Raw genomic sequence first — 144,179 nt, forward strand, 5'->3', positions numbered from 1 at the left:
TAACAAGTTCATAATTTCTGTGACGAAAGAATAATTTCGATGTTCTACTTTTTATACCAACGAGAAAAAATGAACAAGCTGAATATACGAAAGAATAAATTTAAGTGACCTATTCAATTTTGTACCCATGAGAAATGGCTCAGCAAAAGGCGAAGAAGGACTATTTTAAACAATGGAGTATTCAAATAAACAAAGGAATTATAATTTGTGTCAACTCTAAAATCAATTAAACGAAGTAATGCATTTGAAAAACCGAAGTTGAGTATTTTATACCATTTTGTATTATTTCAACAAACAAAGGAATAAGCAAAAAAAGGATCATTTTATATCATTTTAAACTAGTCCATTTAATTTTGTAGCAACCAAAGGATTTTCACGAAAGAACAAAATTGTACTAACCAGAAAAAACCGAAGAAGACCCATTTTAACTAACTGAGAATTTCTGTACCTTTTTGTACTATTTAAACCAACGATGGGATAAATTTCAGTGACCTGTTTTTTGTACTAACCAGAAAAATCGAAGAAGGTACCTTTATAATAGCTCAATGAACGAAAGAACAAATTTGGGTGTTCTACTTTTTTATACCAAACAAGGAAGAACCATTTTAACTTGCTGAGTATTTTATACCATTTTGTACTACTCAAATAAACGAAAGAAAAGCAAAAAAGGTCCTTTTTAACTAGCGCAGAATTTATGTAAGAATAATTTCGATGTTCTACTTTTTATACCAACGAGAAAAAATGAACTAGCTGAATATACGAAAGAATAAATTTAAGTGATCTATTCCATTTTGTACCAAGGAGAAATGCCATTTTTATCTAGCTTAGAATTTCTAGTGCATGTTGTATTATTTAAACAAAACGAAGGGCTAAATTTGAGAAAGCGAACATGAACCATTTTACTCAAATTTGACCATTATGTAACTTTTGAAATACTGAAATGTTCTATTTTTATATCAATCAGAAAAACCCGAAGAAGGATCATTTTAACAAGTTCATAATTTCTGTGACGAAAAAATAATTTCGATGTTCTACTTTTTATACCAACGAGAAAAAATGAACTAGCTGAATATTTAAATATACGAAAGAATAAATTTAAGTGACCTATTCAATTTTGTACCAATGAGAAATGGCTCAGCAAAAGGCGAAGAAGGACTATTTTAAACAATGGAGTATTTAGTTTTGCACCATTTTGGAGTATTCAAATAAACAAAGGAATTATAATTTGTGTCAACTCTAAAATCAATTAAACGAAGTAATGCATTTGAAAAACCGAAGTTGAGTATTTTATAGCATTTTGTATTATTTCAACAAACAAATGATCATTTTATATCATTTTAAACTAGTCTAATAAACGAAGGCATAAATATGAGTGAGCTATTTAATTTTGTAGCTGAGTATTTTAACGAAAGAACAAAATTGTACTAACCAGAAAAAACCGAAGAAGACCCATTTTAACTAACTGGAATTTCTGTACCTTTTGTACTATTTAAACAAACGATGGGATAAATTTGAGTGACCTGTTTTTTGTACTAACCAGAAAAATCGAAGAAGGTACCTTTGTACTAGCCCAATGAACGAAAGAGCAAATTTGGGTGTTCTATTTCTATTTTTACCAACGAGAACCATTTTTAACTGACTTAGAATTTTATACCTTTTTGAAAAATTTGTATCAAATCGAAAAAAGCAAGGAAATACCATTTTAAATAGCTCAGCATGTTACAGCTTTTTGTGTTTTTGGTCTACCCAATTCAAACAAACAAAGGAATAAATTTGTGTGACCTATTCACTTTCATAGCAAGCAGAAAAAGGAAAGAATAAATTTGAGTGGCTTAAGCAAAGAAGGTCAATGGTAACTAGCCTATTGAAGAATGAATAAATTTTGTTTGCAATTAAAAAAAGCGGAGAAGGTCTACTTTCTGTACCAACCATAGAAAAACAAATTTGTTTGAGCTATTCACTTTTATAGCGAGCAGAAAAAGCACGAAAAAAAGGGAAGAAGGTTCATTATAACAAGCTAGGTATTTTTATACCATTTTCTATTACGGGTGGTCTATTTCATTTGTGTAACAATCAGAAGAAAAGCTCAGAATGTTATACCTTTGTGATGCTACATTTTGTATTATTTTTGTGTCATCCAGAGAACAATTTCAATTGCCTCTCCCTGACAATTCAGTTGCCAGAGTCCAATGTTAGTTATCATTAAATTCTTAATATTACAATAGTACAAATTGATCCAGTTAACAGTTCAAGTTCTTCTATTCTTACACAATCAAATGCATATGCTACAGTGGGCTCAGTGTTCATTTACAGAATTAAATATTTGTTTATCTTTCTCTAAAAACAATTCTACTATTTTGTTGATATAATAATCACACTCTGTAATGTATTCATATACCAGATAAATTTTTTCTCCAAAGTATAAGTGTTCTTAATATGACAACCTTTAAAATGCTTCTTTATATAAAGTTTATAGATTTTTCTCTCTCATTTCACATTTAATTAAGATCGTCCACACCTTTTGCAATAATTCGTAATCATACTGCAGCAAACAGTTGTGATCTTTTTCATTCTCATTATGTTTAGAACATGCTTCACATAATAATACTGAATTTGGTGTATACTCATTAAATAATTGTATAACACATGTATGACTAATACTTTCACTAGTACACTCGCACTCATTAGCTTCCAGTTCAAAACAGGTAATATTTGAAACACTGTCATCATCACTTTCCGGGAGTATTTCATCATTATATCTATTATAGCGTCTAAAATAAAACACTTCTTCTATTTCTTGTGTTGGATATATTATTCTCACTTTATCACGTAATTCATCTGGCAAATCGGGGTCAGACGGCTGGATTAACAGTATAGGTTTTTCGTTTTCACGCTGAATTTCTTTTTCTCTAGGTGAAACATAAACATTCTCCATGCTCTTCAGCAAAAACAAATCAAATAAATAATTTTATATACCTACAATAAAAGCATTCTATGCATTCTCCGTGTTTAATAACATGTTTTCAAGGCAATATAACATCATGATGTATGTTCTATTATTTTCCAAATATACTCCATAAACTTATATTCCATTATAATAAAATACATAAATGCAAAAATATATATTTGAAGTTTCATATACTTTACCTTAGACGAGGAAAAAAGTTTTAAAAAATAATTGAATCGTTGAGCAATACGCAGTACCTTAGGACCCTAACTATACTAGCAGTACAAATGTTAAATATCTGCAGCAACATGGAACTTTGAAAACTTCTCTTACTTTGATATAATCTCTTCTTCTGCTGTGATTCAAAATGGTCAAGTATGCTGTTACGCAAATTGCTATGTAGTCTGTTCTACACAATTATGCCTCAACTCTGGTTTGTTAAATCTCACGTTCAATATTTTATGAGCCTTTCTTAGTGACGGGAGAGGCAATTGAAATTGTTCTCTGGATGACACAAAAATAATACAAAATGTAGCATCACAAAGGTATAACATTCTGAGCTTTTCTTCTGATTGTTACACAAATGAAATAGACCACCCGTAATAGAAAATGGTATAAAAATACCTAGCTTGTTATAATGAACCTTCTTCCCTTTTTTTCGTGCTTTTTCTGCTCGCTATAAAAGTGAATAGCTCAAACAAATTTGTTTTTCTATGGTTGGTACAGAAAGTAGACCTTCTCCGCTTTTTTTAATTGCAAACAAAATTTATTCATTCTTCAATAGGCTTGTTACCATTGACCTTCTTTGCTTAAGCCACTCAAATTTATTCTTTCCTTTTTCTGCTTGCTATAAAAGTGAATAGGTCACACAAATTTATTCCTTTGTTTGTTTAAATTGGGTAGACCAAAAACACAAAAAGCTGTAACATGCTGAGCTATTTAAAATGGTATTTCCTTGCTTTTTTCGATTTGATACAAATTTTTTCAAAAAGGTATAAAATTCTAAGCCAGTTAAAAATGGTTTTTGTTGGTACAAAAGGAAATAGGACACCTCAATAAATGGCACCAAAAGTAATAATGCTTATCCTTCTTCTCATTTTCTGGTTAGTACAAAGTGTTAATTCTTTCCTTTTTTCTGCTTGGCTGGTTAAAATGACCATTCTTTGATTTTCTTCTGATTGGTACAAAATGGTATAAAAGTCTGAGTTAGTTAAAATGGTTCTTCTTTACTTTTTTTCTGGTTCATACAAAGATAAATACTCCATCCAAATTTGAGTAAAATGGTTCATGTTCGCTTTCTCAAATTTAGCCCTTCGTTTTGTTTAAATAATACAACATGCACTAGAAATTCTAAGCTAGATAAAAATGGCATTTCTCCTTGGTACAAAATGGAATAGATCACTCAAATTTATTCTTTCGTTTATTTAAATAGTTAATATGGCATATCTTTGCTTTCTTTCTTGTTACAGAAATTCTGCGCTAGTTAAAAAGGTCTTTTTTCGCTTTTTCTTTCGTTTATTTGAGTAGTACAAAATGGTATAAAATACTCAGCAAGTTAAAATGGAAAAGTAGAACACCCAAACTTGTTCTTTCGTTCATTGGGCTAGTATAAAGGTATACAAATTCTGAGTTAGCTAAATTGGACCTCCTTCGATTTTTCTGGTTAGTACAAAAAACAGGCCACTCAAATTTACAAAAAGGTACAGAAATTCTCAGGCACGGTGGCACCACCTGAGAATCACTACTTTACGTGGAAGAAATTAAGGTCGGATACTTTTTAGACAGGCCTCGTATATATATATATATATATATATATATATATAAATATATATATATATATATATATATATATATATATATATATATATATACTTGCACACTGGCATGATGTATCCTTGTAACATTTCTTCTAATTACATGATAAATCCTTATTAAAGTTAGTACAATATAGTGTATAGTTTACAGACTTATATAAAAATACCATACTATCACTTAATATAGAATTGTTAATTAGTGTCGTATAACACGATATATATTTAAATACATCATTCAATATGTCTAGGCATCAACTAATTATAACTAACTAATTATGTATAATTTCTATATGCACTTTATTCTAGGTTACTAAATCTCTAACATAAAACAAAAACTCTATACGTACATGCATCATGCGTATACCCTTGTATAACATATTGTGAGAATGACTACACAAAGCAAGAAAAAATGACCAATACTTTAAAGTATACGTTGTGTTGTTATGCAATGCTATATACTAATACTACATGCTACATTCCATTTAGTTACCAGAACGCATATACCTCATCCTGCCTTAGTGCAATTACGTCATGATCCTATTATATGTAGATCCATCGGTGAAAGTATTCACTCCCTTCTTCATCCACTTGATCAAAAACATGCGAAGTAAATCAATAACATTCCACTAGGCACTAATCTGACTGACGGAATGAATAGAAAAACGTTAGGTCAGGCTAGTGACTTGCGGAGGTCATCAGTAAACATGCTATTGGTCATGCAGTCGGTTGGGTTCCACAGATCAAGAAGCATCTTTACTCATGCAGCGACTAAGAATGAAGTTTTCTACTCTCCATTACAGATGCCCATGGACCATTGTTATTGCTATTTACATTTGTTCCATCAGTATCTGAGATGGCCAGTAGTTTAGAATTAAATCTCCTTGTGCCTTCTCGAAGATCAATAAGTATTAATAGTACCTTCTTCCTCCTCATGTGCGATAGTGTCGACCTAGTTTTCTAAGACCACATTAGTGTCTTTAATTTTAAAGATTAACCCATGTTAATAATTATGGTGGATCAACACCGTGTGTTATCTCGAGATTCTCCAATTTCCTCCCACTTTCCTTATTTTATCATTTTCATTCGTTATTTATTAGGTTTGATTATAAGGTTGTTATTATAAGGTTTGATTGCCAAAGCTGTGAGTATAATTAAATTATCTAAAATATGTTCTCATTTCCAGCTTACGACTGACTCCTATTATCTTTAACTTCTATGCTAAGATGTACAGGTATATTCTTGTTAGATAAATATCTAAAATAACATCGTACATAATTAATCCTATGAATAGAGGCTTATGTTCATTTATGTTCATTTACGTTCATTCATGTTCAATTAATAATTTCTTTGTTCATTTAAACCGTGCGCAAAAGTATGTTAACGTTAGAGTCAGGACTATTTGCAGTTAGAACAATGTTTGGATGGACGATAATGGATACGTTACCATCCAAAAGATGTTACGGTAAGTCTGATAATGTTGTGATCACTTTATTATCAATCAGTGACCGTATTGAATTTTTTATTGTGAACATATTTCTTCAAAGAATAGTCATTGAATCGACTATGTGTATGATTAACATATTTTAAAATCTTTATATAATGTAATTGAAACTTCAGCTGAAATTAAATATATCTAAATTTATAAAACAATATTACATATTACATAATATACAAAAAATATTACATAATAATATCTAAAGAAATACTTACTGTAAGTTCAATATTCAGATTGATACAAAGAAAAAATAGTAGTACTAATAGTATAGTATGCAAGATTTATCATAACCTACTTATTTGTAGAAAGAGTAAAGTGTATCCTTATATTTATTTCAATTTCAATCAGTGGTTATGTGAAAGCTTTAAAGTACACTATATCTCGTCGGGTAAACTAAAGGAAACGGTGATGAGAATGAATTGGTAGATTGAAGAAAGTGGGAGGTAACGGAGAACCCGAGAAAACCCAAACACATGGTGTTTGCCCACCACAATGCTCACTTAAAACGAACTGAGATCGAACCAGGGACACCACGCACGAGAGGTGAACGAACTGCCACTGAGCCACATCTGCCCCACTACTATAGAAATCACCCTTTCCCCTCTTTAAGAGAAAAACGCTGGAACCTGCGATCCAATATTTTTATTTAGGGGTTTATATCTATCTAGTAAGGTAGTGATAAAGTTAATAATAATAATAATAATAATAATAATAATAATAATAATAATAATAATAATAATAATAATAATAATAATAATAATAATAATAATAATAATAATAAAAATTAAAGGTTCACTGCTCCAAAACTATGGGATCTACCGTGGTAGGATTAAAACTTCACTTAGGAAATAACATATACCCTATCCAAAAATCGTCATTTCACAATCCTAAGGTACTCACGCAATAATTTTTATAGAGGGAGTTTGGCTACAGAAGCTAAAACAAATGTAAAAAATAAAGCTCAAAATAAATTAAATCAGTGTTGGAAGGATCTGGAAGAAGAAAAAGAAAGAAAGTTCATTTTAGTGGTGTGAAACGGATAAAAAGATCCAAAGATATCTTTGATTAATTATGGAGCAAAGTGATAGTTTTTATCTCACACTTCCTAGCAATAGTTCTATGGAATATTTTCCTCAAAATACTCTTGCTTGTTATACTACTAAATTATATCAACCTATTGTACTGGAGAAGGGAGTGTGGGAAACAGCTGTTGTTGAAGTGCATTATACAAGTTCATTTCAGAATGTTTCCAAATATACAAATAATATTTATTATCGTCTCATGAATACAAAAAACTGGAAGATAACTCAAATCTTACCAGGCCACTATTATCATGTTGATGATATTCTATCTCAAATTAATCATAAAAGTGATATATTAAATTTACAATTAAAAGTCAAAGCATCAGTGAAACGAATTGAGGTTAATAGAGTAATAAAAGATCAAGAGAAGCATATACAAGTACGCCTATCTCCTGAACTAGCCAGAATACTAGGTTTTCATCATATTCAGCAAGAAGATATTGCAGTTGTTCATCATGCTCGTTATCCACCTGATTTACAAAAAGCGCTACCTACACTTATGTATATTTACAGTGATATTGTAGAACCACAAATGGTGGGTGACACCGTAGCTCCATTGTTACGTATTATAAATACAAATATTACAGAGCATGGTATTAATAATGTACATATTTTTGATAATCCTCATTATGTCACTGTGCAACGTAAACAATTTGATCAAATTATTATTGATTTAAGAGATAGTACAGGTAATCCACTTCCTTTCCAATATGGCAGTGTATGTGTAAAATTACATTTTCGTAGACGTAATATGGTATTGTAAATTTTACCATGTGTGAATATTAATAGTAAGAAAAGAGAAAAATGCAGTGTGAATGTATGAAATCAGAATTAGATTTATTTGCTGGTTTACCCACTCAAACCAGTATTATAGGTAATAAAATAGTTTCATATAAGCCTGTGGCTTCAATAGCTGATAATGCATCAATAGAATTTGTAGTCCCCGGTCATGGGGATTACTATATTGACTTACCGCACACAATGTTATATGTTAAAGGTAAAATTACTAAATCAGATGATTCTAATTTAACTTCTGCCGATAAGAAAATCGGCCCTGTAAATGATTTTCTCAATGCAATGTTCAGTGAAGTGCAATTATATTTAAATAATCAAATTATTTCCTACTCTTCACATACATATCCATATCGATCGTATATTGAAAAACTACTAAATTATAATGCTGAAGCTAAAACAACGCATCTTCAAACATCAATGTGGTTTAAAGATACTGCAGGGCATATGGACAGTGTGGCCGATGCTAATGTAGGATTTAAACAACGTTTTCTTCTCACTGCTTTAAGTCAGTCATTTGAATTATTGGGTTATATTCATGCTGATATTTTCAATCAGGAGAAATTTTTACTGAATGGTGTACAATTGCGTATTAAACTAATTCCAGCTAAACCTACATTTTGTCTAATGGGTGACGCAGATGCTGATGGAAAAGTTGTAATTACAGATGCAACATTGCTTGTGAAAAAGGTTGATGTATCACCAGCAGTTAAAATAGCACAAAATAAAGTATTACAAAATCCTAAATTTAGAATAAAATATCCTATAACAAAAGTGCAGGTGAAGACAGAAACTCTGCCACAAGGAATTATGGATAGTACACTTCCAGATCTGTTTTCAGGCATAGTGTCTAAACGTATTATTATTGGTTTTGTTACTAATACTGCTTTCAATGGTACTTATCAAACAAATCCATTCAATTTTCAACATTTTAGTATGTCATTTTTTACATAGTATGTTGATGGGAATCCAATGCCCTTCAAACCTTTACAACCAGATTTTGATAATAAGCTATATGTACAAGCATATTCTACGTTATTTACAGGTTCAGGTATTTATTATTCTAATCAAGGTAATAATATTTCACTCGCTGAATATCCTAATGGTTATACTCTACTGGTGTTTGATTTAACTCCTGATTCAAGCGCAAGTGCTGCATTTCATACTAGTCATCAACGGCAAGGAAGTGTACGTTTAGAGGTTCATTTTAAAGAAGCACTGCCATCTCCTGTAACAACAATTATTTATGGTGAATTCTCTTCAGAATTAGAAATTGATTTCCAGAGAAAAATATATATTAATTAAAGAAAATGTTAAATACAATTGAGCTTTATGAAGCATTACAACAAAATTTGCCTAAAGATCATTTTATTGGTGTGTATGCTGCTGATGAGTTACCTTTGTTTATTCATACATTTCCAGCCGCCATAATTATAAATACTGATTCTAGTGATAAGCCTGGTGAACATTGGGTTGCTGTTTATATATCTAATATGTGTGTGGGAGAGTATTTCGATAGCTATGGTATACCTCCCTATATACAACATCATATAAGATTTTTAAAACGAAACTGTCTGTATTATACATTGAATAATAGACGTATTCAAGGTGATTTATCTCATTTTTGTGGACATTACTGTTTCCTATATCTAGCATGTCGTGCATCTGGGTATTCGATGCAGGATTTTTAAAACAAATTCTCACTCACTACTATTGATGCTAATGATGTTATGCTTTATTCATTTATGAGAGTATGATGATGTTATTTTTTTAAACTCCGCCATTGCCGGTCCCAAGCCCTGGATGAGAAAGGAGGAGGGTTGGGGGTGTTGCTACCCCCGTAAAAGAAAATAATGTTACATTAAAATAGGGGTTGAAAACGAGTACACTACTATTCTCTGCTATGTTCAAATAGGGGTTGAAACGAGTTCACCCCCTAAAAGACCATGGGTTCAAATATGGGTTGGAAGGCTGGAACGAGTCTTATGTATCTGCTGTGTGTTCGTAAAAACGAGTTCACCCCTGATATGTTTCGTAGTCTCTGTCTGATGCGCTATGTTGAAATAGGGGTTGGAAAACGAGTACACCCCTAAAATGGAGGATGTTATGTGTTACGTAGTCTCAGTGTAATTTCTGCTATGTTGGAAAATAAGCCATGCTCTGTTCTGTGTTCATAATCTCAGTGTAATTTCTGCTATGTTAAAATAAGGGTTGGAAAATATGCTCATAAAAGGGAACGAGTTTTACGTATTATCTGTTGGCTGGTGCTCGTAGTCTCTGTCTGATGTGCTATGTTCAAATAGGGGTTGGAAAACGAGTATACCCCTAAAATGGAGGATGTTGTGTGTTACGTAGTCTCAGTGTAATTTATGCTATGTTAGGAAATAAACCATGTTCTTTTATTAGCTGTGCTATGTAATTTCTGCTATGTTAAAATAGGGGTTGAAAAAGGGAACGAGTTCACCCCTTAAAATGTGCTCATAAAAGAGAACGAGTTCACCCTGCTATGTTACGTATTCTTATGTCATTTCTGTTATGTTAAAATAGGGGTTGAAAAATATGCTCATAAAAGAGAACGAGTTCACCCTTAAAATGGAGGCCTGCTATGTTAAAATAAGGGTTGAAAAATAAGCCATTAGCTGTGCCATCTGCTATGTTAAAATAGGGGTTGGAAAAGGGAACGAGTTCACCCTTGTTATGTTACGTATTATCTGTTCTGCTGTGTGTTACGTAGTGCAGTGTAATTTCTGCTATGTTCGAATAGGGGTTGGAAAATATGCTCATAAAAGGGAACGAGTTCACCCCCTAAAATGGAGGTCGTAAAAGAGAACGAATACACCCCCTAAAAAGTGGTCATAAAAGGGAATAAATTCACCCCTAAAATGGAGGTCGTAAAAGACCGTGGGTCGACGGTTCACGATGCTCGATTTCCCAGGGGCTCCTGAGTTGTTCTAGTATGGCCTCATATGTTCCAGATCGATCCATTTTCTACTACTGTCCGGAGGAGACCAAAATTATACGTCTACAATATAATAATAAATAGAATAGTACCAGCAGTGCCCCACTCCCGGAACACTAAGTGTGCCCTCCCGGAACATTTTTTCTGAAAGAACGACTGATTGTGTATATGCAACAACTTCCAAATTGCGTCCCACTTTACCGCTTACCTTAATGTTTTATTACTAGCGGATTTTAACCCGAAGGAAAAGGCTTATTTTCTAATTCTTGAATAAAGGTAACACTTAATTTAACACTTCCAATCCGATTGTAGCTCCAGAACGACACGCTGTAAACTTACGTTAAATCCGAGCGTCGTTCGGGAACGACACGGCCATTTAAAATTTAAAATACCAAATAAAAAAAATAATTCTGTACGCTGTTTCATTAGCGAAAGTAATTCTGGGTGTTTTGTGAATAATCTACTGGCAACCCTGGTCTAAGAATGCCTTTCATTCATCGTAGGGAGAGAAATAAAGCATTCGTTATCACTATCGCTCCACACGCAAGCGCGGTTGATCATTTGTGGGCTTGTAATACCATGGCAGTGGGTACTGTGATGTTCAATAGAAAAGAAATGCCGCATGCACCATTTGCTAAAAAAAACTGAAGAAATTAGAAACAATTGTAATGCAGCGGGACCATCTTCTGGCTATAAGGTGGCGAGATGTACGGGATGTTTATATCATTGGTACTCCTCATAACCATCAAATGATAGAGCAGCCCACCACAAGAGGACAGCATCAAAAGGTAAAGCCATGTGCTGTAGTTGATTACAACACTTACAAAATAGGTGTTGGTACGTCAGATCAAATGCTGTCGTATTACTCCTTTGAAAAGAAATCTGTAAAATGGTAGAAAAAATATTCTTTCGCCTCTTCGATCTGAGCATTGTAAATTCGTACATTTTACATAGAGAACTGGCAACGAGCAAAATTGCACTCCGGTAGTATTTGATTGATGTGGCAAAAGGATTGGTCTCAAATGTAGGACTGGAAATCCAGAAGCAATCCCAGACATCAACCGCAGGTAGACTTTCAGGCTATGGACACTACCCATACTACTTACCTAGAAAGACTGCAGATCCAAGCCGTAAAGGACAGTGAAGGTGTAAAGTGTGTTCAGATCGCGAGGGATTGCGTACAGAAAAAGTCGGTGGAAAACAGATCACAACTTACTGTCCTAAGTGCGACGTTGCGCTTTGTATTGGAAGATGCTTTGAAGTTTTTCACATAAAAGACAAATATTCGGATGATTGAATGTAGGGTGGTAAAAAACAATGTAATTTGTATATATTGAGCAAACTTTCAACAGTTGAGAAGTGTTTATAAACTTTTAAGTGTACATATGTGTGTGGTCATTCAGTGTCTGATAAAGTGGAAACATATCTATCAAATGGGCCTGTTGCTGCGTGGGACACAAAACCTGGAAGTACATGATACTTTTTCTTCTGATAGATCGCTATTTCTACTTTCATGTCCCAAAGTTGCAAAAGTTTCGAATAAAAACTAAGGCAGATATGATTTTTTAAAATAACCTTTATTTTGTGCCGGACACAGGACTTTCATAATTTAAATACCCCCTCGGATCGAAAGTGTTAATTAAAAACAGATAAATCTTCACGTAAGTTATGCATTACATTCTTAAGCCTGTCTCAGACGGGACTAAAGTAAGGCTGCGATTCACGATTTAAAACTCACGACCTTACTTAACGATCGTGTGAGAGGTAACTTGCCCTTAGATTAGGTTGAAATTTTCTGCTGTCTTTATTTGGATCCTGACTTGGAAGAAATAGAAGCAGCTTCTATTTTCTTCTGGACTTCCATACAACTACCAATCAGAAAAGAGTAGCGCCTGACGACATTCAACTTTATTTCTCGCTGTAATTTCAAAACAATGCTGCCTGGACAAGAGAAATATTAATAAAATATTTTAATAAAATCATATCGTATAATATTAATAAAATCATTTGAAAAATATGAATTTTTAGATCATGTGAAGCACGATTTATATTATTTTAAAAAACTGCAAGAATAAAGACCTTAGAGAAGGTATGCAGTGAAGTAAGGCTGGCTATACACTATAAGATAGATCCTAGGAAATCTCTTACGATTTATCCTAGAGTCAAAATCTCAACGTGTATGGCAACAGATCCCATGTCATTTCCTGTGTTCTGAACGATCCTATGAGATTTCTCTTGTTTAGAGCACGCTCTATTTCGGAAAGAAAATTCGTAAGATTTCGATTTAAGCGACATCAGGTGAGAGAGAGTGAAAACAAAACAAATGAAAACACAAATGATGAGGTATCTTCTGATCGTGCAGGTTTACTTTAGATATACCACTCGAAATAATTGTTGAAAAATTATAATTTGTCACTATTTCCTAAATGATTTGCGTTGACCGACATGAAAATATCTTACATAGCATAGATAAAATCCCTGAAGGGGACCAACAAAATCAATTGTTGATAAACTACAATTCTTTTACGATTTGCGTACAAATACGAGGTCAAGATATATATATAGTATAAAAACTATAGTGCAAAAAACGCAAACCAAGTTGTGCTAGGTTGTTTCTAGAAAGTACGAATGCTATTTAACGGAGTCAGAGCAGGGCTAAGCGGGGTCCCGAGCGTCAGTGAGGGGGTGCGAGCGAAGGAAGCAGGCGCGTCAGTTGATGTAGTGAAAACGAGTGGGTTTTGGCAATGATAAGAGTTTGAATAGCACTTGTCATGGTATCGTGGTAGTAGCGCTCCACTCGTAAACATAAATTATAGCTTCTGTAAACTATGCAGAAATACACCGGTGGTGGAAAATAGTATCACCGGTCAACTTTCATATGCACTCACTTACGTAAAAGTTTCGCAGAAGGGGTCCAGAAGTAAGCAGAACATACAAAATTTACAGAAGAAATGGAAGATGCAAGTACTTAGACCTAACTAAATCTAACCTAATGAAGTTAACTAGCTTAAACTAACCTAACATTAATAGAAGTAAGCGAAATTCTATCACTTTTTGAAAATTGTGTTGGACTCATATACTAATATAATCTAACGTAACATAACCGTAACTAACCTGAACCAACCTAAACTAAACTAATGTGAATATAAACTACCGAAATTGTAGCATTTCTTAGAAAAAATAGCTGGACCCTTTCTGCTAAACATTGTCTCACCTATTTTAACCGTCGTTAAAACATTTATAATGATTTTACACTAGTAATCCTACAGTTGTAAACATAAAATACAGGTGTATTACTTTGTATTTAATTATGTTGCTTCCAAAAAATTTGTTCCTTATAAATATGTCTTTTCATGCAAAGTATTAAATTTTACTTGTAAATCTTCTAAAATGTGGTGCGCCAAAAGTATACCAGCACCCTTCTGACTTATGTTTTTTTTTAGAGGTATCCAATTTAACAATATAGCGCCTGATATTAATATCAGTGGGATGTGCAGTGTGGTTAGCATAGTAATTCTTCAACTTTATACTTTTATTAAATAGAACTATATCACAATGTTGATATACGTCATTCGGTCAGACAGGAAAAATCTTCACGTGTATGGCACACAAGGGTAAGATTTCCTACAAGATATGTCATAACATTTTTCCGAAGATAAATCCTAAGATATTTCCTAGGATTGATCTCGTAATGTATAGCGCGCCTAACTAGTGTCAGCCCGAACACAACAGGTGTGAACAAATGTAATTACATCTTTTAAAAGAATAATAATAGGTTATTTAAGTACGTTGTGCAACTTGTATACCAAAAACTATAACATTTTTTAAAAAGCGTGCAGGTTTACTTTTGGCGTACCACTCGAAATAATTATTCAAAAATTAGAATTCCTTTACTAATTTCCTTCTTATTGCTTTCTAAATGATTTGTGCTGGGCGACATAAAATATCCACAATGCATAGTTAAAATTCAAGGGTGGTATGATAAGCAATTGTTGAAAAAGTATAATTCTTTCCTATTTGCCTATAAATACAGCGCCCGAATGCATGCATAAATACAGCCCAGAAAACACAAAACAACCTGCGCTAGGTCGCCACTAAAAGGCACGAATGCTATCTAACCGAAGCAGGAGGGCCCGATTGTTAGTGAGGGTTGCGTCAGTGAAGGTGGGTATCCGCATAAGCGAGGGTAGTGGAAACGAATGAATTTTGTCAATGATACGAGTTTCAATAGCATTTGTCATGGTTTCATACTAGTAGCGTTTCAGTTGTAAACAAAATACAACTTCTGTACACTAGTGCAGAAATTCACCGCCGGTGGAAATTAGTTTCTATACAGGCATCTTTCGTATGAACTCACTTATTTTATCCGTCGTAAAGCATTTGCAATAATTTTACACTAGTAATTCTACACATATAAACATAAAATTCAGGTGTGGTACGCGAAAAGTAAACCAGCACCAGAAACAGAAACAACGAGAGTTAATTTTGTCATCAATATTGTGGGGCCTTCGTGCAATTTTACGGAACAGTTCTACAATGCTGGCACAATACAGAAAGTCCGGATGTAGTGCATGAGAGGAGTTCCCGGTGCGGTATAAGTTTACTTTATGGGTTATGTGGACATTTTTTGTGGTAGTGAGCTGAGCGGATACACTCAGTACCTATACTAGAAAATTGTTCGCTTTCTTTATTTTATTTATTTATTTATTTATTTAGCCTGTTTTGACTTACAATATGGAGAGTATCTCCTATAAGTTCTACAGTTGTCATACATATAAATCAAATTGTAATTACAGCTTATTACACCATTTGAAGTACAAAATTATAATAAACATCACATGTTAAATTTGTTACATAATTACATCAAATTCATACATCGTTATCATTTGCAAATTCCTGAACTGAATAATATGCTTTAGAAAGTAACAGAGTACGAATTTTGTTTTGAGTATTAAAATTTACCTCTTTATAATGTGATGGTAACATATTATAAAGTCTCGTACAATTTAAATAAACATTTTTTTGGTACTTGGAGTAATTTTGTTGTACTACGTAAATGTCGTTTAATTGCCGCGTGTTGTATGCATGAATATCTCTTGTTTGTATAAACATCTGTTTGTTTTGTTTCACGAAGTGTATACATTTATATATGTATAGGCTTGGAAGGGTTAAAATTTTTTGTGATCTAAATATTTGTTTACATGATGTTCTTTTATTTAGTCTGAATATTATTCGTAGTATTTTCTTTTGTATCCGAAATGTTTCCTGACTGCATGCGGCTGACCCCCAAAAGATAATTCCAAAACTGAGGAGTGATTGGACTTTTGCATAGTATATCGATAATAAGCTATTTCGTGAAACTGTATCTCGTAACCTAAAGAACGCAAAACATAAAGTAGTCAATTTTTTATTTAATGTTTTAACATGGGTTTGCCAAGACAAATCATCATCGATGTAAACACCAAGTAATTTTGTTGCATTAGAATACTCAATTTGTTTTCCATTAATGTTTAGCGAAGGGAAGGATGGATTATTTCCTGGAAAACGAAAGTTAATTGCGACTGTTTTATCTGTATTTAGGAGAAGGTTATTTGCATTCAACCAAGTAACTATTTTGCTTATAACCTTTTCTGTCTTGACCAATACTAAATTTGGGTCTTGTTCAGTAATAACTATATTTATATCATCAGCATATAACATGCATTTTGTGGGGTGTAAAGTTTTTATCAGATCATTTATATAAATTATGAATAGAGTAGGGCCTAAAATAGAGCCCTGAGGGACACCTCTGGTAATTTTTGTTTGCTTTGAGAAGAAAGTGCAGGATCGATTTGATTCAACTTTTGTAATTTGAACAGTTTGGCATCTATTTGTTAGGTAGGATGAAAACCACTGGTTTGCTACGCCACGTATGCCATATTGAGACAATTTATTTAGCATAATATTGTGATCAATTTTGTCAAATGCCTTTGACAGATCGATGAATAAACCTATAACATAATTCTTATTATCGAGTGATTTCAGGACATCTGTAAGAAAATCAAATAAAGCGGTATCAATACTTTTATTCTTCTGAAATCCGTGCTGAAAAGTCGAGATAATATTATGATTTATTAAAAATTTGCTAAGACGTTTTGCCATGACTGATTCAAATATTTTTGAAAATATCGATAGCACTGAAATAGGTCGATAATTTGTCATGACATTCTCATCACCCTTTTTAAAAGTTGGAAGAACCTTAGCATTTTTAAGTAGTGTGGGAAATATACCGTTTTCTAACGAGAAATTTATAAGGTAACAAAGTTGATATGTGATATGTTTCGCACATTTTTTAATTACAGTGGAAGGAACTTCATCCATACCTGAAGAACTGCTGTTTGATAAAGATTTAATTATTCCTATTAACTCATCTACAGAAACTGGATATAAGAACATAGACTTTGTGTTTATTTCTCCTTGATTTGGGAGTTTCTGCATTATTTTTGAGTGAGCAGTATTTTTCGTTTGATCAGCTGAATTCACAAAATGATCGTTAAATATATCTGCAATTTGCTGTGGATTGTTTATAACTTTACCATTTAGTTTAAGATATTCTACACTCTTAGGCCTGCTTGTGCCAAGAGTTTTATTGATTATTTGCCACATTGCTTTAGTCTTATTTCGGGCACTTAAAATCAAGCTATTGTTTTGCATTAATTTTGCTGCCCTTATGACCTTCTTATAGGTTTTCCTATACAGTTGTACGTATTTCTTGAAATCATCAGATTTAAAATTACCAGATTTAAGGATATTATTAAATTTTATCAAATTGGTACTGGATTTTCTAATTCCATTTGTAATCCAACTTTTATCAATGCGTTTCGAAATAGTACGACTTTTTAGGGGAAAAGCAATATTAAAATAATATAAAAATATGTCCATAAAAGCTTTAAACTTTTCATCCATGGAACTATATTTATATATCTCCTCCCATTTTTCTTGACTTATTAAATGACACATATATTGAATATTCGACTCTGAAAAGGATCGCTTTAAGGCTGTATAGTTTTTATTTTTAACTAATTTATCTATCAATGGTAATTGTACGTATATAGCGTCATGATCTGAAAAACCAGGATTGAAAACACGTGATACATTTATTGGTTGATTTTTCATAATTATGAACTGATCTAAAGCTGTTTTTCCAAATCGCGTGGGTTCATTTATAACGGCATGCATATTAAATGTGTTCAGCAAACCTTCTAACTGGGACTTATACTTCGAGTCAATTAACCAATTAATATTCACATCACCACAAATAATTACATTTCGAGGCTTAACAAACAAATGATTCAGCATGGATTCTAATTTATTGAAGAAGATAGACATATCGCCAGCATAAGGTCTATATAGACATATTATGTAAACATTAGACTCATTTAGTTTCAGGGCCGTTGTTTCAATGTGCATTTCACAGATGAACTGACTTATATCTAACTCAGTATATTTTACATTATCATTTGTAAAGATACAGACTCCGCCGTGCTTCCTTTCCAAACGACAATAGAATGATGCTAACTTAAACTTACTAAAATTCACTAATTTTATTGCGTTGTTATCAAGCCAGTGTTCAGAAAGACATACAATGTTTATATTGTTTAATTTATCTAGGAGCACTTCTAATAATTCAACCTTTGTACCAAGCCCTTGTACATTATGATGATAAATATTTAATGGAACTTTGCATAATTTTTCTGGCTGTGAACTAAAAAAGGAAGTTCTTCCACATTTGAAAAGGAATTTACCATATTTTCATTCCTACTTTCTGGATAAGGGAGGGGTATAGGACAGGTTACTATGTTACGTTTTATCATTTCACTTAGTTTGTTACAAATGTAATCTTTACCATTACGATTTAAATGCATACCATGCCTTGTGTGGTATTCCCTTGGCATACTACTAACATCTAACAGCCTTACATTCCCAAAGTGCTTACACAACCTCTTCAAACTCTCGTTTGTTTTCAGCACTTCTTTGTTTACACACGAGAAATCAGCAAGATCATATCTATAAGGCAAATTTACAACTATTACATTTGTATGTGTCATATAAGGCAACCTTTGACGCAGTGTATCTGTAACATTTTTTGATTCATTTTTTGACACATCATTTGTGCCTCCGAATATAATCACTGTATCCTCTTTTGTGAGTTTATCAACAGATGCCATGATAGGTTGGGTTACTTCTTTAAGATTTGCGCCTGGTTTAATTAAACCTTGTACACCAATATTATTTACCTTATCTTTTAGCATAGAGGACATATTACGACCATGGCTATCAGAGTAAATAACAATTTTACCTGCTACTTCCTTTGTTGGTGTAGATTTCACTGCATTATTCACAGATGACTTCACCCGAACTATTCTTCGTGTAGGAGATATCTTTCCTTGTACTTCAACAACATCAGGTTCCATCAACACACTATACCGGTTTTGTGTAGGTATCACTAACTTATCAGCTCTTGTAGCATTAGTCAGTTCAGTAACAGGTTCTACAACTGTTTTCACATTAGTTACCTTTTCTGCACTCTTCATTGGTGATGTACATGACAGTTTTGCAGCTGACATATTTTGCACCCTTGCACTTAGATCCTGTGAATTTAGGGTACTGCTCACACCTTTTTTTCGCAGCTGGGAAGAACATTTGGTACTACTGTAAATATTACAGCTTTCACTACTCACCACGCTTAGGTCTACTACTTTTTTGTTACCATTTAAGCCACTGGACTTAGCACCTTTTTGAACAACCTTACTCCACGTATTGTTTACTTCACTTGTGTTAGTCGATTCATTACTATAGTGCTGGTGAAATTTCTGGACATCATTACTTAAGATCTCAATTATTTTACGTAATGTAGCAATCTCTTCATATATTTTAGGAAATTCATCTAACACTGCTTGAAAGTTTGAAACTTCATGTCGATCATCACTTGTTTGAATTACAGTATCAACACATGAAATACAAGACCATTTATTTTTGATGTCAGTTTTCTTCACGCCGCTACATTTGCCAATATGAAATATATGTTTACAAACATCACAGCGTATACTGTTTTTTACTACTTTTTTACATTTATAACACTTCTTAACCTGAGTTTCACGATTTCTTCCATCAGGTGAACAAGAACATACAACCATATTGGACGCCACACTATTATTACAGATTCCAATTAGCTTTCCGCGCCTGATAACTGTCCTCATTTACATATGCGGACAAGTCATTTGATTTTCAGTTCTATAATCTGGTGGATACAAGGATCTACAGACCTTTTTCCAGCTGATACAGACTCCCTCTTGTTCGTATCTCGCTGCCGAATTTTCGGAATTACTAATTTCAATAGCCTATGAAATTCTGAATAGTCCACTCTGTTGATTTTTTTTTTTTTTTTTTTTTAGGAACGAGGATCTTCTGTATGTAGTTCATTATTCACCATTGAAAATACGGTGCTTTACTGTGCATTATTGGGGCGAAGAATTCACTCACTGACCAGCAGCTCCTCTTTACTCTTTCTCTCTCGTTTATTGGGGGAGGAGAGAGCGGATTTTGTGTCAACGGAGCAGATATCACTGCTACGGCTATTTCATCTTCGGATGAACTCATATTCTGAAATAGATAAACAATAATATTTACAATTATAACAGCTGATTGCCCTGTGCATAACACATTCTTCAAGTGTTTTTGTCTGTTTAATACATCGACCACGAGAGGCTCTGCTGGTAAAACCTACCTAGTTTTAAGGATCGTCTGAGGCCCCTACATCACCTCAGGATAAAAGAAATTGTATGGAAGTTTGAGTTAAGGCGGATTTTCATGTGTCCTTTACCTCCGTGAGTTGCGAGCGATTGTGCTAAACAGCCAATGAAATCACGCATCGGAGATGGCGCGCTACACTCGCGTCAGAGTAGAAATTTGTTCAATTCTGACGGAAGTAGCGCGCGTACACTATTGTATTCACTGACTAACATGGCGGAAGTCGCAAACTTTCTATTTTACGCATGCGCATTAGCTAGGGAGTAGTAATTTGGCGCAATACACGCACGGATGTATGAAAACGAAAATAATTTACGGTGAATACGCTACATGTGATGCTTCCGTTCTAACGCGGGCATGAAAATCCGCCTTTAAGCAACACTCTTAAGTTGTAGCCTGGATTGAGGCCTTAGTTCAGATCCGTGTGAGATGGGCTTTAGTGCTATAAATATATACAATCAATCTATTATATAAACTCATTTTCTTAAGGATAGGATAGATGCTTCGATCCAGTCAACAATGCTTAGGCCTTAATTATTATTAATACTAGCACAGAGATTTTATATAACTTTGTGTAACAGCCACAAAATTTAAGAAACTTAACCGACAGAGATAGATACATCAAAAAGTCTCTATACACCTGAATCGTATACGAGCATGTTTGGAGGCTCATGGGGGACATTTCCAACATTTGCTGTGAAAATGTGTGTGTATATGCTACGTCCTGTACATAGTGCTTTTATGCCATAAAATATAATAAATTTTGAGTAAAATAATTTTCTCGTTGCTTTGAATATGTGACAATTCAGGTGTACAGAGACTTTTTGAACGCTCTGTATATAAACACGTAATGCATGCAGGTCAAGCTTAAGCTCACCACTCAAAATAATTGTTGAAAAAACATTACTCTTTCTCTAATTTCCTTCTAATCGTTATCTAAATGATTTGAGCTACATTTGTAAAAGTAAAATTACTTAGTATTTAATTCTGACACCTGCAGCAATTTGTTTCTTATAAACATGTCTTTTCATGCAGGGTATTAAATTTTACTCGTAAATTTTGCCAACTTTAAAGTGTCTAAACGTGATTAGCACCAAACCTTTACTGTGAATTGACCTGTGAACTAGTAATTTTCGACATATGCTTACTTGATAATGTATTTCCTGGTGCTGGCAGTATTGTGAAGTGGGGGGAGGATATGAACATGGCGTCGTGTGTTGATTTGATAGCGAGCAATATAATAGGTAAATAATTGTGTTTAATTTACTGGTTATTAAAATATGCTGTACTTTATTTATAAAAGCTTATAACATAATATTCAGTATATTTATGCATGCTTTAGTTTCGGTATTAATGTTTTCAAATATATAGATAACCAATTTGTCGAGGAATTACTGTGACAGTTCTGAAATAGTTCGACAATAGAGTAATTTCTTTCAAGCTCTCATAAACGTAATGTAATGTTGTAGAAGGTCTTTGTGCTAGTAATAACAATTAAACATTATTCATTGGGTTTAAGCAGTTGCTATAAAAAAAAAAAAAAAAAATCGTACCCGTTGAGTATGCGTGTACTTTACATCAATATACGTCAAGTGAGGAGACAGATTTTAAGATGTTATTTATTTGTCTGAGGTGTGAAAGAAGCTTAAAGTTTTTACGTGTCAGGTAGGAAAGAGGCTTGAATTTACATTAGTATATATTTATTTATTTTTTGCGTCAGTGTCATTTAGTATCTCCCAGATCTCGTTTTGTGGCTCCAGAACCGAGTACCTTATTTTTGTCTAAATTGCGATAAAGATAGAGGCATTACTGCTGTATCGCCGGACCAATTCGAAAATCGAAAAAAGTACCAAAATGTACTGCATTCGGTTATATTTGGTTGGATTAGATTACGTTATTAGGCGTGTAGTTTTACTATACGGATCCATAATATAAGTAGTAGTAGTAGTAGTAGGAACGGGTTAGAAGCTCCGCAGGGGCTAGCTGGGTTCAGTTCTCGACATGAAATGGGCAAATTAAAGACGCCCAAATTTTTCTTGGGTTAAGTTCTAAAGTTGGGCGTCCGTTTCCAGCAATTTTTTAAAAATTTACAGGAAAGATATGGATAATTTGATCGTTTGTGTGCTTGATAATATATAAGGGTTTCGAAAAATCTGTTTATTTGATATATATAAGCGGTTATAAACATGGGACTATACGGCGAGCAGAGGGAACTACTTGGCGCAAGGTAACCGAACAGTTGCATTGTGTTAAAGTAACGAGCATTTATGTTATCAACATAACGAATGTACAAGGGCAATGAACTAACAGTTTTAACATTTGTGAAGCAATACGTTGATAACGAGCAAAATCTTTTAAAAGTTTGTGAAGAGCACGGATTAATTAACCTAATAACAAATTGCAGAAAATGTGGAAAGGAGATGACAGCGAAAAAACGTGGCGAAAGCGGACGCCCAACTTCGGAACAAATACCTTTTTCTTGCCCCTTTTACAATCTATGGATCAGAATATTGCTAAGAAGGTACACAAGAACTAAGAAGAAACTTCTACTCGTTTCTAGACATGCGCAGTAAGTTGATTATTGCATGCAGTCTTTCTCTTTCGAAGTACTGTTTTCATCCGGTTTTATCCATATTAATCCACTATTGCATCATCTTGTCTCTTATTTGGTTCCGTCCTTTAAATCCATCCATCATCCACTGGCTCAATTCTTTCAACTACATTGAGTGAATCTCCCTATTGATTCTGCCGAAGACAATCTGATTCCTTTCAGAGATTTGATCTTTTATTCCACTGAAGGCTTCGTTCTCTTGGAACGAATCGTTTCCGGAACTGCCCATCATTAGTTTTGTATGTTTGACTATATGGAGGGGATAATTCATGAATAACTGACTTATATGTAAATCTTTATTCTAGAAAAAGACATAAATGGAGATGTATTATGGACGTGGACCTACCCCTCTGTTACTGAGCAACAACAATCATTGGTCATGAGGAAGTGTTGTTTGGAAGGAGAGCATGTTTGCCTGCAGCCTTTTGTATATGGGCATTTCAAAAAGGCGTGGTATTATATCAGCTGTACTGAGGTTTTGGAGTCAGACAATCTACCTCGGGTAAGTAACGAGTGGTTCTGCTTATGCAGAGTTTACTGATAAATAGCTATCTTCTTTTTTTCTTTCTTTATTGCATGAGGGACATCACTAAAAGAAGGAACGTTTTTAGGGGGTGAAACGCAAATGACAAATAGTATGTACGGAAAAAATTATGGTTTAAAAATTGCATGCCTTACTCCGCGTTTCAGGGTATTCCCATACATATTGAATCAGTTACCGTAGCGTGATATGATACCAGTTTTTCTATACCGTTATTGTACTCTGTTGCCGACACTGTATTCAACCATATATTTCAACCAAGTCTTGTTTTTCCTACACTGTACGATTCTCCAGTCTAACCATTATTTTTTTTTCTCCACTAAACTCCACCTGTTGAACCTTATTCCAACATGGCGCTTAACTGGATGCTTCGTACCTTTTTGTACGTTCTTTAGTTATTTTTATTCTTTTTTCTCTTCTTCTTTTTCTTTGTCTGATGTAGCATTTAATGAAAAAGCTCAGTGTACATTTTAGTGTATGTGAAGTAGAATATGGATATATCTGTTTTTTGGTATGTAATTCATTTCCCCTTGTCGGGATTCTTTTGTTACAACCAGATATATACATCATCAGTTGGATGCGCTGCTTCATTTGTTTTTCTCACTTTTTTTTCAGGTCAAACAATTTGCTCTAGTGTTGTGGACGAAGGACTTCAATCCTGAGAAATACGAAGCACTGTGCAGAATACTAAGTAAAACGTACTGTAAAACAGGTAATTTTTAGATTGTTTTTAAATTTAACTTTTTGCAGCAAACAACAGTAATAGTGGCTAAATTAAATCAGTTACTTTACACGATAAATCAAATAAATTGCTTAAGCTATTTTTGTCTGTGATGTCGTATTTAGTGATTTTTGATTATGGAAGGCACTGTGCCATTGTACTTGTTAACTTAGATACAAATTCAGTATCTGCAGCCATTGGCATGTTTCACTGAAGCACACTTTCTCGCGCTCCGATCTCAACAACTAGTTCCTCGAACGGATGCACTTTTACTGGCAAACGATTGGAGCCAGGCCAGTGAAGATAAACTCCATTTAGTTAAATCTATTGTGAGCAATTGGCAGATATCGCCGAGATAAAGTGATCTTAACTTGCTTGCTAATGGGACACAGTCATCTCTACATTCCTATTTATTGCTTGGCGCTAACCATCCGTTGTGTGAAGATTTTATTGTCTCACGGAGTATTCAACACATTCTTGTAGAATGTTGTAAATACACAGGCCTCAGGAAACGTGTGGGGCTGCCTAATTTCATAATTAGGTTTTTCCCACATTTACTCATGAGGTTGGAGTAGTTAACGTAGGGAAGGTTCTAGAACACAGGTCCCCCTTTATAAATATAATGATATGTGTTTACGTACCTGGTTTTGATTCCTTTTTCGTTCCTTGTTTTGTTTGTCTTTTCTTCCAGTTTTTAATACTCGTTTTATCGTTGAAATATTTAATAACACTGAACTTTTACCTTCAACTTCCATCACCCTATTTGTTATTTGTCGATTGTTGGGAGAAATCATTTTATGCAAGTGGCATTTTTGTTAGTTAATAGTTTGAAATGCTCCTAATTCACCTAACATGGCCTCTGGGTGATGGACCTAGAGGGAGACCTGTGCTCTAGAACGTTGCCGTTAACGTACTTAAATTTTTTGTGTTATGTGTTATTATTATTGCTATTTTTGAATTATATATTATGTTTTTTAATTTTAAAAAATCCTGTAACATTTTCGTCAGCTGTATTGTAATTATTTCAGTATCATATTTCGTTGAAGCTGTGTTTGAATTTCACTATTTAAGAAGTTTTATTTTGACTTTTAATATGCATCGTAAATCTTCCATTAGCCTTATCATGACGGGGACAACCAGTCTCGCTGTTGACATTCACATAAGACCACAATCAATCAACAAATTCAGCATAGTAGATATAGTGGCTCAATCGTAGAGGGCTCACCTTTGGTGTGAGGCGTTCGTGGGTTGATCCCAGGTCATATGGCCTTGCAATGGACAGCACCATGACTATCTGTTTCCTCGAAGTGTTTTCCTGTTTTATCTTATTCTTTCATACCACAAGTTCTATAATCATCATCATCTTTTAGCCTACAGAGAATATTCGTAGAACACTGAACTCAAGATTCCGTTTTTTATCAATTCAGCAAAAGATATACTGCTGAATCATTATTTTATTTATTTATAAAGTATCTTATTGTTATATTGATATGAATATACCAGAACTGTCATGATACGTGGCACTTTAGTGAGCTTTCTTCTATTAACGTGGTTCGCTGTTCGAGTTCTAGTGGACTGTTTCGTACTACACATTTTTTTTTTCTTTATGCCATTATATTGAGAACAATTCGAACTAGGCCTATACAGTAACAATAAGTTACTGCCACTTCGGAAAATGCCCATCATTCTTAATGATATATATTAAGGGAAATAATCTAAGGGATACGTGTAATAAATTTTTGTTTATGTTACAGGTGGATTTATTTGTAATACTTCATTATAATGTTACACAGGTATCATTTTTATGCAACTTGTATATATAATGAAATAAAAATAAAAACTTATTTATTACCTTCTGTCTCGGTGTTTCTTTTATTTGTCCACATATTTTTCCATCAATTTTCTTCTGAGCATCGCCAGAGGTTCAGTTCATTTTTGCAGTTAACAGCTGGCAAAGTGGCCTATTTGATTGTTAAACATATTATTTAAGTGGACTGGAAAAAGACCTCAAAGTCTTACACATCGGAGAAAAAAATATTAATAAATAAATAAAATAAAAAAGTGATTTTGGAAGATATGTGATATATGTAGACATTAGATGGCATATTGGTGAGTAGGGTGCACCTTACAATATAATTGGTAGCAAAGATTAGAAAACAACTTTGCCTTTCAATATAATTGTTGTTTTCATTATTTAAAATACATATTACTATCTTACAGTTTAAGAATTATTTTAATATTTCAGGAGTTACTACATTTTAGCATGTGACCGACTTTTTGCATAGCTTGATTTAAGCTTATTTCACCATTCAATGAGGTTTGATCGTTATAGAAATGTGTCTCAGGTTAGTAAATTTGGTTATAATACTAAATTTATGCCATAAACTTTCCTTTTTCTTGTAGTGGCGGTTATCAAACAGATTTATGGTATAAATTTTGGTTTTATATTTAAAAGAAGATGAAAATTTAAAAGAATGTGTCACACACACACACACCTATAAAAATAAACTGAACTTCTAGCGATGTCCGCAGGAAAATTAATGAATGGAATGCAACGACCAATTAGAGAAACAGAAGGTAATGAAAGCTTTTATTTTTATTCCGTTATAAGTGGATATCAAGTAAAAACTTTGATAAAAGTGTTTTTTTTTTTTTATTTATTTATTTATTTTTTATACTGGTGTTTAACTAATGATTATTTGTCATAGGCAATCCAGCGATGTTGTTGCAGTTATATTTGAGTGTAGTGACAAGAGGAAGTTGTACGACGGAGGAAAACGGAACTTTCCTGGCTAGAGATTTTGATCAACGAAAGGCTTACACGAATACAAATATTAAAGGTAAGTTAGTTGTCTTCAGCGTGTTTGTGCAATCTGCCTCGAAAGATGAAATATTGTAGACAGATTATGTATTAAATATGCTGTTTCTTCTTTCCGTCGATAGCTGTACTAAGTTCTCCAGGAATTAAATGATTTTTTATTTTATTTTACTTTCCATGAAGTCCCTATAGATCATTTCCTTTTAATTACAACAACTATTTGTACTAATCCTAGGTTTATTCATCGTGTTCTCTGCATGGCTAAAAGATGTAGAGTTACAGTTTGTTGTTAGTCATAAAAAAGTGTTTTGGAAATGGGTGTGATTTAAAGAAGTGTTTGGAAAATATGTGCAATTATGGTGTGTGAATTGAAGTTAGAACATAATAAAATACAAACCTATCAAAATGTGAAGTAGAGTGTTTTCAATTGTGTAGATCCGCCAGGAACTGGACCTGTATTACGTGAACAAGTCGTCACTTACCTTTTGCAGATATGCAGCAATCTTTGATCCGGGATATATTCAAGAGACTGTGTGAACGATATGAACATTGTCTATAGTGAGGCGGTGCACACTTTGAACACTTAGATCGCGTCTTGTGTAAGTCATCAAGCTAATAATGTATGTGTTAATTTATTTCTGGAGAAATAAATTTTCTGATGACAACAAGGCAATATTTTTCGTCTTTTGGTATCAGTACTATATATTATGGCACGTAGTGTATTGAAGATCATAAACTGTATAAAATAAAATCAATGCAGAGTAATACAGAATAGCCGCAACGTCTGGAATCAATGGTGGTATCCCACTGGTAGAAGATACGTTTTCCAGACGCTGGACTGGAAGAAGGGGGAGTATGGAATGGGACATCGCGGATCCTCATATCAGTCTTTGTCATATGGGAATTCGGTAATCTGACAGAATTTGTTGTGAAAATCCGGAATGTAGATTATCCTAGAAGAAAAAAATACCACTTAAACGAAAGCGTGGTATCCTCTCATATTGAAGAAAACTGAACACGGTCAAACATTTGAGGTGGTATGTTGAGAATGGCGGTAGACCAGGTAGATCACTAAGGTAATAGGCTGTTTATTCTGTAAGTGCCATACATACGTATCCTATGGAAATGTATGTTGAACTCGTTTCTTTTTCTTTCGGTAGTGGATCATTTCAATTTAGTAATTCCAGGGTTAGTTACTGAATTTGGTTCCGCTCTTTTGTTGGATAGGTATATATCTGTGAAAAGTGAACGATTAAGAATGGCTGAAGTTCTGTCAGGCATAAAATAAATATGGTATTATCCTCTCCGCTAGTCTAGTGGACAGCACGAGAGGCTTTGGCGCATAGAGCTCCGGGTTTGATTCGTTAGAAGAGTATTGAAGTATTATGGTGGTCCGGCTTCCAGGGCTCATAGCGAGTCACTTTTTTTAACTAAAAGTTACTTTTTTGGGAGGTAAAGTGACTTTTTCGTGTGATTTATGTTTTGCATTGCCAGTTTTCTAAGAAAAATATAAAAAATAAATGGAAGAAGGCAGAAACTTGTTACTCATTACTTTTCTAAAAGCTTCAGTACTTGCTGGCACATGCGAAACAGTCAGCTTTATTCTCACTTCAGCTTTTATTCTTTCTAAAGCACAGTCGATGGTTGGTGGATGCTTAAGCTCTCACGGTGGGATTGAGAACCCTTCTATGTCTATTCTTTCTTCTATCATAATAGTCTTTTAGTTTTTTCTCGTAATAGTTAACGCTCCGCTCAACGTTGTGTGTGTGTATTTGTATGGTCCATCATGTTCGTCTTGTGTTACGTTTCTTGAATGTTCTTCTTAAGAGGAGATGATGAAATTGAATATTTCATGGCTTTGAGAACTCTCAATGCTAAGTTAAATATAATGTCTGGGATGAAGAAATTGGGAAATAGGCCAGAACTGGTTCCACTTACTCAGAAGCTTCTTACATCTGCTAAGTTTGCTTACTGTAACTACATAGCATACTTAGGAAACCTAAGAAAGGAGGAAGCTCAAAAAGAAGAAGTAAAGAAGAAAAGATGAAACAAAACACAAACAGAGAGTTAATGGAGAAATTGACAAAGGAAAAAGGGTCATGATGAGATTTTAGTCACTTTTTCGTGTGCTGTTGGTCACTTTTCAACTATTTACAAAAGACCAGACCACTATGAGCCCTGGGCTTCCATAAACTCTGTCCATATCTCATATAGCCTCGATCCTGAGAAGTGACGCTAAACTTCATTATACGCAGGTATAATGTACTAATGAAATAAATTGTACTAGAACTGAATCTTAACGTCTGAAATTTTGTACTGTATTTGAATACTCTAGAGTCAAGTATCATATATGAGTTGAACATCATTCGTTTCTTTATTTGGAGTTAGACGCTCCTTTTCAGCACTGAGATCATGAGAAATATGAGCATATAATGTAACGAGAATCAAACCACTTATTTCGCATAAAACGCTATTTAGACACATATTTTTGAAATACCTCCATTCTCTAGTAATACGAGGGTCGTTCAGAAAGTAAAGAACGATTGCGCATCGCGCTCGGCGCTGACCCCTCACCATTGCGACCGCCTGCGCAGGAGTGATCTCCTTCCTTCACCTCAGTGTAAGCCGAGTCTCAATGTTGTGCGGTCACGGTACTTGTTTTTGCAGCGATTCACAATAGCAGTGCCAATCAAAAATCCCGCCAAATGTGAAGTACGGAGTGTCATTCGCTTTCTGAACGCGCAAAAAGTTAAGCCTATTGAAATTTATAGGCAAATAAAGAATGTTTATGGTGATGGTGCAATTAACAAGTCATCAGTGAGGAAATGGTGCATTGTGTTTAATCAAGGGAGGACCAACGTGCATGAAAAGATCGGAGTGGGAGGCCATCACTTATTACGAAAGAAGTGAAGAATCAAAGAAAAAATTCCCGAAAACGTCACTTATTCCCGAAACTTACGGAATTTTTGGGTGGAAAACAGTTCACAAATGATGAGCAACTCAAGCAAGCAGTGACAGCCTGGCTGATGAGCTGCAGATCTTTAGCGGCAGATGAGTATAACATCGGCGTTGAAAAACTGGTCCCACGTTCTAACAAGTGTCTTGACAACTATGGCGATTACAGAGAAAAGTAGAGTAAGGTAATGTGGTTTTGTAAATAAAATTTTGTGCTGATATCTTCTGTTTTTATTTAACCATGCCAAAATGTTCTTTACTTTCTGAACGACCCTCGTATTTACAGGTAGTGGACGTTAAAACTGAAACACTTGTGCAAATAGCATAGGATGTTCGCGGGGTTCCCCAGAGCCATCTGGTAGTTTAAATCGTACTTTTAGGCAATGAGTTACATGAGCGGGTCCCTAACAGTAAAGAGGTTCGTCAGTGAACGTTAAATCGTGTGTGTGGATTGGTATAATGGAGGCATACTTCAAAAGAAGGCAGATTGTAGGGGTCGCCTGTAATAGGTGCATCTGTGTCCAGAGCTGCAACAATCCGTGACGTATCATGAGCTATAGTATCCAGGATGATAAGTACGTATGAACAGGAGGGACGAACGACAACCAGAGGAGCAACTGCGTGGGAAAACGGAAGATGTCTGAAAGGGACGTTAGGTCATTGACTAGGATTGTTGCAGGAAAACGGAAAACCACCGAATCGGCAATCACGTCAAGTGAATACAACCTCACAGAACATGTGTGCATGAAAACAGTCCGTCGATAGCTGCATAAGGTCAACATCCATGATAGGGTTGCGATACCGAAGCCTTTCATCAGTAGCACAAATGCCACAAAGCGGGTTCAGTGGTGCCAGAAGCATAAAACCTGGACGTTGAATGGTCTAAACCGTGCCATATTCTCGGATGAGTCAAGCTACACTGTTTTCCAAATAACGGGGAGAGTGTTGGTCTGGGGAAGCTCTTCTGATGAATACAACCCAGACTGCTTGGTACTCACAGTCAAACATGGAGGCGGATCCGTGATTGTTTGGGGTGCACTACCATGGCAGATTTTGGGCCTCCTAATTGTTCTAGAGGGTCGTATCACGCCAAGGACTATAGGACCATTTAGACCCGATGGTTCGGACACTTTTCGCGGACGGTGATGCAGTGTTCCAGGATAACTGCCCCATACACACTGCTAAACTTGTCACAGATGGTTCGATAAGAATGACCAGAGTGAGGCTGAACATCTGCGATGATCCGTTCAATCGCTAGATCTCAACATTATTGAGCCTGTATGAAGTTTGTTAAAGGATCAAGTGAGGAAACATTTCCTCCAGCAGGTGCACGTGCTGAACTTGTCACTGTGATTCAAGAAGAATAGCTGAAAATCGCTCTGCAAAGAGAGCAGGACCTCTGTCAATCCTCCCCAAGTCGTATTGCTGCCACAACACCTTATTAAATACAAATTGTGGCTTTCAACCTGGTTTCGGTTTCAGTGTCCACTACCTGTATGTTTTCTACAGACTACAAAAATTGCATAGTTGTTATGTGTATATTTTCTGTTTATTGAACATAACACTGAAAACAATTTTATATTGTTTCAGATCTTATAAACACATTCGGCTTAGAGACGATACTTATATACACAGCGCTTCTGTTGAAGAAGAGAATAATAGTGTATCATCACAGTCTTGAGCTACTACTCAGGGTATGTATAAATTCTTGATGTATACTTTTGGTTATATACCTCTTAAATTTTCTCGGGTTACTATCATTTCTTACTACTGCGTCTTAATCGTGGCAATTATTTCTAACAATTTACTTGCATTTCGCCATTTCTTTTATCTATCAGAGTAAAACAAAGCGTTAAACTAAATATTTCATCTGAATCACACGCAGAAACAATATATACACATGGCCACGAAGCAAGCGCCTTGTTAATAAATGGTGAAAGTCTGTTAGCAATACGTAGAAAATTTTGATGAGAAAATTAGTATTTTAAGAGAGAAGTCGAAAACAGTCTCCGCGCAATTCACTATGAAGAAATCCGGAAGAGAAAACAGCAGTCCAAGTGAGTCATGCGTCGAACCTGAGTTACCCTTCTCGCTGGTGCCGATGATTGATCTTTTTATGCCAAAGCACTGATGGCAGGACATCAGTTATCCATGATGAATATTGAACATAACAGATCTTGAAAGATAGTGTGTATCCATAAAAGAACTCACAAAGACAAATATAAAATCTCTTGAATGAACTGAAAGTCGAAGCGATCCCCTTGATGTATCTATCAGTCTTGGATGTCGGAGATCTATCTTCGCGTTGCGCCTATCAATCATTTTCGTTTAGCTATTGATGCTTTTGAAACTTGGTAGCGCTTACTTGGAAGATTTTTCAGGAGGATGAATTGCAAAGTAAGTGACATTGGTGTCCTCATTAGTTATCTCTATACGGCTTGCGTTTGTCTTCAAGAGTGAAATAAAATGTATCACGTGTTAAGAAGATCCTAAGCAAAGTTGACTTTATTCCCTGTTTTAACATAAAAATAATAATAATAATAATAATATATATATATATATATATATAAAACGGCGGAATGAATGAAATGAATTAGGGATGTTAAACTTAATTCAAAATCGAGCTACGGATAGTTCCTCTTTCCATTTTCTTTTCATCTTCAGTATTTTTTTTTTCTGTAATATTAGAAAAAATTACAAACTGACATTTTCACAGATTAGGATAATATCTATTTGGAGTCCATTTTACATTGTTGTTAATTTCCTCACAATTAATGATACATTTGCTTCATTTGGCATTGGAACCCATAAAATAATAAACAGTTTAGTAAATTATAGATGTTGTGACATTGACTGACATAACATTAACATCATGTTTTGTCTTTTTTTTTCAGTCAGTGAGGACGTTTCCTGCTATCATGTGGCATAGGGATGGATGGGAGTGTTTGTATCCTTGGGTAGATTTAGTGCCTGAAGAATTGATAGACTTGAAAGTACGTATTTCTTGGTAAGAGTATCTCTTCCTTTTATAAAATCTCTCTTGTTTAGCAGTACAATCAATTTGATTATAATTAAATGTTTAAATACTTAAAAAAAATGTACAAATTAAGAGAAAAAAGTAAGTTAGCTTCTAAATATTTCATAGATAAACAAAGATATTGTGAGCTGTGTCCTAGTCTTTAATGGAACTCGATGGTATTTTACGTTATTATTTTCATATTGGAAAAATTTCTTCCCACATAGGTTATTAGAGCGAAGTGAACCGATTTCATTCTTACCCTCCTTATGTAAATTGATTCTATGGGTATCGTATTTGCATCACGTAATCAATCATGACGAAGTTTTTCACGGCAGTATTGACCACTGACGGGAAGGACATGGGATGATCGGATTCTGAATCGCACGCACCAACGAGGAATAATCACTCGAAAACACTTTTCTCCTATAGAGTTCAGTGGAAAGTGAAAAAGATGACAAATCACGAAATTGACAATATAGAAATGCATTTTTTTTAATTATACGAGAATGACATTTAGGGTTGTTTTATTTAATTCAGACTTAAATCGATTTTTTTGGGGAGGGGAGGAGTTTATAATTTAAATCAAATTTATTAAAGTTCATGAACCAAGAATTTTACCAATGTGCTTCATTTAATTCATATTATAGAGGAGACTTTAAGGGAGTGATTGAATACATTTTAGTTCAGAATTGTACATATCGTGGTAATACATATATAGCCTATTCACAATAACTATATGTAAATGAAATCTATGTTGACCAATAACGGAAAAAAGAGGCTGAACTATTTGAAATTAATTTTTCAACCGAGTTACTGCCTACTTCTGACTGGATTTATCAAGTCAATTAAAATGCACTTCTAAGGGTTAGGAAGGGGGAGGGAGTGAATTTTTTCAGAAGTAGACTATCTCAGGAGATTTGAAGTTAGAACTTGGCATATCAATTCCGCTTCTAACTGTGGGGGAACGAGCAATCTATGTATTTGTTTCCTCCGCATTCAAATCAACATTGTCTGTCTCACTATCACGGGGCAACGGCTGAATCATTTGAATTGAATTTTTGAATGTACTCATTCTTTGTCTTGGGTTGGGCTTTTACCACATTACTTCTAAGGTAAGTATCCTAAGGGAAAAGAGGATTCATTATTTATAAGTGTGTCTCACGACTCTTGTTAGGGAGGTTGAAACTTGGTATATAAACTTCGGGTACTTTGTTCGAACAGATTTTTGTCTTGTCACTGATATTAAAATGCGTATGTTAAAGGTAGAGAAAATGCTTAAATGTGTGCCAAAAATAAAGTATCACTTTAGCCTTCATGTTAAGGAGGTAAAACGGTATATAAATCTCTTATTAAAATTAAATTGATAAGTGCCGCAGCATTTCAGAAAATTACACTTCTAAAGTAGAAAGGAAACAATTTCTATATTTTTTCCAAATACATAAAATAAAAGGGACATTGTCTCACCATTTAAAATTTTGAACTTATTTTGCACTTGTCTCGGGCTGGGCTTTTTATTAAATCCCTTGTATTAAAATATATATCCTAAAAAAGAAAACAAAAAGAGGATTCAAAATTTGTTCTAATCTCACAGAACCTTCATGTTATGGAGATAAAACTTGGTATATGAAGTACTTATTAAAAATAATTACCCCAGCGTTTTCAAAAGTTCCTCTCCCAAAGGGGAAAGGAGGCATTATTTATAATGTTTTATTTAATTTTCTATTTTGTATTCATAAAATGGCAAAATTAAGGAAACGAATGGAACAATGTAAAATGGATTTTTAGAAATAGTTAGCCCGTTGATTGACCTGGTTTTTTGTCATTATATGTTGAAATATGTAAGGGAAGAAATTGTTCTAAATTTTTCACAAAGAACAACGGCTGTATCGTTTGAAATGAGCTTTTGAGCATAATTAGCTCGAACTTGTTTCTGTCATCTAATTTTTCTGTCAAATACGCATTCAAAGGATATAAGCACTTTAAAATTTTCTATTAATCTATTCATCCCGTGCGATAAACGGATATTTCAGCTAGTTGTTAATAAATAAAAAGAAAATTGAGAATATATATACGAGGGTGGGTCAAATATAAACGGAATTTTATTTCTTATTTAAATTCATTTATTGAATACCACAAGGCACTTACAATTTATTTTTCCACATAGTTTCCTCCTTTGGAAATGCATTTGTCCCAGCGTATGGGCAGCTTTTTGTTGCCCTCATCGTAAAAAGAACAGGGCCGTGTCACCAGCCAGTTGCGTACGAACTCTTCCACACTCTCGTCATCTTCAAATCGTTGCCCTCCTAGAGCTTTTTTAAGCGGTCCGAACAAATAGAAATCGCAGGGCGATAAGTCCGGGCTGTAAGGAGGATGTTCAAGTGTAATCCATTGCATTTCCCGTAGCGTGGAGACAGTTCGAGCTGCAGTATGGGGTCGTGCATTGTCGTGCAGGAAGAGGATCTGTCAAGTCGATTGGTCTTGTCTTTTGCGGCGATATGGAACTCTCGCCTTGTTTAACAGCTCGCAGTAATACTCAGCATTTATTGTGCGTCGCTCATGTAAAAAGTCAATCAGCAAAATGCCTCGCCGATCGAAAAAAACGGTTGAAAGAGCCTTGCCAGCTGACAGTCGAGTCTTGGCTTTCACTGGTGCTGCCTCCCCTTTCCTCCGCCACTCCTTACTGGCTCGTTTGGATTCAGGAGTGTAGTGGTGAACCCGTTTCGTCGCAGGTGACGATTCGACTCAAAAATGAATCACCTTCTTCCGCAAACCTTGCTTTAAGCCTCTGACAGACATCCAAACGTCTCAACTTCAGATTTTCGGTCAAAAGTTGAGGGACCCATCTGGAACACATTTTAAGGAACTGTAGGTCGTTTTTGATGATTGCTTGACAACTCCCACAGCTGATTCCGACTTGTTCTGTAATTTCTGATACTGTTACTCGTCGATCGTCGTCAATAATGCCTGTAACCGCACGAATGCCTTCGTCTGTAATGCTGGTTCGAGGACAGCGATCGTGTTGCTGATTTTCCACACGTTCTCGTCCTTCCTTGAACTTTTTATGCCAGGCATACACACGCGTCCTTGACAATGATTGATCCCCGAACTGTGCAGTCAATCTATGGCAAATTTCTGCCGCTGTAACTCCTTCACGAGCAAGAAATTTTATAATTATGCGTTGCACAGTGGAGGGGTGTACATGTTGCTCCGACATCGTGAGCGGTACTGACGAAATCGCGGGAAATATCTAACAGCACGCTTTCTCCACTCCCAGTGGTCCTACCTAAACATAGAAAAAACGCGCAGCCAGTCCTACCAACTGTTGATGTTCAGGAACAAAAATCCCGTTTATATTTGATCATTCCTCGTATAGTCATTCTTGATTAGAAAATAAGAACTGTTCGTTCATAACGCTGTCTACATATTGTGAAAAACTTAAATTTTCCAATACAATGTGCCCTCCCGCTGCCCTAGTGGCTAGCACACAGGCTCGATTGAAATTTGAACGCATTACTGTTGTTTTTTGAAATCCATCTTGTACTGTAGGTCCAACTTCTCATAGCCTCCGTGCTGAAAGAGATGCTAAACTCCAATATAACAACAGTGGAATCAATGAGCAACGTTCATTAGTATTTACGAAGTGAGTCGCTCTGAGGAAATCGTCACTTCGCTCTTAGTTTGGATTTTCGAAACATACCTAATATCAAACTCAAACAATTTGGCTTTCGTATAGAATTAAGTATCGGGAAGGACAGTCAAAACAGTGCGGCCAACAAAGCATTAGCTTTTAGCCCACTTTAATCTCCCCATGAATTTGCTCGAACTTGAGGTCAAGCGACATCATCGATGCATAGAACACGGCTCTGAAAGAACCAGAGTGGTCAGATGCACCTTTCCTGCGTTATCGCGTTCCAAAGTTTGTGATTTAAAATTTGTGGTATTACCAACTTGATAATTTTCTTGTCAGAAATCTGCATTTGGAAGCATCTTAAATAAGTAGAATGTTTTCCATTAATTTCGTATTTTTGTTTGCATTTTTTAAAACATTTTATTTTGCGTCTTTAACTTATAATAGGAAGCATAAAGGAGATATTTACCATTTTTGTAGTGGAACTATTTTTGAAATCGTAATTATCATTGAATATGCAAGTTTTATATATTTGTTGTCTCATCATCTGCGGATGCGGATAGAAATTTTGTGAATGCGGGTGCGATTTTTTTTTATATTCGAGCAGACCTCTGTAAGACATCAGCGCTTTATACTTACTACACTTATTAACTTCAGTTTCAGTACTCAACTTATATGAAGTGAGATAAAAGAATAACGAAACTGATTTTCTGTTAAGGATGAATTTTGCTGTTTTCACAAAATAAGGTGATCTTCTTCAAAATAGTCTCCTTAGACAGCTGCACAGTGATGAAGACATTGTTTCCATTCTTCATAGTAGTGCTGGAAGGCTTCTGCTGAACACTTTTCAGCTTGTCGGTTGTGCTCTTTTAGATATTCAGGGTTTATAGTGAGTCACTTTTTTTAAAACTAAAAGTTACTTTTTTTCAAGTTGGTCACTAAAAGTTACTTTTTTTTTCAAATTTGTTAATAAAAGTTACTTTTTGAGAGGTAAAGTGACTTTTTCGTCTGATTTATATTTTGCATTGGCAGTTTTCTAAAAATATATATATATAAAAATAAATGGAAAAATGCAGAAACTTGTTAGTCATTACCCTTCTGAAAACCAGTACTTGCTGCCACATATGAAACAGTCAGCTTTATTGTCACTTCAGCTTTTATTCTTTCTGAAGCACAGTGGATGGTTAGTGGATGCTTAAGCTTTCAAGGTGGCGTTAAGAACCCTTCTGTATCTATTCTTTCTTCTATCATAATAGTCTTTTAGTTTTCTCTCGTGATAGTTAACGCTTCGCTCAACGTTGTGTGTGTTTGTGTGGTTTATCATGTTCGTCTTGTGCTATGCTTCTTGTATGTTCTTCGTAAGAGTAGGTGATGAATTTGAATATTTCATGACTTTGAGAACTCTCAATACTAAGTTAAATATAATGTCTGGAATGAAGAAATTGGGAAATAGGCCAGAACTGGTTCCACTTACTCAGAAGCTTCTTACATCTGTTTACCGTAACTACAAAGTATACTTAGAAAACCTAAGAAAGGAGGAAGCTCGAAAAGAAGAACTAAAGAAGAAAAGATGAAACAAAACAACAAACAAAGAGAGAGGTGATGGAGAAATTGACAAAGGAAAAAAGATTTTGGTCACTTTTTCGTGTGCTTTTGGTCACTTTCCAACTATTTACAAGAGACCAGACCATTATGAGCCTTGTATTATTCAAAGTACCAGAATGTCGCCCTTTTAAATGGTTTTTGAGTAAGAGGAATATAAACAAGTAACAGGGACTGAGATAGAGCGAATAGGGGACTGAGGGACTACAGGAATATTTTTTCTGACAAAAATTAATTGATGGAGACTGTCATGTGACATGTGCGTTTTCGTGGTGCAACATCTAGGTGTGTATAATGCCTGGTTGCACACGTATCACCCTTTTTCTGGGCTTTTTTTAAAAGAACTTCGCGATACAAAATTTGACAGTTTGTACTGGTGGCGCAAATTCCGTATGGACGATCTTTCGACGATAAGACCTTACAAGAGGCTTCACTTTTTCCATATTGTCATCCGTTTTTTAGGTTGAATGTCTTCCGGCACAAAGTTCTTTCACTTATTCTCGACCTTCTAAGAAGAACCATTTGAACACTTATGCTTGGATAGGGAATGTACTCCATAAGCCCATTGTAACTTTTCATAAGTCACAGTTGCGAATTCGCCAACTTTACACAAAATTTGATGGCACGACGTTGCTAAAATTTTTACCGGTTCATTTTCGTAAGAGTACCGTACAAACACAACTTTACTTCAGACGCTCCCAACAATCGTGTAGCAACTGGAGCATGTTCAAACTTGTACTGAGTAAACGGCAAGAATTAGTTGTCATATGAAAGTAAGAGACCAGCGTTGTCGGTTCGTGCACAGTGTTGCCAGTTTCTAGTTTTCTAACACACCTCGTAGATTCAGGATAAGTTCGAAGCCTAAATATTTGAAAGAACAGTTGTAATATGTTGTAGAAGACACTAATAATTGCATAGACTGATTTTTGAAATAATCATTAACTGGGAAGACTTCCAGAGAGTTAAAGAACAGAATAGCGATTAAAGAAGAACCTCTATCTTTCATTGTAAGTGATTAAAGAAAGAAAGAAAGAAAAATGTAGATGTGGTTGGGAAATGTAAGGTTCATTACTGCTACAGTGCGTCAATATCAGCCTTTTATGCTGTGTACAGTTAGCAATTGAAGTTCTTTCCGTTTGATGAAATTACCTTCGTAAATAACTTCAAAATGGAAGGACAATTTGAACAGTTTTCAGTAAATTAAAAGGAATGTATTTTTCTGTACGTTCCAACTGTGAAACTTGGTAAAACGGTGTACGTTCCACCGTTATTCTCGAAGTAAATTTTACCAAACGGAAAGAACTTTCATTGCTGACTGTACCAGTACGTTTAATGACAGGCAACACCCACTTCATCCATCTAATTTTTAATAAAATAATTGACAAATGTATGAATAACAACGTTCTGTTTATGGACGTTCAAATAATTTTCCATTACTCAAGATCGTATCTACTCTTTTCCTACTTGAGGCAAGTTGTACGTAATATACGTAAGTGTAATTGTGTGGAGTTTTACTTGAATTTTTTTTTTTTTTTAAAGTTTAGCTTAAGTTTCTACTAAGGACAAGTTTGATTGTATTATGATGATGATATCTCACGGACGGTTATAAAAGAAGTTATCACAAAATATGTGATCTTGCTGATAGGTGTTCATTCAGAGCGGTGTGATTGTAGTCATTTTACACGATTGCATTTGTTACATAGGCCTGGCTCCTTAATGACACTTTGAATCAAAGACCAGAAAATTGAAATATTTATTAGAGTAAATATTGAATGAATAGCCGAGTTCACACATTTGTGATTATAATTTTGAATAAATGTACATAGCTATTTTGCTGTTTTTGTAATTTCTGTTTCCTAAAGATGGTAGTAATGAGTATTTATATTTGTATTCAGAGCAATACCTCGTACGTTGCTGGTTGTCGAGAAGCTGGAGTGGACAGTCGGATAGATCTGTATGACCTTCTTGTCAACTTGCCTGCTAGGGAAATCAGCATAGCCCCTCATGCCAAAGGTACTGGAAAACAATGTTGGTAATGAAGCAAGTACTTTTCAAGGTAAACTACGTATCTTGTAAGCTTAAAGAATAACGGTGTATACGGTAGGGTGGAATGGGCTCAGAAATAATTTGCAGGAGATCACTTCGAATCTGATTTGATTACAGATAGGATTATTTTCGTATTTACCTGACTAGAGAAAATAATTTTCTGAATAATAATTATTGTAATTGTTAAATTATATTCTGGTAATACTGTTCGTATGTCTTTTGTTGAAGACATGCGTAAAGCATAGTGTGGCGTAGTCAGAGGCGGATCTAGAAGGTAAAAAACGGGGGGAGGGGCGTCCAGAACCCAGACTGTGATAGCTACACAATAAGTTTACTCAGTGCTTGAAGTGGAAAAAAAAGCAGAGGTGGTATGTTTTATTACAATTTTGACTCGACATACCGGCTACCTAAATGTTGAAATACAGTGAGAGTATGTTGCCTAAAAGATTACATTTCTATTTACATAATGACTGAAAACCATTGGAGAGCTTCTCTGTAGTTATAGAGAGGGGACATGGAGAGACCTTAATAGCCCGCCAACAACTTTCTGGAAAAAAGTTTAAAAATTATCCCCTTATGTTGTATTATAGAGAAGTATACACGAAAATCCTCAAAAATCGAGATTCTATATTAACAATTTCTTGCGGGAAAACTCCCGGATCCCCCATTCGACTGAGAAATATTCCACTCTTCCGAAAGATCCACTTCCATAGCAGACAACCCCTAAATTCGGCCATGCTCAAAACGGCATTTATATGCATTAAGGTAAGAAGACATTCACATACATAAGAAAGAAACAATTCAGTATGGGACATCAAAATATAAACTAGATTAACTTCTTTGAAGACACCTCATTTTTAAATACAAAAGTTAGGAAATGGATAACAAACATGTTGGTGTTGTCAACTTAGAAATTATTTCGACATAAGAAATAACATCTTTTTACATGCAAATCTATTCGTCAATTACTGTGTACAAAAATGTATTTATTAAAGGTATATTAGCATCTACTTTCCAGTAACGGTATGTCTTGATCACTGAAAAACCAGAGGCGGTATGTGTTCATCACTGAAAAACTAGAGGCAGTATGGCATACCACCGCATACCGCCTCACTTCGATCACTGAGTTTACTGTAAACTTTCAAAGACATTTAAATAATAGCTTAAACTGTTTTTGTCACTCAAAAACTGGTGTGTGGGGGAGGGGGCTAGACCCACCGATCTTGGGCTAGATCCGCCATTGAGCGTAGTAGATAATTTTATTCCTTAACCACGCGCGCGTAACTAGAAGAGATTTATAAAACGAACGTGTGGCACATGTCAGACGCCACGCGCGTGATCCAGGGTTAAAAAATATGACAGTAACAATTAACATACTTAGACATCATCGTAAATTCTTAGGCTTAAAAGATTCGTATAATTGTGACAGATATTTAAGCAGTTTCTAATAAAATTTCTTTTCATATGAATTTCTAATAATCATTATTTTAAAAAAAGCGTCACAGTCCGTGAGTAACGCTAATTCCTAATAGATAACACTTGCAACTCCGCTACGTGCGCTGTCCGCCTGACAGTTTGCAGATTTTAAACTATTGTGATAATTTAATTGCAGTGTGTAAACTTAATTATTTCATTTTAATTATTTAAGAATCGGACAAGGTCATAACTATGGGTGGTAATCTAGGGAGGAGGGGGCATAATTTGGGTATCAATACTGAATATTTGCTTATACGTATATCAGATAATGAAACATATGTGTCTGATCGGGCCCTCCCAAAGTTGTATAGAAATATGTGTTACTGGCCGTAACCATACTTAGATAAGCATTAATATTTGTGTCTTCCTACGCTAATATATTGTAACGATTTAATCGCAATTTAAACTGTATTGTTTCAATTAAATTATTTGAAAAATTATAGTGATGATACCGAACACAAACGTGCTTTGGTGTTTATTATTAAGTAAGAATCTTAACCATATTTAGATTTGAAAATGTAATTGCAAAATAGTTGGTGGATAAACTTAAAACTTTTAATTAAGGATGATTTTTATCTATAATGTACAGCAAGTCGAAGGCTTGGCAGAAACAACTAATAGTAATAAAGTACCTTTATTTACATATTCATATATATGGGGGCTGAAATCAGTCTACCTTATATTCATACAAACAAGCTGCCCGCTCCTCCTATGGGTGTCCCAGATAACATGTTACACAGCTTGTGGGTGGATTCATTGGACTATTTGTTGGATATTTCGAAAGCGCAAAGCCGTGATGTCATTTTTATTCCTGATAGTTAGCAACTCAGAATTGTTGTCTTCCCATATTTTGTTCAGCAGCACCAAAGAACACTAAACATACAATAACTTGACAGAGTGACGTTTCTTGCAATATATTATTATTCACGGTTTGCAAAACTGTCACCTCCGTGTCACTGACGTTTCATGTATTAGTTGTACTAGTTGTATACACAGCATCTTGCTGCAATATATTATCACAATTGTGTCCAGTTTTAAATTGTATTTACCATTTTCGAAAGTCAATAGCGCGTCAAAAACGACGCTGCAGTCACGCAAATGGTATTGAGAAAACTTAATAATTTAGTCCAACGAATCTACCCACAAGCTGTGTAACATATTGTGTGGGACACCTTGTGTATATATATATATATATATATCTACGAAAGAAGTAAGAACGATATTTCATTCTAGGGGGGCGCGGTGGCTCAGTGGTAGAGCGTTCACCTCCAGTGCTTGGGGTCCCTGGTACGATCCCAACTCGCGCCATGTGGACTTTGTGGTGGACAAACACCATGCTTGTGGGTTTTCTCCTGGTTCTCTCGTTTCCTCCCACTTTCTTCATTCCACCATTTCATTCATTTCTCATCATCACCGTCTCCTTTAGTCTAACCATCATAATTGCGGGACGTAAAACAGATATTTCATTATGTTCTATAAAATTGATGTACAATGAAAAACTTAATGGTAGTAACATGTTATGATGATGATGATATGTATTTAAAAAAAACAGTATAGGGTATAGTAATCGAATTAAGTTTATTACATATGTCCAGAATTCTATTATAACGGGTAGAATTACTCTACTTGACCGTTCGAGTAGATTCACGTTGTGTTTGTTCGACCATCCTCACAGAGTTCCAAGTGTTTTTATGTGCACCGAGCAGGGAATATAAGAACAATCCTTTAAAGTTGTAACAACACACATGTCTGTATAATAAAGACAGGTCTGCTATTATCACTTGGGGAGAACAATTATCACTTAGACTTGACATCTAATATCTGTTCTGAAAATACAATAATAACAAATTTGCTTTTATGTTCAAAATACCTCGGCTATTCTCCCTTCTTTAAGGATTCTTATCATGGTAGAAATAAGATAAGGTAAACCCACGCGCAGCCTCTCCGTTCACGCGAGCAAGATACTATTGTCGCGCCCTCTCAGTTGACAGGTTGCTAGTTGTATTTCTATTGAAGATTTTCTACGTTTTCTTTGTTTTTAACATTTGGTTAATTTGTTATACGCTTTTGTGTATTACATTTTCTGTGTGTAAATATTGTATTTTGTACTGTACAACTCATCTGTATTTGTTACATTGACTCTAAAAGCTTTAACAATACCCTCATGCGCTGTGTATGGCTGTAAAATGAACAGAATAGAAAACTTGGTGAAGAGAATGCCAAGATCCATTCATTTCCAAAGCAGGAGGATTTAAGCAACAATATATGTGTTCTTTGCCACTACCACTTTAAATACTGCTTTTGGCATTAATTTGCTTATTATGTATCTCTCTATATAAAAGAACAAGTCCTGACTGATTGATTGATCAACGCCCAACAGGGCATAAAAAAAAAAAAAAAAAAAAAAAAAGAATTTTTGGAAATCCGAAAGGAAAGGGGAGAAAGAGGAGTGGAAATTATTATCTTAAAATCTCTATACCTTGGAATCTTTGAATGTTAAAGACATGAAGTTTGGTATATGAACTTCTCATTTAAAATAATTATACACATCGTTTAACGCTTTGTGATATTTGGCCTAGACGAGAAGAAAAAGAAGTGAGAATGAGAAAGGGGTGGGAATTACAATTAAGTAGTATAATATGTCCATATCTCGAAATCTCTTAACGTTATTGGCATGAAAATTGGTGTTTAGGTTTTTAATTTAAAATAATTAAATTTAAAACATTTAAAGATATGTTTCTGCGTTTCTTAATGTTTCCTTAGAAAAAAAAAAGGGGGGTTAGGGTTGTAATTAGTAAAATAAAATGTCCATTTCCCGAAATCCCTCTGGAGTATAAAGTTCTTGATTAATTATGTATTCAGCGTGTTTTGATATTACCGTTAAAAAAAAAGGGGGGGGGGGAATAGTTGCAGGTTGCAATTGAAGCGATTAGAAGGTAAAGGTGGTAAGTAACAAATTGTACAATCCGGGAAAATTGACTTTCACAACTATGTCCGTTAACATACACCTTTCATCGTTTCCAAATCTCTTCACTGGGACGAGGACTCACTAAATGATATGTTAAGTGGCATGACTAACATATAAACGTGCATGAACCGCCAGAATTCAACGTTTGGAAAAACGTAACACCTTCATCCTAAGCGCTTCAATTGTTATAATAAGATAACCATATCTCAAAATGCCTTAAAATTAGAGTTCTTAGGGATATGAGAAGTGAGAGGCCGTGAGAAAAGCAAATACAGGGGTCTGGGGGCGAAGTCCCCGGGTAACCGAAGGCTAGTTATTCAATAAAAAATCTGAATGAGCTAGACTTTATTTTTCTACATGCCGGTTTCTGGGTATTTGTGTATGAAGCTCCAAGTTAATCACGTAAATTTAATGCATTTGCACTTATTTTCTAATATCCAGCAGTGGTTTACAAGAGAGTATTTTGGAATCTAAATTTATATTTAAGTTCACATGTTTTTTGCATCATTTATGTAACTTTATTACCTTTATCAGGATAATAGAAGATAATTTATTCGAATATTTTCATAGCTGTGGCTTTTGTTATGCAGTAATTTCAGTCTTAAGCAACTCCCTTTAATATGTTACATGTTTCATCTTTTCAAATAATCCTTTATTTCTAAAATTATTTGTTTAGATCAAGCAGGGAAAAAGAAAGAAGTATTCTTCCTTTCATTTTGATGGAGAATCAAAGTACAACAATATGCAGAAAAAATTGCTCTTGACAAGGGAATTAAGTCAAGATAGTTTAAAAAACTTTTTTCCTTATATCAGTGGCATGGATTTAAGCAACGACCATCCGGATTCTCTAGGATTTAAGTACAGACTAAGAGGATATATAATGGAAAAGCATTCTCCTGCTTTAATTACTTACGGTAAAAATGTCAAAGCTATCGAAGAATCTTCTACGCAGCAGGAAACAGTAAGATCTACATTAATTGAAGATATATACCTGAAAAACTCCGTACTGCATGATGAATTATGTACAACAGTGCAACTGTTGATGTGTATTTTACCAAAAGATGAAAATGAAAATGAAGATCAAATATGTTCATTAAATAAGCATGACCTTGAAGAACAGTCTTGAATTTATAGCTGGGCGGGTAAGTTTCAAATTTAAAATCAAATATTCACAGCTTCCTGTCGAAGAACCTGCTGCAATACTACTGGACAAAATTAATCTCAAAAAGAAGACTGACATTTCAATCAAAGGAACGTCTGGACAAAATCAAAGTAGCTAACAAATATTTTCTTGAATATCTCCAAAAAGAATGAGAATTTATCTGAAAAGAAAAGGGTCATCATTAGAAAATTAACAGGTATCATGAAAAATGAATTTGATGATAAGTGTGAACCGAAAGTTTTAACATATTTTATTCGATTAGAATATGCATAAGAATAAATGAACTAAACAAGCAACTGAAAAACTCTTCCCTCAAAAGAATATTTTACAAGAAAATGAAGAAAGTGGTGAAGTGAGAGAATTAAGAGTTCAGTAAAAAAAATTCTGATTGGTAAATGCAAGTGGATTAGGCCTACTGGGGATACCATAAAAAAAAAAAAAAAAAAAAAAAAACTTCTAAGGTTGTGGGCAAAACTTGTCTCTATATACATAGATGAAAGTTAGATTCTTTTTGATGTAATAAGAGTATATTGAAATACTTGACTTACCCTACTTTTTATGTGCATTTATTAAAAAAAAATATTTTCCCATGAGGGAATAAAATTCCAGTAATATAATAGGCATCTAAATCAGGAATAGCAAATAGACACCTTGAAGTCAAGAGAAAACAGTAATTTCACATTGAAATTCCAAAGAGAATATACGAGAGCAAGCAGACGACAGCGCGACTCCTTTCCCGAGCATGTGTCGAAGGTGACGTTATTGCGCGAGTAGGACGCAAACGCGTTCGCTGATGGACTTACCTTGTCTTATTTCTACCATGGATTCTTATAGGCTAAATTATTACGTAAATTCGCCAGGCCAGCAAACTTGCTTCTATACATATTACTACTAACTTCGAAATTAAATTATTAGTTTGAATACGGTTTACGGTAACGTCTAGAATATAACATTAAGTAAGGCAATCGAATTCTGTAGATGTTTTACTACCGTAAGATGTACTGATCGCGTATTACATTTAATATGTTGTAAAATGATGCAACTTAATACGTGTTTATTTACTAAAGGGGTTGAAGGCTACATTCTTAAAAGTTACTAACCTTATGAAGATGCCACTTATGTCTCTCGTTAAGCGCTGAAAGTGTTTGCCGTTGTTTGCTTATGACAAGGGGACATGGCTAATCATTTTGTTCAGTATATTTTATGATATTCTCCGTGACTTTATATTGACCATTGCTCAAGATTCACACAGCTGAGTTGCATAGTTAACATTCTTCAGGTATCCTCACAACTAAACGTTAGAAGTGTTAAATTCGAAAATGAAACATGCCACAAGTCGTGTGTGTCGTACAAACTGCCGATAAACATGTTAACTAGAGATTCAAAAAAGCCGGCTTTTTTGAATCGATGCTTTTTGCACAGAAAAAGTAGGTTTTTTTTTTTGTTGGAAAAAACTGAAATTTTGGCTGTTTTCATTTTCGTGATTTTTCTATCTAAATAGCTTTCTTATATACTCTGTAGTTAAATAAGATTTCATGACCTTCAACGCCATATTTCACTCTAGAATTCACCATCATGATGGATGGAGCACATGTTTTATGAATTAAAGTAAAAAATAAAGTACGCAGTATTTGAGAGCTATTTGACTTTATTTTGAGTTATCGATATTTTTTTCTTCTCTAGGTCATTTCATTTTTAGTCATCCCTGTGCCATTTCTTCCAGCTTAGTACTCTGGCTTCTAGCACATAAGTTAAACTTATGTTTTTCAATATATCCATCAGAACGTACGTTTTTCAATATATCCGTTAGAGCGTACTTCCACATTTCTGTTATATTGTAGCTGTGCAATGATTTAGCAATTATTTGCCGGATACAACCTTGAATATCATTTTATACAAATAATCAGAAGCGAATTTAGAATTTTTTTTTGAGGGGGGGGGTCTCTGATTGATGTTTGTTTTTTTTCCAAAAATCCCTAATTATTATTTGAAAGAAGCTTGAAGTTTATGAGTACAGGCATAACTAATATTTCCTTTTGTTTGTATATTCAGCAATAATCTTTCGGATATAACCTTAAGATCACTTTGTACTAATTATCAGTGGCGGATTTAGAAAAGTATTTTAGGAGGCGTTTTTCTTATTAATGTTTAATTTTTCTAAAAATTCCTAATTTTTATTTGAGGGGAGCTTGAAGTTTATGAGCAAAGCCATTAATATTTCGTTTGTTTTAGAAATTCCGTAATTTCGAGGAACAGGGATCAGTCCGAAATACACCTCCCACCCTAACCCCCTTTACAAATTCGTCACTGCTGGTAATTAGTAATAACAACGATTTAAAAACAATAAGAATGGAAGTCGACCAGAACTCACAGTACACGCACTATCTCTACATTCACAAATGGAATTAAGAAAAACTTTTGTCAGAGTGGTTTAATGCAGGATCGAATCCCGGACATCCCCATACAAGCGCAAAAGGTAATTACTCACTCATGTTGTGCAGTTGTGCTTGACTTGACTTAAATGTATAAGATTTGTCCGAAAAGTAGTAGGACTGATTTTTTCCCTTCAAAACGTGGTAAAGAAGGGGGATATTACTGCGCTAGTTTGACAGGGGGAGGGGTCTTAGCTACTAGTCGCCAGTCGTCTCCAAGTCTTCATGGAGTGTGGATTGAGTTTAAGGTGAACCCCTTTGAAGATGCCTTGTCATCTGCACAATGAAGCACTGCTCCAGCATGCTACTGCTCTAACAAACTGATTAAAGAAATAAAATTTAAAAATAATAAACACAAAGATCAAGAAAGAAAAAAAGTAGAAATATGATTTAAGAACAATAAAATGGAGCTTCTATACACTTTCAGTGCAAGTAAATATTACTCTTTGAGTATGTATAACAGTCACATAGTGAGAAAATAGAAGGGAAGTCGAGTAAATAAGAAAAAAAATAGATTTACGTTAATAGTCGTTGAGCCATGGGTGTGGTACGGTTTCATCTCGAGGGAGTAAAAATACTCTATATTTTTATGTTCGATCAAAAACATTTCAAAACAGAAGGCTGTTTTCACAGATTCGATAGCTTTTCAATCCAGTACACGTATGTATGGTTAAAACTGCCAGCACCACTGTAATTCCTGTTTTTTTTTTTTTTTTTTTTTTTTCAAATAATAGTAACTTGAAGAAAGAAAAAAAAAAGTGCTCAAACACCAGTCATCTTAAAGCAGTAAGAAATACATCGTTTTCAATCACAGGGAACGTATGTTTATTTTATTCATAAAACGCGAATATTTACTGAATTTTAAAACATTTTAACATTTTAAAATTTTAAAACACTGAATTTTGCACAGGGACGACGCCAGAAACGCTTGATGGGGTGGGCAGAAAGAGGCGGACCTAGTTGCTGGGTGGGCGGAAAATGAAAATGAGAACTGGGCAATGTAGACATGTTTTTGACAATAATTAAGTTTCATTTTTATACTCATTAGTTAGCTAAGGCTCAGACCAAAATAGGGGAGGAGGCCTTATAGAAGGTACAATTCCGTCATTCGGCTGGTGGGACTGAAGAAATGCAGAATTTAGGATGGGCTGGGGGAGTTCGTGGCTATATGCTCGACCTACCGAATTCCGTGTGGCACACACTATCTCAATTTCCAGTGTTTTAAAACAATAATAATGGTGTGCCTGTGTAGTCGAAGTTCAAGACAGCTTTACCTCCTCTCCATCCAAGAATGTACATGAATGCATAGAAATAAAAGAAATTTCAAACAACACAGACTAACAGATAATACTCTACCTTTCGTTAATAACATAAAATACACAATAAGTAGGTAAAGTAAAGCAAGATTTTTTGACGTGGTCTCTATATGCAACAGCAAAGACTTATGTTATTAAAAGAACAGGGAAATTCGACGGCATAATTGAAGAGCTCCTTTCCAAATACCACTTAAGTCAGTTTTTCTCAATTTTAAACTTTTTATGTTTATTATGATATTGTGGGTGAGATGCACATATTAATGTTGAATAAACTGCAAAACTCACTCAAGTCTCACTGGTGTAATGGCTCAAAAACCATGTTTTTTTGCAAAGTCCACCTTAGTCATTGGTGTTTCCTGGTTTTTGTTGTTTGCTGTAAATTTTAAAGAAATGACTTAAGTGGTATTTGGGGTATTTGGAAAGGAGCTCTTCAATTGTTTGATCATAGGTTATGCAGATATGTTTGAAACTGAAACTCAAGTTACCAATATATATATATATATATATATATATATTGGATAATGAAGTAAATAGCAATTAACAAAACTTCATCATGATCCACAGAAAGAATAATGTATTTTAAACTATGAAGGGCTGATCATATGGTACGAACAAGCTTACAATAAACTTTTATACCTGCACTTAAATGAAGAGCATTTTTCATTACTAGCATGTTGCGCTGGCACATGCGTCGATTTTTATGTCCAGCATGAATGCGTTTACCACATCCTCTACAGTAATATTCATTATAAGTTTTCTTTCTCCTGAGAGGAAACAAAGATCGCTTAGGCGACCGATTCGATTTGTTAGATATGTATTAACCCAAGACACGAGAAAGAACGCTCACATGGTGAACTAAATACAGGAATGGTGACAACAATTACGGCTAATTTGCAAATTTCATGAAAGCAATTCTGGAACGATCCATTACTTCAGTAAACTGAGAAACGGAGGTAATTTTGCATTGCTTTTCCTCCTCATAACGTTTCAAAACTTTCGGGAGAAGTTTCAGTTCCACCTCTACACTATCGACGTCACATCCATAATGACGTGCAAGTGGTTCAATTTCCTGCAGAATACCTGTATTTTCTGTAAAACTCCTATTCATGCATTTCTGCAAGTATTCTGTTATGTATAGGAAGAAATATCCTAAGTCTGTAGTCTTCTTGGGATTTGATATCTTCTTCATAAACCGACATTTGCTCAGTCATAATATACTGACGTAAATGATTGGGCAGTGATCGTGTTCTGGACATTGGACCCGTTAGAGACATACCGTTATTTTCAGCAAGACTCATTCCAAAGTTTTTCGAACTCCTCAACTGTGTTTCGAATTTCAATAAAATAATCCACTACACCATTCGTAACTAAAACAGCATCAGCCAGTGTGCTCTCCTTGTTTTGTAGATAATCTAACAATCTTTTCAACTTTCCAAGAAAAAGTGTGAACAAGTTGAGTTGGAACACAAACTGAATATTAACTTCACTCAATAGACATCTTGCTTCAGAAGAGCGACTGCGATTTTCATTACTTATCTCAGCAAATGTTAGAATAACTGCCCTAAACGTTATTTTCATAACCAGACAAGCTGCAACCTAAGATAAATGGGTAAAAAATATTTCGTTAGTGGTTCAGAAGATACTTAATGCCATAAATAATACTATATATTGAAAACTATGAGAATATTCCGTAGAAACACGCCCTTACAGATCAGAGTAGAACAAAGAGAACTTGAAGAGGTCGATAATTTCAAGTATCTGGGAAGTATTTTGACGAGAGACGCTTACTGCACCAAAGAGATCAGGTCAAGAATTGCCATAGCTAAAGAGGCAATCAACAAGAGAAGATCTCTCTCTTTACTCTTAACTAGCAGGCTCAATATTGGACTTAAGAAGTTGGTCAAGTGCTATATATAGAGCATTGGACTGTATGGTTCAGAGACTTGGACATTACGGACGTTAGAGAAGAAATATCTAGAGAGCTTCAAAATATGGTGTTGGAGGAAGATGGATAAGATAAAATGGACAGAGGAGCAACAAACGAAGATGTTTTAAAACGGATAGGAGAGAAAGGGACACTTCATTCATCATCCTTCGTAGAAAGGCCAATTGCATTGGACACATCTTGCGAAGAAATAGTCTTCTCCACACCACCATAGAAGGAAAGATGAAAGGAAAGCGAGAAATAGGAAGAAGGAGAACACAGCTGATCGGTGATTTGAAAGATAGGAGAAAATATTAGGAGTTAAAAGAGGAAGCTGAAGATCGAGAAAAGTGGAAGAAACATTTCCTGGCCCAAATTTAAAAATTGAAAATAAAAATAAAAATAAGAAATCCTCATTAGACCCAGTACCTGTCGAAAGGCAGAATACTTAATAATAATAATTGAATACCATAAGAAGATAGTACATTAGAAGCCGTCATTTTCTCTGTAGTATCACTGACGACGCCTCAGCAATATATAAAGGACGTGATGACCCATTAGTGGAAGGTCATTATGCATTGTCCTGCTCGAAAGTCAATCTTTGACCCGAAGGTACGTGGGCAAAGTGAACCCATGATGGCTTGCCATAGCCTTCTATGTAATGATGATAACGTCCTAAGAACTGGAACTAGAGTAGGATCCAGATCACTTGTGTTCCCACTGGGAATCGAATCCGGGATTCACCGGGGACACTGGAAGGTTAATAAGAGTAACATTATTTCGCATCTGTTTATTTTCATGGTAACTGTGCGGGCAAAATGTGGACCAGTAATAATATTCGATAACTACAGCAGGAAGCGCGCGTTAATCCGAATATTTGCTTGAGCTGTTCGTGTTATTAATTTGTTTGGAGTAAAAAGGAAGTGTTCAAAAGCCACAAATCCAGTTAGAAACGAATATTTGTCAAGGTTTAGTTCTAATCTAAAACATGTACAGTACCGTATATGTAGTTAAGCATTCAAAAGTCATTTGAAACAGTCTTGTATTCAAGAAAATTAACCTGATCTAGTCCAATAATTCACAACTGTTTCTGTTTGAGCAACCAGTCTAAATATATCAACCCCGCCAGCTAAATGTCATTCGGACAAGCGCAGGTATCGCATTACGGTGGGTTTGGATTAACACGAGCATCCTGTACTGCTAATGGAGAAAAAAATACGGAAATGTGTAATTAAATGAGCTCGAATAAAAGCAAGTCGCCTATATTCATGTCCAATAAAACAAGCTACCAATCATGTTTATATCATGCAAGAGGAAACAGTATGAGCAATTTTAGCCGTGCTAACTTTATTGTCCACAGCAGTTTGCGAATTATCTGGGATGATGGGGAAATCCCCCTTTAAAACTAGATACACCATGTAAGTATTATTTTTTTTCTTGTTATTTTCTCCTGGAGTAAAAACTGAAATTAGAAAGGGAGGTTTACATGGATTGTGATGTCAAATAACGGAATTCAAGGAATAATAAACACATATACCTCCTATCAGTATATTTGAGGAGGGGCGGGGGGAGATATTTTAGTTTTCTTTCCTAAAACAAACTTTACAGTAACAACAATACTAATAATGCCTAAAACAATAAAAATCACGTATATGTCAATAACTGAAATTCAAGTACAGATATTAAGTAACAAAAGTTTTTTTTTTTTTTTTTTTTTTTTTTTTTGTTTCATGTGTCTGCGGTAATTACGAGTGACTATTTTTATATTTTCTTCCAACCCTAGAAATCGGTTTAAATGGCTTCGTAGTTCACGAGGTCCTGGAATTTAAAGTCTGCGTAGTTTAAAGGTTAATCACGACTATTGCCATCATTATATTACTACAAGTATCTGTCTTAAAATTATTGTTCATTGCAGAGTTAAACAAAGTCCTAGAACCTTTTACGTTACAATCCAAAGTAATACCTATTGCTTTTGAAGTACAGGATGTCATCTTCATTATTCTACTTCTGTTGGGGTGGGCGGATAGGTGGGCAAGGCCATCCATCGGGTGGGCAGTCGCCCACCCTTAATGCCGTCCCTGATTTTGCAGAAGAAAAAGATGAATTAGAAAGATATTATTCCCCCAGAAACCTCTTTAGTATTAGCCAAAATGAAACCATTTTATTTTTAAAAATAGTAAAGTTACTACTAATCAAATATACAAATTTTTGTTACAGTTCTCGTGGTTTAAAAAAGAAATCTTATGACAGTGTAAAATTATATACAGGTTCGTTTTTAGGTAAGTACTATTCTATGCTTGAGCACAGGGCGGCAAAATTTTGGATTTTTTTGAAGATTGGAAATAAAGTAATATTTAAAACTAGCAACCCGCAGAGTCCCGCACAAGCGCGAGAAAATACGCGGTAAAATATATAGTAGTGAAACTCGTGCATCTCGAACACGTGGTTGCGTTTGTCGACTTGGCATAGCTCCAGCTGCACGTGTTCGCAGTAGTGAAAAGGGACTTGTGTTGTGCAGTTGTTGTTCGAAATGGGTCTGTTGACGAAGGAGAAAGTATTCGTAGTTGAGCATTATTTCCGCTCATACGGAAGCCGTCTTGAAGGTGGACCGAGTTTGAAAAAGGTGGCAGAACAATTCCGAGAGGAGTTTAATAAGACGGGAATGTTAAAGGAGAGTGTATTCAACTGTGAAGATCCACCAAGAATTGTGCCTGCATTACATGAGCAAGTCATCTCGTTTTGCAGGAGTCTGTAGCAACCTTTTGTTTCAGGGTTATGTTTGAGATTCTGTGTGAACGATATGAACATTGTCTACAGCGAGGCGGTGCACACTTTGAACACTTACATTACGCATACCGTGGTAAATCATCACGGGAATAGTGTGGGTGTGTGTGTATGTAGTGTGTATGTTTATTTCTTTTGAGGAGAAATAAACTCACAGATGTCAATAATGTGATTTTTTTCATCTTTTTATTTTAGTATTGTATATTTTGGCGCACACTGTCACGTCAAAGTTAAATGCCATTAGTCGTTCTGCAGAGGAGTAGAAAATAGTGTCATTCAACTTTTCTTTTAACTCTGTTGTGTAGTCTACATGCCGCTACCAGAATTCCCATTTTGTCTCTTGTTTGCGTTTTCCGTGTTATATGTATATATAAAGCTGGACGCAGAGCTCGCTACCCACCAGTGCATGGAACTGCGAGCATATGAGTATATTAAGGAATCAGCAATCGGAAGACAGGACTTAAAGATGCTTGGCGTACTGGAAACTAGAAGCCTTATTTCTGCAGAAACTTAACCATTGTACAAGTTACGTAACTATACACGAAGTGTTGCTGCATATAATATATAATCAGTCAATGAAACGTCAACCGAGGATGTTCATGAAGAATCAGTGTAAGACTCACATTTAAGGTACACTGATTGTCTTTAGATTGTCTTTTTGAATCTAAGATAGTCTTGCACTTTACGAGTGTTACGTCGAGATATGCAAACACAATTCTCAGGAATGGAGTCTCACATGCCCAAGAAGAAACTTATATCGGAAAATTAAGACAACGTATGGCGCATGCTTTCAGGCTACAACCAATGAAGATAATAAATTATGGATGTTCCTTAATGCTCCCTATAGAGGTTATGATTCGAGAGAATGACAAACATATCTAGAATCCAAGTATTAGAATTTTCTAATGAAAAGAAAGTTGTGTCTACTGTTTTAGGTTTGCGCTGTCGGATAGAAGAAAAAAAAAGTGCAGTAAATCAAAATTCCATGGTCTCCGATATCTAATAGTTTGAGACAGAAGGAAGAAGATGCACAAATATTAAACAGTTCCTATAAGCACTGCTAATTGTTGACGTTTCAGCAGAAATAAGTAACTGAATCGCTCGTTGGGTATGATCATTTGAACGAGATTTAATATATATACTGTTACTGCAGGAAAATATAAAACAGAAAGGCATGTTATTTGTCATTTGCTCTGAAAACATTGTCAGGACGAACAGTGGAGCTCATGAAACTACTCAATGGACATGGTCATAGTTTGTTTTACGCCCAGATTAAAGAAACAGCGATTGCTGTGCAAAAAACTCTACTCTTGGTGACAAATACGTGGTTCTACCAAACATTTTCACCTGTGAACTGACATATCTTGCTTGCAATAACATCGATCATTTAGAGGAAACTTCACGTGGTAGTGGAACAACACATCGTGTAAATGGTATAGCAGTTGAGCTTGGGGGAAGTAGTGTCAGAAGTGTCTTTAGAATCTATTAACGTTAAGAGAAGCAAAAGACGCTGTTAACCACTGTTACCGTGTGAGATATCCACATACAATTCAGAAAAAAAAAAAAAAAAAAAAAAGAAAGAAAAGAAAAACGAATGTCATACATATAAAGACCCTGATTTTCACGATGCCATCAAAAAGTCACATTGTGAGAACCTGTTATGGACTTAAGTACCGTGCACAGTTCAGACACGTTAATTTATTCTTGGTTGAACTGGTTTCAACATGTATCTTCGAAGGGTAAATTAAATACAACAAGCAAATTTGGGATTCCTTCCTACGATTAATTTTTCTGCAATGAGCGTTAATACAATACAGTAGGTATGAAGCGATCAGCTACTGTTAAGGAGATTTTTCAGCTTACATTGATTACTGTAACTGCTGACCAGGCTATTTGCGCAAGTGAGTGAAATACTGTGGATAAAAACCCCTTTCAGTTCCCAGATTTAGTTTTAAATCTCAACTCATTTACCTTGGTATGCAATTATCTGGGAATAATTGGAAATAAGATGACTATTCCAGACTATCTGAAGTTATCGTCAAGTATGGAATAATTGCTAAAAACTCAATTTCCAGTATACTACAAGGGAAACAATACAACCGTGTTATTACAGCTCTTATGAGGATTGTCTTTCAGTCAAATCGTTTCTTTATAGTGATAGAAAGTGAATGCAAAGAAAATTTGGCTGAATTTCAAGAAATTCACACTGGCATTTGTTCCTTGATTGAATCAGAGTCAGTGCAGGACTTTTAAAGCATTCTCTCAAGTTCCACCTTTAACGAAGTATGTAACATATTTCAACAATTTCTACAGCATCTAAGGAAAATCAATGGAAGCCTGTCTTCTTCCGTATATGTATTATTATTGTAGTTAAATATTTTATTTGTGAACATTTACCACATACAGTATGATATGGTAATGGTAAACTGGCTAGTTGCTAATATATCTACAAACCGAAGCTTTCTTGCGTGAATTTACAAATACAAAAACTTATTACATTATTTGTTCGTAATTACTTTTTATCCAGTAGTTACAGGATCTGTTGAAATTGTGAATCTATTCGGTATGAATACTCTTCCAAATTCTTCTAGATTTCATGTGTATTTCGTAATAAATACACATTTCTTACAGATGTAAATTTCATAGACAATTAAATTGTAAATATAGATCAGTGCCAAACAAAATCCTAGGTAAAGACCCTTCCCGTCCTCCACACTAATTATTAGATATGCTTCTGGGTACACCTCATGATGAGTTAGCTTCCCATTACAAATATGATTTCAGTAAGAGACTGACATAATGAGAGAAATAAAACTTTTGAAATATGTACTGTCATATATTGCCATTAAGTTATATTGCGTTTTTCAGATACCAGACTTTGTGATATCATAGCAGCTAAAAGTACCGATTTCGGGATATCATCATACGGAAACTTGTAGCCCATTAATTTAACCGCACGAGGAAACATAAATGAAGGGAACATAAAATGTACTTCTTGGAACGAAACCAAATACCCCTACTTTAACTCGTAGTTCAACGACTGTACTATGAGGAACGACTCTTTCGTACAAAACCTTTTATTGTTGCGGATAGTACAGAAAAAAATAAGGAAGGAAATATTTATAATAAAATAATTCCGCATGTATTATTATATGGATGTGAAGATCGGTCATCAACTCGGAGGTCAAAACTAACTAACTCTATGGCCTATGGAACCCGGAGGTTCAATGCCGCGTTCACAAAAGCTCTCCACTGACTTGTATCCTTAGCTAACTGCATCCAGTTTCTACTTTGTATTCCAATCTCTGCGAGATCCATCTTAATATTGTCCTCCCATCTGTGCCTAGGTCTTCCTAATGGTCGTTTTCCGATTGGTCTTCCTGTCAAGACTTTGAAAGCGTTTCTACTTTCTTCCATTCTAGCTACATGACCCACCCATCTAAGCCTCCTAGACTTCACGACCCTAACAATGTTGGGTAAACCATATAAATTATGTAGTTCTTCGTTATGAAGTTTCCGCCATTCCCCATTCCCGTTCCTCTTGGGTCCGAATATTCGTTTCAGGATCTTGTTCCCAAATACTTTCAGTCTATGTTCTTCCCTCAGAGTAAGTGACCATGTTTCGCAGCCATACAGAACAACAGGCATGATTACCGTTTTGTATATTTTAAGCTTCAAATTTCTCGACAGAATTCGCGACGACAAGAGATTTTGAACCGAATAGTAACACGAATTCCCTGCTTTTAGTCGACATTTAATTTGTCCGTGAATATGATTTTCGTCTGTTAATATTGATCCTAGGTATTTGAAACTATCCACTTTATCAAAAGTATTATTTAATATTTTAATGCATCCATAGTTTGCTGTATTTCGGTCCCGACGCACTTCCATGTATTTAGTTTTCTCTGCATTTACTTCTAAACCCATGTCCCTGCAAGCGTTTAATAAGATCTCTGCATTTCTTTCTATTGTCCTCCTATCATCACCTATTAAATTTACGTCATCAGCATATGCCATAACCTGGTGAATACCGTTCAATTCTAGGCCCTGGTTGCTATCTTTGATTTTCCTTATAGCGTATTCCAGAACGAAGTTAAATAATAATGGCGACAACGCATCTCCTTGTTTCAGGCCATTTTCGACGTAAAAGCTCGTGGACAAAAATTTTCCTACCCGGACTTTACTTTGGGATTCATTTAAACATATCTTAATTAATCTAATTAGCTTTCTCGGTATTCCAAGTTCTGTAAGGACGTTGTATAATGTTTCTCTCCTAACCGAGTCGTACGCCTTTCTAAAATCAATAAATAGTTGATGTACCGGGGTATTGTATTCCCACTTTTTTTTTTTCGAGTATTTGGCGAATGGTAAATATTTGATCGATTCCGTCTAAATCCGCACTGATAATCTCCAATAATTTCATCTGCGTATGGGGTCAGTCTTGCTAATAGAATATTTGAAAGAATTTTATAGGATGTTGACAGAAGAGAGATGCCTCGATAATTATTGCAGTCAGTTTTGTCGCCTTTCTTGTGAATTGGAACAGTGATGGATTCTTTCCACTCTTGTGGCAATCCTTCCTTGTTCCAGATGAGGAGAATGAGTTTGTGTATCTTGTTCCACAATTATTCGCCTCCATCTAAAATTAACTCAGCCGGAATTTCATCTACACCCGGAGATTTCTTTAATTTCTTTATAGTAGTTTCTACTTCTATTCGGTTGGGTTCTGGAATATACGGTTCTGCGGTGTGTATCTCCTTTTCTCCACGCACACTAGTTTCGGTTGCGTGTTAAGCAAATCGTCAAAGAAATCTTTCCATCTATTTAAGATGCTATCCGTGTCAGTGAGAACTGTACCGTCAGATTTCTTTAATATATAAGCACGAGGTTGATAGCCTTTCTTAAATTCGTTGATTCCCTTATACATGTCCCGGATGTTTTTATTTTTACTATTATTTTCAAGTTCCTTAATTTTAGCTTTCAGAAAATCGCGTTTCTTTGTTCTATAAGTTTTGGAAGTTTCCCGCCTGATATCTGCGAAATTTTGTGTAGTTATTTCATTCGGATTTTGTAGCCAGCGTAATTTTGCCTGTTTTCTCTTCTGTGCTAGTTTTATGCATTCCTGGTCGAACCATGGTTTGTTCCTACGTATTTCCGCGTGTCCCAATTTTTCTTTTGCTGAAATTTTAATGCTATCTCTAATTTCAATCCAGGTATCCTCAACACTAGTGCACTCCGAATCTTCTAAAGCCGAGAATCTATTCGAAACTTCAATCTGGTATTTCTCTCTTACCTGGCTCTCTTCTAATTTCTTTAAATTGAATCTCTCCGTTTTCGGACAATGAATATTACCTTGATTCACCGATAACCTCTCTCGTATTATCGCTGCTACCAGGTAGCGGTCGGTGTCGCAATCAGCCCCTCTAAACGACCGGACATCAATTATGCTAGATTGCCTTCTTCTATCTACTAAAACGTGATCAATTTGATTATGTGTTTTCCCGTCTGGTGATGTCCAAGTGTATTTATGAATGTCGCGATGTGGGAATTTTGTACTCTTCACGATTAGGTTTTTGGATGTTGCAAAATTTACGAGTCTAACACCGTTGTCATTACTTTCCTTATGCAGACTTTCGTTCCCTATAATCGGTTTGAAAATATCCTCTCGTCCTACCTCCGCATTAAAATCCCCTAATAGAATTTTCATATGGTATCGCGGGAGTTGGTCAAATATCCGTTCCACTTCTTCGTAAAAACTGTCTTTTATATCGTCATCCTTATCTTCAGTTGGGGCATGTACATTTAAAACAATAATATCACACCACCGTCCCTTAAGAGTAATAAAAGAAAGTCTGTCAGTGACAAATTCAACCCGTTTAATTGCTGGCAATATACGTTTATGAACTAAAAACCCTGTTCCTAATTGGTGATTTTAGTTTCCTTCCCCGTAAAAGAACGTAAAGTTTCTGGAATTCTCAGATCCATTTCCTTCCCACCTAACTTCCTGAACTCCTACTACGTCCATCCTGTATTTCTCTAACTCACTCGTTACGAATTTTAACGCGCCTGCCCTATAAAGACTCCTAATATTCCATGTTCCAAATCTCATGTCCATTTTCTTTTGCTGAGGTCGTGCCAAGTTATCAGTCTTTGTCCGAGGCTTTTGTGAATATTTCTGAACAAGTGCTTTTTTTTACAGGATGAGGTTGTTAGCCCTACCCAAACCCCCAAGCTGGAGGACCACTCCTAGTCGGCTGTCCGCGACTGCTTATTCAGTATATTCGCAGCTAACCTCTATATCTAGAGGCCTTCTCCTCGATCCGCAACCTGAGGACGCGCCATGCCGTGGTGACAGGAACCCACGTTCCTGGACTCGGAGGTCAAAAAATTCGAAAATGAAGTTTAGAGAAAAGTATTCGGTGGATAAACAAACAAACATTGAATACGTAAAGAAAATTTCATCCCATGCAAAACTCCAAAAACGGTCACCGGTCACCGAATTTCATTAAAAAAAAAAAAAAGAAAAAAAAAAGGATGTGACACATTGTGTGTGTGGAAAGTACGCAGGAATATTTGGGGTTTTAGTTGAGAGATTTTGGTAGATAGATGTTTTGATAGACCAACAAGGTAGGACGAGAATATAAAACAGGATCTTAGGGAGGGCAGGTAATAATAATTCCCACTGGATTGACCTTATATAGGATGGCATCTACTTATACGCATTCACTCTTACAACGATGAGCCTTAGTTTTTAAGGCATAAAGTGACTGGGGTGATTGGGTATAGCTTAAGAACTGTAGATCTGTCGAGGTAGTTATTTAACGGAATGGATTTAAGTAAGCAATATATTTAAAAATAACGTTAATTGATTATTGTGATTTCCTTATGTTTTTCAGAGAGTATGATCATGACGAAAACTCACAAGGAAGTGGCTTTATTTCTGGTTCAATTAGCAGAGAACAATAGTCTATCTGAACAACAGATTATCAGGGAAATAGCTGACAAAACAAAAGATTTGCTCAATCATTTAAGGTAAGAACGTTACGCCGTCAGTATATTTATTATTATTTTCAGGGTGTTTTATTAATGGTTTCCTTAAGCCGAAGTAAGACACCTACTAAATTGTTTAAAATTGTATTAGGCTCAAGAAGGTAATACAGTGAGAACGTTGAAGGAGTGAAGGTAGTAATGAATAAAATTCTCAATCAGGGGATAGCAGTCCAATGTACATTGCGTCCAGAATTTGTGTTTGCAGTTAACCTTCAGACATAAGGATAACAAGTTATCATAAGCAGGATTAGGATTTTTCAGGCAGTTTTCATAAGAAGTGCTAAAATAAGGCGAGAAAAGATCGAAAAAGTAGTAGTTTTTTTTTTTTATTGTAACCAGGGTGGCAACCCACTTGGAAAACCGGGAAAACATGGAAAAGTCAGGGAATTGACAAACACCGGGAAAAATCAGGGAAAAGTCAGACAAAAAAAAAAAAAGAAAAAGGAATGTCTGGTTCGATGAAAATATAAGTCTTTTAACCCATTTAGCTTCTCTATTTTCATTTCATGTGGTTCGGATTCCACATTAATCAGTAGGTCCACGTCTCATATAGCCTCGCTGCTGAAAGGGACGCTAAACTAAAATCAACTCAACTCTCTATTTTCATTCAAACTCTTCACGGTCTCTCGGGGCTCCGCTCCCAGAACCCCCACTCGCAACAATGATGAATCAATCAGTACTTCGGTGCTATCGGAGAGGGGGAAGCCATACTGTTCGCGTAACCTTCAGTTAACCAATACCATGTTTCTTTCATATTAGCAAAGACTGTTTGAACCATTTGTACACGAATTTCAGGGAGAAGCTCCCGTAGCTCATTTCTTTTACAATTCCCTCCATGCCGTTGTGTTGAGTGTAGCTGGTCGTTTTGTGAAAGATAATGCTTTGGAAGGCAAGGGCCATTAGTAAACATTGATTTTCAGAAGAATGGAAACCTGAAAGAAGCTAAATTTGTAAACATTGACTATGCATCAGTGAATGCTTTACGAAAAGTAAAGTCTATGTCTCAAAGAGAGATTCTTGAATTTCACAAAGATCGTCGTACAGGATATCAGAAATTTGTAGTGAAAATAATAGAGAGGCCACTTTTGAAATCCAAGCTGACAAGACTAATCTCTTTTCTGGATCCAAGCGTATTTGCGGATGACAAGAAAGCTGCGGATAGAGTGAGTCCAATTATCTTGAAATCATGGTATCCAGAAATTGTCTTCCAGGAGCATTGGCTGATCAAATCGAAAGTGAATTTAAAACTGTTTCTCAGAATTCTCTGGTGTTGGGAACAATGAAGACTGACAGAAAAAAATAAGAGATTAGATGACCAATGAATGGAAATGCTAGATTTATACGCTCAGTCAACGCAGATGGCTGATTTTGTGAAATTTCTCATAATTCTTTCTCATGGGAATGCCAGTGTAGAGAGGGGATTTTCAATCAACAAAGAATGTTTGATTGAAAATCGAAGTGAACAGAGTCTAATTCCAGTAAGGAAGGTGCACAATAAAATATCAGATGTTGGTGGTATAGAAAAGTTCAAAATTACAACGAAAGTTGTCCATGCTGCCCTCAGTGCTTATGGAGTTTATGTTGAATCCCTGAAGAACCAGGAAGAGGAAGAGAAGAAACAGAAGAAGAGAAATGCCATTAAGGGTAAGGTTATTGAACTCAAGGCAAAGAATATAAAGTTGTTGGCTGAGGTTAAGGAGAAGCTGTCTGCAATTAATAAGGAAATCAGTCATTTGAGGTCTTGAACATTTCAATGAATGTTGTATTAATCCCAATAGTTTGGTTTTTACTGAACAGCTAGTGTGATGTAAGATATGAAAAACAGCTCAATGAATGTCGTGTTGGATTTTGAAAACAGTTACAGTGTGTCGTCCTTTGTAAATAGTGTTAATCTTCAGACTGAAAGTTACCAAAGTGGTATGGATCAGTAGTGGAGGAATATTGGCAGTCCTTAACTAGTCCAGAACTAAAATTAGACGTTAAAAAATTAGAAATCAGAAAATTAGATTAAAATTAGACTACAGTTACCTTTTTTGGTGTTATATTTAGTTTTAGTGATTCTACATTATAGTTCACATGTGGACAGCTTTATTACAAATTTTGCTTAAAAATGTGCTAATATGCCCATTTTGGATCTTTTCTGGAAATTTGCGGAAAAGGTCTGGAAAACCGGGAAAATTCCGGGAATTTCAAAATCCCAAAAGAGTGGCCACCCTGTGTAACGTCCTACGTTTATGCATCCTTATACTTTTTGAACCATGTTTTTTTTTTTATTTCAATATATATAAAAATGAAGCGATCATAGAAACAGTATTTGAATATAAACAATGCGCATGCATTACCACCAGCAACAAAGATGCCGCAGACAACTACATACAGATGGTGTAGTTGTCAATATTGTAAGAATGCTGATATAAGTGACTGCTGTACTTTCCATCATGTGGTGAACTCTTCTGCCGTTCATTCTGCAATTATTCGAATTGCAAGTGAGGAACATACAAGAATAACTTTATTTACATATTTCAATTGTACTAATGTATCTAACCTCTTCCATGTAAAGTTGGAAACTTTCCAAACCCCTTCTTACTTTTATATTAGTATAGTTGAAGTTCAAATCTGTGGTTAATTTTTATTTCCTTTAATGGTCCTCTAGATTCTACCACATTGCATTTTTTTTATATAGGAGAGGGGGTTCATAATTTACGCCTATTGTCAACTACACTTGATCCGTTGGAGGGTCTTCTGTGGAGTAACAAGAAATCTTGTTTTAATAACTAAGCACAAAAAGGATCAGAATGTAACTTTAAAAACAGAAATCTGGACTTTTAAATCATTTCACTGTTTTGAACGACTAAAATGTATAAATGAACTATATATAAATGAAACTATATATAAATGAAACTATATACAAATGAAAGTCGTATTTGAAAGTGAAGTGTTTGTGACTTCGTATCTTTTGAACCAACTGACCAGTCCATCAGATTTCCAACATTTCTGAGGTTCGAGCTTGGGATGGATTTTATCATTTCACTTTCACGGTGTAGCTTAGGGGAGGGGGAGATATATAAAAATGATCGAAAATGACCGATATTGGTCGAATCCATAATTTTCGGGGGTCGTTGAGATGAACAGTGACACTTCCGAAGCCGTTTAAATCCAAATTCAGCCTCGCAACTTGGGGAGGGGGAGATATATATGCAAATGATCGAAAATGACCAGTATTAGCGTCGAATCCATTAAAATGAAACGTATTCTCCCCTGTGAAGAATATATCTACACATACGTTTTTCTTCTGAGAACACTTTTTTTCGTTAAAAATAATCTGATGAAAATAATTATGTTGTACATATTATTTAGTTCTGTTCTGAAATCAATTATTTCGTTAAAATTAATCTGATAAGAATAATTCCACCGTACATATTATATTATTATTTGCTCCTGTTCTGAAAATATTTATTTCATGTTTCTTGGAATTTTCCGAGTTTTTCAAGTGAAAGTACTTAAATATCAGATAATGAAGTAGTAAATGATCTTTCTGTTTTCTTAAATTGATTTTTGTTACTATGCATTATTAGTGTTTTTTTAAGTGACAATAATTTTCCAATGCATATCAAATTGAAGGAAGGTGGAGGCACATTGCCTGCTTCCCAATATAGAAACGTAAATAGTAGAAACCAAAATAATCACTACTTAGCAATTTAATAGCTGAAGTAAGTGAAAACTATTAACATTATGTTACTCTCCGCTCTCATATCTGAAAAAGAAATAAAAGAAGCAGTAAGGAAATTGAAATCGAAAACAGCAAGTGGCCCAGATATGATCCCAACGTACATTGTGAAAGGCTGTTCAGATATATTCTTACAACCTCTGAATATTATATTTAATTTATCTATAAAAACATGTACCTTTCCTGAAAAATGGAAGGAGTCAGTTGTGTGTCCAATACCCAAAACAAACTCAGCTAGTAACATTGAACAGTTCCGACCAATTTCTATCTTATCTGCGCTGCCGTGACGTGACAAAACGCTGTAACTTTGGCGAAGAAGTTTTGCGAAAATGAGCCTTAAAGTTTTCATCCGAAAATGTGATCTGTATCGTGTAGAAATAGTGTATCTTGACTTTGGAAACACGTGATTACATGTAATGTTACGTAAATGCATGTCGTGTGATTAAATTTGGTGAAAATTGATTGGTTGACCATTATTGCCTAGTTACACTGGTTCTACACGATACAGATCACATTTTCGGATGAAAACTTTAAGGCTCATTTTCGCAAAACTTCTTCGCCAAAGTTACAGCGTTTTGTCACGACACGGCAGTGCGTTTGCCAAGGTGTATGAATATATACTGCATAAGCGAATAATGGATCATGTTAAACCTGCATTATCTGTCAGTCAACATGGATTTCTGAAGGGCAGATCTACTGTATCAAATCTAGCCCTAATAGCAGACTACATTTCGAAGGAACTTGACAAGCAAGGACAAGTAGATGTCATATATACTGATTTTTCTAAAGCATTTGACGTCATTGACCATGACATTCTCTTAAACAAACTGGCATCCTTTAACTTCTCGAAATCAACTCTGCAATATATTGCTTCCTACCTTCAAAATCGTAAACAAACTGTACTGTATCGTAATCATAAATCTCAAATCTTTCATGCAACATCTGGAGTCCCTCAAGGCTCGAATCTGGGACCTCTGCTTTTCATTTTGGCGGTAAATGATCTTCCTGAGTGCTTTCAATTTTCTAAAAATCTACTCTTTGCTGATGACCTTAAAATATTCAACAGAATTGAAACAATTCAGGACTGTTTAGAACTTCAGAGTGACTTACAAAATCTTGAAATTTGGTGTAAAAACAATAAGTTTAAGTTAAATGTTCGTAAATGCAGCTATTTAACATTCACTAGAAAAGAAAAATATATTCAATATAATTATTCAATATTAGGGGAAAAACTAAAAAAGCTTGATTTTATAAGGGATTTGCGAGTTATTTTTGACTCAAAATTAACCTTTATTCAACATATTGAAACTATTTGCAAAGAAGCCTACAAAAATCTTGGATATATTTATCGAGTCAGTAAAGATTTTCAGAATGATCAAACTTTAATTGTGCTGTATTATGCATTCGTCAGGTCGAAATTAGAATATTGTAGTAATATATGGAACCCTAATATACAGAAATACTCATTCTTGATTGAGCGTACTCAAAATAAGTTTTTAAGGCTTCTTACCCTTAAGAAAACAAAATTCTATCCAAAATTTGAAAGCTACATTAACCTTGTTGAAAATTTTAATTTTGAAACATTAGAACTCAGGAGAAGAAATATTGATTTATTGTTTTTACACAAACTCTTTCATGGCAAAATAGACTGTCCTGATCTTAACGAAAAAATATGTATCCAAGTACCATCCATTAAATTGCGCACTCCTACGAAAAATACATTTTTTTGTATGACAGCGAAAACAAACGTTTTAAGCAGATCTCTTATATGGAGAGTTAGTGCAACCTACAATAGGTTAGTTAAAGAAAATTTCAACCTGGATGTACTGGCAATGGATGTAAGTGGTTTTAAGAAGTCTATTAATTTTGTAAGACAAATGTAATTATTACCAATAGCTTTATTAACCTATATAATCTGTATAACGATATACTGTGTAACACTGTAATTAGGCCTGTGCCTGTTGTGTTATATGTCAATAAATCAAATAAATCAAATTACATAAACAGTTAAGACTATTGCATAAGTAATACAATACTGCAGGCAACTTTCCCTTCCCTTTCTCTCTCTATATATACACATTACAAGGTTAAAACTTAAACGCTCTTCTAATCAGAAACTTGCTGGTAGGACGAAACTTTAATGTATGTGTTTTCCATGAGTTCTGTGCAAAGTAGGACCTAGCTTTAGTTTTTTTTTTTTTTTTTTTTTTTTTCTTTCTTGGTAAAGTGTGAGAACCATGTAAACATTTAAAAATATTACGTATATAAATCGTGTTGTTAACCTTTATTTATTTATTTATTTATTTATTTTCTTAAGGTCTCTTGCGACAGTGACTACACCAGAAGGTCGTTCCATGGTGACAATAGAAACCCTGCGAGAGAAGAATCTTCCCCCTGCGTTAGAGAATTTCTTGTTTAACTTGGCAGTGGCAGAAAATTTAATGATGTTGTAGGTATGTGGATAGACGTGAAGGAAAAGGAAGTGGCCCGAAACATTCCAGAAGGAAGGACCAAGTCAGTAGACGAAGCCAATCATTGACAAAACTGTACCTGGAAGTACACATCAGCTAACATATCACAGATTTGTGGTATGAAGACATCACTGTTATTTAAGATAGTTAATATATTGTATATAATATATATTACGTTGATAAATAAAATACCTTTTGTTGTTACTCGAGGCTGTAAGTCCTGTTAAAACGTTTCACTATCAATAATCACCTTACACTCCGTGTAGTTTTGAGTAATAACTAGAGCCCGGAATTAATGGAAAAATAAAAAGCCCAAAATATGAGTGGAATCAAAAACTAAGACTAGAAGGCCGGTATTTCTGGAGTTTTGTCTGTTATAGAGGAACGAGGCATATGCGGTAATTCTTAATACATGGAGTTGGCAGTTGTGCAGTTTCAGCCACCCGCCACTTAACAGCGCTAGTTGTATGTAAACACAAATGTTGACTCGTTTGGAAAACTGGACTCGTGAAAAAGTCCACTCAGTTATTCGATTTCTGTGGGCGAAATATGTAACCGCGGCTGAAATACACCGGCAGCTGGTAGAGGACGGGAGCGTCATCTTTCTTTACGACAATGCACGCCCGCATATAGCCCAGAAGACTACTGCGCTGTTGAAGCGGTTTTGCTGAACATTATCGACCGTCCTCCCTACAGTCCGGACCTCGCTTCCAGCGACTTTTACTGTTCTCGCACTTGAAGGAACACCTAGGAGGGCATCGCTTCGCTTCAGACGAAGGGGAAATACTTCGTGACAACGTGACTGAACAAGCAGGGACAGGATTTTTACCAGGAGGGAGTCTTCCAACTCATCCCACGATGCGATAAGTGCCTCAACCTATATGGAAACTATATCAAAAAATAATCTACTGTATGTACTATCTGTTGGCTGTATTGGTTATAGGAAATAATATATACACGTTTAAGTGCAGGTTTTGTAACCTTACTTTCTGATCACCCGTTGTAACTAGCAAAATTGCGAAATAAAAACGCTGAAATGGCAAAATTAAACGAACAAACAAACAAGGGGTTTGAAGAACACAAGTATTAAAATATTTAAAAGCATTAGTAGCTTATAATTGATCTACTAATCAAATAAAAAATAAGGATCCTATTTTTTTTTTTTTAAATCATTTTGGAATTAATACTTAAGATTTAAAATTTCTGGAAACTTGTAAATTGCGCAACCCGTAAGGGACGACATCTAATGATCAATTCGTCATTTTTCAGTAGTAATATTTAAACAAAATTATGAACGCAGAAATACTGTCACACTTCATTCACACGCTGTTTCGTTTACAAAACATTCAAAGCTTAAGAAATACCAAAATGAAGTTTTTACACTTTGCTAACAGTTTATTTTCACTTAAGAAAGTTATTTCATATTTTTGTTCCAATATTTTCAAATGAAAGACTTTGTCACCTGTCAGGAAAAATTCTCTTTATATGTGAAAATGATTTTTCCACATCTACATTTGTCTCTGGAGCATATTGGAAACAGGTAATTTGGGGAACGATTCATGTCATTGTCAAGAGTTACATCAGCATTACCTTCCATAACACCAGCAATGTTCTTTAATTTTTTCAAATTTGTATTAACACTTATAACATGATCACACTTTTACGGAATGTGCACCCTCTTGTCACCAGGTACAACACTCAGATCATTGACAGCATCATTAAAGGTTTTCAGAGAACTATATATATATATTTCAAGCTTGGTAATAGCGCCTGGCATCTTTGCAAAATGTTTGCAGTGAAAGATAGGTTCTTTTTTAACGGCTTCTTCTTAAGCAAACTTTGAGCAAAAAGATTGCTCGAGAACAGTTACCTTCCTCACGACACCAGGAAAGCTTCAGTCCTCATTTCAAACTTTGAGCAATTTTGATGGGATCAAAGTTCTTAGCATGTGATGGGAGCGGAAGTTCAGGCCTAATTCACGAAAGGCACGACGTTCGCGAGGGAGAAAAGAGCGAACCAGATCTTTGGTCTGCTGTTTTTTATGCACGAATAAAGAAGATTGGAAGAGAAAATGGAAAATGGCAACAAATTTCTTCTAAATAGTAAAATTGAACTCTTACTGAAAATATGAAAATTGCAATATATATATGGCATTTGTAGCATTTTGCCATTAATTCCGGGCTTTAGTAATAACTTCCACATTACCATGAATTGACCTATTAAGATACAGTGGACTCCCAGGTCACGAACTTAATCCGTTCCATAATGCTTTTCACGAATCGAAATTATTTTTGCTGTTGAAATTAATGAAAGTATAAATAACCCATCTAGTTGCAGAAACATGGTGCATATAACGCATTCTGAGTAGTAAGGACGAAGTCAACAAAGGTTTGTTTACTGAAAATCTCTCTTACTAGTGCACACTGAACAGTCAAAATAGATAATAAAAATCTCTTACTAATTAAGGCAGATAATATTTTCGAAGGAAAGTACGAGCAACTTCTGCAAACTTTACATATAGAGACACGAGAAGGCTGTGCCACAGAGCACTTCGGTATTACTACTCAAGTAATTCCGAGCGTTCAGATTGCATGTAACTTTTGTTGAGCTTGCACTTATCTGGAACGCCTCATTTACATTGTTAATTTTCTAAGTGTTGTTTTGTAATGAAAAGTGTAGTATAAAAATTATCCTTAATTAAGAACGTACCAAAAGTTACTGACACTTTTTTTTTCCTTTTTTTTTTTCGGAGATTGAAGAACTAGTTTTTGAACATCACACTGACAAATAATATGTACGGCAAACACGCGAAAACACCTGAGTACATGGGATGATAGGTACAGGCATGTGTGTGTTCATCAGATTATTCTCAAAACCATTCCTGAACCGATTTATTACCCGAAGAGGTGTTCGTGGAAAGTAGATTCAATATATAATTTACAGAGAATTAGTTCTGTCTTCATTAAATGAAAATAAAGTAAAACAAAATTGTAGAATCATACGGAAAAAGGAACATAAGGTGTGTGTGTGTACTTTATGTTTTAGCTAGTAACTACAAACAAGCATAACGTATTGTCCTTGATGTTAGCCGCTTTACAGCGAAATTCGGAAACTTGATTCTGTATCCCATTGGAAGTTAAGGTCATCAAAGATAGATATTGGGTTTGTCAACGTTCTTTCGAACAATATCTTATTGTTTAAAGTAGGTAGATGTATAATTTTTCTGATGTGCACTTTAAGGACGTAAATGTTTTTTGACAGTGAAGACGGATACTGCTTCTAACAAAATGGAGCGCTACCCCATTTTCATCTTGATGTGTGGGAGTTTTTCGATCGGACGTTCCCAAAAGAGAGGGTGATCATTTGAACGTTTACAGTTTGAGGTGCATAACTCGACAAAAAGTGCTTATCTGCTTTAATTAGTGGGGTACCCTTCTATAAAGACTTTATATATTAATTTGAGACACACACTACAAATCATTGTAGTGTTGTATGTATTTGTGCACATTCTCAGCAACGAAAAATTGCTCTTGGCGGTTTCATGAGTAAAATTCTCCTTTTAAATATTTTGCTTACCTTGAGATGCGGAATCCGCGCTCTCTATCAACCCGCTCATGTTCAGCGTCATGATCTATCTGTCAGTGTCATCACAGCCAAATCTGGTTCGGTGATGTGAGTGGCCGGAACAGCGTTTCCGCTGATGCGCCTCGAATAGAGTCTGCCAGATTACATGTAGACTGACCATAAAATCCGTTCTAAGTGCCAAAATGAAAATGTTGAGTAAAAAGCCAAAATTTTATTTCAAAACTAATGACACATAGGCCCAAGCGTATTCTTCTGGCGATTATTTGAACTACTTCCAAAGTGAATACTAGATAGCCAATTTTTCACTGAGCAGCGTTAGGCACATAGCCCACATTTTGACATTAAATCGTACTTTTCCATTTTTGGCACTTAGCACGGATTTCATTTTCAATCTACACATGTAAATTTATCATGTTTGTCGCGTCTCCAATTTAGTGCATAAAATATGCATAACAAAATATGCTAGTATGTTGGAAATTGAAAAGCTCGGGGTGAGATACTGATATGCGATATTTGGATGATTACGAGATAAATCAGAATTAAGATTTAAAAAGAAATCCATAAATATCAGTGTCATTTATATACAAGATGGGCTCGTGGTAAAGTAGTCCTATGCCACATTAGGATGATTTCGAGAACAGTGTTAATGAAGGTTCAAGAAAATCCAGCAATTATCAGTTTAATGCTTTTGTCTTCATATATTTTTTATAAATTCTTAAAATCTCATGTTTAAAATTAAATAAATATGGAGGAAATATTATGAACACTAGACTTCTATTTATTTTTGTAAGTTGAATATTAAACCGCATTTTCTATTTTACGGAAGTTCAGCAATATGTTTAAAGTAAAGTAATGTTTTCCCTGAACGTTAGAGAGTTATTCCTACGCATAAACTACCTCCCGTGTTTAAAGATTTAAATATGTTATTAACTTATTTATATTGAACTTCTTACTGTAAGTATTATGCACGTAATACCAAATTTGTTGTTCGTGGTTGAAATGAAAAAAAAAATGAAATCTTTAAGTTTAACTCCCACGGTTATGCCGGTTAGGCTAAAGGAGACGGTGATAATGAGTGAAAGGGTGGAATGAAGAAAGTGGGAGGAAACGGGAGAACCCCGAGAAAACCCACGCACACGGTGTTTGTCCACCACAAAGTTCACTTGGCGGGGGCTGGGATCGAACCCGGGACCCCAAGCACCAGAGGTGAACGCTCTACCACTGAGCCACCGCGGCCCCCCGTGGTTGAAATGACTTGTTAAACAACACACAATAATATTTTTAAGGAGTAACAGTCATATTCTTCAATTACTTGTAACTCAGTTAAAGAAAAACAGATTTTACTCTGAAATACATTATCGTAATGGCTTGAATTGAGTATTCCTTATATTGAGTTTAAACTTGGTAGAAGAAATCGTAAGAGGGTATCTGCATATTTTTTTCTCACATCTTTACCATACGTAGAACTCCCATGCATATTTATTGTTGCGACCAAAATAGTTCTGAGCCTAACCAACCTAAAACATCTGTCGTAATTAATTTGTCATTGATCCGTGGCGCAAATACCCATTATAACCTTGAACGAATCGATCAATTAATAATTTCTTTCTCATTTCAATAATATTGCTAATTTTTCATGTGGTACCGCTTCAAGAAGGATCATACGTTGAAGTTAAGAAACAGTGCAAAACCACATTATATTAAAAAAAAAAAGGGGGGGGGCTGGCTACATATTCAACTTCACTATTGCGAAGTAAGTCTTCAGTATCACTTTCTTGATCTATATAGCACAATCTTTTTTCGTGCACACTTTCTGATACTGCGTGTACTATCTTACATCATGTTGCTTCGATATGTGGCATAGGTTCTTCGTACTGAAATGTTTATGATCATACTTATGGAGCAACACAGATTTATAGCACTTGAGCGGGTTATCTCTTAACATTTCTTGCGACAGTTTGAGTATTACAGATAAGATCTACGTACAAGCAACCTGTAGTACACTTTCGGCCAAAGTGTGGCATAACACTATCTTGTCCTCTTCAATTGCATATCAGTATATTCTAGTATGTTTGAAATTGCTCTCAGAAAGTTGTGTTTTTAAATGTGAATTGAACGAGTGAGTTGAAAAAGGTACACATTCCAGAAAATAGGCAAGCTAAACTGGGATGGTTATATTCATTTTATATATACCTACACCGCTTGAGAGGAACAAGGAACGCATTCATTAATTTTAGGTCATCTTTACTGAAGTCTACGGGAACGTATGTGTGAAAAATCGAAGATATTTCTGGAATTTTTTCATGTTTCCACCCAGTGTTTGGAAGTTGAGGTTTTTGGAATATGTTCCTTTTTCAACTCACCCATTCAATTAACTTGGACCAAAAACGTAATTATCGGAAGCCATAGCGAAGATAACCAAACTGGACACACACACACCTACCTACCTACCTTTATTTTTTATTTATTTATTTTTGTAAGTGTCCAGTGCGTAGAGAGAGGTGTCAGTGACAATTATTGCTATTAGATATTCCAAGTGTTGATTGAAATACCTGCCGTTCCCAAGACAATATTTTCAATATGGCGCCCACACAACAGAAGACATGTACTGTGGAATACGCAAAGACAACGTCCGTTGTCACAATCCAGCGCAATTTCGGCTACAATACGAGGTCGATCCACCTGACAAGAACTTCGTTAAGTGTTGGCATACACAACTCATTTAGAAAGGTTACCTATGCAAAGGCAAAAGCACCGACTGTCCTTCGCATTGAGAGAAGACAGTGGATAAAGTTCGACAATTTATTCAACACAGCCCCACGAACTCAGTTCGGAAAGGGGGCCGTGAGTTAGCATCCCGCTCAGCAATCTGGGATGTTCTTCGTCGTTTGAAATTCAAGGCTTACAAGCCACAACTTCTGCAGGCACTCACTGAAGATGACAAAAAATTAAGCACTGTTTTCAGTGTAGACATGTTAGGATTCCTGGAAAATAATGATTCTAGGGATAGAGAAGTCTTCAGTGATGAGGTGGCCTTCCATGTCAATGGGAAAGTCAACAGGCATAATATTCGAACCTGGAGTTCCGAACACCCTCGGTGAATCATTGAGCATGTCAGAAATTCTCCAAATTTGAACGTCTTTGCTGTCATGTGCAGAACAAAGTTTTGTGCCATTTTTCTTTGCAGAAAGAACTTCAACGGGACAATTCTATTTTGACATGCCCGCGATGTGGTTGATACCACAACTTGAATAGGACTCGCGAGATTTCATGCTCCAACAGGATGGAGCTCCACTCCACTTCCATAATGACGTGAGAAGGGATTTGAATGAACATCTCCCACAGAGTTGGATAGGTCGTACTGGTCCTGAAGATGAAGCTTTGTTGAGATGGCCACCTAGATCTCCAGATATGTGATCATGCGTCGTTTCATGGGACTTTGTCCCATCATTGCTTCGAGAGCGGATCTCAGAAGCCTTTGCTGCCGTTATACTGTAAGAGACATGTTGATTCGAGCATGAGAAAAAATAGATTATCGAGTAGATATTTACTATTTCGAAGGGTCTCCATATTGAATCTTTGTAAGGGAGTTAAAAAAAAAGACTCGATATATTACTTTGCTTTTGGTATATAAAGGATTCTAATATCATATTAGGGGGCCCAAGAATAATTTTTTGAAAAGGATCCTTTTTTTTTTCGGACACCCTAAGTTGGGGATGGTATATATTGTAAGGGTCCCCACATCACAACATGAGCACATGTTTATGGACGACACGTACTAACGTTTACAAACAAACAGACGATACGCTGAACAGGAAGGCATGAAGAGCAACACGATGGGAGCTGAAAGAGGATGAGTCATCTGAAGAGGGCCTATAAAAGAGGAACCAAAGACGACCGTGGTATCAGTTCACCACTGATCGCCTACCCATAACAGCTCTGGGGTCGCACTGGACAAAGGGGCTCTACCTATCCTAAAATCCCTGGAGGCTGCCATGAGTCGAGGAAGTCACCTAGGACCGTAACGTGAAGTCGCTACAAGACATCCCGGTGGCTGCCATGAGCGAAGGGGTTCCCGTATGAAACATTACTTCCTTCACCTTTGGTAATAAGGAAGATTTCATCAAACTTTGAAGACACAAAGACTATTTTGTATTTTTATAAAATAAAATAGGCGAAGGGTTAGATTTTCGAGCTATCATTGTCTCTACCTACACAAAATATTGCAATATATTCTTGAGACGCTTAATCGATTGGAGAAGTCACTTCTTAGTATCTATTACCGTTTTTATTCTATGGCGATCGGCGTTAAAAGCGGAAATGATTGGTTCCTTCCACTTGTGGTTTGAATCGACGGTCAAATGAGGAGACGGAGCTTATTCTGAGAACGCTAAATCAATCCCAGTAAACCGCTTCTCGCTATCTATTACCGTTTTAGCTCTATGAAAATTAAATATCGAAACTGGAGGTGGTAGTAGATTTGTATCACTTTCGGTTTTAGTAGATTGATTAGGGAGGAGATGGAATATATTTTGCGAATGCTTAATGGATTGCAGGAAACAGCTTCTCAGTATCTATTACTGCTTCTGCTCTATGACAATGAACGTTAAAACCGTAAATGGATAATATATAGAAGGTTTGCCTGTTTGAATAGACGGTTCAGGGATGTGACAAAGCGTTATTCTTGGGACACTGCTGAATCGGTCCAAAAATCATCATCTGGTTATCACCATTTTTGCTCTATGTCGATCAGCGTTCAAACTTAATACGGTTAATTTTGATCACTTTTGGTTTAAATAGAAGGTTAAGGGAATTAATTGGTCTTATTGTGATGCTGAATCGAATCGAAAAGCCTCTTATTTTTCCTGTTGACGACGGACATAGGCGTTCTACTGATAATTATACATAGCATTGTTTGGAAGTCTAAAACATCTGAAGCTATAATGAATGCTTAAACACTGTTGCAGGCGTGCTGAATTGCAGACGGCCGTGTTTATGGAGGAGTCCCACTGTCCTATACTGATGGCTGCGTAGACGTTAGACGCCGTCGTGGTGAGCGTAATCTGCCACATAGGCGAGTGACCGAATACAAGTTCTGATTGTGTAGGTCCCATTCAGTACAACACATGATGTCGTCTGCGTTAAGGACAACGTCACCAATGACAGCTACATCAGAGAAGTTTTAAATACCGATGTCACACCCTTTTTGACACAACTCCGGATACCATATTTCATCAGGAAAATGGTCTACAAAATGTATACTGGAACGTGCAAGTCGTGTGTCAAGGAACGACGGATATCGCTACTTTCCTGGCCTGCGAGGTCACTTGACATGTCAACCAATCATAAATGTGTAGGATATGGTAGGTCGGCTCTTGTTTGTCATGGTCTTCCAGCAGATATTGTCAATGTATTGTGCACTCGCATACAAGTAACGTAGCAGGCGATTCTTTAGCAACATATGCAACAGTTGTTATATACACTTGTAACAATATTCATTTATGTGTAGTTACTCATTTATTTATTTATTTTCAATTATCATCTGACTCAGGAGTATTATCGATATCCTCGAAAGTCCTCTTGACTATTCGACCTACAGCAAACGGCGTCTTAGGATTGGTTCGCAGATAGAATATACCCCGAACACTGCAAAGTAAATAGATAGGTTATTATAAATACGTGAAAGTTATGATTACTTAAAAAGAAGTAAAATAATATTTTCAAGGATAGTTTTAAAAGTAAATACTATATCCTACTGCAAATACATTTACATATATACAAGGTATTCGAAAACAGCACAAAAACATTTTGGGAGATGAATCCAGACACTGGAATGAAGCACAATTATAGATGACCCTGAGTATATAGTCAGAAACAATATTAAGTATAGGTTGGAGGTATAAAGAAATGATAGCTCAATTGTTTTTGACTGTACAAGTGCCTTCTTGGCGTTAGGACCAAATGAAAAAATAAATACCTGTCAAACCAATGATTAGTATTATGTTCTAAAGGGCATGAATGATTTTAAAATTAAAAATTTGATACTCACAAGACTTAAGGTGCATCACCTGTGAATACAGCTTTAAAACTGATCCAAGAACAAAATAAGACGCGATTCAAGAAAAAAAAAAAAAAAATCGAAACTTCAAAATAACTTTCAAACTAGTATAAAAACGCAGTCAGTATCATTAGCATCATTCAACGATCATTCGCTCCTTCGGAATCATCGACCATTGATCACTTCAGAACCGTTGGACATTGCTAAGCCAGTGGCGCAACCTCAGGAAGACCATGGAGAACGTTTACAGACTATGAGTATGCCTTGTGCACTTTATTCTTAAATGACTTTAAATGTGTGAAGTGAGCACTAGATCCTATGTCATAACACGAGAGAATTAAAGGACAATTTTCTTATCAATTCGAACTCCCAATTGTTATACTATACTATACTTGTATTATATTGTTATCATAATTAACTCATACAAAACTAACTCTAACTCTATGAATTATGGAACCCGAAGGTTCAATGCCGCGTTCACAAAACCTCTCCACTGACTTCTATCCTTAGCTAACTGCATCCAGTTTCTATTTTGTATTCCATGCAATTAATTCATACAAATGGTGTTGGTTTTATATTTCTTATAAGATGCAATTTGTTTCTACTACAATGAACTACATCCTGAGAGATATGCAAAATGCCAAATCCTAACGTGACACAATTAAGCATCATTTTATTAGGAAGAGCTCATGCTTTGTTAAATTTCAAATTATGCATTTTATATTAATTCTGAATCCAGTTAAAGTATTCTTAAATAGATCCGTCCATGGATCAGGAGAAAAATATTTCGTAGTTGGTAGAAATGAATGAAATACTGGCAACATGTCAGAATGCTCCTAATGTACACACAGAGTAAGACGTGGCATAGCGTGACCGTAACGTCTGCAGGGTGTCTACTGATACTAGAAATACTGGAAATACTTGAATTATACTGGAATTTAATTTTGATACTTGAAATACTGGAAATATACTGGAATTTTGATCCACATACTGGAAAAATCATGAAGCTGGTAATTTGTCAACAACACTTCTTTGTAATTGTTTTAATAGTCTTAGAAACAATTTTGTATCCATTGAGATTCTAAATTTTTCCAAAGCAAGAGTTGTAGCCTATGCATTTTGTAATTAGACATTTAATGCAATGGGTGAAGTGGAGGGCTGTGATTGGAGTTGGGAAGCCCTTTAAAAAATATTTAAAAAATAATTGTATTTAAAAAAATCAAGGTTAAATAAATTTATTAAAAGTAAAATATTCTTTTGATGGTAAAACAATTACTAACCTGAAATTATCAAAGAGTGTGATTATTCCTAAAGAACTTGGAAAAAAACTCATTGTATTAGGTACAGGAATTTTGCTGATAGTTATACTGAATATACTGGAAATATACTGGAATTTTGAAAATGAAACTCAGTAGACACCCTGGTCTGCTTCCCCAGCAAGTAGCAATTGAATGAAAGGAATGAAACTTGTGTGTGTGTCAGAGAGCTGTTAAGGTGCACTGTGATAGGGTTACAACATGGCCCGGAAAAAACATTTGGATGACTTCTCACGGGGAAGAGTAATTGGGAAACTGGAAAATGCACCAAATGTGACGAGTGTTGTCCAGGAGTTCGGTATGGCCCACACCATTGTTTCATGTTCATGGGGAACGTTCCAAATCATAGGCAATGCTCTGCGAAGGAGAGATGGTAGTGACTGTGGTGGCTCAATGGTAGAGAGTATTTACTCTGAAATGAAATGAAATCTTTTAAGTTTTTCATCCCACGGTTATGCCGGTTAGGCTAAAGGAGACGGTGAAGATGAGAAATGAATGAAATGGTGGAATGAAGAAAGTGGGAGGAAACGGAAGAATCCCAGAAAACCCCACGATCACAGTGTTTGTCTACCACAAAGTCCACACGGCGCGAGCTGGGTCGAACCAGGAACCCCAAGCACCGGAGGTGAACGCTCTATCACTGAACCTCCGCGCCTTCCAGTATTTACTCTGGTAGAGTGGTGGCTCAGTGACAAAGCGTTTCCTTGACAGAGATTATTCATCAGCAAATTACAAAAATATAGAACAAGACGGGGCTCTTGATAGTAAATTAAAGCATATATACCCTTGGAAAATTGGAGGCTTGCTTTCTAGTATCTAACTGCGAAGTGCACTTCCAAGATTTGTTTTTCTTCAAGAACTGAAAAGTTGAGCTCACTGGAAACTAAAATTCTCAAACCGGATTCTCGCTTTGTAAAAGTTATTTTCTCGAAAAAGAAACGAAGAACAAAACGATTTCGGTTTCTATAATATGTAATGTAACATGAGTAAAAGTGTGTAGCGTGTCGATCTCCATGGTGTAAATGGCTACTTGTGTATATACTCTGTGTGTGCTTAATTTGAGTTTTGATAGGAAAATTAGCTATCAAAAAATTTGCTTATTACAATTGAAATTATATATTATTTATAACCTAATATTATTAATATTACGTCAGTTAAGAATGTTATTCATGTAAATTAGAGTATTAAAGCCAACATTATTCATATTATAAGCGCCAAACATATTAGTTTCATTGGGAAGATATTGGAAGGATTCGCAAACGCAACGGATTTTTTTCTTTGAAAGTTTCAAAATCATCTTTCAGCTCCTATCCAAACTGTTAGCCTCAAGCGAAATACTCCAGGACAGCAGAGAGAAGACTACAACTGTTTCCATCTAAACATAGCACTCAGAACCAGAGATAGTATTATTTTAAAGCTACCTATGATAGGACTATGCTACTACTTCAACTCGTAGGTGGTTAACTACAAGTTAGATACACTTGTATACAGCGCCAAGAAGACGAAAACATTTCTTTTTTATTTTAGTAACATTCAAGTGTTATATTTCTGGGAACAATAACCCGTGATATTCTTTGCTGATGACGTTTTATCTTACCTTCTTCGTCTTGCTTCGCTACCCCTCTGGACGGACCTAGACTAGCCATAGGCGTAGTGATACAAAATTTGAAAATGTGAATTGGCTGAGTTGTTTATTAAATTTAATCAAACTACAAAGGTTCTTGGATGCATCGAAAGATCAATTATGTTTTCTCAGAACATGTCCGATGTTCGAACGTCTTATATCCCGTAATTGTACTATTTACAGACGATTCTTGAGCCCACTCGGGCGATGTTCGTCTGCAAAATGGATGACATCCCTCTTTCGTCTATGCACCAATATTTTTGAAAAGCATAGTACCCCTCCACATGACAATGTAAATAATTTTTATACTATAATTCTCTTGTTAAATATATTTTGTAAATGTTATAATGTTTAAACAGTAACTATAATACGTCTAAGCAGGGATGAGTGTAAATAAGTTGAAATTTATATTGTATTTACATCCCTTGCGATTGTTTTCTGCTGGGCGGCCTGCCTGTTTTTTCACATAGGTGTCACCACCAGTCAAGCTTGTCATTTGTGGAGTGGGGATTGAAAAATACAGAAAATTTGGTTGTAAGTAAATCATACACGCTTTTCGACTACAACATTCGTGACAAAAGAAACAAAGAGAATTGTTAAGAAATTTGTTATCTATCTATTAACTGGAGAAAAACTTTGAAGTTGTTTTGATAGTCATGCATGCTAAGTTGTTTCTTTTTGTAGGGATTCAATACTGCTGAACCTGTCTCGAGTCTCACTGGGTGATTTTATTTTTCTTTATTTGTGACTTTTCAGTTATTCTTGCCGTATACTTTTATAGTATATGTATTAAACAGGGTGATTGACTGACTGATCTGCGTCTATATGTATTATGTAAAATACCGCTTATGATATTTATTTTGCTCGTAATAAATAAATAGAAATGATGACGAAAATTCAGACATCCATGATTCTAGCGTAATGCTGCAGGAGTTCAGATCATTGAATTAATCATAAGAGCCGTCTGTATAAGATAGACTACATTAAATTCCAATGTGGCACAAAGAAAATATGCAGCATTACTATGCAGTTTTTCAACGTTATAACTCATTCCGAAAATATTATCATAGGTCTCACAAACAATCGAATGTTAATCCTAACTCGATTAATATATAACAAAAGGCAGATCTAAACAACTACTGACTTCAGATGAAAGTGGCATAATTGTAGTACGTTTAAAGATATACTAAAGACTAAATGATAGGGTGTGCGCAACAGTGGTCTAACCCCGAAAAACGTGAAAATGAGATTTTGATGTAATCTTTTGTCATTTAAATTGAATTGTCTTCCCACTGAGTTAGATAAAATTCACCTACTATATTTTAGTTCTGGGTCTCAATCTAAGGCCTAAAATATTCAAAACAGGACTCCGAATCTGAACTTCGAAATTTCGGGTGTGGATCCAGGAACCGGATATCCGGATCCGGATCCAATATTCGAAATTTCGGATCCGGATCCAAGATCCGAAATTCCGGATCCGGATCCAAGATCTCAAACTTCGGATCCGGATCCAAGATCCGAAATTCCGGATCCGGATCCAAGATCCGAAATTCCGGATCCAGATCCAAGATCCGAAATTCCGGATCCGGATCCAAGATCCGAAATTCCGGATCCGAATCCAAGATCCGAAACTTCGGATCCGGATCCAAGATCCGGATATCCGGATCCGGATCCAAGATCCGAAATTTCGGATCCGGATCCGAGATCCGGATCTCATAGGATCCGGATCCGGATCTTATAGGATCCGGATATCCGAGATCCGGATCCGTCTGGCCATCCCTAATATATATATATATATAAAAGAGAGAAAGAAAGCAGTAGACACATACAGTGGTGGCGTTTGAATGTGAATCCGGGGGGGGGGTAATAACATTTGCCATTATTAAGGGGGCAGTAGTCAAAACAAGCAGTCCAGAATTCATTTCCGATGAACTACGTTGAGCAAATAAAAGGAAAAAGTCCCGATTTATATCAATATTATTTGATACACACATGTGTGAAGTAAAACGTAGTGAAAGAGCAAAGTGGAGTGGGAAAATGTCTTTTTATGCACGTAACGATAACGTAGCTACATGGTGCAGTCACACGTGACCGTGGCGTACGACGATTTCTTGCTGACGATCGTGGAGAAACGATCTAAACCACTCTTCCAACCCAAGTCCTAATCTAAACAACACTTATTTGTAAATCTTACAGAAAGTCATAAAAACGTTAACCATAAGAAGATAGAACCATATAGAAGATGACGTACAGTTGTATTCTTTGGATTCATATTATATACAGTAAAGCTCTATAACTATATGCTCTATAGAGCTTTGTGTATTATAACAGAGAAATTTCGTCTTTTAATGTGAGGAAACATTGAAAATTCAATATTATTATTAATATATTTTTTTCAACTTCTCGAAGTAAGGAACAAGCAGGAGATGGTTAACTTTTCGTTTTCTTTCGCAGTAGATCAGTAGAACGTAGAAAAAGCAGATCTCCTGCAAAATCAGTAGATCTGGCAACACTGGCTGAATAACTACGGTTGACAGAGAGGTTAGAAGACACTTAGGTCCGAGATCCGGAACTACAACAGTGAAACCCGTACTGCTCTTAGTAAGTTCTTATAGTACTTATATATAGTAAGCTCAGTGGTTCGAATACCAGAATTGAGCACGGGAGTGAGTTAGTTGATGTATTAAACATAACTAGTGTATATTAAACTAGTTCATTGAGTTTATCGTGAGATAGTCAGGGGTGTTCGTGATACACCAAACTTCTATCTTAAAACTTTCAACTTCTACAGTATCCAATGATACACATTTTACAAGGACAATTCCTGTATATATGTAATAAGTGAAGCTGGTAATAAGTGCAAAGGATAGACAAATTGGTGAACAGTACTTTTTAAACTTTCTCTCGAACAATGTTGGAACTCTCACAGAACTAACCACAATGAGTTTTTTTTTTTTTTTTTTTTTTTTTTTTTTTAACTTTTGAAGCCGTCCGACACAGGAAATATTCGTTCATAAGTGTTGTGAATTCTACTGTATACATTTTGTGGGACTTGTGTACCACGCACTGCATACAGTGATAAGATGTGATCAGTCTATGTCATGCCCAAATGTGTATACAGTGTACCACGTCTTCTATTTCAGGCAGATGTCGGTCGGTGGTTTCAAGGCAGATGACTGAGAATAATCACCTTTGAAAAATGAGTAACCTGTTGGCTGCCTTTGACTCCGTTCCCCATATTAGGTGAACATGCTACTATACTCATAGCCTATGAGTCACACCGTAAAAGTCTCTCAAGGTGGGCAACATGAACTATGAGCCTATGTAAATCTTTAAACCGGGTCAACTTGTTTTTTTGTTTAATAGCTTTAGCACAGATTTACATAGGGACTATTTTGATTATTATCAATTTAACATTTTCATTGAAGAGTCTCAAGATTTTTTTAAATGTCTCTACCGCACTTATTCATTATCATAGTTCACGGCACCCACGAAAACAGATGGTATTTCAAGTTGTGAAAGAAGACCGCTGTCAGAAGCAGAGAGGGAGACCTTACGGTCCATATCAAAATAGTGGTGGTTCAAGGTGACTTCTTGTATTCTGAGAATGTCACATTCTCAAGATACAAGTAAACATCTCTAGAGAGCTGTTTCGAACCTCTCTCCCACACATAAACAATTGGCTCCCATGTAGGGGCGTAACCCTCTCTATCTCACCATATACACTTGGTCAAGGTCAAGGATTCGATTTTCTTGTAAGCTTGCTTTCCTTTCTTTTTAAAAATTTTTGTATGTTATAATGTATATATTACCATTCTACAGATTGCCTAAGATGGCAGCTGGTTTAGTATGTGCTCATATGGTTTCTTTTTTTCGCTGTATCTGTAATACTGTCAAGAAACAGAATTACGTAGCTCACGAAGTGAACCGTCACCTTTATGGAGTTATTTTCCTAACTCATATTGTCGTCGAATCAAGTCCACTGTTCCATTTTCTAGAAATTGTATACCGAATAGTACTTTCCTTAAGCCACAAACTTTCTATAATCCTCGAGAGCGTTTTTCGAAATTTTTCGATAAAGATCTCCATATCTAAAGTGCTCTAGTATTGTTTTCCGAATGCCAACAGAACAAGGTTGGATTTTCTATCGTGAAGTGTTGATTCTCTTTGGGGTGTAGAAACCTTTCTAAGGCAAAAAAGTATTACATGTTGCTGTCGAAGCATCAGCTTCTGCATATAATTTATCCATATTTGGGAAAGCACTTTTGTACGGATACAACATATCTAAGATCTTTAAAAATTACTGTCGCTCTTGTTTTTGGATAAAATATTTGAAGCTATTAGAAAACAAAGATGTTATGTAACAAATTATACATTTCGAGAACATTGACTTTCACACCTTTGTTAACATACAACCTTTACCGTTTGTAAACCTCTTCTCTCAGACGAGGACTTACTAATTGATGTCTTATGTAGCATGGCTAACACATAACACGTGCATGAACTGCTAGTATTCAACATTTCGAAAAAAATGTAACATGACAGTTTCATCTTCTAGGTGCTTCATTTACTGTAACAATTTCAACTTCCAATTTGAAAAGACGTTTGTTGCAACTTAGGAGATTCAATAGTGGCAATACTTCGGAACTGTTCAAACATGTTTGTGACTGTGATAACAAACAATGGAGGGATTTAAAATACTGTTCATTATTCCCCGCAAATCTTTTTTTATACTTTCTAATATTGTAAGACCGAATTCCTCATTAGAAATTTGCGAGGATTTCTCTGTCTTGAGTCCATCCAGGGCAAGATTGTATCGCTATCAAATTTAGGAATCAAATTTAGAGAAACGACTTATGAAGTACATTTCTTCGTTCAAACGCATTAGAGAGAGTTGAACTACATTGTAAACTCTGTCCCATATAGGTAAACAAGGTAAATAAAGTGAGTGTCCGGAATTAACTCCCACTACCGGCTTTTATTATAAAATTCACTAAATAACAGTATTTACAGAAATACTTCAGTTATTCTTCTCTATACTTGTAAGGTTAGAGACAGATGGTCTTTGACCAAGAGGTCGCAGACAGGATCTCCAGAAAGCCACGTACCAGGCTAAGCAGAGTGTCGAACGGTTCTCCAAAGCTCCGTAGCAAGCAGTGAGGAGGTCAGTGGTCACAGAGCCCCATAGCAGGCTAAGCAACTGGAGGTAGAATTTCCAACAGAGCCCCGTAGCAGGTTAAGCCAGGGGAAAGGATAAGCCAAGAGTCCCGTAGCAGACTAGAGGCTTGAGGTTAGGTTACTCCTAATGTTCCATTACAAACAGTAGAGGGACACCAGTGAAGTGGTGCAAAACTACCGGCTGCGTCCCATTATATAGGTGTCCAGGCGGCAGTGGCGCTACTGCTCTGATGTCATCGTGTACTTCGTAGGAGGAGCCAGAGGTTCATCATCTGTTGGTTGTAGTAAATCCACGTGGTGTGTAGTATCCTGACGTAACACCATGAGGTGGTGTTTGTTAACACAAGTGTAAAGTATTGTTTGTATACAATACCACGTGGGATTCTACAATATAAAGTGCAGAAGGGAAGAATCAAATATTCTGCAATAGTATTTTGTTTGTGTTTTTCGACAATTCTCAGACATACTTGATATGATGTTTGCTGTGTGAGGTTAACTTCTGATTCAAAGGTACAGAGAATATGCGCTGAGAAAATTCAAGCAGTTTCTTTAATCAAAAAATGTTCAGATTCTGTAGATTTCGTAACATCTTGGTAGGCTTCATACTTTCAACTGATAGGAGTCCAATATACAGCACATATCTATGCAATTTGTACGCGTCACAATCAAACCAATGGCCGATACCTGCTGCTGTTTTTTTTATGATTCATTATGTGTGAAATAAGTGAGAAAGTCAAGATTTTTGACAAAAAACACCAACTTAGACTCTTTACTAATGGTAACAGTATTCAAATCATAACGCTACACAATATCATAAACAAACTAACCTCACTGCAATGCCCGTGTTTTGGGTGTTTTTCGACACAAAACTGGCGGCGGAGACGGAAAAACATGTAACTGACTGAATGAAACAAATGTCATTGTATTTGAACTAATGTTGAAGGGATGCAAAACACCAATTTACAATAAGCAGTAACTGTACTGTATTTGTTGATAAATCAACAATAGAGAAATTATTTCGTTGATAATTTGAAAGGGATTGGGGAATATTTTGTTCTTCTTTGGAGTGTTGTACATCTGCCTAACAAGTAAAGGTTCTCCCCCAAGAATCGGGATCTAGAAACTGCGCATATATTTAGATAGAGGAGGGCCACGAAGGGATACTGGTGAAATATGCCGGGCCGACAGCAAAGGATAAATGCAATATGGCCGCCCGAAGGTCATGTCAATCGATTTTTGCAAGCAACCTCTTATCCACTTCTCATCCTCCACTTCACTTAATGTTTTGCAGATTGATATATATATGAACACTACTTATCTATTGGTTTGAAAGTTCGCGGATGTTGACGTATTGAACCCAATATGGCCGATCAAAATGTCAATGTGTCAACGACTCGTGTCTGGAAATCGAATTGTACTATGAAAGTATAGTATTACTAAACGAGTACGAAAAGCATTAAACGGTTCAAAATATCGCCATCTTAAAACCAATATGACCGAACAAAATCCTGAACCAAACAGCTCGTACTGCAAAGACGAAATTTGGTGTAAAGGTGCATTATTACGTGCAAGTTATGAACACATGACAAAATATTCACAATGTCCCCACCTTGAAGCCAATTGTCGCCAAATATGCATTGAAAATAAGAGAAAAACAATTTAAAACAATTGGCAGGTCAAATAATTTAGATTTAGGCAAAAAAATAATTACGGGTGGTCGTCTGTCTAATGTGCACTATAGAAGTATGAGGTATAAGGTTTACTTACACCCACTCACCCAAAAATCAGGCATACATACAAAGATATGATTGTAGCAATGCTCAAAGATAAGAAGAAAATGCATGGATCCGGAAGATGATTGCAGTGACCAATAGAATGGCCAAAAGAGGATTGAAATTACAGTGAGGAGGACAGTTTGTAAGAAGAAATGATGGCAGATGGGCGAAAGGCATCCATAACTGGATACGAATAGACAAGAAGCGACCTAGAAGACATCTAAATACGAGGTCGTGCGATGAAATGAAGAGCACTGTGGAATAACGTGGAAACAGAATGCCCAAGCTAAATAGTTGCTGAAAGGTGTTGGAGAGACCTGCATCCAGTAGCAAATCAACAGCAGTTGATGACAAGGATAAGATATATGTATAAAGGGAGACAAGGGGAGAGAAATAGATATATAGATATTCGAAAAGTTGTAAAGGAAGACGTAAATAGCAGATTAAGCATTGGCTGCACGAATTGGAGGGAAGCGGCAGGAATGTTGTGTGGCCGAAGAAAATGAATACGTCTTTGCAGTACGAGCTGTTTGGTTCAGAGTTTTGTTCGGCCATATTGGTTTTCAGATGGCGATATTTTGAACCATTTAATGCTTTTCGTACACGTCTAGTGATACTGTACTTCCATAGTACAATTCGTTTTCCAGACACGAGTCCTTGACACATTGACATTTTGATCGGGCATATTGGGTTCAATACGTCAACGTCCGCGAACTTTCAAACCAATAGATGTGTAGTGTTCATAAATATATCAATCTGCAAAACATTAAGTCAATCTGCCCATGGGAAGTGAATGAGAGGTTGCTTGCAAAAGTCGATTGGCATGATCTTCGGGCGGCCATATTGGATTTATCCTTTTGCTGTCAGTCCGGCATATTTCACCAGTATTCCTTCATGGCCATTCTCTAAATATATGCGCAGTTTCCGGATCCCCGATTCTTGGGAGAGAACCTTTACTTGTGAGGCTTACACACATATACAACTGTAAGCAATAAGCAGCAACAATTTTAAAAACCTTATTAAGAAGCAGAAATTATTTATAGTCTCTGACAAAATGGCGTAATAAAAGGGAGGTTTGATATGAATAAGATTGACGAAGCTTGGTCTACGTATATAATCCCTTGCAATAACCACTAGCTACTACACCTAACATTACTGATTAGAGATAAGTATATAGATAGATAGATAGATAAATATAGATATACATTAGTGCTAAATTTAACATCCTTACCGGTAATCCTTAACAGATAACCCGTCGTTACGAAGTTTGATGTGTATCCCGCAATATGAGCACCCAAACTGTGACCTATGATATGAATAGAATCAAGATCTACTTTTCCTTTTTCCACCAAAAAATCAATGAATTCAGCAATGTAACCAGAAACTGCTTTAAGTTCACGTGCCGCTAAATGATATAAGATGTTTCTTGCCACTCTACTCCAATCCACAGCGATTACATTGTAATTTCCATGTTTCAAATATGCTGTTAAAAAATAAAATAACAGTAATAGCACCGTGGAAAATATTTCCTTTATACTAGATTCGGGAGCAGGTCGGAAGGTAGATAGAATTTGAATGAGCAGTAGTAAGCCACGTTCTCACGCAGTATTGCCAGACCGATTAGATGGAAAAGCAGAAGACTCGAAGATAAAAAAACAGGAGAAAGCAGTAGACACATAAAGGGGCGTCATTGAGTGCAAATCCAGCGAGAGCAAAAAAAAAAAAAAAAATCCATTATTAAGGGGACAGTGGTCAAAAGAAGCAGTCCAGAATTCATTATTACTTTCATTTCAAAGTAAAGCAATACATACAAAGCAAATTTGAAATTTCATATTTGCCGATGATTAGGTAATCTTTTGGAGGTAGAAAGACCCTTATGGCCCCTTTATATCTATAATATTTGATACACATGCGTGTGAAGTAAGATGTAGTAAAAGAGCAAAGTGGAGTGCGAAAATGTCGGTTATCATGCACCTAGCGATAGTATATCTATATGGTACAGTCACACGTGATGATGACATAAGATGATTTTACACTAACGATCGTGGAGAAGTGATCTAAGCTACTCTTCCGACCCAAATCCCACTCTAAATAACATTTACTCGTAAATTTTACAGTAAGTCATAAAGATCACCAACGATCATGCATCACAGAAGATGACGTACAATTGCATCCTTGTATTCATATTATATACAGCAAACCTCTATAACTATATGCTCTACAGATCTTTGTGTATGCATATAGAGAAACTTCATCTTTCTATGAAAGTAAAAAAATGAAAATTCAATATTAATAATAATATATTTCTTTAACTTCTCGAAATGAGGAAAAAGCAGGAGATTTTTAACCTTTCATTTTCGTTCGCAGTAGATCAGTAGAACGTGAAAAAAGCAGGAGATCTCCTGCAAAATCAGTAGCTCTGGCAACACAGTTCTCACGTTTCACGCTGGAATCTATCACAATCATTTTTCAACAGGTTATCATAGCGTACAAAATTCAAAGGTTGTGATTATTTTAACTTATTTCTGCTGTTGGGCGTGGAATAAAGCGTCAATTTGCTATTGAAACATGATTGTATTTAGAGTGTGTGTAATAATTTTAACACCGAGGCCGAGCAGAAAACTCAACTCCAGCATGGTGATTACCACGTTCTCACACCTCGGAACAGAACCTTAACTGGCTGTGTGGTGTTTACTAACAGTGCAGAAAATTGTTACCGTTGATAAAATTTGATGTCGGGTCCCCGTTCAACCCTCTGCTTGCTACTCTGCTCACGTGCGTCTTTTGCAGATATGGTGGAAGTACAATGGATTCCAAACACGCAAAATATAAATATGAAGGAGGTAGCTTCACTTTTATTTACTTTTAAAATCATCGTAATAATTTAAAATAGCATTAAGACTATACCAGAGCTTTCGTTTTTTGGTTGACTAGAAAACTTGAACTCTTTAGCGCCCATGAATGTTCACTTCATATGTTATGTCGAAGTAAACTTGAAATGAAGCAACAAGTTTACATTTAAAAAAAAATCTGTGATGCAAATGCATGTAATGAAGAGGCACAGACGAATCAATCTCCTTCAACTATTCATTCAAAACAACATTCATTTTATTTTTTAAATCTTTCTCAATTAACCAGTTGAAACCAAATATTTAACATTACATAACATCCCCATGCCGTAAACATAACCAACGCCTAGTGGCCCAGTTACCGGTAAATGTCATCATCGCTATAGCGACACGTCGAAGGACTGCCGCTAGTGTTCCACTGGCGGCAGGGTTTCATCGAGTCGAAAGAGATATCTAGAGATATAAGCTACCACCGCGTAGCAGCGGGTCATTGTGGTCCGCGCTTCTTCGATTTGTCGCGGAGAATCGCGAAGGGACCAACACGAACTATCGCCAGTCATGTGCATGCGGTTATTATTAGGTATTATTTTTTCCTGACGAATTGTTCCTAAAGTGAGCTACGGGGGTCAAGAGTAACCCCTGGCTCTACATCATGGTGTGAAAAATCTTGAGATGAGTGCGTATAATTGTATGAATTTAGATTACAACTGTAGCCGATCATTTGAAAGTGAATATGGGAGAACCATGAAATAAAGTAAATAGACGCGCATCATTTTCTTATAAAATTACATGGCGTTGGCGAACGGAATTTATCTGATCTCAAACGGTTATTGTCGAATATGCATGGTTACAGAAGCACTCTGATTACCCAAATTAAAAATACCTCAAGGATTTATGCCTCTACAAGCGACTTTTTCTTCATCGCCTCCGTGGCCAAGTCGGAAGAGCACGCCCCTAGTAATCCAAAGGTTGGTTGTTCACGCCCACCCCGGGAACTTTTTTAAAGTGTTTTTCTGACTCTCCTTAATGTATACCTTAATGTATATCCTCAATATACAAGAGCCTTATATGGTAAATGGGAAACTTTTAGCATATCCAGTAAAATCAAGAATAATAACGGAAGGCGATGAACCGAAAGTAGCAACGGTAATTTTTAACAACAATGTGGAAATTCTGAAAATCACGCAATACAGCGACAACTGGATATTAGTTACTGAAATAACATACGGAAACTATACGTTTTGGAACATAAACGCATATTTTCAATATAGCATGAATATAAATTTATTCTTAGATAAACTCAATACCATTCTAGGTAATCACCATGAGAAGAATATATTATTATCAATGGACTCCAATGCCAAATCGGTAATGTGGGGATCAACTGTAACAGACGACAAGGGAGAAAAAATGGAAGAATTCATTGCACAACATGCACTGGAAGTAATAAACACAGGAAATAAACCTACCTTTGTTGGAATAAGAGGATCTTCACATATAGATGTGACATTAACAACACAAAACCTTAGTTCTAAACTTACAAATTGGAAAGTACATGAAAAAGAAACAACTAGCGATCACGAGGTTATAACTTTTGGCATAGAACTAACAAAAAGAAAAAACGAACCCATACTAATTAACAATAAAAAGACAAACTGGGAAATTTTTAAACAGAAACTAAAACTACCAGACATCAATGAAGAACAGGATACCAATGACCTTATTGAAACAATAGAGAAATCTACAATAGAAGCATTGAGAAAAGCAACGAAGGAAAACACAACAAAAAGAGGATATGGAGAATTTTGGAATTTGGGATTGGAAAGATTGAGGAAAAAAGTAAGAGCTAAAAGGAAGAGTTACCAAATGGCAATCTCGCAGACACTAAGACAAAGAAGATTAGAAGATTATAGGAAAACAAAGGAAGAATACGAAAAAGAGATTTTAATAGCAAAGAAGAATAGCTGGGAGAAGTTTCTATATGAACAAATCCAACTAGACCCTTGGGGAACCCCATATAAACTGGCAATGCAAAAGCTGAACCCGCTAATACTATGTACAATTAAAAAACCAGATGGAACGTACACACAAACAAAAGAGGAAACATTGAATATGCTGTCAAAAAAGTTTTTTCCGGAAGACAAGGAAGACGAGGACACAAAGGGACAAAAAATATTAAGAAGAAGAATCATGGAAAATGGAGAGGACACAAATAACACAGACCAAAAATTAGTAACAAACGAAGAAGTAGAAGAAATAATAAGGAAATTAAAGACAGGAAAAGCTCCAGGTCTAGATGGAATAAAAAATGAAGTCTATAAGAAGAACAAAGACGTATGGATTCCGTACTTGGCGAGACTATTCAACTTATTAGTAAAAAGAAGGGAATTCCCAAACAATTGGAAGGAGTCCAGATTAATAATACTCCTTAAAAGCGCCGAAAAAAATTCATCAGAAGTAGGATCATATCGGCCAATATGTTTACTAAGGAACGTCAGTAAAATGTTTGAAAAAGTAATAGCAGAGCGGATAAAAAGAACAAGAGACATGACAAACGATAAGCTGCAATTTGGATTTAGAAAGGGTTGCTCAACAGAAGATGCATTAACATCATTTGTCGAACAAGTAAAAATTAGCAGATCAGAAAAGAAATATGCGGTAGCAATATTTGTCGATATCCAAGGAGCGTTCGATAACCTATGGATACCATCACTTACTGAAAACTTGAGAAAAATCAAAGTATCGAATAATATCCTCGAATTAATTAGAAGTTACTTTACAAACAGAAAAATTAGAATACCTACAGAAACAGAAGATTATATAGTGGAAGCAAGAAAAGGATGCCCACAGGGTTCGATACTCGGCCCACTAATGTGGGGTATTCAATTACAACCATACCTAGAAAAACTAAATCGGATGATACAAACAGATAGAGTCATTGCGTTCGCAGATGATATAGCAATTATCACATCAGGAAATTCGAGAAATGAAATTGAAAGAAAAATAAACGAAATACTTCAAGAAATACAAAATTGGTGCCTAGAAAACAAACTAACAGTCTCGGCCAAAAAGACAAAATATATGATCCTAGGAGCAAATCTACAACGAAATCCTATGATAAGAATTGGCGTAGAAAAGATAGAACGAGCAACTGAATTTAAATATTTAGGAGTGCAAATCGACGACAAACTGAACTTTAATTCTCATATACAGTATATTACAGATAAAGGACAAAAGGTTATCTACGAATTAATGACATTTGCAACAAACAAGTATAAAATCCCCATAAAAACTTTTAAATTGTACCACGAAGCAATCGTTAATGCAACAATGTGCTACGCATCAAGCATATGGGAGCACCGCTTGAGAGAAAACAAAAAACTATTAGGAAAAATAAATCGCCCACAGAGAAACCTGATGCTAAGAATGACAGGTGCATTCAGTACAACCTCCCATATGGCACTATGTGTAATATTTGGGATAAAACCATTGCACCTATGCGTGCGACAGAGAGCAATGATGTACTACCATAAGAAGAATAATGTGGACAGAATAAAAGAAATCGCCGGAAAGGAAACAAACACAAAACAGGATATTGAACAAATAATTATGGAAAAATGGAATGAAGAATGGACGCAGGTAACACACTCTGCTAGGGTGAAGAATATAATACCAACGATAAAGGATAGAATGGAAATGCAACATATGGACGTAAATACAGGGATGGTTCATTTCATCAGTGGACATGGGCCCTATGAGGACTACCTATACAAAATAAATAGAAAACCTACACCAAACTGTGATTGCGGCAAAGAGGCACACCAGAACATCACATTCTATGGTGTCCAAGAATTATAATAGACCAGCAAAAAAGGGAACTCATCAGGGTAAAGGACATTAACCAAATAATCAGAAACAAAGAGGAATATGAAATTCTAAAATCATTAACAACAGAATATTCAGAAATTAGAAGACTGGCATTTGTGGCCAGAAACAACTGACAAATAACCTAGAAACTTATTAAGATAAACACTTATTCAGGATAAGTGAGTGCGTGAACTGTGTGAAATGCGTGCAAGACGACGAATGAGGTGCCCTCAGGACCGGAGCATCAGCTCCTGGAAGTGCAGGATCTCCGCACGGACCGAGGAACACCAAGTGGGATCAGTTGCATCTTCCGTGGCTAAGCCACAGGTGGGAGTTCCGGATGCGGCTGAAGCGTGAAAGAGAGTGAGTGTGAGTGTGGTGAAGGGCGTAAATGGGAAGAGCCCTGATGGGCGATGAGGAGGGATACTCTGGATCAGGTGAAGCACTAAGTACTCTGAGTGGACCCTGAGCCCCATTCATCGTTATGCGGGACTCGTTAAACGCCATTAGAGCTAATAGTGTAGTGAGAGAAGTGATGTGATGTGAAGTGTGTTTGTCCTTGGGGTGGGAGAAATGGCTTTGTTATACAAGTTAATGTATAAAATTCATACAGGTGAAAAACAGTATAAAATCATCAAGTATAGGATAGATGGTGATAAGTGTTAATTAAATGTGCAAAAATATAATTACAGGTGAAAACCATACTAAATAGTGAAATAACATACAGGGAAAAATCTTCATACAGGTGAAACACAGCAAAAGGAGAAAGCAGGAAGAGACATCAGGAAGAGGGGAGAAGGTAAAGACAATAAAGACCAAAAGATGCAAGACAAATAAGACGGACAAAGGACAAATTGGACTAGAGTTGAGCACAGTAGGGAAACATCAGCAAAGAAGACTAGAAACAATGTTAATGTTTTTTCTTTCTTTTTTTCTTTCTTTTGTTTTGTTTTGTTGTTTGTTTGTTTGTTAATGTAGTTGTAGAATGGCTGTGGTTTCGCCACATCCAATTCCTTAATCCTTATCCCAAATAAAGAGAATATAAACAAGGCTATTGAAACATTTCACTATGATGAGAGCCTTGATCAGCGTTAATTATAAGGTGCTGACAACAAAGGCAACTGAGTGAAATGTCTCCTTAATGTAAACAAATTACGCATATATGCGATTTAACATATTTTGGGGGAGTAATATTGTTGTTCATTGGCGTTTCGTCGCGTCTCTGCCGCTGATAGGCCGTTGGTGGTATAATTTCAAAACGGAAGTGGAGCCACCGTGGATCGTCGCTGCGGAGCCGCCAATTTTTGGCGAGATATCTCTAGTTGCCCATCGGTGGTGCACCGACGCTTATGACATGGGGATCGTATAGCTTTGATGTATAGCTTGTAGATGTGAGTTGTAAAGGGGGCACTTGACCGAAATCGGTTCTGATTGACTGATCATGTATGATGTCATAGGGATCAATGCTTTCTTGATTTTGGCAGAGGTAACTTGGCCCACCATCAATGTACCAATGCCTTATGAAAGGGAATGAACCCCTCTACACACCCATATAACCATATAAGGTAATAATGCCTCGTCAAAAAGGATAAATTAGGTCAAAAACCTCCGAAATTTGAAATTTTGGCAATTTTTTACTCATGAAAGGGAGCGAGATAGATTCTCAAAACTTCCAGCGGTGCATACCCTGATCCTATGCTACCATACCAAATTTTTAAATTCGGCAATTTCCAAGGGTAGTGGTCCTAGGTACTTTCACAAAGTTTAGGTGGTGAGCCAAGGTACCCCTGTCAAACTCAAGAGGGCATTGACTCCTATGACATCACACCACATGATCATGTCACGAGACGTTCCTCAGTCAATCAGAGCCGATTTCGACCAAGTGTCTTCATTATTCCGATGTGATACAAGTTCTGTACTACACTGGATAAGAGCTTGAAGAAAACAAAAGGTGAAGAGAACTTGGAACGAAGACAAACATTTTGGGTGATTTTTCTTTGTTGTTTTGGTATTTCTATTCATAAATCCACCGACTTGAACGGTCCACTTCGCTGCCACTCGTATGGCAATGTTGGGAAGAGTTCTCTCTGGCGCTATGCGCAGTGTTAGCAGACAATCCGCCATCCGACATACTCCCAACTTTTTCTTAATGGAAGTTGTTATTTCTGCACCTTAAATATAGTGCATAGAAAAGCAATTCAAGCAGAACCGTAGACACACAAACTTTCTGATAACAAGCATACGAGCTTAGCAATAACCTTGTTTCAATCATTTTTGTTGTTATTCAGATTTCTTTCAAGTACAGGCACGATGAGACGAGACCAGTGATTTTTTCTTTACGAAAACAGCAGTTATTGCTTCAATATGATGAAGGTATTATCATGATTCATTGCACCATGCAATATGTGCCTATGGATGGTTTCGAGATGAGACTTAATATAGTCTCGGTCCCGTTTTGATCGTCAAACAGTGGTCTCAGTCTCGTCTCGAATCGAAAATCGTCCTCTCAGTTTCAGTCGGGTCTCGATCTCGGTCTTGAGGGCCAAGTTTCGATCTCATCTTGATCTAGTTTCGATAGTCCCGGAATAAATTATGTGAAATTTTAAAAACAAAGTACACTTCTCCAAAATATAATTGAGCGCCTGAATTTTTCTAAGCTCTTTAAAATTGTAGGTTTGGCAACAATGCATTCGAAGTAATAAGAGAGGAAGTCATAGGGGAAAAGTAAAGAGACTTTCGAACTCAGTTCACAGTTCACCATTTGAAATACATAGCTTCTCTTTTGCTTTAATATAATAATATTTTCAGAACAAAATAGTACATTGAAAAATACAGAAAATTTTGTTGTAGCTAAATCACACTCGCTTTTCAACTACAGCATTCGTGACAGAAGAAACAAGGAGAATTGTTAAGAAGTTTGTTATCTATCTATACAACTGGAGAAAAACTTTGAAGTTGTTTTGATAACCATACATGCTAAGTTGTTTCTTTTTGTAGGGATTCAATACTGCTGAACCTGTCTCGAGTCTCACTGGGTGATTTTATTTTTCTTTATTTGTGACTTTTCAGTTATTCTTGCCGTATACTTTTATAGTATATGTATTACACAGGGTGATTGACAATTTTTAACTTATCCAAAAAGAAGAAGTACCACACGAGTAAAACCTTTTCTATACCTCAATATGACCTCCCGCCGGAAATGGAACCCGGATCTCTCACGCCAAAGGCGAGTACGCTAACCGCTTTGCCACGAAGGAGTTCTCTTTTCAATTCTGTTGCTATAGAGACCACTGCTGGAGTTCTGCAATGAAAGCGTCTGTATCGAAAGGTTCTATTGAGCTCATCTTTCAGAATGAGTATCTGGTTGCTGAAAAGATGAATTGAGGTTGTGGCGCGTCTTTGACACAAAAAAGTCGCGTAGTATGCGAAGTCTTAGATTGTGTCAGGTGACAGGTTCCCACGACAGGCCTGCAACAGTGTCAAGCTTGTCCCGTGGTGTGCGAATGTCCCGTGCCACATTCACTGTATGGGAATTAATTACCCCGCGACAAGGCTGCGCAAAAAAAAAAAAAAAAAAAAAAAAAAAAAAAAAAAAAAAAAAAGTTGCACGTCTTCGACACACGAAGTGTTGTAGTGCGCGAAGGGCCTTATCCTACGTAGTAAGTTATCGATGAATTCACTTGTGGAAGCCTTCATATACGAAGCGTTCTATTTTATAGGATTTAAAGTTCAATTGTCTACAAATTTTTATCTATAAATAGTACACACGAATTTTCTACCAAACTTTCGCAGTGTTAGCATCACAGTTATCTTTAACGTAGCCTAGTCAGTATTAGAAGTACGTTTCGCGATATTAATGGTAATATTTGTAAAAGTGCTTTACAAAATGATGCTTTATCATCTCTGAATATTTTTATTTCCAAGAATGAATCAGAATAAGTGAATTGTTACTTTTCTTAAACAGCCTCTCTCTTCCCATGGCGTCGGACCCAGATAGCGCGGGGTCTGGGACACCCCGCCTTAGTCCACACACACGAATGCTTTCTCTAGTCAAATTACAATCTTTCAGAATCTACAAAACACAGATGCAATTGATTCAATATTTGGCACCAGCTGCTCCAAAAAGAGATCTGTCAAGGACTGCAAACGATTTCGTTTGGTGACACCCAGAAACTAAGTACATTCATTTTTTATTTTAAAATGAGTTCCATCGTGGCTACGCGGTCGGCGTACGCGACTTCGGCGAAGGAGATCCGGGTTATGTACCCGTTGGGAGCTTATGTGATTCGGATCTCATGTAAGCTGTAGATACACGTCTCATAGAGCCTCGGTGCTGAACGAGACGCTAAATTGGAAACCAAAACTAATCAAAGTATATTAGATATCTTTGCAGAGTCCTTAGTCAGTGTATCAACGTATTCGATGTATTAATGACCTCCTTTTCAAATGCGCTAAGATGTTAACACTGCACGAAAGTCAGAACATAGACCTACATAGTGCGTGGTATGGGTTCGATTGGTTTAAGTTTTAAAAATAAGGCAACAGTAGTTATAATTAACGAATTCTTTGTAGCACATATATACAGTGACGGATTCAGGATATGATCAAGGGAGGGGCTAAACCATAGTTTGCAGCTTTATCCAGTGTAAAGCAGGGTTGAAGCCCATTTTATCCAGTGTATACCAGTGAGTCAAGGGGTGGCTATAGCCCCTATAGCCCTCTCTTGGATCCGCGCTTGCATATATACTCAGGGATGCAAACCACCACTCGCTCACTCGGCTAGGGCGAGTGGTTCACCGGTGCGGGCATTTAATATTATACGGAAGGTAAGTAAATGATTTCTATTGTGGGATGTGGGCTAGTAACTTTTTTCTTGAGCTAGTAAAATTTTGTTGCTTATTTGCATTCCTGCTATAAGTTAATACAAGAAATGAAATATGCTTAAATGAAACAACGCAAGACCTCGGAGTTTGACTTTGACTCTAACCCGTTCAGAGATCCAGCCACCAACCATGCATAGCAAAGTTAAGTGTGTGCTTAAGAGGTTATGGTGAGTTAAGCTAACCATAAGGTCGTTAGGAAGTATGTGTTGTAAAGTGTCAATTAAACTGGGAAAACTAAAACGGCACGAAGGCATTTTATTCTTTTCAAATAAAACATACTGTAATAGTAATTTATTATTCTAGTACGTAGTAATATTTGTTAAAATAATGTACGTCATTTTCTGTTAGTGAACTGAACAGTGAAACAAGAACATAATGGATAATAAATGGAAATCCGTAAAAAGTTTCATTATAATTTGATCAAATACAAACTTGATGCTACTGTGTTACCTGGCGCGTTGTATTGAATAACACTGATTAAACTATAATGTTGGAGATGATTGATTACGGTTTACTGTCCCTATTTAACATCAAGACTATATGAGAGGAGATATATTGTTTAAAGTTGAATTTGAATCATTGTTTGAGTTATCCAAGGTTTGATAACCTGAAATAAATTTTATAAGTGGCGCTCAATAGAGATTGAACCCATTAATACAGAAAAAACGATCATAAGACACTCTACCATGAAGAACTACCCAGTCTACAGTCAAAAATGTTTTTAAAAAAATAAAGAGGAAATTACAGGTTGTAAGGTGATACTATTTGTACGTTCATTCCTTACTGTCACCTAATTTATTCCGAGACTATCGAGAGAAGACCAAGATGAGATTGAGACTTGGTCCTCGAGACCATACTGAGACTAAGACTACAATTTTCAACTCGAGACGAGACCGATATCACTGTTTAACGATCACGAAAAGACCGAGACTGTATTAAGTCTCATCTCGAAACCATTCCTTTTCCTAGGCACACATTTCATGGTGCGATGAATAATGATGCCTTCATCATATTGAAGCCGGGTCAGAATCCGAAGTCTTTCAGTGAAGCATCTGCTCGAGACGTGCACAGTAGGACGATAATAGATCAGTGGTGGCTCCATTATGATTGAGGGAACATTCTTATGATCATCCATGGTTCTAGTAGTGCGTGTGGAGAGCACTATGACGATTTCTAGCTCTAGGTAGTAGAGACCTGCACGGGCCGAATTTTTCGGCCCGAGCCCAATCCAGCCCGAACTTAGCTAGGCCCGGCCCAGCCCGGGCCCGAAAAGTTTTGGCGATTTTCGGCCCGGCCCGATAAGTTTTTAAAAATTCTTGGTCCAAGCCCGGCCCGGGCCCGATAAATTTTAAAAGTTTTTGGCCCGACCCGGTCTGATAATTTTTTTTAAAAAATAGCTCGAGCCCCAATCTTTCTCAAAATTTAGTACTAAATTTGACCTAACCCTCAGAAGCATTTTCTAAACTCTGGTTCACAACCTGACGCTTGCCTCCCGAATGGTACCAATGCCTCCTAGAACTTTGCCTGTCATCGAGAGAACAAAAACTCCATTTCCTGTAACAAAAATATAACTTAATTGATTTTTAGCATAAAGTGAAGATGGCAATATTGTTTAGCGACAGGCAAAACATTCCCACCCCTTCTTGTTATATTTTGAGTTCAGTGAAGGTCAAGGTCAGAGCTCAATTTACCGCATAATGCCTGCAATCCTCTATAGTGAAAGTGGTGCCGCTAAGCAACACAAACTGTAAATAGCTAGTGCATTCTTTGTAACATTTTTCACGGACACACTTCTTCAATGTTTGGCTTTATTCCAATTATCGTTTAACGAAAGTCAATAATTATTAAAGAATTGCAATTGATCGGCCCCAATCCGGCCCGACCTGAAGAGAAATCAGTGTCGGCCAGCCCAAGCCCGGCCCGGCCCAAAGAAATAGCAGAGTCGGCCCGCCCAAGCCTGGGCCTCGGGCCGGGCCCGGCCCGTGCAGGTCTCTACTAGGTAGTCATTGATGATCATGTATATCCATTTATGTAGGCCATGTTTCAGCTCCCAGTGGCATTTTTTAGCACAACAATTCTCCTTGTCATAAGACAAATGTGCGTAACGATTCGAGGAATGAAGTAGTGAATTTCAATCCGTGCAATGTCTCCAAACTCGTCCGATCCTAACCCAATTGAACATCTTTGAGATGTCATTGGTCGTCAGATCAGAGCTCACTGGAGAATTTACAGGAATGAAGTGATTTGTGTGTATAGATGTGATGTGCCTAGATGCCTCTATGTGCCAACCAAGGCCTCATTGCTTCCATGCGAAATCGCATTGCTGCCGTCCTGCGAGCGAAAGGTGTATACTGCCAGATATTAGGTAGATGGATATTATGTTTTGGCTGCGCGTATAATACCACGCTATGAAACTCCCTCATGGCTATATAGTTAGTGTATGCGCCTTTGGCACTGGAAACCTGCGTTCGATTTCCTGTGGGAGTTCATGTGGTGTGGATCCCACGTTAAGTTATTAGGTACATGTCTTACATAGCCTTTCTGCTGAATGACACGTTAAATACCAAATCTACATATCATATTGAGGATATTATATTTGTTGGGATCATTTACATTTCAGCATTGTCTGCGCACCCAATTTAGTTGATGGAGCAGAAGAAAACCTCGGTTCTTACTGAAAAATACGTGAAATTTCACTTTTCCGTGCCCCTTTACCCCAGGCGACGCCTTACACAGTCGCAAAAGTATTGCATATTCTGATGTTTGATTCACTCATACTATACATTAAAAATAAAAGTATATAATGTATAAAGTTACAAGTATAAAAAATACATAGAAAATTACACTGAAATTCTACTAGAAAATTTATAATGGCCAATTTGGCTCAACCGTCCATCAAGTATTAATTGAATCTTTTTTCTGTTTCATGTAATTTGAATTATTTTTAAAAGCAATTTTCAGTTTTGCATTAAAACTAACTATTCGTAATATTCGATTAATTTTCGCAATGTACCTAGTTTTATCCATTCAATCGTATATTAACGTTCAGAAATCAAGGCAATTCGCATTGCATAGTAGTGAAAATTGTCATTTACATTTTAATCGATAAAGTTTGAAACTAATTTTAATTATTATTTTTTCTAACATTAATTTTTAATTTAATAAATTATTTTTTCATTATTTTTTTAAAATTAATTTTTTCAGCTATGGTAATTAGGTACTTATGGTTCCGGCCAAGTCCAGCTGGTACTACTACTGATAATTCTGTACTTTTGATTGTCCTGGAAAATTTCTTGCTGCATTGGTTTCCGTCTTGGTTAGTAGTTCATATCTACCATCTAAGGTACTGAGTTACTTACCGTTCTTGGGTATTTGGATAACCTTGGAATTTTTACTAGACCGAAAACCATGAACAATAAACTTAGTGGGGTTTTGTTCGTTAAAAGCTGAATTCTTTAGCAGATGAAGATCCCCAGTTTTAAGCTGATAACCTGCATCAATATTACTCCTAGAAAGAGTAAGAGAAACATTATCTGACGCGTTAGCTTCTGAAAGGAATGATAAACTAAAAATCAATCAACGGAAACCTCTCGCGCTCCAAAGTAGGTATAGCGACTTAAGGTTATTCAGAACGTCCAAACAGTTTGTGTCTAAAACGATAGATGGCGCCACCGTCACCAATGTTAACATATACAACTAATAAAATTAAAACAATCAAATATAAAATAAACAGTCCAAAAATTAAGCAAAAACGGATATAATCTGGTTAATGGACGTTACAAAATCTAGGGAATGGTACGTGTCGATTTCAGATATTGTTATTAGTTTCATTGTTAGAGGCCACCATTGTTAAGTAAACAATCAACTTTATCTGCCGTACTTTCTACCAGAAACTGACCAAACTTTGCACACCCATTTAAGATTGAAATATCTAGGGAATGGTACGTGTCGATTCCACACATTGTTGTTAGTTTCATTGTTAGAGGCCACCATTGTTAAATAAACAATCAACTTTATCTGCCACACTTTCTACCACAAACTGACCAAACTTGGCATACCCATCGGATTACAACTGAGATATCTATTGAATGGTACCAGTCGATTTCACATATTGTTGTTGTTTCATTGTTGAAGGCCACCATTGTTAAATAAACAATCTTTGGATTTCTAAATTACTACATAAACAATCAACTTTATCTTGCACTCTTTCTACCAAAAACTAATCAAATTAGGCGCACTCATTTACCATTGAGATATCTATGAAACGGTACGTGTCGATTTCACTTATTTTTGTTAGTTTCATTGTTAGAGGCCACCATTGTTAAATAAAAAATCAACTTTATGTGCCACACTTTTTAACAGAAACTGACCAAACTTTGCACACCCATTTAAGATTGAAATATCTAGGGAATGGTATGTGTCGATTTCACATATTGTTGTTAGTTTCATTGTTGAAGGCCACCATTGTTAAAGAAACAATCAAGTTTTTCTGCCACACTTTCTACAACAACCTAAACAAAATTTGCAGACTCATTTAAGATTAAGATATCTATGGAACGATATGGGTCGATTTCACATATTTCTGATAGTTTCATTGTTAGAGGCCACCATTGTTAAATAAACAATCAACTTTAACGACCATACGTTCTACCACAAACTGACCAAACTTTGCACACCCATTTAAAGTTGAAATATCTAGGGAATGCTATGTGTCGATTTCACATATTGTTGTTAGTTTTATTATTGAAGGCCACCATTGTTATATAAACAATGGTTGGATTTCTCCATTATTAAATATACAGTAACTTTATCTGTAATATTTTCTACCACAAACTAACCAAACTTGGCACACTCATTTACGATTGAGATATCTATGGAATGGTGCGTGTTGATTTCACTTATTGTTGTTACTTTCATTGTTAGAGGCCACCATTGTTAAATGAACAATCAACTTTATCTGCCATACTTTCTACCACAAACTGGCCAAACTTGGCACACCCATTTAAGATTGAAATATCTAGGCAATGGTACGTGTGGATTCCACATATTGTTGTTAGTTTCATTGTTGAAGACCACCATTGTTTAATACACAATCGTTGGATTTCTCCATTATTAAATATACAGTCAACTTTATCTGTCATATTTTCTGCCACAAACTAACCAAACTTGGCACACTCATTTACGATTGAGATATCAATGGAATGGTTCGTGCCGATTTCACACATTGTTGTTAGTTTCATTGTTAGAGGCCACCGTTGTTAAGTAAACAATCAACTTTATCTGCCGTACTTTCTACCAGAAAGTGAAGAAACTTTGCACACCCATTTAAGATTGAGATATCTAGGGAATGGTACGTGTGGATTCCACATAGTGTTGTTAGTTTCATTGTTGAAGGCCACCATTGTTAAATATACAATCAACTTTATCTGCCACACTTTCTACCACCAACTGACCAAACTTGGCATACCCATCGGATTACAACTGAGATATCTAGGGAATGGTACCTGCCGATTTCACATATTGTTGTTAGTTTCATTGTTCGAGGCCGCCATTGTTAAATAAACAATCGTTGGATTTCTCCATTGTTAGATAAACAATCAACTTTATCTGCCATACTTTCTATCACAAACTAACCAAGCTTGGCACACTCATTTACGATTGAGATATCAATGGAATGGTACGTATCGATTTCACCTATTGTTGTTACTTTCATTGTTAGAGGCCGCCATTGTTAAATGAACAATCAACTTTATCTGCCATACTTCCTACCAGAAACTGGCCAAACCTTGCACACACATTTAAGATTAAAATATCTAGGGAAAGATATGTGTCGTTTTCTCATATTGTTGTTAGTTTCATTGTTGAAGATCACCATTGTTAAATAAACATTCGTTGGATTTCTCTATTGTTAAATAAACGATTAACTTTATCTGTTATAATTTCTACCACAAACTAAGCAAACTTTTCACACTTATGAACGATTGAGATATCTATGGAATGGTATGTGTCGATTTCACATATTGTTGTTCTTTCATTCTTGAAGGCCACCATTGTTAAATAAACAATCTTTGGATTTCTAAATTGTTACATAAACAATCAACTTTACCTTACACTCTTTCTACCAAAAACTAATCAAATATGGCGCACTCATTTACCATTGAGATATCTATGAAACGGTACGTGTCGATTTCACTTATTTTTGTTAGTTTCATTGTTAGAGGCCACCATTGTTAAATAAAAAAATCAACTTTATGTGCCACACTTTTTAACAGAAACTGACCAAACTCTGCACACCCATTTAAGATTGAAATATCTAGGGAATGGTATGTGTCGATTTCACATATTGTTGTTAGTTTCATTGTTGAAGGCCACCATTGTTAAAGGAACAATCAAGTTTTTCTGCCACACTTTCTACAACAACCTAAGCAAAATTTGCAGACTAATTTAAGATTAAGATTGTAACGGTATGGATTGGCATGAATTTTTAAACCAACCCTCGTATTTCCCCAGCCTCAATTCTTAGAAATGAAAGCAGCCAGCGAACAGTTGGAAGAGAACAATGCTTAGGAATTTGTCACCCAAAAGGTACCTCACTTCTCCAGACAGTCTTGCTTCTTCTCGCCAACCCATATATGGTTGAGTGATTTTGCTACCCTCGAAAGAAACGCCCACGCACAAGTCCTCATGACGATGACAGATCTTTACGTGACAATGTGAAGTCTATCAATAATCGTCGATTGTACAACTTATTGGAACAATCAGTGTTTCTAGCGCAATTTCTATTAACTTATAAACCATTTATTATATATTATTAGCAATATAATAACGTAAAAGCTTAATGTTTTCTACGAACTATATTGTAGTTTAGTCAGTGTATTCTTGCGCTGTAATCTGGCAACTATGTGAGGCGTGAAGAGAAATGTGTTTTCCTAGCCACCATGTGAAGTACAAGGTACCAAGTTTCTGTCTTCACTTAAAGTATAGACATACGTAAAGTTTCAGTGTCTAACTTCTAAAATAATGCAAAATAATTTATGGAACACAACGTTCGAATTTGAACAAACAAATTAGTGTCTTTTCACATACTAGTGAATAATGAAAACCACATTAAAATCAACGAAGAAACTTCTCTTTGATTCATCGTGCATTGCCGAAATGAAACCATCAAGTTATCATCTTCAAGTGACAATACAAACGAAATCTTCCTCATGAACGCGTATGGATGTTCTTCGTTACGTCTGCCGGAATCGTCGTACGCGGTCCGTGCCGTTCCGAAACCTTTGGGCCAATTTTTTTCTTTTTTTGAGTGAAATGTTATACTAATATAAAAATATTAGTATTGTTCTAAATTATATGTAGTGTAACCCACATAGTGCATAACAATATAAAGTTATTTACAATCCTTGTTATCATTCCGAAAATGATGATAATGCTAACCAAATGTGTTTAATAAGTCGTATTTTCTTTTAGCGCTTCAAATGTGCATAAGTTAAAGTGTATGCGGCATAAAGTGTTTATCAACAGGTAAGGTATTTCTAAACAGTGGAGAACAAACATTACTTTCGTCTCCCACTATCCATCTGGCGTAAATCATGCATTGCCACCCCACTTTGTATTCTCTTACAGGCAGCGGACAGCATATCTTGGAGCTGACGCAACAGCGATGGTGGGTAAACGGCTTATGCCTCTGATGTTTAACGCCCGAATCCCAGGACCGTAAGAATGAGATTATTTGTTTACTTGCCAGTTCCTTATTGGATCTATCAGTCTTTGACAAATGAATGATGTTAAGGAAGACTCTAAAAGAGATCCAAGGTTCGAATCCCAGTATTATTATATCTGGCTTTCGTCACGTAAACAAACTCCTCTTATATATGGCGCCCGAACAGGGACAGATGTTTTAGTGGGAAGAAAGCAAATCTTTGAACTTCACTGTTGTATTCAATGCCATCATAATAATTTGCGTGTTGTGTTTTGTAGTATAATATTTTACAATGTCAACGCTTAGTGAAATGGAAACACTCCTTGAAGCAGTACAAAAGTTATCTGCAGATTTGGCTGCAACTAACCAAATATTAAAATCAAATCATGAAGTGTTGACTAAACTATTTGAGAACATAAAAGCAGATGTAGTTGAATTACGAGAAAAGTATGAAACGCACAAAAAGGTTGCAATTAATTCTCAGGAGCTGTTAAGTCAGCCAAACACTGCTGAACAAGCGCAGGTAGGTTCCAGTTTATGCATACAAGAATGCGAAACAACCACTGAAAAGTTAAATTGTAAACCTAGCAATTAATGTTTTTCGAAAGAAACAGTTCCTTGCATTTTTTTTCACATGTAGTGTTATTTACATTTTTACATTTTTGTGTTCATTTTAGAATATGTAATTCATAAATCCACGTACAAAATGCTAGCGCTAAATTTAATGAATGTTAGGGCACAGATAGAATTACAGTACGCTAACGTAATAAATGAATATAAGTATAGTACTGATCCATTTTCCTTAGAAGAGTTTCAAAATGTTTTAGGCCTCAATGTAGAAACTCACAGTCTCAATAGAGTAGCGAAACTTGCTATTTGCGAATATGTGTTTAATTTTAATTGCGAATATAGGAAAAATGTAGAAAAGGAGGTCAATCTCCGTGTACGTGGTATACGTAGAAGTAAGCAATACGAGAAATTGAAAGAGAAATGTGCTCGCGGCAAAAATGTATATTTTCAGTATGTAGCAAAAAAGTTGAAACTTCAATGTGATGACGTTAATGTCAAGAATAAAGTTATTGAAATAATAGTTCAACGGCTACAGAAAAAGTATTCTAATGATGTTAGTTTTCTTAGTGATCATGATAGTACGTTCAATGGAGAGGAAAAAGAATTATTTTCAAGTAATGTTGAAAGTTCTCCTCAAACTAGTTCCAATGGTATCAAATCTATCCTCAAAAACCGTAACAAGGATGTCAGTTTACATACTATGTCAGGTAATGTGGATCAAACCGAAAAGGAAAATAAAATCCCTAAAAAGGTTAGATTTACTGATGAATTTAATGTTGACCTGTTAGCACATGTTCGCCATAGTTGTTCTTCTGAGGTTAGAATTAAAAGGTGTAAGAGGAAATTGGAAAATGTTGCCGATGATATTGATTTATATCCAAATCTTGTCAAGAAAGGTAGGTTATCTGAAGTCCAAGAATCATATTTTGTTCAAATTAATGAAAGTGAAAACATTAAGTGGATTGAATTGTTTCAGTTATTGGATAATAACACTGTACAACTACAAAGCATTACAACTAAGCTGGAAAGTATTTCTATTTTACAGAGTAATAATGTTTTTGCTCAGGGAAATAAAGTAAGTAATGAAAATGTTAGCGTAAATGTAAACACCGTGCAGGTTGACTTTATGGAGGCTACCTCCAACAGTAGTACGAGTGTGGTTAGCGTAACCACCACTAGGGAAATAAAAGGTGATACTGTTGTAGTATTTTCAGACAAGATTAATGTCTGCACTTGTCCCTTATGTGATAGGAAGTGGGTGGATCAGCTGTTTCCCCCCCCCAGCTCAATGCTACCTGCTTATAAAAAATGTTTGTCTGTAAGTCCTGTAATTTTTATGGTGTATACACGGCATGTTACGAATTACCCTAAAGTAAGCTGCATTAAGCAACCAATTCAGATTGGTGAGTTGCATTATTTTTCCAGTGGTAATATATCCTTAGTGTTGCTGAAAGGTACAGTATGCATATTCGTAATTGTATGTTTTAACAGAAATGAAACCATTCCATGTTCGCTTGGCAAACATCGTGCAACTAGTAAATCTATGAAATTGAGATTCAGAAGAGGTAAGAAAAAGTGTATTAAATTAAGTCAAAACGTTCAGATTGATTATCCACCAACCAATATTCTGTACTCAACTCGAAATGTTACTAAGAAATTTAGAAACAGAAATTTTTGCTTGGAAAGTAAACAAGGTAAGCAACGGTTTTTCCACCGTGCGAAAATGAAAAATAACTTGAAGATTCGCAAAAAGATGCGTAAAGTGAGTAAGATATTACACCTACGTAGAAAGTGTAAATTCTTCACTATCAATTTTCGCAATGACACTCAATTGGTAAATGTTCCGAGTGTACAAATCATTCGTAAGGTAACTGCTAGTTCTCTTGGTAAGGTAGCACAAAAATCTACTGCTTACAGAATGTTGCGTTTTCATATCAACAAAACCCCATGGATGCCTACTATGGAAGTTAAACTCAAAATTCTTGAATGCATGACAATTTTAATTTACGATGTTGTACTAAATCCAATACGAAAAGGAATTGGGTAAACGACATTAACACATAGCCGGATTGCCCATTTTCCATATTTTGGACCTTGCAATGAAAAATAAATTTTGGTCATATCCATTGCAAAAGTTCTTTTATACAAAATTCTCAGGTGTTAGTAATTATTTTTCATATTATAAATATTTTTCAACACTGTTACTGTTTTACCAAAATTTTGAATCTTTAGATAAAAACAATAATATTTTACTGTGTGTATCACGTTAATGGCTGTAGCCAATAGATTCAGGAAAAATTTTGAATATCAATTTTTTCACTTCATACATTGTTGCACCTTTTCGTTAATGCTTCATCACGAAATTTAATTTTTGAATCATAGAAAATATAGTGTTTCTTTTCGAAGTGCAAGAGTGCATTTGCGTAATGAAAATTATCAAATATAGTGAAAAGAATAAATTTGCGTAGTGAAGATGTGAAAAATCTAAACAGAATACTCCATCACAGTGTTGTAATTTTCAAAATTAAAATGTTTTGAATCACAAATTTAAATATTTTGGTGAGAAACCATTCGGTAATAAATCTGAATGACCATATTCGAAACTAATTAGTGAAATTTTTCAATTTCTAAATAACAACTATGCGTCAATTAATAGTAATATATACTTACGATGTGTTATGCCAATTTATTTGTTTTAACCAATCAGTATGCCTCTGGGATTACTAATCAGCTGAGGATACTTGAAGTTTGGTGTGATAAGTTATGGTAGTTATCTGTACCCACCTTCAGGCGCGTTGTTAAGTTGAAAAGAATATACAATGAGACATTTTACTATAAATAAGTACTAAGTAAGTTATGTACATGCTAATTGTTAGCAACTATTGTTGCCTTCACTTTGTAGTAATCTTTTCGTTGAATACGAAAACATGTCAAGTAGTACTTGAAGACATTGAAGCAAAGGTCCCTCCACTATTATGGGTTATCCATATTATGTAATGCCCGGAGTAGGCAATTTTCTTATTAGTCCCCTCTGTATTATTTTTAAATTTTACCCAAACGTCCTATCTTTTCACTTTGCTTCGGGGATGGAAATAAATGATATTTTAATGTGGGTTGGTATCTTCGAAATTTCGGAGGGCAGACACTTTGAAAAGTGTAATGGTCTGACAAACCATCCACTGCTCAGTCCATTCTTGGTCAAGTTTTAACCAGAATGTAATAAATGTAAACATCGTAATATTGAGTGTTACCGTAGAATTAAGTCATAATTTTCATACAGTAACCAATATTTTAAAAATATTTATGTGTGCTTGCATTTGAATTTAATTTGTGTGCCATATATTCGACTCCTAGTAGTAATGATAATTGAAATACTACTACTACTAATAATAATAATAAATGAAAACAGATATACAGTTATTGTGTTAGTTTTCAAGAATGTTAGAAGTAGTTTTCAATGAAAGTAAATATTGAAAATGAATGTTTTTTGATAAAAGTCAGATAATTAATTCAAGTTACGTTTAAGAGTACAAGGCACTATATTAGTAAATATTTTAGATTACAATAATTATCAAACATATTTGTAAAGACAATATTTTTGTGTTCGGTCGTAAACAATACCAGTAATTAGTTATTCAACTAGTAAAGGTGATATTTTGAAAGAAAATAATAATAATAACTTTGTTCATGTTTTAGTTGTGTTGTGTTATTTTGAATGGTTCTAGTGAATAATTTGTGTTAATATGTCAATGAACATACACTTTTGAATTTTATGAGTAATATTGATGTTTCAAATATAACAAATTCTCTACACATATAGTAGGAAGGAATATCTCATTTTCGTAAAAAATAATATTATGATAAGTTGAATTACTTAATGGTATATGCTATTCTTGAGTGATATTGTGTGTTCTATTTTAGAAATTAAGAAGTATTATTGCAGAATCTTAAATCAATTTTACTATTTCAAACTTATTGGTATACATTTAGTTTGTGTTATTGTGCATTTTACATACGGCATTGAATACGATACCTTATTGAATATAATACCTTACCAATATGTTTTATTGAATATATTAATAGGTTTGTGTAATTTAGTTTGAATTTTGAAAAATATTATGAAGTATAATGTTGAATAGTATTTTGAATTACAAACAACTATTGATTTATATTCAAATATTGAAACTATCTTGTGTTTATATTTCAAGGAATAATTGAAATAAACAAAAAATATAAACAAATAATAAAAATGAAAGGACTCAAAAGACATTTACGAAATGGCCCTCGTGTTATCGTAAATGGCCCTCGCGTTCGTTATTTTTCGAATTTCGCGATTATGTGCGTTCGAGTGAAGCTACAAACTGTTATTCTTCAGTGAGAACGAACTCAAAATGATATTAACCCTTTATGGACTAATGGAGTGCTGTGATTGCTGTAGTGTTGCAGTGGAATTATGAAGACTTGGATTCCAGGGTTCTTGCCCACTTCTGTAATACCTTCAGTGGACAGTCCGTTCGCCGCCAGTTGTAACGGTATGGATTGGCATGAATTTTTAAACCAACCCTCGTATTTCCCCAGCCTCAATTCTTAGAAATGAAAGCAGCCAGCGAACAGTTGGAAGAGAACAATGCTTAGGAATTTGTCACCCAAAAGGTACCTCACTTCTCCAGACAGTCTTGCTTCTTCTCGCCAACCCATATATGGTTGAGTGATTTTGCTACCCTCGAAAGAAACGCCCACGCACAAGTCCTCATGACGATGACAGATCTTTACGTGACAATGTGAAGTCTATCAATAATCGTCGATTGTACAACTTATTGGAACAATCAGTGTTTCTAGCGCAATTTCTATTAACTTATAAACCATTTATTATATATTATTAGCAATATAATAACGTAAAAGCTTAATGTTTTCTACGAACTATATTGTAGTTTAGTCAGTGTATTCTTGCGCTGTAATCTGGCAACTATGTGAGGCGTGAAGAGAAATGTGTTTTCCTAGCCACCATGTGAAGTACAAGGTACCAAGTTTCTGTCTTCACTTAAAGTATAGACATACGTAAAGTTTCAGTGTCTAACTTCTAAAATAATGCAAAATAATTTATGGAACACAACGTTCGAATTTGAACAAACAAATTAGTGTCTTTTCACATACTAGTGAATAATGAAAACCACATTAAAATCAACGAAGAAACTTCTCTTTGATTCATCGTGCATTGCCGAAATGAAACCATCAAGTTATCATCTTCAAGTGACAATACAAACGAAATCTTCCTCATGAACGCGTATGGATGTTCTTCGTTACGTCTGCCGGAATCGTCGTACGCGGTCCGTGCCGTTCCGAAACCTTTGGGCCAATTTTTTTCTTTTTTTGAGTGAAATGTTATACTAATATAAAAATATTAGTATTGTTCTAAATTATATGTAGTGTAACCCACATAGTGCATAACAATATAAAGTTATTTACAATCCTTGTTATCATTTCGAAAATGATGATAGTGCTAACCAAATGTGTTTAATAAGTCGTATTTTCTTTTAGCGCTTCAAATGTGCATAAGTTAAAGTGTATGCGGCATAAAGTGTTTATCAACAGGTAAGGTATTTCTAAACAGTGGAGAACAAACATTACTTTCGTCTCCCACTATCCATCTGGCGTAAATCATGCATTGCCACCCCACTTTGTATTCTCTTACAGGCAGCGGACAGCATATCTTGGAGCTGACGCAACAGCGATGGTGGGTAAACGGCTTATGCCTCTGATGTTTAACGCCCGAATCCCAGAACCGTAAGAATGAGATTATTTGTTTACTTGCCAGTTTTTTATTGGATCTATCAGTCTTTGACAAATGAATGATGTTAAGGAAGACTCTAAAAGAGATCCAAGGTTCGAATCCCAGTATTATTATATCTGGCTTTCGTCACGTAAACAAACTCCTCTTATAAGATATCTATGGAACGATATGGGTCGATTTCACATATTGCTGATAGTTTCATTGTTAGAGGCCACCATTGTTAAATAAACAATCAACTTTAACGGCCATACGTTCTACCACAAACTGACCAAACTTTGCACACCCATTTAAAGTTGAAATATCTAGGGAATGCTATGTGTCGATTTCACATATTGTTGTTAGTTTCATTATTGAAGGCCACCATTGTTATATAAACAATGATTGGATTTCTCCATTATTAAATATATAGTCAACTTTATCTGTAATATTTTCTACCACAAACTAACCAAACTTGGCACACTCATTTACGATTGAGATATCTATGGAATGGTGCGTGTTGATTTCACTTATTGTTGTTACTTTCATTGTTAGGGGCCACCATTGTTAAATGAACAATCAACTTTACCTGCCATACTTTCTACCACAAACTGACCAAACTTGGCACACCCATTTAAGATTGAAATATCTAGGCAATGGTACGTGTGGATTCCACATATTGTTGTTAGTTTCATTGTTGAAGACCACCATTGTTAAATACACAATCGTTGGATTTCTCCATTATTAAATATACAGTCAACTTTATCTGTCATATTTTCTGCCACAAACTAACCAAACTTGGCACACTCATTTACGATTGAGATATCAATGGAATGGTTCGTGCCGATTTCACACATTGTTGTTAGTTTCATTGTTAGAGGCCACCGTTGTTAAGTAAACAATCAACTTTATCTGCCGTACTTTCTACCAGAAAGTGAAGAAACTTTGCACACCCATTTAAGATTGAGATATCTAGGGAATGGTACGTGTGGATTCCACATAGTGTTGTTAGTTTCATTGTTGAAGGCCACCATTGTTAAATATACAATCAACTTTATCTGCCACACTTTCTACCACCAACTGACCAAACTTGGCATACCCATCGGATTACAACTGAGATATCTAGGGAATGGTACCTGCCGATTTCACAAATTGTTGTTAGTTTCATTGTTATAGGCTACCATTGTTAAATAAACAATCAACTTTGTCATACGTTCTACCAGAAACTGACGAAATTTTGCACACAAATTTAAGTTTTAAATATCTAGGGAATGCTACGTGTCGATTTCATGTATTGTTGTTAGTTTCGTTGTTGAAGACCACCATTGTTAAATACACAATTAAATACACGATTTCTAAATTGTTAAATAAACAAACAACTTTACCTGCCATACTTTCTACCACAAACTAACCAAACTTGGCACACTGATTTGCGATTAAGATGTCTAAGGAATGGTATGTGTCGATTTCACATATTGTTGTTAGTTTTCTTGTTAGAGGAAACCATTATTAAATAAACAATCATCTTTATCAGCCATACTTTTTAGCAGAAACTGGCCAAACTTTGCATACCCATTTAAGATTGAAATATCTATGGAATGGTATGTGTCGATTTCACATATTGTTTTTGTTTCATTGTTGAAGATCACCATTGTTAAATAAACAATCATTGGATTTCTTCTTTGTTAAATAAACAATCAACTTTATCTTACATACTTTCTACCACAAACTAACCAAACTTTGCACACCCATTTAAGATTGAAATATCCAGGAAATAGTACGTGTTGATTCCACATATTTTTGTTAGTTTCATTGTTGAAGGCCACCATCGTTAAACAAAGAATCAACTTTGCTATATTTTGTACCAGAAACTGACCAAACTTGGCACACCCATCGGATTACCACTGAGTTATCTATGAAATGGTACTTGTCGATTTCAGTTGTTGTTGTTAGTTTCATTGTTAGAGGCCACCATTGTTAAATAAACAATCAACTTTATCTGTCATACTTTCTACCAGAAACTAACGAAACTTTGCTTACCTATTTACGATTGAAATGTCTATGGAATGGTACATGCCGATTATCAAGGGTTAACAAGTCCTAGCCAAATTGTGTGTAATACGTCATTATGCTTGGGATCAAACGATAATTATTCGTGATCAAACGAGCTGGCCAAATTCCGATTGAATTTGTTTTCATGGTGGCTGTGCTGGAGGGGCTAACAAGTCATCGGTAAATGTTATTGTTCGGAAAATGGAATAGTGCAAAAAAATAAACATATTTCATTCAGAACTTTGTTGTGCCTGCATTGTAACCAGTGTGAATTAGTTGTGTGCCGCGAGATTTCTTTTCATTTTTTTTTTGTCTCAGGTGGAGCGGGATAGCCCCCTACAGCGTTCCTAGAATTACACTCTAAAAGCCCACAGTGTTCCTAGAACTGCACTCTAAAATCCCCTCCCATATAACTGACCTTTGTTTCACAGCAGACACCTCACATTTGAACTCTGTTGAGATTCTGTGTAAGTTTGTCGGTTGTACGCACAAATTGAGAGTATAAACATGTATTAGGGAATGAGAAGTTCTCGAAATAAATTTGCAAGCTGAATATTTTTTCGCGACATAAGTGAAGAGTAATTGTATATCCTTGAAGAGTACCCTGGAGAGTAAGAAAACTCTAAGCAAAATAATCATTGAATAAATAGCAATGTAATCACAGTAATGTACATATGGCATGTTGTATTTCTACCAGATTGTCAGAGCACTAATTCTCTCATTTTTTGATGTGAGCGGTCTCGCTATCGAATCTCCAGAAGAACATTTAAAAAAAAAAGATGTATTTAGGTCTATTCCATTTTAAACAAACGAAATAAGTTGCGTAAAAGAACTTTCCATGTTAAAATATTTGATGGGTAGAGTAGTTTGTGTGGGATTTGATTGTTATTGCATGTATCTATTGCATGCTGATTGGGTAGCTGGGAAGGCAGCCAAGATATTCACGGTTGCAAGCCCGTGAAAATACAGAGCAACAGTTACTCCAAGGGAGTAGATAATAGATAAAAAAAAACTACCGTGAGGGAAAGAGGGAGAGCCGAAAAGAGTTTATAGTATGAAATTTTGTCCGCAACTAGGGAAGTTCCGCCAGGAACGCAGGATCACCTGTATATGGCTCTCATTGTTGAGACACTAAAATTTTTCAATTAATCGTATACGGAAGATAAACATTAATAAACTATTTTTATTTATTTACTTATTCCTCGGGGGGTAGTCTATCTCAGAAGATTACGATTAGCATAATTCTATGTTTCAGGGGTGCGCTTCCAATCCACCTCCCAGAGGCGGTTTTTGGGTGGGCGAACCGGACCTTGTCCTTAGATCCACACATTAATTAAAGTATATGTAACACACATGTACGTATGTGTGTGTGTGTGCGTATGATATGTGTATATGTATGTATGCTAAATGTAAAATATTTTTGAACCAATGTTTCCAATCCAAATAATAGAGCCCCACGGCTCCAACTCGCCAAAAACAAATTCCGCCTGTGTCACCTTCTACACATCAGCGGCTATGCCCATAGTATATTCTATGATAACAATTGACTGAATGTGCTTTTCAAGTTTCTAGCTCATTTTCTTGGAAAGATAATGCGTAAGACTCTCTTAGTGTTGCAACGAGACGAGACAGGACTCTTTGAAGCGAGACACGATACAATACGAAATGTTTCGTAAAACGTCTTGTCTCGTGTCTCGAAAAATACAAACACAGTTTCTGAATTTGCTTACAAATTTATTAACTCGGAATAAATTATTTGCCTTCGAAATGTATACCATCTTTTATTATTTCAAATGATCCAAATGATTCAACGTTTCAAACCCTACAAAGAACAGGGAATACCTAAAGCACTTTTTAAAAATGATTCTTACAAACAGCTTTCACTTCCATTTTTCAATCGATTCAAGTTTAATTATTTTGTGATAGTGCTCCAGATTCAAATACAATGTAAAGCGTTCATTGAGATCAGTGTTTCAGAAGATTTTATTCCGGGGGCTGGTGGAGATATCTACGTATAAAAATCCTTTAATAGAAGTACAAGTATGCGTAGAAGTGGCAATTTTATCAGTAACTAACTATTGTTTCATGGTCTTTCTCGTTCCGAACCAAGACAGAAACGTGTCAGCCTTTCTCGACACTGAGTTTCGAAAAAGATTCTGATTTGACAATAAAATTGATCTTTTTTATTCTTTTATGCTGTTATTCGAAGATAAACCATTTCTTAAATGGGAAAGTTACATAGGCCTCCTTATTTGTTGAAGTGGCGCCAGGGGTTCTGAAAAAAGGATATCAGAATAAATGGGGAAATCTTGCCTTTCGTCTGTACTGACGGTATTGACAAATGTTCCTATCGAAGTAATTACGGGTTCAGTCGAAGCTAAGCAGTCGTTGCTGGAGGATTGCAGTCGTGTTTTGTGTTGTGCTCTGTTAACCAAACTAGGTTAAAAGTTATAATTTTAACCACTTGGTTTAACAGCTCTTTTGTGGGCCTCAGCCTTTCTGGTGTTGCCACGAGACGAGACAGAACCATTCGATACGAGACGAGACGGACACATCTTTTCTAGACGAGACGACACAGCCAGAAGTCTCGTCTTGTCTCGTTTCGTCTCGTGGCAACACTAGACTCTCTAGATATATCAGTGCAAGGTATGACAACGTTCCTCACGGAGCACATGTTAGCTCTCAGTCTCTTTCTTTCACTGATGTTTGTTTACGTAGTAGATGAATATATAGAGAGTAAAAAAAGGATGAGATATGCAGATTCTCCTGAAACCACATTAAAATTGTAGCAGTATTTGGAGCTTGTTATAAATGGATTTGCCGGGGAACTAAAATAATTCTGGGAACTGATCATACAGTATTGATATAAATAAACATGAAAACAAGTAAATACAAAGAACTGAAATCGTGAATTGTTTTCAAAATACAGAAATCTCGAAGGAATATCTGTTTAGGCGGCTTTAATTGTAAAGGAATTTTGAATAAATTTGCATCCCCTGAATTCTTATACATAAAAAATAGAAATCTTTCTTTTAGTGTACGAATGAGATGTTTTAGGAAATTAGGTTAAGATAATTAAAATGATACTGTCCTTTGCAAAATTTAAGAGGAATACCATGATCGAAAAAGCATGAGTCAAACTATAAAGGTCAGTGGTAGCTTTTGCCATTTCTTACGACCACTATACGCACCTTATTGCGAAAAATTTATTCGTATTATAAAACCGATATCATTCAATAAATGTCAAATTTAACAGATCTTGAGAGATGAAATGACAAAAATTGTCATTACCTCTGTCGCATAAGATATTCTAGCTTTGTGACCCATGTTATTATATGACTTTCACGATAAGTGACAAGGAGAATATAAATCCCCAGTTCAAAACGTAAGGAAAGAAACCGGCTGTTCGCGCTTCAAATTATGAAAAATGTACCAAAATGGTTGAAATTATGATTTTGTATTTCTTTACGGGAAAGAAGAATAAAAATAAAAATTGGAGCAATTCTAATCATGTATGTATAAGTCCACTATCTTCTTCAAGTTACTAAACTAACTTCAAGTGTTTCAACCATTTTTGACACATAACTCGAAAACTTTTAGAGATATTAGAGGCAAGAATACGTGGTTGATAATGAGCTTTTTAATTATGTCACAATACTTTTGAACTTTACCTTATGAGAAATGGCATATTCCAAAATTAATTCAGTACCACCCTAACCTGAATTTTACCAAATGATTAGCGAAAGTGATACGGTGTGCATCGTCCAGGGATTAATTCCCGGTGTGGCACTCAAACATTTCTGTGTTGACCAAATATCGAGAGAAAAGTTGGGAAACTAAAAGATAGCGGACTTCAATCTAGACAGCCGGCGACGTTGGGTGTGGTTGTGCTTACTACTAACATAAGCCCGCTGCAGGCTCAGATCACAAGGGACTGTTGCGCCAGGATTATCTATCTATCTATCTATCTATCTATCTATCTATCTATCTATCTATCTATCTATCTATATATATATATATATATATATATATATATATATATATATATATATATATATTGGTGTTATTATTTTACCTTACATTCTCTCAGTAGCGTAAGTAAGGACAATTGGGCCTCCCCGCAAAAATGTTAAACGGACCCCCTCTTTCCACATTCATGAGTCACGTAAAATTTACAGAGAACAGTTTTGACTTTCTATGTTCTATCTAGTGAGTCACAACTTGCTCATATGCAAAAAAATGCACATTATTATTATTATTATTATTATTATTATTATTATTATTATTATTATATTGTGCTATAGTTTTCGTCTATTCTGCTATACCAAATTCGAGAGTCTACGACATCCGACATTTTTAATTAGGTGTGGTCGTCCCACTTTTTGTTGTTTGGTTCGATGCTGGTTTCACTGTTCTTTTCCCATCTTTGAAATACATAAGCACGGCAGATCGCGAAAACTCGACAAGTCGCGTTGTTTCCGAAATGAAGCTCCCAGCCACTTAGTCACCCTGATATATCGTCGTCCTTCCCCATTCAAGGCACAAGCATCACACTGACTAATCGAGTGAGATTCTTGTCGTGTTTGGCGCGCGGTTGTGTTATGCCTTGTAGCTCTTATCTCAGCCCGATGATTTCGTTCAAAAAGTAGCGAGTGGTCATAATGTTTTCGCTGGTCAGTAAAAGTTTTGTTGGCATTTAATTTACTAAATAATCGCTCAGGTGTTACCGTCTTCATAGGTAAAAATGAGATATAGTTGGAACATCACATAATTTTTAACATCTTAACATTATAAAGTTTAACTTCGAAACTGAAATGGGCCTCTTTCTGTTCTGGGCCTCTCAATGTTGCGGGCCCTGCAGGCCTTTTAGTTGCGCCACATCATTCTCTCTACTCAGAAGGATAGGGACAAATAGAAAAGTCAAAATTCATTTTGTCCATTTTTCATGCATCATACACTTCAGAAAAAAAATCATATAATACTGATATATAAGAAAATACGGTATTAATATTGTTTGTTTGTTTTCTGTATACAAAGAACCATTTAGGTTCTTTTTATCTCATATTCTGGTAATAATCAAAAAAAGAAAAGAGTTTCATGTGATAAACGTACGAAAGATAATTTGTCAACGCGATGTGAATGACGTTCTCTGCAACCTAATTCCCGTTTTTCGTACAAAACTCTATTCCTACCTGCAAAAAGAAAAGATTTATGTTACTCATCAATGGTTGAGGTTTTGCCCTGCGGCTGAACAACACGGCTTGTATAAATAGACTCTGACTGACTGCAGGTGCACGAAAAAAAAAAAAAAAAAACTGTTGGATTCCTCTCCCCGCCCACTTCAAGTGTGGATATCCTGGACACATTTAAACTGAGCGGTACGATCTTTCAGTTCTTTCCAGTAGAGGTACCAGCAGTGATTGCTAAATGAAAAAGTGAGCATCTGGTGGCGAAAAGGCGAAGTGCTCGGACAAGGGGGAGTTCACAGGAACCTTAATTCTTCAAATAGTGCTTTATGTCCTGAGTAACATAGTAAAATTAATAAACTTATCTCCTATAGGTTAACGAGAAAATTCATTTGACAGTGTAACATGATACCATTCGAATGCAGTCATCTATACCAGTCTCTGATTTACTTATTTCATAAGAACAATACAACAGACTTAATACTTAGTTTTAGCATCGTGAATATACATAACAATCACACAGGAAGTTTGTAAGCACGCAGAAGTTATTGTTTAAGAATGGATTTCAACCTGTTTTTGGACACACTAAACATATCTATTACATGACATTTAGTTGTTTCGTTATACGAAGCACACTGTCTCGACAAAGGGGACTTGTGTAATATGTTAATTCACGCTTGCTTACAGTAGAGTGTTCCATTGTTTTCTATTCTAGTTTTACCTGCTCGCAGGAGTACGCAGGGAATGAGTCCAAACCCTTCCCGAAATTGTAACTTTTCAGTAAATTTTTGTCAAATCTTAGGAGTGATTTTACAACTGTTAGTGTAATTTATCCTTAAATTGAATTTGGAACCCGCCCCGAAAAGCTGTGGAGCCCCTCCGAAATCAATTCCTACCAGTAGCGTAGCCAGGATGTGTGTTGGGGGAGGGGCAAGTGCTGTTATAACTAACTAACTAACTCTATGGCCTATGGAACCTGGAGGTTCAATGCCGCGTTCACAAAAGCTCTCCACTGACTTCTATCCTTAGCTAACTGCATCCAGTTTCTACTTTGTATTCCAATCTCTGAGAGATCCATCTTATTATTGTCCTCCCATCTGCGCCTAGGTCTTCCTGATGGTCGTTTTCCGATTGGTCTTCCTGTCAAGACTTTGAAAGCGTTTCTACTTTCTTCCATTCTAGCTACATGACCCGCCCACCTAAGCCTCCTAGACTTCACGACCCTAACAATGTTGGGTAAACCATATAAATTATGTAGTTCCTCATTATGAAGTTTCCGCCATTCCCCATTCCCGTTCCTCTTGGGTCCGAATATTCGTCTCAGGATCTTGTTCTCAGATACTTTCAGTCTATGTTCTTCCCTCAGGGTAAGTAACCATGTTTCGCAGCCATACAGAACAACAGGCATGATTACCGCTTTGTACACTTTAAGCTTCAAATTTCTCGACAGAATTCGCGACGACAAGAGATTTTGAACCGAATAGTAACACGAGTTCCCTGCTTTTAGTCGACATTTGATATAAAAATTACCAACAAAAAATATATAAACATAAAAATATATTTAAAAATTACAATCAAAGTACCAAAGTACATTGTCGGACCTCTGGGGGGCGGCCCCTCTTGAACCCCCTTCCCTACGCCATTGATTCCTACGTACGTGCCTGCCTGTTACAAACACACAAAAACAATTCTGAAAGTAATTTTTAACGAAACTTTACTGTTTAATTATTTATGTAAGAACAAGAGACAGAATACCCATCTCCTTTTCTCTAATGTTTGAAAATTAAGGCTGGTTTTAAGTCTTGATAAGGGACATACTTTGAGTAGAAACCAGTATACTTACACAAACATTTTTAAGAATTTAAACTCGATCTTTTCTATTGATTCAGAGTATTACACGACATTTTGTGTCCCAAGTATTTCAATTTTGACGTTACATATCAGAAATATATTCTTATGAATGTTGCTTCTTTGCAGGCCTGTAGCCAGCCCAAAAATGTAGGGGGGGGGGGAGATCCAACCATATGATAGTTCATCACCAGATTATAGTTAATTTGCAAGCCTACCATGAAAATTTTAGGGGGCCAGCAAAAATTTAGGGGGGCGGCCCCCTAGACCCTCCCTGGATATGGGCCTGCTTCTTTGTAGAAATCTCGTCCTAACCTATAAATAAAACTTAGGTTTCTACATGCACTACTCGTTACTGCATCAATGTGTTGAGTGAAGGTTAGTCTGCTGTCAAAAATAACGTCTAGGTCTTTGTTTGTATTTGATTTAGGCAAAGTAATTTCATTCAGTAGCGTACCCAGGAATTTATTTCGGGGGGGTCCAAACTAAATATGAAGGTATTTTATATTAAAATTCCTAAAATTGCCCCTGAAATTAGGCTAAATTTTAAAAAATTCAAAATTTCGGGGGGGTCCCGACCCCCCGGTCCCCCCTGCGTACGTCCCTGATTTCATTTGTTGTGTAGACAAATTTAAATTGTTTTCTTTCCTCGTAAGAGATACAGATTTACATTTGGACACATTTAGCGGTAGTTTGTTCTTACGGCACCAGATTTGAACTTTCTGCACATGCCATTGAAATTTCACATTGTCATAACTTGAACTTATTTTAGAATATTGGAAATTGTCGGTAGAAAGAATCTGAAAAGGGACGTATGCGAACCGTGACAGCTAGATGTTTATGAAAATTGGTATTCTAATTGTGGATCGCTAATCATCAAGGGGATAGTCATTTGGTGCGGAAATATCTTGTTTACCCGCTACATATAATATATATACACCAAGTAGTGACCGGGGGCAGTAGTGTCACACAAACAGTGTTGCCAACCCAACACAAACTTATAGTTTTTCAAATAGAACGTATAATATTTTATGGCATTAAAACAATAGGCATAAAACTTGAAAAAATAAGCAAAAGGTGGGTTATCAGTGGTGTTGCCAATAAGGGTGATGTGAGGCTTTAAAATCGAGAAATTATGGGGCTCATACAAAGAAATGAACAAGTGCATAGAACAACAAGACTTCAGAAGGAACAGAATGTGCAGTAGGGAGTAAACCACAACATGCACAGATCTTTTGCTTATGATTTTCTTATTTTGATTCATTTTTTCTCCAAAATTATAAATAATTATTCATTACTACACTGCTTTGTTAAGGAAAGAACAAAGAAGGAAAAATATATTAAGAAAACTGAGTTATTAATGAAGATGTTGAAGTTACAGTACATACGAACTTTTTTTTTCTCGGATGACTGTACTTGCAACAAAGAAAATAACAGTTCCGCCTAGATCGCATTACTTTCTTCCCACGTATTTACACTGAGGACAAAGATCCTGACGGAACACATTTTTATGTTACACCACATAAAACGTTGCAAGTCTGATAAGGACTGGATGCTCCGTCAATGAAGATGCCAAGTAATAAACCCTACAATTTTATTATCGAATATATCATAGGAGTTTACTCAGTACATATCGTAGTAATGACGAATTGTTACTAATTACATCTCCACCTTTGCAGTTATTAGATAATTCAAAATTTCTGTCTTTGCAGAAAACTTGATATCTATTATCAAAGAATTCAGCATCAAAATGACAGTCTGTTAAAGAACTTTCTGTGATTATGATTATACCATAATCTATTGATAATATATTAGTATAAAACTCCTGTGCTTTGGAATGTAAGCGAAAGTGATTTGATAAAAGATTAAAATAAGACCATAATTAGAGGATAACACATTAAAAACATTTTTAAAAAGTACCATTGTCTTCGTGAAATATAGGTTTATGGTTAACTACTTGTCTAATCTATGCACAAAGTTTCATTATCACAGCATTCATTAATTCTAAGAAAACTGAACTCAAAAATAATCACTTCTCAGATGGCGTGTATCTAGGAGCTAATACATGTCTCACTGCAATGCAACTACACTTTATACGAGAAACAGTAAACATCAGCCCTTTGCATTATGCGGTAGATCGAACGGTTCGAAATTTCAACTCTTCTTCAGTGCTCCTTCGGGTCATACCAATTCTACTGTACTTTACTTGCGTTTGTGAAAACACAATTTAGATTATGCATTTCATTATTGTGAACGTTATGTAGTTGAATTTACCAGTTTAATATGTACCGTGTCCTGCGAAAACGAACTAAGCGCCACTTTCATACTTTTGAGAAAATTACTTTTAAAGGTTGATGTCCAGCATTAGTGTAGCCGTAATCAAAAGTGAAATTATGTTTCTTTTTTTGGAAAGGTGTTGATTTTCCTCTCTTTTCGATTGTGCAAAACGTTCTAATGCTTATCAGGAACCAATCGTCGCATTTACGTGGATTTTCAAAATTTGGCGCTTAGTTCACTTTTGCATAACACGGTACATATATCCTCTGTTGCTGCAATTCGTAACCCGTAGTTTATTGTACTGAACTGCTATTTGAAGTTTCGTTTTCTTAGAGTTCAGAGCACTGTAGTAGTATAAGTTCGTATGCAAATTAGACTTAATCAATCAAAAAATAGTGTTCAAAACTGTTCTAGATGATTAAGTGCATTTGTAAACATTTAGTATGACCATAGTTATTGAAATATAATCTTTGGTGAACAGTAATCCCATAGGTTGCACATACTTTTTGCATAACATACAAAAAAGTATGTTCAACATACGAACATAAGGTTTCTCTGCAATGTTTTCCCTTCATTATTTATACATTTCAGTTCCTACACAAAACTGCATATTGATATTAGAATGGAAAGAAAATTGTGCTTTTGATACCGGCACAGGAACCACATTCTGATAGTTTAGCATATGCCCCACAAAAATGCCAACTCAGGAACAGAAAAAATCCTGTGAACTGATTACTGAGCCTTGGTTACTCTTTATCTCCGAGAAAACATCCCAAACGTAATCAGAGGAATATTCACGGTGTTTGGGACTTTCAGGCTGAGGCCCACCCAAATTGCAGGATTTCTTTCTTTTTTTAAAAAATCAAATGTTAGTCATTCTTATGCGTATAATCTCCAACCGCCCACAAAATATCTAAGAAAAACTAAGCTTTTCTGAGTGAAGCTCCTCTGAAACTAATTTTTTGTGTCCGCCACTGTTCGTTATTTATTATCCAACAAGAAATCCATGTCGGCATCTACCTAAATAGGAAATTTTCTTAAAATTAGAAAGCCGGAGGTACGACTATTCCTAATTCCTATCTAAGGGGTTACTTTGGACTAGGGATGGGCACGAGCGAGTTCGAGCGAGTTTTCATTGAAAATTGACTCGGCTCGAAACAGACATCTGTGAGCTCGACTCGAGAACTCGGCTCGCAAAATTTCCTCCACTTCGACTCGAATTTGACTCGAGTTTCGAGTCGAGTGGAGAAAAAACGAGCTAATCGAGCCAAATGCTGTGTGTAGTTTCAAGTACTCTCTTCAAGTATCTTACATAGACAATATAATTATTATCAATGATACTTACTTCTTCTTCTTCTTCTTCTTCTTCGTCTTCTTCTTCTTCTTCTTCTTCTTCTTCTTCTTATTATTATTATTATTATTATTATTATTATTATTATTATTATTATTATTATTATTATTATTATTATTATTATTATTATTACAAAACCATCGTGTATAAACATGAAAGATAAGCGGTTTGTATGTGAATATTAAAAACTAGTTGACTGCTGACTTCGGTAGTCGTGAAGTCTATGAGGCAGGGACATCGTTCACGAGGTTCTGGGTTTAAGTTCCGGAGGAGCAAGTATCCGGGCTCGAACCAAAAATTGTTCAAACTTAGAGTGTGCCGGCCAAACATGTTCAAAACTGTTCGGCCCGGGTTTAGGGTTCTCAACGGCTCGAGCCGAGTCGGTGCCTCATCCCAACTGAGCCGACTCTAGCTGTTCGCTCAGTTGAACCGAGCTGATCCGGTTAACAACTCTACCCAAGTTGGGCTCAAAACTTTGACCGTGCAGGTCTCAGCCTTGGTGGTAACAACTACAGTAGGCCCTAAATATTTATATTGGTGCTCATGACATTTGAGATTGTCTCGTTATAAAAATCAATTGTCGTGTTATTAATCGAGATGAAACGAGATGTGAGCACTGTCCCATCTCGTGAACAGCACTAAAAATATTCCACATTGCTGCTTACTCTCATAGCTTTCGCGTTCCAGTCTAATCTGGCCAGGATTTCACAACGAGTTAAAACGAGCTAAACGAACGAGCTATTTATCAAACTCGACTCTACTCGAAACTCGACCTCAAAGCAGTAACTCGGCTAGGAACTCGACTCGAGAAAATTACCTTTGACTCGACTCAAATTAGCTTCGAGTTTCGAGTCGAGGAGAGTTTTAGCTCGACTCGTTCCCATCCTTACTTTGAACTGGTGAAAAGTAGCCCCTATTAGAGGCTGAAACCGTCTTCCCCAGTTGTATTTTTTATGACGTTAAAACGTTTCACACTTCAGTTTCAATTATTGTTTCAAAGTCCCATTATACACAGAGATGGAAACATGTTTATTTTATTATTATTATTTAAAAAATGCAGATAATTGAGCGTGAAGCGTAAACAAGTAAACCACTTATTAACAATTTAACCTAACAGTGTTGAATTCCGCGCCATCTTTGCTTTCTACCTCATGGATCTGTATGGTAGAGTATTTCTTTTTCTGGTTTATTTATTTTCTGTAATGAACTGTAGTTTTAATATTTTGATTTTGCTGGTTTTACTTCTAAAAGGTTATTTAAATATTCGTTGCTTTATGAAAAGAAATAAATAAAGAAAAATGTTTCCCAGTATAAAACGATCTAAGCTAGAAAACAAACATGGCGCGCTGTTAGGGGAATGCTTATTGCTTTTAAAAGAGTAGCTTCCTGATATGACTTTCAGGAACACTTTATACTACTAGTGTATGAAGTATTGTCAATGGCAAAATAACATAACTTACGTAGTAAAAAGGAAAAAATTGACGTCACCAGCTTTGGTCTTCTTCCTATACAATGGCTGTGAAGAACTATTGCTTGTCATATTCTGATTATCATCATAAACAGCCTTGAGTGACCATTCCGTTGAAGTATCATCACCTGAAACGTTATTTCCAAATGACATGTAGGCTCCGTATATAAGAAAGTAGCAGAGAATATTGTAAAATTCTGGTAAGTAGAAGGTTGAGAAATTATATACGGAAATCGGTTTTCTCCCGCAACCAGTTTTATTACAAAACTTCCTGTTACACAGTATAAGTGTGAAATTCATTAATGATTTAAGGTAAGTAGGTGTCCCAAGGCTCAGGCCGCCTAGGGAAGGATCCACTGGGGTGGATTTTAGGATTTTGTATACTCACGCAAGCAAAGAGAGGTTAGAAAACCACAAAACTCCACGCAAGCTAGGTGTTTCAGGTTGGGAATCCCACAATTTTCCAGACAAGCAGAGTGGACCAGGAGCGTCATTTCAGATTTTGCTTGGGCAGGCAAGACCTCTTCATATAAGTAAAATTTAGCGTTTTTCACTGATTTACTACTATTTTATTGATAAAATCTATATAAATCTCAAACTCAGGACGGGGCAATTGCCCATCCATGTCCTCCTCCCTTAAATGACGCTCTGGAGTGGACAGGAGGCCTTACAGCTCCAGGCAAGCTAGAAGCCTTGGATTGGGCTAGGAATTCCTCAAAGCTTCACACAAGCTAAGAGAGGGGAGTTTGACCAGCCGAAGACTGATATCAAATCTCTTGGTTTTGTAGCTTCTCCTGTGTAACACTGGCGCTGCTATGCCTTCTCCATCACATGACTAGTGGTGGTGCTCGTGTTGTTATCTACCTTTTGTAGTAGCTTGTAGTAGGGACACACATGGTGCTCTATATAAATATAAGGACGTATTGATTATTTGTAAATACCACAATTTGCGGGATATTAGACTATCTTTGAAATCTTTCAATTTCACATTCTGCAATTCTGACTTTTAGGAAAAGGGAGAAGAATGATTAAGGCAATTGATTGATTAAAGAATAATTTGTTGAATGGGAATGTGGGAGGAAACGGTAGTACTCCAAAAAAAGCACGGACACGATGTTGTCCACCACAAATGTACTTGGCCAGGATCGAACTGAGCCATGGCGCCCCCTGGCAGAGAATATGAGTCAACTGAAGTTGAAATGTAACCTCTAGTTTCCTGTGCGTTGTAAACTCTCTACTCTAAATTTGTTGTTTGTTACTTTGTGAATATAGCACCTCTTTCAACACCGACGCTACTGGTATATGAGATGTGCACTTTCAGCTTAAGATTAAATCCGAATCACCGCAACGCTTCAAATTTTTTAATGCTCTCACCAGGGCGGTAGCCAACCCAAAAATGTATGGGGGGCCCGGCTAAAGTTAGGAGGGCCCGATCCAACCATATTATAGTGCATTTGCAATCCTACCGTGAAACTTTTAGGGGGGCAGCGAAAATTTAGGGGGAGCCCAGACCCCCTAGCCCACCCCCTGGATACGGGCCTGGCTCTAACACTGGAAATTGAATCCGGGAACCAAATGTCGCAGACACACGCAGACACACGCAGACACACGCCCAACCACTAGACAAGGGGGAAGTACTCTACGTTACGGTCGGGGGCGGATCCAGGATGGACTTCTGGGGGGGACGGTGGGTTGTAATACTGCTACTTAGAGCTCCTTTTAAGGGCTCCAAACTCTGGGATGGGTTTTATTTATATATAAAATAAAAAAGTTTGCTCTTCTGGAGGGGGTAATTGCCCCGCTCCTTCCCCCTTGGATCCACTCCTGGTTAGGGTTGATAGAGGTTTAATGAAAGTGAATGATTATGAAAGAATTAGTGAAGTGAGGATGTACACGCACGTCCAAAATGATTGTCGCATATCCATAACTGTCTTCTTGTAAGAATACAACTCGATAATGATTTTGCAGGATACTTTTAATACTGGTACTATGTGTATAATCGGGAAATGTATGCTTGTGGTAAATTTCATAGGAAAAGAATTATAAATAAAATGTTGCTAAATGGACAAGAAAGTTTTGTTTTCGTTTTATTGTTCTTATTTACTGCTCTTTTCACATGAAATTTACCACATACATGTCTTTGCCGATTATACACATACTAACATTATAAGAAATACCGGGCGAATTCGTTATCAAATTATATTCCTACAACAACATATTTATAGACATGCGACAATAATTTTGGACATGAGTCAGTGGCGGCTAATGTTAGTGTTGCAGCGTTGCGCAACGACCAAAGTATTTTAAGGAAAAAAAATATTATTAGCAATAGTAGTAAAAAACAGAAAAATACTTTCTAATACTCCCATATATACTTTAAATAACATATTTTTTACTTCTGTAACTGTCCGTTTTGTTAATCCGTTTTAAAAAGCGAAAAATAATCCGTCACAGAGTCTCTAATTTACATTGTGTTACAGCGAGCATGCAACGACCAGATTCCTTCAGCGTGGGAATTGGAGCAAATGTTAAGTCTCCTTTCCCCTATCTCAGAAGTTAAAGGGACTGGTCGTTGCAGTGCTTCTGCAACACAGCACGGTTTTGAGTGAACGAGAAGGTTTTTCGCGCTAAATAACATTTCTGAATTTTATTTCACTAGCAGTTAACAAATGGAATTTGTTTTTATGCATTCATATTTTTAAATTACAGGACCATTCTGAAGCAAATCAATATAAAGACAATTAAAAAAACTGATTGCAGAATTACAAAATATGAAAGAAAATATCTAGTAGAGGAGAAAACAAATGAAAGTAGACCCGCATTTACAAGTTAATTCTTAGCTTATATAGATAATGAAGGTTTCTTCTACGGTAATTTGGAACCAAATATTAATTAATCAATATACAGAATCCCCCCTCTGTGGATAGTATTTTAGTATATACATATTTCTTTTATAAAATAAGTATATTTTATACTCTTGATAAAACGGTATGGTGGGGAACGCCACATTGAATTTGGGACTAGTTAGCAATGCTCAGAGGCGTAGCCACGAGGGGGGTCCACCGGGTCCGGACCTCCCAAAAATTTCGAAACTTGACTAACATTTGTAGACTCTTTTAACGCACTATACTTGTTTAACAGAGAAATGATTGATGTACGCTAAATACTTTATTTTACGCCTCATCATGTACTCTTTCTTTTCTTATAAAAATAATCGTTCTATCTTTTTTTCTAAAAATTACTTATCTTTTCGGGTACAGTATAAGACAGGTTCGTTATTACGTAGACGATTGGACCTCATTCAAATACTTTGGACCCCTCCCAGTGAACATGTAATTCCTATATCTGGCGGGTTTCAAGGTTTCTTTCCAGAACGTATGAAATTGATAAACATTGTTTCGCTTCATTTGGAAGTATATTGTGTTCATCGTGCATTGCGTAACAATCAAGAGGGATGATTTGGAATGTAGTTTTTTCTTTTACGCATGTGTGTGTGTGTGTTGATGTATGAATAGGGTTGCCAACTCTGTAAAATAAAAAAAAACGGCACTTCCTCAAAATTCTCTATGATATAGGTCTCAGCGTGAAGTATCTCTGTTCGAATCCATCCATGGAAAGGAAATGTACCATCGTGAACAAAAGTGCATTAACACATATATTCTGTATGTCCTTAGAACATTCACTAATAAGCTTAATAGATACATTGTGCTATAAATGAGAAACTGAAATTGATCAATCGGCATTGATCAATTTATTGTATTTACCAGTAGCTACTATTTTTTAAATTATCGAAACAGATAAACAAAAGTATAATAATCTTTACGTGACAATTTTGGATTTGGAAAATGAAATTCACTCTTTAAACATATAGTCTGTACTTCAACTATAGGAAATTGCTTTAAAAAGTCCTTTTCCACTCTTAATAAATGTATAAAATTCCTTGAAAGTAAATTTAAAATTTTCCCTGATACAGTCCCTGTCATCTCTCTCAAATTTTCTAAACAGGTGAACAAAATATATTAATCGTTGATAGGTGGTGAAAGGTAACAGTTTTGAGTTTACAGAACCACAGCTACTTTTCAATATCTGTACTTCGAACTAGATACAAATTTTAAAAAAACGGTTATAAAGGGGCTGGTGAGAAGTTTGTACCCGTCACCGGCTTTAATCAAAATAAAAGCAATTTTTCCGGCCAGACCAATGAAAAGCCGGCCAGTTGACAGCCCTATGTATGAATATGTGGCATTCGCAATTCATATACCAGTATCTCTTTTGTATCAGCTGTTTTGGTTATTAGTTATTAGATTTAATTTTATTGTGTGTGCTTTAATTCTGTACATAACCTACAAATTCTGAATGAATTGCATACCATGACTTCTGTAAACAACTTTTAAAAAAATTGCCCAGCTTTCAGCTGAGGAAAAACTTACAAGTAAGGCTTAGACAAAACAAGGAAAGTGCAATTCAGGAGAGTGTTCGAAAAAAAAAGTTTAAATTTACAGGTCATCTTATGGCAGTAATGTTGTATGCACTAGATACATTTCCACAATTTATTTTAATTTTTCTAGATAAATTGTGAATAAAGCGTGTTCAGTGTACATTTTTTATAACATTAATCTCTGCTACGAACTATCTTCAGTTTACACTGAAGAGGAATTCAGATCACTGTCAGGGACTGAGTTTGCTAGAATGAACTGTTCGCAATAATCTAGAAAAGATATTTAGTGAATCTACAAAGCTTCTGAAATTACTATTGACTGTACCTATGGCGTCAGTAAAAGAAGAAAAGTTTTTTTCACATAAAAAAGAATTGACACTTTCAAGAAATTGAATGTCCCAAGAAAGGTTATCACTATTGGTTATGCTTTCCATCGAAAAAGATCTGACAATAAGAATACTAGAGTTCAATTAGCATGTATTAGGCAGATTTGTTCCAATCGAAGAGAGAAGAATGAACTTACTAATTAAACAAGGTGATTAATCGGATTAAATATTCTGCATTTTTATTTTTTAAAAACAGAATTTTATTTAACTTAACATGTCACATAGCATTTGCATCTAAAGTTATGCTGATTAGTCAATGAGTCCACTTTATATCTTCTGTCTCCGATCGTTCGTACTGCAACACCCGAAACCACAATCCACCGCCGCCATTGACATGAGTGTACATGGAAATGGGAGAATCCCGAGAAAACTCACAGATCTGCATCTGAGAAAGGATCAGGAACTTCGTACAACAAATAAATCTCTTACTGAAACCTTTAACCCATCACTGTGACCTTAGAAAGTCAAGGTTGAAGTAGAACATGTTAAATTGGACTTCGCTGTAACATGACCAACTGGTTAATTTTATCACGTACCTATCGAATAATTGTTTTTTTTAAATTTTGTTTGAGTTGAGTTTAGAATCCCTTTCAGCAGCAAGGCTACATAAGACATGGTCATAAAGCTTGATGTGGGATCCAATACACATGAGGCCTCGGGAATCGAAACCGGTCTCCTGCGCCAAAGGCTAGTACTCTAATTATATAGCCATGATAGAGCCTCTCGAATCATTGTACAGTCAGTGACAAAAGTTCTTTCTGTTTGGTAAAATGTATTTAAGTAATAATGGTGGTACGCCTGGACTGAACAGAAAATGGCATTCTTTTTAATTTACTAAAAACTGTAAATCCATTCTTAAGTTACTTACGAAACTAATTTCACCAAACGGAAATAACTTTTGTCGTTGACTGTAACTTATCTGGTAATATGAACACAATACTGTTATCTGTTTTCTGAGATTGGCATTATATTTGTATACACTTTTTTTCGTGAAATCGTATTTGAGATCACTCCTCTACTCTTCACCCAGTATGTTAAAGTTGGTACTGAGTCCAACTCCCTTTAAGCCTCAGAATCGAAACGTCTTCGGCTTTACTGGTTTGAAGATGATGAGAAAGTGCACTAAAAGTCTCAATAGTGGGGGGGGGGAGACTCGTATTTCAGAGGTAGAGCTTGTACTGGAAATCGAAACCCAGGTAACATATGAAGACTGTGAACTGAATCTAGATAGGGAGGGATAGCATGATTAAATTAAAGAGACTATGTCCATTGTACGGTTTATTTATAAGAATAAAAAAATAAAAATGAAAATACAAAGATTCTCACAAATCGGATACTTGAATTTACAACTTGAAACTATTACTACATGGCAGGTATGGGCACAGCCCCTTCATTACCAAACGGGTGCTAGAAGGTTATTATGCTAAGCCGCGGTTGATTGAAAATAGTAAATTTGATAATCCGTACTCGCAACTTGATAATTCTTGAAGTGGAAACATGGTCTTATGGTCGCATTAAACTTTATATTAATCCCTCACAAATCTCAAAGTGCTCATTCCGAATCGAGGGGGGGACTTAGAAAAATAATCACATACCTGTTTTTACAACGAGCGTCTGGGACGACGAGCGAAGCACACTGGACGAATGCTGAAAGAAAAATCAACCGAGCTGGGCGACGGGCTTCGCTTATAAAGCGACTTCGTTTTACGCATTTCTGCCAGTTCTGACGTCGCTCGAGAGCTACGTCACGAGCCTTGACGAGCTTGGAGAAGCTTCTTCACGCGCATGCTCAATAGTGGCCAAGACTTCTAGTTTTTTTATGATTTTTCCCCATCACGCCGGGGCTGAAGTATTTATTTTACATTTACTACTACATTTTTATTTCACTCATAGCTCCAAATACATAATGTTTTTATGTACTTATCGCTTGCGTGGTGTTAACCAAATCTACATCCGCGTCCCGGCCCTGTATTTAGGTAGGCCTAAATCAAAGCCAGGGTCATACCACTATTACATGCGTGTGGGTTGGTGTCAATGAGGCATCTGATTGCTAATACAATCAAAGCCTCACCTGACTCCGTTTTCCCTTTCTCTTTTTTCTTTGCAACACACACAATTAGAAAAGCGTGGGCGTCTCTCCCCATAATTTGAGTCCGGCTTAGGACTTCGAGGCTTAACTGTGTAACAGTTATCCGCCGACCTCAGTAAAAAAATAAATAAAAAATGTCGAAAGTTATCTTCCTAATAAAGTAACCAAATACGGAAACGGTTATCCAAGGCAAGTTGCTGGGGTTTAAAGGGTTAATATAGAACGGGCCTTACGTAAGGCGCTAATTAACTAAAAACAAACTTTCCTGAGAATCTGGAGATTATGAACGAATTAATTGCAAGAGAGCGGGATTGTAAGATTTTATGTGTTTTGGCTATACTACGTTTAAATGCTACAACAGTTCCACGAACAAAATAGTAGATTAAAGAACCATGTTTAGTATTACCATGTTTAGTACGAAGCTTTATGGTTTGAAATTTGTAGGGTGAAACCTTACAATCATGGTATCCTTCCAGCCTATAATTGCTAAGAGATTTCGTGTGAAATCAATCTAGTAGATTTTAATCTAGTAGTAGAATTAAGTACACACAAAAACAAATAGCGTGAAGCGCTTTAAAGTTTGATTGAGATGAACAATAAAATTACAAGAGCTGTTTTCCTTGTTTAAAGTATGAACCAAATGGGAAACACATAATGATATAGAATAGTACACTCGATCGTTTTTGCCTTATTTCGTAAAATCTTGCTGGGTTATGGCTTACAATTAGTAAACAAAATTCATTATGTTGTTTCAATATACCACTTATAATTAATAAAGCATAGGCGATACTCTACTTTCCTATAAAACAAGAATCAAGTGAATATTGAATATTTATGGCATATAAGGAAAGATATAACTTGGAAAGTATTTGATTACAATGTTACATATCCTGTAATATATTTCTTGTAATACAGAAGCGATTGCATACTAAATGCTTAAATCGCGTATGTAATATAACTTGAATAATGAGCAACTAACGATTAATACACAATGTTTAATAAATATTTTCAAGTGCGTTTATAACCATTTGATATTAAAACTGATCCTAATTTTATCGAAGAATATAACTAACATTATTAGCTATTACTATCTACATTGGTTGCAATAAGTGTAATATATTACAATCTTACTGCATAACTCTGTTCTGTACTAGTGATCAAAGTATATATATATTTTTATTAAATTCTACTCATTTTGGTTTTTTTATTTGGTTTTTCTCATCCTGTGTGGTATGCATCACGCCAGACACATTGACATTTACGTATACTGGCAATATACCGACATTACAAACTGATTAGCGCACTTTAGTGCACCTAGGGATTAAATACAAACAATTATGGATTGCCTTTCTATGAGAGGTTCTGTCAGCAAGAGGGGGACTGAATAGTTGAAGAACTGACCCTATGGTTAGTGTGTTAGTTTATGCCCTAATGGCCTATGGTAATAACGGATACAACTTATAATATTCAGGGATGCAGTTACATTTACCATACTAGAGTACATGTTTTGAAGGGGACTGTACAAGGAAACGCTATAAAGTTTCTTCGTGATTAGGGGGATGTTTGGGGGGTCTATAGGTTAGTATTGTTAGTATTTCTATTCGTATTATTATTAACCTCTTGTTGGGTATAATCATAAGTGTTATTCTGAATAGAATTAAGTTATTTTATACCAGATTTATTAAAAACAAGTTGACAGAGCTCGAGTATCCTTAATAGGTGTCATGTACATTATGAAAGATTCTATTATTCGATTATTGAACCTCATTACGAAATGGTGTACACGTAATGATTCTCTTTCAGTGTTTTATTATTATTATTATTATTTTAATGTACAAGTGATAGCGTGATTTAATACCACTTGGCGTTGTATTATCAGCGTTATGTGCCTTTTAATCATACGAAGCTAAGATTTTAACTTGTATCAAGGCAGTTACACAGGGATGATTGAACAACACGAGGATAGTGGTGTAGTGGTAGGACAACATCTGCCCACAATGATGTCATTTTTGTAACCGTTACTTTACATAACATGTCGGTAGTAATATAATCAAGTTAGTTACAATAAGCGGGTTCTAGCCCGTTACCCAATGATGGGAGGACATAAAAAATGGGGGGCTCGATCTATACCCAATGTCCTTACGAAATACATATAGTAACCTTAATACTAACCTAAGTTTAGCTTGCCACAATGAACAAGAAATAATGATACAATATGATACTATCTAGTATTTTGATAAATATCGTTAATGTCCTTATAACTGAAAACATTATTCTAGAATGAGCATCAGCTTTAATGAGCATAACTGTTAATACTTGATCATAATTTAACATGAATATAACTAAAGGTAGTGTAATCTTACTGACTAAAGACAGCAAAGTATAGTACACAGGTAGCTATTCACATTTTTTTAACCAAAAAAAAACTGAATGGCCGATACATATATAATTGTAAATGCCTTATGTACAATATGCGCATTCTGCTAGTACATCGCCATGGTTTGCCAATAGATTGGCCATTGCTACGAGATTGGCAATTTTACAGCAGCATAAGGTCACTTGTGTTCACCCAGAAGGGTCGCAGGAAAACTGCACGTATATATATATATATATATATATATATATATATATATATATATATATATATATATATATGGTGTCCACAGCAGCAGCAGAAAACAACATGTCAGAGACTAAGGCGTATTTCTTCCCTATTTTTGTTTTTATTTTATTTTATTTTATTTTTTTATTTGTTCTGATTTTTATTTTATTTTTTTTAAATGTAACCAATATGCTTCCCGCCCGAACTACGCGGAAAGAAAAGAAAATAAAAGGTAATAATAATCGCTAAATAAGCTCAAAAGAAAAACAAACTGGGCAAGGCATTGGTAAAGGAGCCTATGGAAATATTTGGTGGGGAGAATCAAGCTCCCTTTTTTAATTTAGGGGTAGATAACCCAGGTCAAAAGAAAACGACACGTAAACATTAACGCGTGTATCATAAGTAGGAGTAAATTGTAGCTGAGCAACAAAAACAGGCAATATTGACTCTGTTTTATTTTCCAGGTTAATGCATTCCTAGACACGAAGAGGGAGAGCGGCGAGTTTCCTGGAGAGAAAGAAATAAAATAATCAGGCGTCGGCAACGGATGGATCCCTGTAATGTGAATGAGGAGTTTGCAGCTGCAACGACGTATACTTAAAGTCGGAGTTGAGTATACGCGGTAATACAATGAGGTCCACATGTATGTATAAATGTTCGGGATCACTAATAACAAATTCTCTTTTCAGCTATGTCAACTCTTGTTTTCCTTGTAGGTTCTCTGTATTTGTCAACTTATTGGGAGTCTTATAGGAGAAGAGGAAGGGTAACTTAGTCGTGGCCGGCCACATTCACACAAAGAACAAAAAAAATATTCATCCCAATATGTTGGCAAAACATTCATTTTGGTATCAACTCGACATAACTTTTCTTGTGACGCGTCTAACATCCTTGGTATGGTAGGGCCCTGATTCGAAAAATGACTTATTTGATCCTCAGATCAGTTTTTAGCGCCGCCGACTAACATGAGTGCCTATTACCCATGGCCTACTAATGTCTTTTACAGCATCGAAGGGAGAGGGGGATGGATCCCAGGAAGTAACTTTTTGATTCTGATTCTCGAAGAGTATACTATAATTTTTTTTTTACAGTTTCACAATGTATTCCTTTAGGCTCTATCTATAGCTATGTATGTACGTGTTTTGGTATGCCAGAGGTCATGCTTAACTACGTGTACTCCACTTTTTAGAGGTCTATGCGATATATGAGATATTCAACACACTCAATAAACAATATACTCCAAGTTTTCCCTTTCTTTTTGTATCTCATAAGTCCGTCTAAATTGAGGCGACTAAACCTCATGGTCAACATATACGTTACGTTTAACATTCCTCGTCCTTACTATCGCTAGAAACTTCCAGCACGCGTGAGTTGTCTCGGGGGAAATACTTCTTTAACCTTTCAATGGTTACAATCTGAGTGTGGTTAGGGTTTGCTACTAATTCAATTTTACAGTCATTTGTGGGAGAAATACTCCTTAAGTAATACGGTCCCATAAACTTGGGTGTCAATTTAGGAGAAATATCCTTCTTAGGTAGATAATCTCTACACAATACTAAGTCACCAACTTTTAGCTTAATAGGTTGTTTAGTGCGATCAACTCGTAATTTAGTCTGCTGCTCTGCATGCGTCATAGCCTGCTGGGCTAACTTACGGATTAACTTTAGTTGTTTCTGGTGTTCCTGTATTTTTGTGAATTGATACTGGGTGTTTAACTGAGTGGGAAATCTTGCCTTTTGACCAAAGACAATCTCGTTTGGGTAGTATTTTCTAATAGGGGAGGTTGATATATTATAAGCATATGCACACAATCGGACATATTCCACCCACTTGGTAGACTGTTTAGCCGTGTACTTAGTTAGAAAATTTGCAATGACAGAGTTAAATTGCTCACACAGCCCGTTTGTTGACGGTTTGAATGCTGCAGTTCGAACATGTTTAATGTCAAATAAGTCATTTAATTCGGCCATTATCGCTGATTAGAAGTTCGTTCCCCTCTCCGTCAATACCTCTTTTGGGGGGGCCAAACCGCGTGATTAACTCGTCCAACATAACTCTAGCCACTGTCCGAGCTTTTATGTTTCGCAGCGGTACTAATATTGCGAAATGGCTAAGATATTTTATCATAACTAGGATATAACTGTAGCCTGCACTACTATGTAGCGGGCCGAAAATATCCAAACTCCAACGGGAGAATAATTCCTCTTGTACAGGTAAGGGGTGAAGAAAACCTTGTTTCTTTTCTTGAGGGATGTTTACCCTCTGACATTTGTCACAAGAGCGAACATACTCCTTAACTATTTTTCCCATGTTAGGAAAGTAGTAACGTTCGTTCACTTTAGAGTAAGTGCGAGAAAATCCCGTATGGCCTCCACACAGCGGAGACGAATGGGCCTCTTGTAAGATGTCGGGGATAGCCTTTTCCGGTATCACTGGTTTCCTATCTTTGTTCATAACACGATATAGAACATCGCCAACTACCACATAGGGTTTTAGAGCACGATCAGTAGGGTTATCTTTCTTCTTTTGTATTAGTTTTTTAATTTTATCGTCCTCTTTTTGCATTGCTCTTATATCTATTTTGGGACATAACACTAGGTTGCACACGTCTGCACAATTTCTTCTTGCCCAAATTTGGAGGGTAACTCATCCTTCAACGGATACCTTGACAAGAAATCTGCGGTCACGTTATTGCGGCCTTTTACATGTTCAATCGTAAATTGGTAAGGTTGTAAACGGATGGCCCAACGCATAAGTCGAGAATTTAGCATCTTATTATTTCTGAGGTAACAGATGCCGTGAGCATCAGTCCGAACAATAAAGGGACGATCGGCCAATAGAAAATGGAAATGAAAAATTGTCTTAGTAACTCCTGGCGCTTCAAGCTCAACCGTGGAATAGTTGAGCTCCGCTGGAGACAACGATTTCGAAAAATAGTTTATTGGGTGTTCTTTCTTATCTTCCTTAATTTGTGCAACGTATCCACCTATTCCGTCTCGACTGGCATCCGAATAGACTATGGCGTCCTGATTTGGGTCAAAGTGTGCAAGAACTGGAGCAGATATGAGACAAGATTTTAAGGTATCCCATGCTTGTTTCTCGGTTTCTCCAAATTCGAATTTTGCGTTCTTTTTAGTCAATGAAATGAGTGGTTTTGCAATAGTAGAAAATCCTTGGACAAAGGCTTTGTAAAATGAACAAAGTCCAATAAAACTACGTATTTCTTTGACTGTAGTGGGGTATGGTACCTTTGATATAGCTTCCGTTTTTGCGGGATCTACACAAATTCCTCATCTACCGACAATGTGACCAAGCACCGAGGCTTCTTCGTAACCAAAGTAACATTTCTTAGGGTTGAGTTTTAGGTTGGCCTCCCGGAGTCGAGATAAAATAATTCTCGTTCTTTCTATTAGAGCTGGGAAGGAAGGACTGGGGCAAACCAAATCGTCTAAATAACAGATTACATACTTCCACATGATGTCACCAAAGATAGCATTCATCATGTTTTGAAAAAGGGCCGGGGCTGTGGTTAGGCCGAATGGTAGTCTCAAAAATTCGAATTTTCCCCGGCTGCAGATGAATGCAGTCTTCTCTATATCGCACGGACGGATGAGTAATTGGTGGTATCCATTTTGCATGTCCAAAGTATTTATGATTTGGTACCGTTTAAGAAGGCTAGTACCTCATCTATGCGTGGCACTGGCACAAAATTTGGCCTTAAAATTTTATTAATTTCTCTAAAGTCGATACATATACGTTGGGAGCCACCTTTTTTGGGTACTATCACAATTGGTGCCGAATATGGGCTCTTACTTTCCCGGATAATATTGCTGTCTAACATTTTCTGGATCTCTTCTGCGACTATATCTCTCTGTTTTGGTGTTTCTCTATATGGAGGGTGAGAAACAGGAATATCTGTGATGACCTCTAAGGGGCACATAAACTTATCGGTAGCCGCAGTAAGACGAGACTTGTCCCAGGCTACAACATCCCTAAATTCCATCAATAAGTCCAGTAACTGGTTTCTTTCTTCTGGGTTTAAGTTTGGTCCAATATTTAGTACTTGAGCTAATTCTTCCTTTGTTTGGGGGACTTTTTGGGGTTGTCCAGACACTTCCACGTCGTCTGTTTCATCTTTGTTAGTAAGGTGTACGATCTGATTAACGGCCTGCACGTCATTGTCCGTCTCGTCATTTAAGGACTCGACCTGGGGAACAAGTTTCCCTAAATAAAGGTTTTCAGACAAAGATCTAGTTCGATCCGAACTATTGAAAATAGTCAGAGTAATATTTCCATTGTCAGTAAAAACTGGACCTCTGGGGATCAAACAGGAGTGCCAATACCGAATTCCTTTGGACGGTATGAATTCCCAAATATGCACGGTCCCGGTTGGTGCGGTAATTTCTATGTCATACGAAGCCTTGGACGGCACGCGAACATTTCCTGGAAGGTGTACTTTATAGGTAGTGTCCGGATAGATATAAAAATTTCGTCGCTTAACCCCAAGGGGTTTGGCACGACCTCTTCCTTAATATGATCCTGAGCAAAACTCTCTAGGTCAGAGAGGGTTGCTGGATCATTTACACTTCCTTGCGTTGTCAAAGGTTTTTCTAATGTTTCTACCTGTCCTTTATTTGATTTGTCCTCTACAGGCTCATAAGGCGCCTGTGAGGGCAGGGGTGGCTTTACAGAGTGTTGGTTCTTCTTGCTATATTTTGTCGCATAAAACGCTTTCTTTTTCTTTCTGGGAATAATCCCTGTACTCGAACTTTCTGTAGAACTGGCTACCAAAGTTCCACTAGGGCCTGGTTGAGGGTCAAGGCTGCATAGATTCTTTTCCTCTTTTTTAAGTCAGGCGAATTGGTAGGTTCCAGCTCAGGAGCACTGGAAGATACCTTGCTTTTCTTGGTTCGTTTACGTCTTTCCTTTTTACTCCTATTAACGTTTCCATTCGTTCTATTCGTAGGCTCCGAGGGAAATTTTGTAGTTTCTCTGGAACACACGAATACTCGAGATGTAATTTCTTTAGCAGGGAGTTTTTGTCTCTTATCAGTTACACTAACAACGGGATTTATGGGATTTTTGGTTACCAATTTTGGAGACGGATCCTTACTCCTGAGTGAGAGGTTCCGTTTCCTATAAGTTGGGTTGTTTCTATGAGGGGGGTTAGAGAAGGCCGGTTGTCTAGCATTATCGTCCTGTGCCGATTGGGAATCGTTAAACGATCCGTTTACTACTGATGGTGGGTATCGTTCAACATATGTTAAATCTAAGGTATGAATTACACCTTGACGATGCCCATTTGTACCTTTTGGGATTGTGAACCATAGGTCTTCAACATGATTTCCGTCTTTATCTGCTAGCTCCAAGTATTTGGAATGGATGGTTGTGACATACTTATGCAAAAAATCTATCCCTAAAATGATATCATAGGCGCAAAACTGTGGGTCAACTATAGCTACGTCTAGAAACCTTCGTTTGGTTGTTTTCAAGGGATCCTTGAAGCAACACGCTATTCTCACCACAGGAATGTAATCTGTGGGGTGGGCACCTACGCCACGAAGCTTTACATAACCCTTCAGTCTTTCAGTTAGTGGAAATCTTGGGGGTAAGAGGGTTTTCGAAGCCAGCGGAATTTCTGAGCCTGTGTCAATAAGAGCTTGCGCCCAGCGGTCTCCTATTTTTATCTTGACTGTACAAAGCTGCGCCCGCCCATGGCCAAAGCCATAGGTATTTTGGTGAGTGTTCCTATACATTTTGTAACCCGGTTCTGCTACTACTTCGTCTGAGTAACAAGAACTAACCTGTACAAATCCAGGTTGGGTAGTTTCTTTAATGCTTGACCAGTCCAAGCGGTCATTTTCCCATATTACGTCATAACTCATCCTCTGACTAACTAATCTTTGTGCTGTGTGAAGTTTTCTAAGATATTTCAGGCACTGTTCGAGATTATCACAATCATCCACTTCAAGCATCAGCTTATTTAGGATGTCTGGTAACAAACTCATTCTAAGCTTACTCATCAATTCACTTTCATTAACCCAACCTCGTAAGAATTTCAAATCCTTTATTAACTTATAAACGAACGCTAAAGTACTTTCATTGGGTTATTGTTTTCTTATATCAACGTCATATTCTAATTTTGCAGTGTATTCAATACTAGGAAATGCCTTTCTAAGTTTTTCCTTCATCTCGTTTTAGCTTAAGGGTGAAAGATTTGCTATGTCTACTAAATAGAAGGAGAGAGCTTCCCCTTTCAAACAATAAGGGAGGTAATTTACTATCTCTGGGGTCGACCATTCGTATATGCTAGCCACTAATTCATATTCTTGCAGGAAAATTTCCACACACTCATGTCTATTACCAGAGAAGGAGGGAATTTCAACATTTGGATAAATCTTGAAGGCTTGTGGTTTAGCACTAATAGTAGAATTTTGATTGTCACCCTTAGGAGGAGGGTTGCTAACTTGGCCTGTTCTAACTGTATCTGTAAATTTCGGTTTTTGAAAACTATATGGTATAGATGGCTCGGTAGCCGGACTAGTTTTAAGTTTTTGCTCAGATTTTAAATTTATACGAGGCTTATCCTCAGGATCTAATTTTAAAAAAGGCGAAAAATTTGATTTTTGCTTGTCAGAGGTCTTATCTTCACTTGATGAGTGTGAAACGGGCTCATCTTTCAGATCTAAGGACCTGTCTAAAGAAGCCGAGGTGTTGAAATTTTCAGAAACGGATCTATAGTCGGTATCAGTTACGCTTCTATTTTCTAACTCGGAGGTTTGTTCTGAACTAAATTCTGATGTATAAGATCTATCTTGTTCGCTAAGTACTGATTTTTCTGACTTTTCCCCTTCGCTAAACTCTAATTTCTCCACTGGTGTCGTGGGTGTAACTACGCTACTAGGTGGCGAAACAAACACTATCTGTAAGGGATCTAACTTTTCCTCTTGTTGGTACTTTTTCATTTCCTTGGTCGCAGGTGATTCACCAGTTTCGTTATAGGAACTAAATTTAGAACTAGCACTAGCTGAAGGTTGTAAACCAATATCCTTAACACTGTTAGTTGGTTTGTTAGATTCACTTTGGGTTGGAGAGGTTGAGGGATCGTCGCTATTTTCTACTTCATCCAAACAAATTACTGACGCACCAATTTGCGCGTACTCAAATATTCTCCCAATG

The 144,179-nt window shown here is 36.0% G+C and overlaps 1 protein-coding gene across 1 annotated transcript; it reads left to right on the plus strand.

The window, feature by feature from the left end:
• Positions 1 to 21,971: 21,971 nt before the first annotated feature.
• On the plus strand, positions 21,972 to 68,333 carry LOC145666925 (DENN domain-containing protein 10-like). The gene is made up of 9 exons (XM_081734526.1): positions 21,972 to 22,122; positions 23,795 to 23,991; positions 24,646 to 24,742; positions 27,460 to 27,591; positions 32,115 to 32,218; positions 33,419 to 33,517; positions 40,669 to 40,786; positions 61,778 to 61,913; positions 67,976 to 68,333. Exons 1-9 carry the CDS (start codon positions 22,077 to 22,079, stop codon positions 68,109 to 68,111), a joined length of 1,065 nt encoding a protein of 354 aa, XP_081590652.1. The 5' UTR covers positions 21,972 to 22,076; the 3' UTR covers positions 68,112 to 68,333.
• Positions 68,334 to 144,179: the final 75,846 nt, after the last annotated feature.

The sequence above is a fragment of the Thermobia domestica genome, chromosome 12 (assembly GCF_964235325.1).
Source record: "Thermobia domestica chromosome 12, izTheDome1.hap1.1, whole genome shotgun sequence".
Classification (NCBI taxonomy): Eukaryota; Metazoa; Arthropoda; class Insecta; order Zygentoma; family Lepismatidae; genus Thermobia; species Thermobia domestica.

What these genes read in the sequence shown, in the direction of transcription:
- LOC145666925 (XM_081734526.1), top strand. Translation starts at nt 22,077, where the DNA reads ATGAACATGGCGTCGTGTGTTGATTTGATAGCGAGCAATATAATAG. An exon ending in CACGAATACAAATATTAAAG is followed by an intron (nt 27,592 to 32,114) that starts GTAAGTTAGTTG and finishes ATATTGTTTCAG; the next exon opens with ATCTTATAAACACATTCGGC. An exon ending in CATAGCCCCTCATGCCAAAG is followed by an intron (nt 40,787 to 61,777) that starts GTACTGGAAAAC and finishes TATGTTTTTCAG; the next exon opens with AGAGTATGATCATGACGAAA.